The 144179-nt window shown below is 42.8% G+C and overlaps 1 protein-coding gene and 1 pseudogene across 2 annotated transcripts; both read right to left on the reverse strand.

Moving 5' to 3' along the window:
• Positions 1-6484: 6484 nt before the first annotated feature.
• Positions 6485-7221, reverse strand: LOC311150537 (E3 ubiquitin-protein ligase RNF170-like; annotated as a pseudogene). Its single transcript has one exon. The product of its transcript is annotated as an E3 ubiquitin-protein ligase RNF170-like (transcript).
• Positions 7222-25190: 17969 nt separating this feature from the next.
• On the reverse strand, positions 25191-116504 carry ankhb (ANKH inorganic pyrophosphate transport regulator b; the record flags this gene model as incomplete). The annotated part of the gene is made up of 12 exons (XM_084188277.1): positions 25191-26391; positions 27101-27200; positions 29611-29734; positions 29867-29996; positions 40666-40761; positions 42202-42294; positions 42980-43114; positions 44648-44818; positions 45383-45466; positions 47220-47338; positions 58964-59180; positions 116409-116504. The coding sequence occupies 12 exons, from the start codon at positions 116502-116504 to the stop codon at positions 26275-26277; spliced, it is 1482 nt and encodes a 493-aa protein (XP_084044403.1). The 3' UTR covers positions 25191-26274.
• Between the last annotated feature and the right edge of the window lie 27675 nt (positions 116505-144179).

Here is a 144179-nt window from a genome sequence, read left to right on the forward strand (position 1 = left end):
ATTTCTTGCCCCCATTTGTTTAACATGGAGCGCCTGCCCCCTCTGACCAGCAGAAACACAAACAATTATCACTAGACCACTTCTGGTTACCCTCACCGATTTCACAGCACCCAACTCTGTTTTCACCCACCCTGAAACCACAAATGTATCAGCCAAAAGGCAAGGGCCCACTTTTTCCAAAAACTTCACTCCTACTGTCACAGACTCATCTTTATCCTGACCCTTGGGCTCCGAGAACTTCACCACATCTACCACCTCCGATACTTTGCCTTCATTCACTTCAATTTCTCCTCCTGTCTTCAACTCACTCTGTTTACACTTTCTACCATTCTTCTTTAACAAACCAGCTCCCTTTTTCCTGCCATTTTTAACTGACTCAAGCTCACCCTCTTCCTCCCTCTCTCAGACCTCCTCTGCCTCTTTTTCCCCTCCATACCTCCTCCGTATTCCAAGTATAACTCCTTGCGATAGTACTGCACTTCCCCTGACATACATCTACTTCTTGCCTTGTCTAGGGACGACATTTCTCCTCCGACTCTCCCTACTCTTCCAATTTCCCCCACGCCTGCGGTCGGCCCCCTTGAATGTGGTCTGAATGCGGCAAGTGTCCAGGGGGCGTTCCCTGACAAGTGGGCGGTCCATAACAAGGGTTCATTCCCAGACAAAGCCCTTTCTTTCTTCTCATTGGCACCTCGCTAGCTGTCGTGTCTTTGCCCCTTTCTTCTTTAACTACACTATGCCTCCATTACGGACCCTTCTCACAAGTGTTTGACATTGCTTGTCGTGCTTAATAGAGCTCGCCAGCTTGTAGTCCTAAAAACCGGAAATGAGTTACGTCTGGTTTGTTCAGCCATTGCTATGGGGAAAATGAATGGGGAAATAATAGGGTTTTGGGATAAACGCCGAAAATAAGGTCTGAGGTTAACACAGGCTTAGGAGATCTTATACGTTTTGTTCTATGAGATAATATCAGTCAGTTAACATGACCTTTATGAATTATCAAGCCTTTTATGTGCTTTATGTGCTTTTTAAAAATTATATAAATGCTTCAGAATTCACAAAAAGTGACGTTAGCTGATGAAGATTATCCCATAGAACAAAACATATAAGATCTCCTAAGCCAGTGTTTCCCATAGGCTTTACCCAACGAACAATGGCGGAGTTAGCGCCTACAGAAAGACTCCGTTACTATTGCTCTCTACAAGAAAATAAACAAGAATCAGCTGGAGCTTGTGTAAATGAACATCACTAGTTACCACAGCCACAAAGTCATAATTATAGCTAAACCCCGCTTTGCTCGTTCCGGGGAAACTAAAGGTCATTCTAATATGCACTGTTATTGATTGGTCTATGGTAATGTTGTCCGTGTGTTACTGAAAAATAAAAAGTAATTACGTTTTCACAATACGGGAGGGTTGTCAAACTTTGTTTTCGAATTGTAGTGAAACCCCCCCCCACCCTCATCTGGAGGCATTTTTTCATCTCTATCTACGTAATTTAATATTTATTTATGTAAAGAAATAGGGACCACAATGGAAATAAGTCTCTGACTTTATTGTGCAATCCCGGTCACTTTTTAAAATCTTTGTGTATTTTTTTAACTGACAAATAAAATCAACCAATCCAAACTGTGCAGCGAACAATTAATGAATGGAAAGAGGTATACACACACACACACACACACACACACACACACACACACACACACACTACCAGTCAAAAGTTTGGACACATCTACTCATTCAAGGGTTTTTCTTTATTTGTACTATTGTTTACATTGTAGAATGATAGTGAACACATCAAAACTATGAAATAACACATATGGAATCATGTAGTCACCAAAAAAAGTGTTAAACAAATCAAAATATATTTTGTATTTGAGATTCTTCAAAAAGTCACCCTTTGCCTTGATGACAGCTTTGCACACTCTTGGCATTCCCTCAACCAGCTTCACCTGGAATGCTTTTCCAAAAGTCTTGAAGGAGTTCCCACATATGCTGAGCACATGCTGGCCGCTTTTCCTTCACTCTGCCATTCAACTCATCCCAAACCATCTCAATTGGGTTGAGGTCGGGGGATTGTGGAGGCCAGGTCATCTGATGCAGCACTCCATCACTCTCCTTATTGGTAAAGTAGCCCTTACACAGCCTGGAGGTCTGTTGGGTCATTGTCCTGTTGAAAAACAAATGATAGTCCCACTAAGCCCAAACCAGATGGGATGGCGTATCGCTGCAGAATGCTGGACAAATTTCCACCGGTCTATTGTCCATTGCTTGTGTTTCTTGGCCCAAGCAGGTCTCTTCTTCTTATTGGTGTCCTTTAGCAGTGGTTTCTTTGCAGCAATTTGACCATGAAGGCCTGATTCACACAGTCGCCTCTGAACAGTTGATGTTGAGATGTGTCTGTTACTTGAACTCTGTGAAGCATTTATTTGGGCTGCAATTTCTGAGGCTGGTAACTCTAATGAACTTATCCTCTGCAGCAGCGGTAACTCTGGGCCTTCAATTCCTGTGGCGGTCCTCATGAGAGCCAGTTTCATCATAGCGCTTGATGGTTTTTGCGACAGCACTTGAAGAAACTTTCAAAGTTCTTGAAAGTTTCCGTATTGACTGACCTTCATGTCTTAAAGCAATGAAGGACTGTCATTTCTCTTTGCTTATTTGAGCTGTTCTTGCCATAATATGGACTTGGTCTTTTACCAAATAGGGCTATCTTCTGTATAACCCCGCTACCTTGTCACAACACAACTGATTGGCTCAAACGCATTAAGAAGGAAAGAAATTCCACAAATTATATTTTAAGAAGGCACACCTGTTAATTGAAATGTATTCCAGGTGACTACCTCATGAAGCTGGTTGAGAGAATGCCAAGAGTGTGCAAAGCTGTCATCAAGAAAAAGCGTGGCTACTTGAAGAATCTCAAATAGAAAATATATTTTGATTTATTTTACACTTTTTTGTTACTACATGATTCCATATGTGTTATTTCATAGTTTTGATGTCTTCACTATTATTATCAAAAAATTGTAAAAACAGAAATACCTTATTTACATAAGTATTCAGACCCTTTGCTACGAGACTCGAAATTGAGATCAGGTGCATCCTGTTTCCATTGATCATCCTTCAGATGTTTCTACATGATTTGGAAAGGAACACACCCAACTATATAAAAGGTCCCACAGTTGTCAGAGCAAAAACCAAGCCATGAGGTCAAAGGAATTGTCCGTAGAGCTACGAGACAGGATTTTGTTGAGGCACAGATCTGGGGAAGGGTACCAAAACATTTCTACAGCATTAAAGGTCCCCAAGAACAGAGAGGCTTCAATCATTATTAAATGGAATAAGTTTGGAACCATCAAGACTCTTCCTAGAGCTGGCCACCCGGCCAAACTGAGCAATCTGGGGAGAAGGGCCTTAGTCAGGGAGGTGACCAAGAACCCGATGGTCACTCTGACAGAGCTCTAGAGTTCCTCTGATGAGATGGGAGAACCTGTCCCCAGCACAAGGTGCACCTGTGTAATGATCATGCTATTTAATCAGCTTCTTGATATGCCACACCTGTCAGTTGGATGGATTATCTTGACAAAGGATAAAATGCTCAGTACAGTGATATAAACAAATTTGTGCACAACATTTGAGAGAAATAAGATTTTTGTGCATATAGAAAATATCTGGGATCTTTTATTTTATTTATTTTTCATGTGAATGCTGTATATAAAAGTATCATGTATGTATTATGTCAAATATATATGTCAAATGTAATATGTAAATATGTCAAATGTATTTATATGTAACAAAAAAGCTGTAAAAATAACAAATCAATTTGTGTTCTCCGAAGAGGGTGGTAAAAAAATAAGAGAGAGACATCTGTTACAAAACACCAAAAATATTAATACATTCCGAGATTGCCAAGCCTTTGATACAGGGTAAGCCTACATGGTAGGGAGGGATGCATTTTATGTTTGTCGAGATTGACATAGTCTATTTATTGTGGTGTTGAAAATGCAAACCATGATATTGAAGTGCCCAAAGTCCATAGGCTTTGTTTATTGGTTGTGTGGTGCATTGGCACAGAAACCTGTTGGTGGAAAATTCGTTGCATACATTTTATATAATTATAAATATGGCATCAAAATGTTGAAAATCTGATTTACCCTTAGCTGATCATTGTCTGCAGCCAGCTCTGATCGTAGTGTAAGGAAACAGGCAGGGAGAGTGAGCTTGTCTGTGGTGGTTGGCAAACCCTTATCCTTCTGACCCGTAGTCCTGCTTGGCATCAACTGTGCCACAAAAGGGTGCTGAATTGGCAAAGTATATCCACGTTTATAAACACAGTTATTGTTATTTTTGGTCGTAAACGTTATTTGAGTTAATTCTATGAGAGGGGAGGGTGTGAAATGTATTTTACAGTACAAGGGGAGGGTCATGTGAAAATATTTTAATGTTAGGGAAGGGGGCGCATTTCTTTTTTTATGAGTTGGACCAGCCCCTCCTCCCCAGTAAATGTAGATCTGTTCCTAATCAAATATGGGAGTATGAGAATCGCTGCCAGCCACTAGATGCATTTATATATATAATAGATTTTTCGTGAAAATACGGTACATTATTTGTTACCATCAGCTCATGTAATCTATATACTCCAACCATACTAGCACTGGTTGAAGGGGGAAGAGAGATTGAATAAATTTTTTTGTTATACTTAATCAACACAATATACATTTGTTTTTATTACCAGTGTGTTATCCAATTACCACAGCTGTAATAATAATCAATGATGATATATACCATTTAGCTATTGCTTCCTTAACATAGCAATACATCTATACCAAATCAAACAATGCAATGCAAAGCGTCAACTACTGTGTGGTGACAAAGTTCAACAGAACTGACTGTTTTGTGATGTTTTTTATTATTATTATTAGAATTCGAGAGAGAGATAGCATTGTACTTCTCAAACACACCGCAATGCACAAAAAAACTATAGTTGCAAGCACGAACAACATGTTAACTTCAGATCAGCCAGTTCAACAGGATTACATCTGATCAGATCAGGTGATGATATTTGTGTATTGCTGTAATACCCTTACCAAAAGAAGTATACTTTTTTTGTTGATATTCCACCCACCCCTCACTGGACAACTATTGTTATATACTGGTACACTAAAGTATGTGGACATCCCTTCAACTTAATGGATTCGGCTATTTCAGCCACACCCGTTGCTGACAGGTGTATAAAATCGAGCACACAGCCATGAAATCTCCATAGACAAAAAATGGCAGTAGAATGGTCCGTACTGAAGAGCTCAGTGACTTTCAACGTGACACCGTCATAGGATGCCACCTTTCCAACAAGTCAGTTTGTCAAACAACGGCTCAGCCGCGAAGTGGTAGGCCACACAAGCTCACAGAACGGGACCGGCGAGTGCTGAAGCGTGAAAATCGTCTGTCCTCGGTTGCAACACTCACTACCGAGTTCCAAACTGCCTCTGGAAGCAACGTCAGCATGAGAACTGTTCGTCGGGAGCTTCATGAAATGGGTTTCCATGGCCGAGCAACCGCACACAAGCCTAAGATCACCATGCGCAATGCCAAGCATCGGCTGGGGTGGTGTAAAGCTCGCCGCCATTGGCCTCTGGAGCAGTGGAAACTCGTTCTCTGGAGTGATGAATCCCGCTTCACCATCTGGCAGTCCGATGGACGAATCTGGGTTTGGCGGATGCCAGGAGAACGCTACCTGCCCGAATGCATAGTGCCAACTGTAAAGTTTGGTGGAGGCGGAATAATGATCTGGGGCTGCTTTTCATGGTCCGGGCTAGGCCTCTTAGTTCCAGCGAAGGGAAATCTTAATGCTACAGCATACAATTACATTCTAGACAATTCTGTGCTTCCAACTTTGTGGCGACAGTTTGGAGAAGGCCCTTTCATGTTTCAACATGACAATGCCCCCGTGCACAAAGTGAGGTCCATACAGAAATGGTTTGTTGAGATCAGTGTGGAAGAGCTTGACTGGCCTGCACAGAGCCCTGATATTAACCCCATCGAACACCTTTGGGATGAATTGGAATGCCGACTGCGAGCCAGGCCTAATCGTACTCCATCAGTGCCCGACCTCACTAATGCTCTTATGGCTGAATGGAAGCAATGTTCCAACATCTAGTGGAAGGCCTTCCCAGAAGAGTGGAGGCTGTTATAGCAGCAAATGGGGGACCAATTCCATATTAATGCCCATGATTTTGGAATGAGATTTACGACGAGCAGGTGTCCACATACTTTTGGTCATGTAGTGTATGTTCCATTTCCAGGTCCAGCCATAGTCCCCACTACAGTGCACCAAGAGACTGTTATCAGGGCCTCATGGAAGTCCAAACCAATAGATTAAGAGCACTGACCTTCACAGTGTCTTTGACCTGACATGATGTAAAGAGGTATGGGATTGATTGCATTCTCCTGTCCTGTGGCTGTTCATCAACCTGCCAGTCTCTGAGTCACCACTTCATGATGGAGATGCAGATGAGCAAGACGACAAAGGAGTCATCCATGATGCCTAGCAGGCTGAACAGGGCCTTGGGGATGAAGTCCAGCAGGGAGGCGCCACCTGACACGGGATACGAATACAGAACATCCAGAAGGGGCTGCCAATGGAGAACATCTCCCTGAAGGAGTGGCACAGCAGAGTTGGGACCTCCCACAGATGATCCATGAGAGATCTGGGCTGGCCTGAGAATCACTGGTTGTAGTGGTTGAGATCCTGCAAGATGAGTATCGGCTCAGCCTGCCCATCCTGGACCTGCTGCAGTGAGGCGTAGTCTTGGAAGAGCAGGAAAAGCAATGTAACCATTTGTCTACAGATGGGACAGTTAATAGCACCAAGCCAAGTCCCAGACCTCCAATATGCAATTATACAAGAACCACGGAAGAGGTGGCCACAGTTGGTTTCTACCGGCAGTGCAGCCTGATGTAAACACACTGGACATAACATATCAGTGTAGTACTGCAACCTGGGCTCGGCAGGGGTTTGCTGAAGCTGCTCCCGAACAGCATACACATGCTCCTGGTTCTCTGGGTGGTGGTTTGGTTGATCTTCTCTGCAGAGCAGTGTTAGTCCAATTAAAAACGTGACACTCAGAACTACCACAATCAGGATTGGGTTGCTGACCCCTTCTATTAATGAATCTTCATCTTGTAGTAAATAGTCCACATCCCCACACTGGTTTTCATCCATTACACCCACTCATATCCTGCTCTACATATCCATTAGAATTATGGTAGTTTGAGAGCGAGAGCTTGTAAATCCCAGAACCCATCCACAGTCATGCCAAATGGACTGCAGAATCCCGAATGGGGGTTGTCCTAGTAGAATCCCATTATGTGCCCACTTCTCCTAGTCCCAGAGTAAGCTGCAGGAAACAAAATAAGCACCAGTTTAATGAATGTCAGTTTTTCCGCTTCAATATAATAACATTGAACCTAATAGACATTTATATTATATCAATTGAATTAAATAATTTTAAAAGTGTAATATTATTTAAATCTACACTGGCGAGGGCTCAGGCATGACTGGAGCCCTCGCCACTGCAGGCATGACTGGAGCCCTCGCCACTGCAGGCAGGACTGGAGCCCTCGCCACTGCAGGCAGGACTGGAGCCCTCGCCACTGCAGGCAGGACTGGAGCCCTCGCCACTGCAGGCAGGACTGGAGCCCTCGCCACTGCAGGCAGGACTGGAGCCCTCGCCACTGCAGGCAGGACTGGAGCCCTCGCCACTGTAGGCAGGACTGGAGCCCTCGCCACTGCAGGCAGGACTGGAGCCCTCGCCACTGCTGGCAGGACTGGAGCCCTCGCCACTGCTGGCAGGACTGGAGCCCTCGCCACTGCAGGCAGGACTGGAGCCCTCGCCACTGTAGGCAGGACTGGAGCCCTCGCCACTGCAGGCATGACTGGAGCCCTCGCCACTGCAGGCAGGACTGGAGCCCTCGCCACTGCAGGCAGGACTGGAGCACTCGCCACTGCAGGCAGGACTGGAGCCCTCGCTACTGCTTCGGCCTAATATGTAAGACAGACAGACACACACACACACACACACACAGAGAGAATGTCTTGTGTTTAATGCTGTGTGCTACATGATAATGCTGTAATACATGTACTATATGCGCATGTATGGCATTCATATTGCATTTAGCTACCTCTGCTCCTCACTTGCCAGCCTCCTGGATGTTGATTTTGTCAGCTGATATTGATTAGTCCCACTCAATGTCCTGCTGTGTGTGATTGGTTCCAGGCTGGAGGAAAAGTAATAACACGTGCATTCAACCACTGGGAAAAATAATGGTGCGCGTGTGTTTATGTAGAGTGTGTTCCCTCTCTCTCTCACCTCTGCAGGCTGCGGAGCAGGGATGTGTTGAGTCCTTTGGCTGTGGTGCAGATAGATGAGCTTTCTCTGCCCCACGAACTGCAGACTCCAATTTAGAGACATCCCACCAACCGCACACACAAACAAGACCACGACCAGAGTTGGAGATCGACAACACCGACGATGAAGACAATTAGTGTGACACTTCATATGACTTGCCACTGCAGAGATGTCTCTAATTCAGAAATATACACACACACGTCACGGGTGGGATCTGAACCCCGGCCTCCCACTTGGGAAACCAAAGTCAGACAGGGCTACTTCATCACAAGAGCGTGAGTTCGGCTCACCTCCGCTACACCTTCTTTCTCAGTTCCATAGTCCAGCCTATTCCAAGGCTCTGCTCTGTTGGTATGTACTATGTGAGTACACTGGTTCTGTCATTTGTACGGTCAGATGTTAATGAAATATTGTATTTTTTTTTTAAGTATTCGTACAAACGCCTGTATTGTTGCTGTATTTGATGCTTGTTGATAAAGGTCTGTTCATTTTGCAAGCAAAAGCAAACTGTCCAAAGCCTAATATTTATTTAAATGTTTTATTTAACCAGGAAATTACCTTTGAAAAGGTTAGAAACCTATTTTTGCGAGAGACTAAACTACATAAGTGGCTAAGGAAGACTGGCGAATTCCGTTACTTAGATGAGATGATAATGCAAGACTGAAAACATAGCTTGTACAAAAAAGTGGTCTCTTGGCACAACTTACCCCGGGAATGGACACTTACCGAGGCTGAATCAAAGGTACTGAAAACATACTACGATTGTTTTGAAGCATATGTTATGCCAAAGACCAATACAATTTTCGCTAGGTACAAATTCCATGAGAAAGTACAGGGAGCTAGCGAATCGTTTGAACAGTTTGTCACTGAGCTGCGTCTGCTTGTGAAAGACTGTGATTATGCAAACAAGGATGAGATGGTCAGGGACCGTATTGTATTTGGAATACACTCATCGCGAGTGAGAGAGAAACTTTTGAATGTTGGGTCTGAGCTAACGCTGGACAACGCTATCGACATAGCCAGATCTCACAAGCTAGCACAGGTTCAGATGAAAACCATTTCGGTGGCAGCACGAGCGCATCACGTGAACAAGCAGTGCACGCAGTCAGGCAGACATCAAAGCACACCTCCGGTGCCCAGAGGACATGTTTCAGAACGGAGAGAGACAGAACTCCAAAACAGAGCGACACAGACTCCAAACGCCCCAAAACAAGGGAATATTGTGGATACAAAGTGCATGGCAAACAAGGAAATTGTCCAGCTAAAGGCAAACAGTGTACTATATGTGGAAAATGGAATCCCTTTGCAAAGGTGTGCAGAGCTTACCGTGGAAAAACAGTACATACAGTGAGTGAAGATGAAATGTCAATCAAAGAGTCAAATGCTGATGAACTGTTTGTTGATTCAGTGACACAGAAAAGTCAGATATCAGAGACAGAGCAAGCCTTTGCTGACATTGAGATAGGAACACAAGGCACAGAGCTCAAATTCAAACTAGACACTGGTGCACAAGTAAACATTATTCATTTGAATAAGTACAGAAGCTTGACATCTGAGTGCGAGCTACAGCCCACCACGCGCAGACTGACTGGTTATGGTGGTGAACAGCTCCCAGTAAAAGGCACATGCACTTTCAAATGTTATAGCTAGTTAATAAAGAGCTATGTTTATAAAGATCCCGTCATCCTGCATTTTATTATTTTGTACAAAGCATACAAAACAAGACAGAGGGCATATCACGATTTCTATTAAGCGTCCGAGTTAGAGACCCACTCCTTGAAAGCGGCAGCTCTACCCTTTAGCTCGATGCGGATGTTGCCTGTAATCCATGGCTTCTGGTTGGGGTATGTACGTACGGTCACTGTGGGGACGACGTCATCGATGCACTTATTGATGAAGCCGGTGACTGAGGTGGTGTACTCCTCAATGCCATCGGATGAATCCCGGAACATATTCCAGTCTGTGCTAGCAAAACAGTCCTGTAGCTTAGTATCTGCGTCATCTGACCACTTCCCTATTGAGCGAGTCACTTGTAATTCCTACTTTAGTTTTTGCTTTTAAGCAGGAATCAGGAGGATAGAAATATGGTCAGATTCGCGAAATGGAGGGCAAGGGAGAGCTTTGTATGCGTCTCTGTGTGTGGAGTAAAGGTGGTCCAGAGTTTTTTTCCTCTGGTTGCACATGTGACATGCTGGTAGAAATGAGGTAAAATGGATATAAGTTAACCTGCATTAAAGTCCCCGGACACTAGGAGCGCCGCCTCTGGATGAACATTTTCTTGTTTGCTTATGGCCTTATACAGCTCGTTGAGTGTGGTCTTAGTGTCAGCATCGCTTTGTGGGAGTAAATAGACAGCTACAAAAAGTATAGATGAAAACTCTTGGTAAATAGTGTGGTGCACAGCTTATCATGAGAACCTTGAGACTTCCTTAATATTAGACATCACGCACCAGCTGTTATTGACAAATAGACACACACCACCACCCCTCGTCTTACCGGAGGTCGCTGTTCTGTCTTACCGATGCACGTAAAACCCTGCCAACTGTATATTATCCATGTCGTCGTTCCGTCACGACTCTGTGAAAAGTACAGTGCATTCGGAAAGTATTCAGACCCCTTATTCTAAAATGGATAACGTTGCTTGTTTTTTCCTCATCAATCTACACACAATACCCCATAATGACAAAGCAAAAACAGGTTTTAGAATTTTTTGCAAATGTATTAAAAATAAAAAACTGAAATATCACATTTACATAAGTACTCAGATCCTTTACTCAGTACATTCTTATCTGCAGATCATCTCAAGCTCTGTCAGGTTGGATGGGGAGCATCGCTGCACAGCTATTTTCAGGTCTCTCCAGAGATATTCTAATCGGGTTCAAGTCCGGGCTCTGGTTGGGCCACTCAAGGACATTCAGAGGCTTGTCCCGAAGCCACTCCTGCATTTTCTTGGCTGTGTGCTTAGGGTTCTTGTCATGTTGGAAGATGAACCTTCCCCCCAGTCTGAGGTCCTGAACGCTCTGGAGCACGTTTTCATCAAGGATCTCTCTGTACTTTGCTCTGTTCATCTTTCCCTTGATCCTGACTAGTCTACCAGTCCCTGCCGCTGAAAAACATCCCCACAGCATGATGCTGCCACCACGCTTCACCGTAGGGATGGTGCCAGGTTTCCTCCAGATGTGACGCTTGGCATTCAGGCCAAAGAGTTCAATCCTGGTTTCATCAGACCAGATAATTTTGTTTCTCATGGTCTGAGAGTCTTTAGGTGCCTTTTGCAAACTCCAAGTGGGCTTTCATGTGCCTTTTACTGAGGAGGGGCTTCAGTCTGGCCACTCTACCATAAAGGCCTGATTGGTGGAGGGCTGCAGGGATGGTTGTTCTTCTGGAAGGTTCTCCCATCTCCACAGAGGAATTCTGGAGTTCTGTCAGAGTGACCATCGGGTTCCTGTCCAAGGCCCTTCTCCCCCGATTGCTCAGTTTGGCTGGGCGGCCAGCTCTTGGAAAAGTATTGGTGGTTCTAAACTTCTTCCATTTAAGAATGATGGAGGCCACTGTGTTCTTGGGGACCTTCAATGCTGCAGAAATGTTTTGGTACCCTTCCCTAGATCTTTGCCTTGACAAAATCCTGTCTCGGAGCTCTTGGTTTTTGCTCTGACATGCACTGTCAACTGTGGGACCTTATATAAACATGTGTGTGCCTTTCCAAATCATGTCCAATCAATTGAATTGACCACAGGTGAACTCCAATCAAGTTGTAGAAACATCTCAAGGATGATCAATGGAAACAGGATGCACCTGAGTTCTATTTCGAGTCTCATAGCAAAGGGTCTGAATACTTATGTAAATAAGGTATTTCTGTTTTTAATTTTTAATAACTTTGCTAAAATTTCTAAAAACCTGTTTTCACTTCGTCATTTTGGGGTATTGATGAGAATAAAATAAAATAAATACATTTTAGAATAAGGCTGTAACGTAACAAAATGTTGAAAAAGTCAAGGGGTCTGAATACTTTCCGAATGCACAATCTGTTGCCATCATACGATCTGACTAGTAATAACAATAGACAGGGTTCGAGTGGAGGTGGTATTTGGTTTAGTGAAGCGCCAAAGACCTCCATTTCATTTTCGACTAAGGTCTGTTTTTTTATTTTATATTTTATTTGATGTATTTGTATTACTCGTACTGAGCGTACTGAGGCCCAGACGCTTTTATGGGTAGTCTGGCTGCTCCTCATCCTCTCAGGCAGAATGCGACACGTTTTCCGGGTAATGTGTCTAGGTTAAGCCGGAGTAATGTGTCTAGGTTTAGCAGAGAGACTCGACAGAGAAAGGTCAGTTGTGTGGAAGACAAAAAACATTTCTGATGTACATTGTCCTGTTGTACAGTTTGTTTCACTATCCAAATTAATCTTATGTGACACTGTTTTGCTTTATTACAGTTTTCAGTATTGTCCATCCCCCCTCCGTATTTGTATTCTTTTACTTTTTTGCCCACACAGAATTCCCTATGCTCCATTTCGTTTTCAAAATGACTTCACTTAAAGTTGTAAGTTATAATGTGAAGGGCCTTCATAGTCAAATCAAGAGGAAGAAAATACTAATGCAGTTGAAACATCTACGCTGCCAAGTAGCCTTTCTACAAGAAACACATTTATCTGATATAGAACACCGGAAACTTAGTAGGTCATGGGCTAACCACATTTTTTTCCTTCCCATTATTCAGGTAGAAGGTGTGGGGTGGCCTTTCTAATACACAGGATTATTACATTTTCTCTCTCCTCTCAACTCCAAGATACTGAATGAATATTTATTTTGATGAATGGCTCTATAGCGGAAACAGATGTCTCCTTACTTACAGTGGGGGAAAAAAGTATTTAGTCAGCCACCAATTGTGCAAGCTCTCCCACTTAAAAAGATGAGAGAGGCCTGTAATTTTCATCATAGGTACACGTCAACTATGACAGACAAAATGAGAAAGAAAAATCCAGAAAATCACATTGTAGGATTTTTTATGAATTTATTTGCAAATGATGGTGGAAAATAAGTATTTGGTCAACAACAAAAGTTTCTCAATACATTGTTATATACCCTTTGTTGGCAATGACACAGGTCAAACGTTTTCTGTAAGTCTTCACAAGGTTTTCACACACTGTTGCTGGTATTTTGGCCCATTCCTTCATGCAGATCTTCTCTAGAGCAGTGATGTTTTGGGGCTGTCGCTGGGCAACACGGACTTTCAACTCCCTCCAAAGATTTTCTATGGGGTTGAGATCTGGAGACTGGCTAGGCCACTCCAGGACCTTGAAATGCTTCACAGTAGGTATGGTGTTCTTTGGATGCAACTCAGCATTCTTTGTCCTCCAAACACGACGAGTTGAGTTTTTACCAAAAAGTTATATTTTGGTTTCATCTGACCATATGACATTCTCCCAATCCTCTTCTGGATCATCCAAATGCACTCTAGCAAACTTCAGACGGGCCTGGACATGTACTGGCTTAAGCAGGAGGACACGTCTGGCACTGCAGGATTTGAGTCCCTGGCGGCGTCGTGTGTTACTGATGGTAGGCTTTGTTACTTTGGTCCCAGCTCTCTGCAGGTCATTCACTAGGTCCCCCCGTGTGGTTCTGGGATTTTTGCTCACCGTTCTTGTGATCAATTTGACCCCACGGGGTGAGATCTTGCGTGGAGCCCCAGATCGAGGGAGATTATCAGTGGTCTTGTATGTCTTCCATTTCCTAATAATTGCTCCCACAGTTGATTTCTTCAAACCAAGCTGCTTACCTATTGCAGATTCAGTCTTCCCAGCCTGGTGCAGGTCTACAATTTTGTTTCTGGTGTCCTTTGACAGCTCTTTGGTCTTGGCCATAGTGGAGTTTGGAGTGTGACTGTTTGAGGTTGTGGACAGGTGTCTTTTACACTGATAACAATTTCAAACAGGTGCCATTAATACAGGTAACGAGTGGAGGACAGAGGAGCCTCTTAAAGAAGAAGTTACAGGTCTGTGAGAGCCAGAAGTCTTGCTTGTTTGTAGGTGACCAAATACTTATTTTCCACCATAATTTGCAAATAAATTCATTAAAAATCCTACAATGTGATTTTCTGGAGAAAAAAAATCTCAATTTGTCTGTCATAGTTGACGTGTACCTATGATGAAAATTACAGGCCTCTCTCATCTTTTTAAGTGGGAGAACTTGCACAATTGGTGGCTGACTAAATACTTTTTTCCCCACTGTAATGTTTATGCTCCCAATGATAACAACCCACAGTTTGTTAAAAATATATTTAATTTAATTCTAGATAAGGCAACTGGGGTGCTTATAATGGGAGGTGATTTTAATTGTGTAATGTCACAGAATCTAGACAAGCTTCCTGCAACCAACATTCTTCTCTCCAAAATGTGTAAAGCACTTAAGAATAGCTGTGTTGAGGCTGGATTGGTGGATATCTGGCACCATGTGCATCCTCGGGAGAAGAACTTTACTTTTTATTCTAACCCACACAACACTTATTCTAGAATTGACTACTTTTTCACATACAAATCGGAAGCTCATAGAGTAACTAAGTGCGACATACTACCCATCACTGTCTGACCATGGACCAGTGAGTCGCCAATGGGACATAGGTAATAAAAGAATGTCTAAAAGATCGCTCATGAATAACAGATTACTGAATGATATAGAATTTAAGGTCTTTGTTGAATCAAAGATAAAGCAATACCTTGAATTCAATGCTTCGCCTGAAATAATGCCTGTTACTCTCTGGGAGTATGCAAAAGCGTAGCTGAGAGGTTGTGTAATTGCCTTCTCATCTGCAAAAAATTACAAAAATTAGTCATGCTTGAAAATAAATATGTGAATTAGAGCGGCTGCACAAACAACAACAATCCCACAGCATCTTAAATGAGATGAAAGTGGCAAGAGAGGAGCCTGATGTCTGGAAAAATATCATGTAAGATTTAAATATTACGAAAGTGGAAATAGGACTGGTCGCCTACTGGCATACCAGCTGAAAAACAACAGGCTGCATCTCCTATACAGAAAATAAAACGTAAACGGCAGCGATACTTTTCTAACAAAACCTGGGCATATTTGTGATGCATTTGCAGACTTCTATAAAACACTTTATAAAAACACTGACACGTGCGACAATGTGGAGCAGATTAAGGGCTTCCTTCAGAACGTTAAATTGCCTACTATTCAGAGGAGGCGAAGGAAGAAATGGACGCACCTACTACAGAATTGTAAATTAAGGAAGTGATGACGAAGCTAAAAAACGATATGAGTCCTGGACCGGATGGATTTACAAATGAATTCTACAAGAAATTTGCTGAAATAGTCTCTCCTATACTATTAGATGCATATGATCATTCCCACGTAGGGTGATGCATTAATTACTGTTATCCACAAGGAAGGAAAAACCCCTACAGAATGCGGATGTTATAGACCTATTCCGTTGCTGAATTGTGACAACCACATCTTAACAACCATACTGTCCCATAAACTGAAGCAATTTATTTGCACTATCATACACCCGGACCTAATAGGGTTCATAACAGGGCGGTACTCAGGAAATAATATTTGCAGGCTTCTCAACATCATGGCGCACTCCCGGAGAGGAGGAGATGAAGCAGGGGTCCTCTCTCTGGATGCAGAAAAGGCCTTTGATCAGGTTTCCTGTGAGTTTCCAGCCCAGACGTTGATCAAGTTTGGTTTCGGGCCAAGGTTTCTAAGTTGGATAAGAATACTTTACTCAAATCCAAAAGCCTCAGTTTGTGCAAATGGTGCAATATCTCATTATTTTATTCTGGAGAGAGGGACAAGACAAGATTGTGGATTGAGCCACCTACTGTTTGATATCTTTATTGAACCTTTAGGCCAAATTATAAGGTATGAAGAGAACATTAAAGGCATTAAGATTGGTGGAGAGTAACATAAGATTTCACTATATGCAGATGATGTTCTCCTCTATTATCTGAGTCACAGGCAACAATCCCATGTCTCATGAAGAGTATTAAATTGTTTGGTCATTACTCAGGGTACAAAGCCAATGTTGACAAAACAGAGACCATAGAAATAGGAGGCAATATTTCAAAGCAAACAAAGGCCTTGCTGTCATTTAATTGGCCAAACTGTGGTATTAGATATCTAGGAATTTCACTACCTACTCATCTTTACTGTATGAAGCAAATTGTATGAAGCAAATTACACTAAACGTATCAATGGAATTAGAGCAAATATGGACAGATGGAACATTCTTCCCCCCTCTCTAGTAGGGTGTCACGATCGTCAAAAGGAGCGGACCAAGGCGCAGCGTGATACAAGTACATACTTTTATTTGAGTACTTTCAAATACACAAAACAACCAAAACGAAACGTGAAGTCCTCGGTTATACAATACAAACCAACACGGAACAAGATCCCACAAAACACAAGTGCACAACAGGCTGCCTAAGTATGGTTCCCAATCAGAGACAACAACCAACAGCTGATTCACGTTGCCTCTGATTGAGAACCACCCCGGCCAACATAGAAACATAAACTAGATCGTGAACATAGAAAACGAAACCTAGAACTACACAAAGAAACTAACACCCTGGCTCAACATACAAGAATCCCCAGAGCCAGGGCGTGACAGTACCCCCCCCCCCCAAAGGCGCGGACTGCGACCGCGCCAACATAAACCCAACAGGGGAGGGGCTGGGTGGGCATTCCTCCTCGGAGGCGGATCCGGCTCTGGGCGTGACCACCACCCTCTAACAACCCCCCTGTAGCGCCCCTGGTCTGGTCTGGCCCCGCTGGCTGGGGCTGGACTGGACATCGGTGGAGCGGATTGCTTAGGCTCCGGTGTGGAGCAGCTGACCGGTACCTGACCAGGCACCGGTGAAACGGGCACGGGCTGTGCCAGACTGACGACGCGCACCACAGGCTTGGTGCGGGGAGCAGGAATGGGCCGGACCGGGCTGACGACGCGCACCACTGACTTGGTGCGGGGAGCAGGAACGGGCCGGACCAGGCTGGCGACGCGCACCACAGGCTTGGTGCGGGGAGCAGGAACAGGCCGGACCGGGCTGGCGACGCGCACCATAGGCTTGATGCGGGGAGCAGGAACAGGCCGGGCCGGGCTAGCGACGCGCACCATTTGCTTGGTGCGAGGGGCAGGAACAGGCCGGGCCGGGCTGGCGACGCGCACCATTGGCTTGGTGCGAGGGGCAGGAACGGGCCGGGCCGGGCTGGCGACGCGCACCATAGGCTTGGTGTGGGGAGCAGGAACAGGCCGGGCTGGGCTGGCGACGCGCACCATTTGCTTGGTGCAAGGGGCAGGAACAGGCCGGGCCGGGCTGGCGACGCACACCATTGGCTTGGTGCGAGGGGCAGGAACAGGCCGGGCCGGGCTGGCGACGCGCACCATAGGCGTGATACGAGTACATACTTTTATTTTAGTACTTTCAAATACACAAAACAACCAAACGAAACGTGAAGTCCTCGGTTATACAATACAAACCAACACGGAACAAGATCTCACAAAACACAAGTGCACAACAGGCTGCCTAAGTATGGTTCCCAATCAGAGACAACAAGCAACAGCTGATTCACGTTGCCTCTGATTGAGAACCACCCCGGCCAACATAGAAACACATAAACTAGATCGTGAACATAGAAAACGAAACCTAGAACTACACAAAGAAACGAACACCCTGGCTCAACATACAAGAGTCCCCAGAGCCAGGGCGTGACATAGGGAGAGTAGATTCAGTCCAAATGAACATCCTGCCAAGATTACTATACCCATTTCGGATGCTACCTATCCCTATGCTGTAGCTACTTCTACTTTTGACCTATTGATCTCATGTTTTATATGGCAAGGAAAGGAAAACGCCCAAGAGTGCGATTAAAAACAATGCAACTCTATAAAGAGTCAGGTGGCCTAACTGTGCCCAACCTTAAGTATTACTATTGGGCAGCTCAACTTAAACAATTGACTACCTGGCTTGTTGATGACAGTGGGTGGCGATGGCGCAACATTGAGAAGTCCTTTCATACAAATGAAAATGACACTGGATGCTGGAGCCCAGATGTCTTTGCTGAACTCTGATGTTTACCATGCAAAACTAGCACATAGGTTTCCCCTTCGGCCACTGGATGCTAAAATCAGTAAGTATGATGGATCTAGTGTGCCTGTTGATGGATATATCTTTGTGCCAGTGTCTCACAAAGGTAAAACAGTTCAAGCTACGCTGTATGTTGCACGTAATGGTGACTGTCTGATGGGACGACCTCTCCTACAGGCACTGAACTTTCACTTGGTTCAGGGAGAACTTTCACTTGGTACCATTGCACCCCGACAGCCTGCTCTTCATATTGCTACGGAATCAGACCCAGAGCGTGTAAAAGAAAATACACAGCTCTTCACAGGTCTAGGCTGTATTAAAGGCTTTGGACATGCACCTAGAGTGAGAGAAGATGCTCGGCCAGTGGTGCAACCACTGAGAAGACTTCTGTTGTCTGTCAGGGAAGAGGTAGCAGCTGATCTGAAAAGACTGCAACACGAGAACATAATCGAATCAGTCGACGCTCCAGAATGGATTTCGAACATTACAGTTGCCAGGAAGAAATCAGGAGACATTCGCACATGCTGTGACTTACGAGAAGTCAACAAGGCGATCATAGTGGGAAAACACCCACTTCCTTCGATTGATGAGTTTGCCAGAGCCACAGTTTTTTCCAAGCGATACCTGAGGAGTGGATATCACCAAGTTCCGCTTGCCCCTGAGTCTCGTCACATCACCACGTTTATCACGCATGAGGGCGTGTTCCAGTATAAACGATTACCCTTAGGATTGGCTTCCGTGCCAAGTGCTTTCCAGAAGATGACTCCCGAGTGGCGTAGTGGTCTAAGGCACTACATCGCAGTGCTAGCTGTGCCACTAGAGATCCTGGTTAGAATCCAGGCTCTGTCGTAGCCGGGAGACCCATGGGGCGGCGCACAATTGGCCCAGCGTCGTCCAGGGTAGGGTAGGGAATGGCCGGCAGGGATGTGGGTTCGATTCCCACGGGGGGCCAGTATGAAAAAATAAAATAATGTATGCACTCACTAACTGTAAGTCGCTCTGGATAAGAGCGTCTGCTAAATGACGTAAATGTAAGATCATGGAAATCATGCTGTCCGGCCTGAAGAGGGCGCCACACTACCTTGACGATATCACGGTCAAACAGAAAGGATCGAAATAAACACAACGAGAGACTAAAAAAAGTGTTCGCACGCCTTGCAAAGTTCAACATGACGCTGAACAGAGAGAAATGTGTCTTCAGCACAGATACAATCGAGTTCCTTGGCTACAAAGTGAGCGCTGCTGGAGTAGTGTGTGTCAGTCCAACGTGATGGCAATTGAGAAGATTCCAGCACCAAAGTCAGTGAAAGAGCTTCAAACCTTCTTAGTTCATTCCGGACTACGCAATGACGACAGGAATCCCTAAGGCAGTTGCTACGCCAGGATGCAGAATGGAAATGGGTGTCAGTGCAAGACCAAGCCTTTGCTGAACTGAAGCATGCAATAGCAGAACCACCTGTTCTGGCTTACATCCACCCAGATCATACAATGTTTCTTACCTATGATGCTTCAGCAGTTGGATTAGGCGCAGTCGCAGATCATGGATGAAGAAGAACGACCAGTTGCTTACGCATCAAAGACTCTGTCAGCCACTGAACAGAGATACTTAGTAGGAGGAATTGAAGCGCTGGCTTGTGTATGGAGCATGGAGAAATGGCATGTGTACTTGATCGGACGACAGTTTACACTAAGAACAGATCATCAGGCCTTGACCACTCTTCTGTTTGCCTCAGGAACAGGAAGACGGCCCATTAGAATCTCCAGATGGTCAGATCGGCTTGCCCAGTACACGTAAAAAACTGAGTTTCGCCCAGGAAAGTCAAACAATGTTACTGACACCCTTTCAAGACTGGTGCCACAAGACAATGGCACAGAGGAGTCTTACTTTGACGAGGAAGAAGATAAGCTCTTCATTCAACAGACCTTAATTGATGAGCTACAAGCAGCCATCACACCGGAAGAGCTAGCAAGAGAAACACTACAAGAGACCCAGGAACAAGTTCCTTGTTGGACGTCACCAACTTTTTGAAAACTGTGTGCCCTGCGCACCAAGTAAAAAATCACTCATACCAGGAAAACCAGCTCTATAACCTACACCATGGCCTAAAGGACCTTGGGAGAAGATCCAAGTGGACTTCTTTGGAGAACTACAAGCAGAAGTACCTGATCATTGTGACAGACCTGTACAGCAAATGGCCTGAAGTCATAGCCACAAGCAACGTGACCACAGCAACAGTGATCAATGAACTTTCAGATCTGTTCACACGATGGGGTCAGCCTCAAGTTCTAGTGACTAATAATGGCCCGTAATTTCAAGCGGACTTTACGTCTTACTTGGAGAAGAAAGGAATCGTGCACCAGAAGACCCTGTTGTACCATCTACTAGCCAACGCAGGTGTGGAAAGGTTTAACAAAGTCCTGAAGTATGGTCTTCGTGCCCTGCTGCAAGAAGGGAACAGTTCTCTGATGCATTGAAAACACTATTGTTGAGCTACAGATCAACGCCTCACAAGGTGACAGGAATATCACCTGCGGAGCTCATGATTGGAAGAACCTTGAGAGTCCCGCTGGACACATTCCGTCCACCTTTTACAGCTGACAAGCCACCTGACGACGCAAAGCTACGGGTAGAAGTACAGAAATGTCAGGATGCTCAAAATAAATACTATGACAAAAGAAACAATGTCAAGGACGATTCCTCACTACAAGTTGGAGATTGTGTCTGGGTAAAGAGACCACAGAGGACACAAGCTGAAAACCAGTTTGTCTGGCACTTATCGAATCATTGCACGACCTGGCAGATACACTTTCCAGCTTCAAGATTGAATCTTCTGAAACTCAAGAACGCTGTTGTGTTCATTCCACAACCTGACCATATACAAGGTTAAGAGCATGGAAACAGTAAACAGTACTGCAAGGAGCACATTTTTCTGTACAGGCATTTGTCTTTGCCCTTGGAGATCAAGCAAAGAAAAAGTAGAAATAGGTTTTCATTTGGACAAGGTTATCTAAGTAAGAGAAACCACTCCACTGCCCTTTGTGCCCCCTACTGCTGGTCAGGTGTATTTATATGAATGATAGGTATGATGTGCAATGAATAGATCGTTTTTTAAGGTCGAAATGTGAAAATAATATGGTTGATATTTAAGGTTAGGGAAAAGTGCAGTGAATAATGCCACTTTCTAGCATGTCATTATAAATGAATGTATTTATGGTTGTTTGTAATTGTGTATTTTAATCATTATATGTGTTATTGTTTTTACCATCGAGGACCACTTTGGAAACAAGTGTTTTAATTAATACTTTGAAGTGATATCCTCTGGGTCCACATTGTACATTTTGTTGTATATGTCTGTTACCCAAAATAAATTCAATTCAATTCAAAAGAGCACAACATTCAATGTCAAAGACAAGAAGTTGTTCATGGATATGTGCCAGAAGCAAGAGCACAAGAAGAACATCAAGCAGAGGCACGACCAGCTCGTGAAAGAAGGCTACCTGCTGACTACATAGTTCATAGATTAGTTATAGGACTACAATTACCAATGTTCATTAACGGAAGTAACATTAAGATCCGGACTGAGACGGATAGGCTAGTTAATAGATAGCTTAGCTGACAGCTATGGGAATTAACCATGTAATACTTATTAAACCTTGTTAAATGATAATACAACATTTACATTTTAGTCATTTAGCAGACGCTCTTATCCAGAGTGCATACAATTATTTTTTAATACTGGCCCCCCGTGGGAATCAAACCCACAACCCTGGCGTTGCAAACGCCATGCTCTACCAACTGAGCTACATCCCTGCTGGCCATTCCCTCCCCTGTTTGGGGCAAATCCAACACAACACATCACTGCGTACCACTCTTCATATTTTCAAGCATGGTGGTGGCTGCATCATGTTATGGGTATGCTTGTCATCGGCATGGACTTGGGAGTTTTTTGGGATAAATAGAAATTAAATAGAGCTAAGCACAGGCAAAATCCTAAAGGAAAACCTGTTTCAGTCTGCTTTCCAACAGACACTGGGAGATGAATTCACCTTTCAGCAGGACAATAACCAAAAACACAAGGCCAAATATATACTGTAGTTGCTTACCAAGACAACAGTGAATGTTCCTGAGTGGCCTAGATACAGTTTTGACTTAAATCGGCTTGAAAATCTATGGCAAGACGTGAAAATGGCTGTCTAGCATTGATCAACAACCAACTTGACAGAGCTTGAAGAATTTTTAAAGAATAATGTGCAGATATTGTACAATCCAGTTGTGCAAAGCTCTTAGAGACTTACCCAGAAAGACTCACAGCTTTAATCGCTGCCAAAGGTGATTCTAACATGTATTGACTAAGGGGTGTGAATACTTATGTAAATTAGATATTTCTGTATTTCATTTTCAATACATTTGCAAAAATGTCAAAAAACATATTTTCACTTTGTCATTATGGGGTATTGTGTGTAGATGGGTGATTTTTTTTTTAAAAATCCATTTTGAATTCAGGCTGTAACACAACAAAATGTAAAATAAGTCAAGGGGTATGAATACTTTCTGAAGGCACCATACATACAGTATTTAGCTGGTAGCCTATTTATATTTCCCATTGGAACTCAGACTCCACGCTGTCGGGGCTATGTTTTCATCCCTCTCATTAACGCTGCTGGTTCTCTGGCAGTCATCAGTTTGGTTTTCTGGGAGAGGAGGAGGAGAAGGAGAGGAGGAGGAGAAGGAGGGCCGGCACTCTTCTGGAGGGGAGGAAGAAGAGGAGGAGCAAGGCCACTGTCATGAATGGGCCCAGGCTGTGAGGGCTCTGTCGGGACTGGGAGGCTGATAGTGCTAGCTGCTGCATAAATAGGCCTACTAGCTTCCACCTGCGCTGGCGTTTCCTCAGTCTAGGGCAAGGTGGTAGCTTTGCTGATCTGCTTATCTTGAGTAATTTGTCAAGAGCTTGATCAGTTAAAGCTTATTTGCTGCGTCTTTGTGCACCACTTGGTCTTACCATTTGTTTATCCATCTTGAACAACGCACTCACTCTCCATCCCAGTCCGACCATATTCACCTAACTTTTTTGAACTTGATAGCCAATTAGGCGAGGAGGCCGAGGCTAGATGCAGCCAGCACATAGGTGTGGGGTTCCGCTACGCCAGTGTTGGTGGAGACTGACTGACTCTTGGTGGATTGGTGGAGACCATAGAGTTAGATAGATGGATATAACCCGTTTTAGGTGGACTTTGCCATTGAGGGCTTCCAACATTTTAAAGTAGTCAACTGGGTGGAGATTCCTATGGGTTGGAAGCGATCAGCCAATACTTACGAGCATTGTCTTTAAGTGGCTATATCACCGCCATCTAGTGGCGACAATAAATTAATTACACACAAGATTTGCTTCAGGACTCCAGGACTGCAGGTGGCGGTACATCACATATATTAGGTTTACGCTTTTTTCAAACACAAAATAAGAAAATGGACTACTTTAAATGGAGATTGGCGCTGCCCATGCTGTCACAGATAATGGTACAAATGCAAAAATATGTCCTCTATCTAACTCTATGGTGGAGACTGTCTATGACTCTAGGATAGATTGGTGGAGACTGACTGACTCAGATTTGTGGAGACTGACTCTGACTCCGGGCTAGATTATTGGAGAATGACTCCAAAGGAGAAAACTCACCAGATTGATTGTTGGTCTGCACAGTAAGGGGCTGTTCGTTCGACGTTCACTTGCTGTCGGCGCTGTGTGTTATAACGACTGACGGACGTAATTTTCGCCTGTTTCTACATGTAGAATCGGTTTGCAAATGATGGCCGGCCGTCTGTACAAGAGGTACCCTCGGCCGGCAGACGCTAGACAACCCTACCGGTCTGTCTGTGACTTAATAAATTGGTGGAGAATGATTGACTGATAGATTGGTGGAGAATGATTGACTGATAGATTGGTGGAGACTGACTCTTACTATGATAGATTAGTGGAGAGCACAGGAGGCTGCTGAGTGGAGGACAGCTCATAATAATGGCTGGAATGGAGTGAATGGAATGGTATCAAACACATGGAAACCATGTGTTTGATGAGTTCGATACCATTCAATTTTTCTGTTCCAGCCATTACTACGAGCCCGTCCTCCCCAATTAAGGTGCCACCAACCTCCTGTGGTGGAGAGTGACTCTGACTCTGGGATAGATTGGTTGGAGACTGACTCTGAAGTGTCTCCTGACACTTCAGAGAATCTATCTCCAGTTACCGACCACACCAAAACCAGGTAAAATAAACCAAAATACCAAACAGTGGAATCTAAAGTAGCCTACCCCATGGTTCTGGTTTATGTGCCCTTTTGAGGCCAAAATGAAGAAAATCTGTTCAAAATGTATAGGACGCAAAACCGCGAGTTTGTGTTTTACGGTATTATAATATAGATTACTTATAAGCCTTGTTTGCAATAGCTTCCTATCTAAATTCTGGTGTAAAATGTAAAAATGTAAATGAGGTACAGATCTAAAACCAACTATGGTGAGTTCCCTGACCATTCTTACCCATGCTACGGCAATTCAGTCCCAAAAGTGTGGATGCCCTTGGTTAGAAAGGAACTTTTGAATGTCTTGCTAAAAACGTTTAGCAGCCGCTGAATGTAGGGGGACAAAATCTAGCCTACAGTAAAAAACACTCTCAGAGGGACATTAAACGACTGAATCACCCTTTAATCATTGTAGAATAGAGCTGTCCCTTTGTGTTGATAGACAATAACAAGAGAGGTCATATATTTGCTCTTTTTATACTGGACAGGGCTTTAGCAGTCATATTTGAAATACAAAAGGCCCAATGAGCCTGGCAAGACTTTCCACTACATTATATAGAAAACTTACAGAAGCTTCAGACACCTTTAAATACTTGTGCATAATCGGCAATGGAGAGAGTTCATAATGCAGAATGGGTGTGGGGGGGAGGAATCAACAACTGGACACCACCATACGGTATGTGTCATGGAGTTACATCCTGAGATAGAAATTAAATAAGAATACTACAACAGAGTTGATAGAAAAACAAGAAATAAGTGTTGGCCAGTCAACCCCCCCCCCCCCCCAACCTGCCATTTCAGTTAACATCACTTATACAGAAATTGACCATGTTTTCTTACATCGACAACATTATAATATAAATGTTTTATAACGGCACCAAACCATCACTCGCACGCACACCAGGAAACCACTTAAATCTCCCTTTTTCATTCTCAACTTTGATAGAAATCTGTGGTTAATATATCATAATTCTCATTTTATTGTTTATTATTGGGAACCATAAACTATTCCCCAACTGGTGTACAGCCAATTTAAATCAAGTTAAAAGGTCACAACACAAGGACCTACCTCAGCATCATTAATTCTTATACATTTTTTATCTTGTACATTCAAAGTAAAACAAAATATATGTTTTCCAAGCGGTTGAAGTTATACAGTACAGTAAAAAGTTTCCTCATAATAGCTCATAAAAGTAGAGGACGGCAGCACAGAAAAGTTTGGCGAAGATATGGAGTTAAATGCGCAACATTTGCTTTGGTACAAGTTAGCATCTTTACCATGCTTCACTGGCTTGGTAGCAATCAGATTGTTGTTTGGGTACTCTCCAATCCTCATAAACCGTGTACGGTTAAAAGGGGGGCATCAACAGGCTGCCAAAAGCGATTGAAAAACTGTCCCAGTAAAAGAAGGGAACTCCCTTGTGCTATCCCCCAGCATGTCCTTCAACGTTCCTTCAGCGTCCTTGGCTCACTCATCTTCCTCCACGATATCGTCCATTTGTCTCCGGGGCTGCACATCATTCATTGGGGCAGAGTCTTCTTCCCTTTCCCCAGCCTCTTCAACTTCCGTGTCTTCCTTTTTTTTCTACATGGAGGAAAAATGTGTTTTATCACCTATGAGTGCCAGAAATATATTTTAGATTTTTTATTTAACCTTTCTTTTATGTGATAGCTGATAATGATGACTTTCTTTCTTACTTGGTTCTCTTAGGAGGGTTTGCAACTGGATAATTGTAACAATAACTTGACTTATTGCAGTCAAGCCACATATAGTATAACAGATATTTCCCATGCTATTGCCTTTTCCAAGTTTGAGGACTAATACACAAATATCTTTATTATTGTTATGAAACATCTTCATTTAGTGTCTATGTGGAGTCCTGAATCAGGTTGGGTTCCTACGGTTTACTGCAACTGAATCACAAAAGTAGGCATTTGCTGGTAAGTTTATGGCATACCTATATTCCTTCATGGTGCAACATTAGCAGATCAGGGGCTCATTTCTAAAATGTTCTTACGTTTATATAGTAGATTTCTGCATACAATAATTTCTTAAAATATGTGAAAATGTGGTTTAAGTATCATCTACACCCATAAAGTGTTAGTCACAAATAAGCATGTTTCATTTATAAATCCCACATTTTCATGCACAATCTATATAAATGGCATATTTTTATCAATCAGATTGTTGCTGTGGATATCGTTGTACACACAATTTACTATCAAATATGTGCTTACGAATGTGTTAGAAATTAGGCCCCAGATTGCCATGCGGTTTATGCTGTTTACCTTACCTGTTTTCGATAGACATAGCAGGCAGCTATTGCCACCATTGTCGACTCTCCAAGGAATCCGGCAAGGAGAGACCCAACTCCCAGACTGGCTCCATGCACCCTGAAATACACAACTTACAATGTAAACCAAGGACATGTGCGCACGCAGGCACGTGCCCACACCAAGGTTAATATAGTATACTAAAACTGAAACTAAAACTAATCGTGAAAAAACTATTTAGTAAACAGAAATAAAATAATTAACAAACCTGTTTGAAAAACTAAAACTATACTGAAACGATTATCTTTGATTCCAAAACTAACTAAAATAAAAACGATCATGAATTATGTTCAGTTTCAGTAAAAAATAAATAAAAATGAATGGGGTTTTCAATGGGATTTTCAAGCTTTTTCCATGGGGTTTTCAAGCTTCTGAATCTGGCGAGTCACAATGAGATTGACTCTATCATTTAAATGGTAGACTCAGCGAGATGACGTTGCCATGAGCAGCACCACAGATATTGAGATGAGCGTGATGCAAGACTCACAGTCACACAGAGTATCTGCGCATGTGCACGTGTACTCTTCATGCTGCTACAACGTGGTAGCTACAGAACCAAAACAGAGGACAGGTTTAGCCTCGCGCTTCAACACTCCTGGTTATTGTGAAAATTGACCCACTACTACTGTTAACTTGGTGCATCTACGTCATCTCATTTACATTTACATTTTAGTCATTTAGCAGACGCTCTTATCCAGAGCGACTTACAGGAGCAATTAGGGTTAAGTGCCTTGCTCAAGGGCACATCGGCAGATTTTTCACCTAGTCGGCTTGGGGATTAGAACCAGGGACCTTTCGGTTACTGGCACAACGCTCTTAACCACTAAGCTACCTGCCGCCACACTCACTCTTTTCATACACCTTCAATTAGCCAGCATGAGGCTATTTCGCACTTCTTATGTATTACTATATTATTACTATATGTTTTACTGAAAATAAACCAAATGCTTGAATGATGCATCCCGGTAAAGACCGTCAGATAACCTCATGTAAGCAAAGTTAACTATTTTGTGGAAGAAATACAGTATATTTAACTCATGGTCACTTTCAATGCAGGAATTATTTCATACTGACCCACACTGTGTCCCAAATTGCACCATATTTCCTATATAGTGACCTAGTTTTGACCAGAGCTCTATGGGCCCTGGTCAAAACTAGTACTCTATGTAAGGATTACTGTGCCATTTGGGACGTAGTCCCACTGTTTCACAAAGTTATGAGAGGAATGTCCAAGGTCCACTGAAGAGCAACTGAAGCGTGACCAAAAGTAGATTTGTGACTTTTCAAACTAGTGCTCAGTTCACACACAGATGTACAATGCATTTTCCCACAACCTTTCCACGTGTCTGCACAAAAACACTTCACATCCAGGAGGTGGCGCCAATGATTGCAATGGTGCCTCCGATTGGTGTAGGTCAGGGCTCTCCAACCATGTACCTGGAGATCTACCCTCCTGTAGGTTTTCGCTTCAACCCCAGTTGTAACTAACCTGGTTCAGCTTATCAACAGCTAATTATTAGAATCAGGTGAGCTAGATTAGGGTTGGAACGAAAACCTACAGGACAATAGCTCTCCAGGAACGGGGTTGGAGAGCCCTGGTGTAGGGTGAAGTCGCCCCTAAACACTGATCTTGGGTCGGTTTAGCATTTTCCCTAATTGTTATTAAGGTGAGGATTGAAGGCGGGGAAGCTGGAAAATAAAATTGGTTCTGCAATGTTGAAAATCCAATAACAAGGTGTGGAGACTAAAAGTTATTTTCGATTTCAACTTAACTTAGAATAAATTGTGATTTTTTAAGAAAAGTGCAAGGGTGGCAATATATTAGGCCACAAATGTATGTCATTCAGCAGACACTTTAACCAAAGCGATTTACAGTCATGCGTGCGTACACATTTTATATGGGTGACCCCAGTGGGAAGCAAATCCACGATCGTGGCGTTGCAAGCGCCATGCTCTACCAACTGAGTCACAAATAACCACAAAAAAGGACCATAAAAACCAAGCTCAATGGCAGAATCTCCATCGAAAAATGTTTCACTCCTGGACTAGGCTTAATCTGTGTCCGATAAACTGGCCCAAAAAGTTTACATTTTTTAGATTAGTGAGTAGTGAACACTTCTCCCACTAAAAGAAAACAATAGGACTGAGGGGTACATTGCACACTAAATCCATGAGTGGTGGTAAAATTGACAGATTTGAAACTAGTGAGTAACGGAGTGAACACTTAGCCCATGCGTGGGAGTAAGATAAAAGTGATAAGAGGTGAAGTGGGCAATTTTGAGCCTAGTGAATGATAAATTGAACACTTGTTCGGAGCTTTTGAGTGCACACTCACAGCGTTGAGGTTTTCACATCTCAGTGCTATGTGCACAGTCATTCTAATGACACTAGCTCCATGCTCAAGAGATTGGCGAGAAGTGAAGTGAATACTTGTGAGACCCGTGAAAGCAGAAGTGTGCACTTGACTTACCCCATGTAAGGGAGTACAATGAGACTGGTGATCAGTACGATGATGCGCAGGACAGAGCTGGGAGCAAGGACGAAGGTCTTCTTCAAAGTCATGAGCCAGCCCGTCAGGTGAGCCCGGATGGTCACTGTCATAGTAAAATAAATTGTCACTTATAAATGAGTTTTTTTTTTTTTTTTTTACATCTGTAAGCAGGACGTTTCCCTGCTGTGCTAAATTCAAACATTCCATTTCCACTGATTCCCTACTTGGATCTTACCTGGAACAGGGAAGAAGGAGAAGATTAGCAGTGGAGGGACACAGAGCTCTGCGAAGGCGTTGTCCACACCAATGATGTCTACTAGGATCCTCTCCGAGATGTGAGGCGTCCAGAACACCAAAAAGCATAGCTGGACAACCAAAACCAAACACAGGGTTAACACTGTCTGAAGCCCCAGGGAGTTAGGATTAGGGTTAAATTACCCTGGCCTAAACGCAGATCAATGGTCAGTTCCATGGTTTCATTGTGAAGGTAAGGTTAGGATTTGGGGAGGGCAACGTGCTCCCCAGATTAAATAGCGCGCCAGAGAGTGAGCGCTAGCGACACATGAATGGACCTCTGTTACATTTGTACAGTGCATTCGGAAAGTATTCAGACCCCTTAACTTTTTCCACATTTTGTTACGTTACAGCCTTATTTTAAAATGGATTAAATTGTTTCCCCCCCTCATCAATCTACACACAATGCCCCATAATGACAAAGTAAAAACAGGTTTTTATAAATTTTTGCAAATGAAAAAGTAATTTTATCCATTTTAGGATAAGGCTTTAATGTAACAAAATGTGGAAAAAGGGAAGGGGTCTGAATACTTTCCGAATGCAGTGTATGTCCACATGAGACCCAATCAGGAAGCAATAGGTGAAAATATCAAAACTAACCCCAAACCATTCAATTGAAAAGGATTTACATTTGTCTAAAACATTCTCTCTTCCTGTATTTTCCAATTAAAATGTGCACTTCTGTCAGTTTTTCTTGTAGATTGTAGATTCAAACAAACTAATTCAGGAGCCCAACCTTAGGTAGGGCTAGAATCCTAGCACCTTAGAATCCTAGCATCGTGCACATACCTTATCTAGGGCAAAGGTTTGTCGAGGCACCATGTCATTACCTTGACCACAGTGAATGAGTGTGGTAAAAACTGATCTGGAAAGACAGCCCTCCATTACTTAGACCACAACACCTAAATGGGGCAAAGTCTAATACGGAGCCAGCAGTTCATCACTGACCACACTTTGTTTCCAAAAGTCCTCTTTATACTTGGTTCTAACTTGCGTCCTTTGTCCTGATCTTGTCCACATTCTGATTGTGGCCACATTTTTTGAAAGGTGTAGACAATCAAAATACACATTGTGATTAGATCATCCTGCCCAACTCCGGAGGTAGTTAGACACACATTTGTATTTGTATTTATTATGGATCCCCATTAACAGATATTTTTAGTGAGAGTTTATCTGCATAAACAAATGTACACAAAAAGTTTGTGGCGCCTCCAAAATGCTAGTGCCTCTCCATTGTATCACAACCTTTGTGCCAAATGTGTTGAGTGTAAAGAATGCCGCCGGAGGAGATGGCTGCCGTTTTACGGACACCTAACCAATTGTGCTATTGTCACGGTTTCGGCCGAGGCTGCTCCTCCTCCTGGTTCGGGCAGGCTTCGGCAGTCGTCGTCCCCGGAGTACTAGCTGCCACCGATCTATGTTTCATGTTCGTTTGGTTTTGTCTTGATGTTGTACACCTGTGTCTAGTTAGTCCTCGTTAGTGTTCTATTTAGTTCTCGTTGTGTGTGTCTGTGTTTGTGTGTGATTGCCCATTCTGTTTTCGTGTTGGAGCTTTGTTCCTCCCTCCAGTGTTTTGGAGAGGTTTGTTTGCACATGTTTGTGCGCCGTTTATTTGACGCCTGTGTGCGCCGTGATTTTCGCCTTCGGGCTATTATGTGCTTTTCTCTTGTTTGCACTAAAGTATTTTGGACTGTACCTCTGCCTCCTGCGCTTGATTCATTCACCACACCCACCTTCAGCACCCGTGACAGAATCACACACCACCTTATGGAATCAGCAGGAGCACCCGTACCCACTCAGATCATGGAGGAGCGCCTTCGTGGTCAGGAGGATCGTATCAACCAAACCTGGACCGAGTGATGAACACCCTCCATAGATGGGAGACCAGCGGGGTACCCACACCCCCACCTACCGCACCATCACCATCGGTCAGCCCGCACGTCCAACTACCGGAACCCAGTGGGATTTGGCTCTCGCTCCCGAGGGCATACGACGGCACCGCTGCCGGGTGTCAGGGGTTCCTGTTACAAGTGGAACTCTACCTTGCCACCGTACACCCGGCGCCCTCGGGACACGAGAGCATTTCCGCCCTCATCTCCTGTCTCACCGTTAAGGCGTTGGAGTGGGCTAACGCTGAGTGGAGGAAGATGGACGCCAACACCATCTCCTACGCCGAGTTCTCCCGCCGCTTCAAGGCCGTGTTTGACCATCCACCTGAGGGCAAAGCGGCGGGGGAGCGGCTAGTCCACTTAAGACAGGGGAGGAGGAGCGCACAGGCGTTTGCTTTGGAGTACCGGACTCTAGCGGCGGATGCAGGGTGGAATGAACGGGCTCTCATCGACCATTTTCGGTGTAGCCTCCGGGAGGACGTTCAACGGGAGTTGGCCTGCAGGGATACCCATCTGACTTTCGACCAGTTGGTCGATATGTCCATCCGTTTAGAAACCCTGCTGGCCACCCGTGGACGTCCCGAGGGGGGTCCGTCCATTCCGCCCTCCGGCATCTCCGAGCCGAGCCCTATGGAGCTCGGGGGTGCCGGCGCTAGAGAACGGAGGAGGAAGAGCCCGAGGGGGCCTGTCTCCTGCACCAAGTGCGGTCGTGGAGGGCACACTGCGGCCAGGTGCTGGGGAGGGTTCTCCGGGGGAGAAGACAACAGGCCACACACTGGGGGGGCCTCCCAGGTGAGTAGACGCCCCACTTACCCAGAGCTTTCTGTTGCGCACTTTTGTATACCTGTTGGTTTTCCACAGGTCGCACCTCATTCCCAGCATAAGGCGCTAGTAGATTCAGGCGCAGCTGGGAATTTTGTTGATCGAAAGTTTTGTTTAGAGTTAGGGATCCCTCTCCTACCTGTTGACAAACCTTTTCCCGTTCATGCCTTAGATAGCCGCCCGTTGGGGTCGGGGTTGATCAGGGAAGTCACAGCGCCACTTAGGATGTGTGCGCAGGGGGGTCATGAAGAGACTATACAGCTGTATCTGATCGACTCTCCTGCGTACCCAGTAGTGCTGGGAATTCCCTGGTTAAGCACCCATAACCCTGCTATTTCGTGGCAACAGAGGGCTCTCGATGGGTGGTCTGCTCAGTGTGAGGGGCGATGTCTGGGTGTTTCCGTGGGGGCGACTTCGGTGGAAAGTCCAAACCAAGTGCCCGCATTGCACATTCCGCCTGAATATGGGGATTTAGCTCTCGTGTTTAGCAAGACTAGGGCGACGCAGTTGCCTCCCCATAGACAGGGGGATTGTGCGATTGATCTCCAGGCAGGAGCAGCGCTCCCACGGAGCCATGTGTATCCTTTGTCTCAAGAGGAGAGAAAAGCTATGGAGACGTACATAACCAAATCTTTGAGACAGGGATACATTCGGCCTTCCACTTCCCCCGCCTCTTCAAGTTTCTTTTTTGTGAAAAAGAAAGATGGAGGGTTGCGCCCGTGCATTGATTACCGTGGTCTCAATCAGATTACTGTGAAATACAGTTATCCACTCCCTCTGATTGCGACCATGACGGAGTCATTGCATGGAGCGCGGTTTTTCACAAAATTGGATCTCAGGAGCGCGTTAACTTGGTGCGCATTAGGGAGGGCGATGAATGGAAAACAGCGTTTAGTACCACGTCGGGTCATTTCGAGTATCTTGTCATGCCATATGGGTTGATGAATGCTCCATCAGTCTTCCAATCCTTCGTAGACGACATTTTCCGGGATATGCAGGGACAAGGGGTGGTCGTGTACATTGATGATATTCTGGTGTACTCGTCTACCCGAGCCGAGCATGTAACCCTGGTGTGACGTGTATTGAGGAGGCTGTTGGAGCATGACCTATATGTCAAGGCAGAGAAATGTCTGTTTTTCCAGGAGTCGGTCTCCTTTTTGGGGTATCGGTTGTCCGCGTCAGGGGTGAGAATGGAGGTGGATTGTGTGTCCGCTGTGCGTAATTGGCAAACTCCAACCACTGTAAAAGAGGTGCAGCAGTTCTTGGGCTTTGCGAATTACTACCGGAGGTTTATCCGGGGTTTTGGACAGGTGGCAGCTCCCATCACGTCACTTCTGAAGGGGGGTCCGGTGCGCCTGCAGTGGTCAGCTGATGCGGACAGGGCCTTTGGGAGACTGAAGGACCTGTTTACGTCGGCTCCGGTGCTGGCGCATCCGGATCCCACAATTCCCTTTCAGGTTGAGGTGGACGCGTCTGAGGCTGGTATAGGGGTCGTTCTCTCTCAACGGTCCGGCTCGCCACCTAAACTCCGCCCCTGTGCTTTTTACTCAAAAAAGCTCAGCCTGGCGGAGCGAAATTATGACGTCGGGGACAGGGAGCTGTTAGCTGTAGTTCAGGCCCTTAAGGTGTGGAGGCATTGGCTTGAGGGGGCTCAACACCCTTTCCTCATTTTGACTGACCATCGGAACCTGGAGTACATCCGGGCAGCGAGGAGACTGAACCCTCGCCAGGCTCGATGGAGTATGTTTCTCGCCAGGTTCGTATTTAAAATCACGTACATCCCTGGGTCCCAGAATGGTAAGGCAGATGCGCTGTCCCGGCGGTATGACACGGAGGAGAGGTCCGTTGAGCCTACTCCCATACTACCGGAGTCTTGTCTTGTGGCACCGGTGGTGTGGGAGGTCGATGCCGAAATCGAGCGAGCGTTGCGTACCGACCCCAGCCCTCCACAGTGTCCTGAGGGTCGGAAGTACGTTCCGCTCGAGATTCGGGATCGACTCATTTACTGGGCTCACACGTCACCCTCCTCTGGACATCCGGGTATTGGCCGGACAGTGCATTGTCGTAGCACTAAATACTGGTGGCCCACGTTAGCCAGGGATGTGAGGGTTTATGTCTCCTTCTGCTCGGTGTGCGCCCAATGTAAGGCGCCCAGACACCTGCCCAGGGGTAAGTTACAACCCCTGCCCGTTCCACAACGACCATGGTCCCACCTCTCGGTGGATTTTGTGACAGACCTTTCCCTCTCTCAGGGGAATACCACCATCCTGGTCGTTGTGGACCGGTTCTCTAAGGCCTGTCGTCTTCTCCCTATGTCGGGTCTTCCTACTGCCCTACAGACCGCTGAGGCCCTATTTACCCACGTCTTCCGGCATTACGGGGTCCCCGAGGATATAGTGTCTGATCGAGGCCCCCAGTTTACCTCCCGGGTGTGGAGAGAGTTTATGGAGCGTTTGGGGGTCTCGGTTAGCCTTACCTCGGGGTACCACCCGGAGAGTAACGGGCAGGTAGAACGTGTCAACCAGGATGTGGGTAGGTTTCTGAGGTTGTATTGCCAGGACCGGCCTGAGGAGTGGGCGCGTTACATTCCCTGGGCCGAGATGGCCCAGAACTCTCTCCGCCACTCCTCTACCAACCTAACCCCTTTCCAATGTGTATTAGGTTACCAGCCGGTTCTGGCACCGTGGCAGCAGAGCCAGATCGAGGCCCCTGCGGTGGATGATTGGATGAGGCGCTCGGAAGAGACGTGGAACGCTGCCCACGTCCACCTGCAGCGGGCCGTCCTTCGTCACAAGGCGAGCGCCGATCTCCACCGCAGTGAGGGGCCGGTGTACGCACCCGGAGATCGAGTCTGGCTCTCTACCAGAAACCTACCCCTCCGCCTGCCCTGCCGGAAGCTGGGTCGGCGGTTTGTCGGGCCCTTTAATGTCCTGAGAAGATTGAACGAGGTGTGTTATAAGTTACATCTACCTGTTGAATATAAGAATATTAACCCCTCGTTCCATGTGTCTCTTCTCAGGCCGGTGGTAGCTGGTCCACTCCAGGACAATGAGATAGGAGAGACTCCTCCACCCCCATTGGACATCGAGGGGGCTCCGGCGTACACCGTTCGGTCCATCTTGGACTCCAGACGCCGGATGGGGGGTCTCCAGTATCTCGTGGAGTGGGAGGGGTACGGCCCGGAGGAGCGGTGCTGGGTGCCGCGGAGGGACATCCTAGACCCATCTCTCCTGTCGGAGTTCCACCGGGACCATCCCGCGCGCCCTGCTCCGCGTCCTCCTGGTCGTCCTCGAGGCCGGGGTCGGCGCACGGCTCAAGGGGGGGGGGTACTGTCACGGTTTCGGCCGAGGCTGCTCCTCCTCCTGGTTCGGGCAGGCTTCGGCGGTCGTCGTCCCCGGAGTACTAGCTGCCACCGATCTATGTTTCATGTTTGTTTGGTTTTGTCTTGATGTTGTACACCTGTGTCTAGTTAGTCCTCGTTAGTGTTCTATTTAGTTCTCGTTGTGTGTGTCTGTGTTTGTGTGTGATTGCCCATTCTGTTTTTGTGTTGGAGCTTTGTTCCTCCCTCCAGTGTTTTGGAGAGGTTTGTTTGCACATGTTTGTGCGCCGTTTATTTGACGCCTGTGTGCGCCGTGATTTTCGCCTTCGGGCTATTATGTGCTTTTCTCTTGTGGATATTGCACTAAAGTCTTTTGGACTGTACCTCTGCCTCCTGCGCTTGATTCATTCACCACACCCACCTTCAGCACCCCTGACAGATATTGTGTGTGTTTTTTCATGTTATTTGTAACTTTTTTGTACATAAGGTTTCTGCCACCGTCTCTTACGACCGAAAAGAGCTTCTGGATATCAGGACAGAGATTACTGACCTTGTACTGGACGAAGACTTCTTCTTTAACGAGTCGGACGCAAAGGATTTTCTTCAGACATCCGACAAGGCCCAAATCCCCGTCAATCGCATGAGAAAGAGACGGAGATATCGGGACGTATGTCGGGGTGCCTTGTAGGGATCAGACGGCGAGTGGGTAATCTGCCTCTACCATCAGTCCTATTAGCCAACGTACAATCATAGGATAACAAAATAGACTAACTACGATCACGGATATCCTGCATCGGCAAGATAGAACAGCTGCCTCCAGTAAGACAAGGGGTGGCGGTCTGTGTATATTTGTAAACAACAGCTCAAGGATTTGCTCGCCTGAGGTAGAGTATCTCATGATAAGCTGTATCCCACACTATTTACCAAGAGAGTTTTCATCTATATTTTTCGTAGCTCTCTATTTACCACTACAAACCAATGCTGGCAATAAGACTGCATCCAATTAGCTGTATAAGGCCATAAGCAAACAGGAAAACGCTCATCCAGAGGCAGCGCTCCTAGTGGCCAGGGACTTTTTTATGCAGGGAAACTTACATTCGTTCTACCTAATTTCTACCAGCATGTTAAATGTGCAACCAGAGGAAAAAAAACTCTAGACCACCTTTAGTCTGTGCACAAAGCTCTCCCTCGCCCTCCATTTGGCAAATCTAACCATAATTATATCCTCCTGATTGCTGCTTATAAGCAAAAACTAAAGCAGGAGGCCCCATTGACTCGGTTAATAAGGAAGTGGTCAGATGACACAGATGCTGAGCTACAGGACTGTTTTGCTAGCACAGACTGGAATATGTTACGGGATTCTTCCGATAGCATTGAGGACTACACAACATCAGTCACTGGCTTCATCAATAAGTGCATCGACGACGTCGTCCCCACAGTGACCGTACGTACATACCCCAACCAGAAGCCATGGATTACAGGAAACATCCGCACTGAGCTAAAGGGTAGAGCTGCTGCTTTCAAGGATTGGGACTCTAACCCGGACGCTTATAAGAAATCCCACTATGGCCTCTGACGAACCATCAAACAGGCAAAGCGTCAATACAGGACTAAGATTTAATTGTACTACACCAGGTCCAATGCTCGTCGGATGTGGCAGGGCTTGCAAACTATTACAGACTACAATGGGAAGCAAAGCCACATGCTGCCCAGTGACAAGAGCCTACCAGACGAGCGAAATTACTTCTATGCTCGCTTCGAGGCAAGCAACACTGAAGCATGTATGAGAGCATCGGCTGTTCCGGACGACTGTGTGATCACGCTCTCCGTATCCGATGTGAGTAAGACCTTTAAACAGGTCTACATTCACAAGGCCGCAGGGCCAGACGGATTACCAGGACGTGTACTCCGAGCATCCGCTGACCAACTGGCAAGTGTCTTCACTGACATTTTCAACCTGTCCCTGACTGAGTCTGTAATACCTACATGTTTCAAGCAGACCACCATAGTCCCTGTGCCCAAGAACACTAAGGTAACCTGCCTAAATGACTACCGACCCGTAGCACTCACGTATGTAGCCATGAAGTGCTTTGAAAGGCTGATCACATAAACAACATTATCCCAGAAACCCTAGACCCACTCCAATTTTCATACCACCCCAACAGATCCACAGATTATGCAATCTCTATTGCACTCCACACTGCCCTTTCCCACCTGGACAAAAGGAACACCTACGTGAGAATACTATTCATTGACTACAGCTCAGCGTTCAACACCATAGTGCCCTCAAAGCTCATCACTAAGCTAAGGACCCTGGGACTAAACACCTCCCTCTGCAACTGGATTCTGGACTTCCTGACGGGCCGCCCCCAGGTGGTAAGGGTAGGTAACAACACATCTGCCACGCTGATCCTCAACATGGAGACTCCTCAGGGGTGCGTGCTCAGTCCCCTCCTCTACTCCCTGTTCACCCATGACTGCATTGCCAGGCACGACTCCAACACCATCATTAAGTTTGCAGACGACACAACAGTAGTAGGCCTGATCACCGACAACAATGAGACAGCCTATAGGGAGGAGGTCAGAGACCTGGCCATGTGGTGCCAGGATAACAACCTCTCCCCCAACGTGATCAAGACAAAGGAGATGATTGTGGACTACAGGAAAAAGAAGACTGAGCACGCCCCCATTCTCATCGACAGGGCTGTAGTGGAGCAGGTTGAGCGCTTCAAGTTCCTTGGTGTCCACGTCACCAACAAACTATCATGGTCCAAACACACCAAGACGGTTGTGAAGAGGGCACGACAAAGCCTATTTCCCGTCAGGAGACTGAACAGATTTGGCATGCGTCCTCAGATCCTCAAAATGTTTTACAGCTGCACCATCGAGAGCATCCTGCCTGGTTGCATCACTGCCTGGTATGGCAACTGCTCGGCCTCCGACCGCAAGGCACTACAGAGTGTAGGGCGTACGGCCCAGTACATGACTGGGGCCAAGCTTCCTGCCATCCAGGACCTCTATACCAGGCTTTGTCAGAGCAAGGCCCTAAAAATTGTCAAAGACTTCATCCACCCTAGTCAAAGACTGTTCTCTCTGCTACCGCACAGCAAGCGGTACCGGAATGCTAAGTCTAGGTCCAAAAGGCTTCTTAACAGCTTCTACCCCCAAGCCATAAGACCCCCCCCCCCCTCTTTTAAGCTGCTACTCCTCTCTGTTTATTATCTATGCATAGTCACTTTAACTCTACCTACATGTACATATTACCTCAATTACCTCGACTAACCTGTGCCCCCGCACATTGACTCTGTACCGGTACCCCCTGTATTTAGCCTCGCTACTGTTATTTTACTACTGCTCTTTAATAATTTTTTTGTTATTGTTAATTTGTAAAGGGCTTATTAATCTCAACTCAGAATCAACGTCCACACACACTAACCCTAACCCTAATCACTTGCAGATGGAATGGGAACTATATTGCTTCCATTGCTCAAGCACTTTTGATAAACAATCATAGTAGGACAGCGAAGATACTATTACTATTTAGGATACTATTTCAAGTAAAAAGGCATGTTTGAATATATTCTGCTCATAAACGCTTCCCTGAATTCAGGACCGCATGAAGGTACATTGAATAATAACCAAGAAAAAAAGTATCTCCTAAGGTCTGTTGTGTCACCTTGTAAACAGTTGATAAAACTGTATTACCAACTCAGCTTCACAGAAAACTGTCGACATAAATAAGAAAAAAAGTGGCTAACTCAGTGGTTAACCTTGCTGATGGAAAACACTGTTTTTGGTGATGGAAAAATTGATTTGAAGAGGCAAAATGCCAGCACATTTCTCCAGCCCCTGATGGTTGAGTGAACGATGCAGATTTGACTGCTGATGTTTGGTGGCTAAACAAGGTTTTGGTCACACAATGAGCTTTCGTTCGGAAAACTAAGTATGTTTTATTGAGGCTTTATGTAGCCTTTATAAAGGATTGTGAGGCATCTACAGTATTCCTGACTTAGAAAGGCTTCATGAAGGCGTCAATCTCATGGTATGACCCGTTCAGTACTGACAGCATATCTGGCTGTGAACTCATTTTACATTTCAACTCATCTTGCTTATAACCTCATGAAAGATTGTGTTTTGCTTTTTGTGTGTGGTTGTGTATATTAACGTGTATATTCATGTGTATATGGATGTGTAGTTTGATGTCTATATTATATTTTGATGCGTATTATTGTTTAATACAGAAATCATCTGAAAAAGACACTGCTAATTTCTATCTTACAACAACGACAACTCCTCCATCCAGGATATGCTGCTATGCAATCAAACTCACTCTGGGGTGAAGTTTCCCCTTAGTACAGATCTAGGATCTGTTGTAGTTGGGGAAATGCAAAACTGACCCAAGATCAGTGTCTAAGGGCAACTCCATCAAATACATTTCTGAAAGCTGAAAGCACAATGCAAGAACCCTACTCCATCAAACACATTTCTGAAAGTTGAAAGCACAATGCAAGAACCCTACTCCATCAAACACATTTCTGAAAGCTGAAAGCACAATGCAAGAAACCTACTATCTTCAATCATTGAATTCTGGCCCGCATCAGGACACTCATGTTATAACAATGTTATTAAGCTTTTTAAAGACCTAAAAGCAATACAAACACAGACAAATTCTCTCCAATCCACAAAAGATGATTGCGAGGTTGAACGTACCGTAATAGAAAGTGCAAAGCAGACAAATGTGAACTTCTTGATGTGGGATTTGGAGATTGTGGTATTGATGTTGGTTAGTTTGTTACTGGGGTTGTTCTGGGGGCAAAGAAGAACAAACAAAAAGGACAGGTGTGAGTGCGCTCTGTTGGCTAAGGCTGGGATTCAATCAAAGGTGCATTGTTGACAATTTCTCAACATTCACGAAGATCGGAGTCATGGTACGTTGTGGATATCGGCTCATGTTTAAATTACCTTTACAAGTCAAGTCGAATGCGCTTGTCGACAATGAGCGTTTGATTGAATCCCAACTTAAATCTTCACATAAACCATATAATTGCTTTACAAATGACATCTAGAATCATTGTGTGATTTTGGTTTAGTTCAGTAAACAACAGGCTTTACAACTACAGTTAACACAGGTAATACCATATCAAAACCAACTATGACATTGTTATGAGAACAATGTCTCAACAAAATGTACTCTCCCCTAAAAATGTATTGTTAAAACATGGACTGATATTGTGCTCAATCATGGCTGGAGAGGCAACTACCTTACTATTTGAAACCACCTTGGCACAGTTAATCTTTCATCACTGTGACATTGTAGGACTCAGCACAAGTAAACCACACAGTGACTTTCCTAACCGCAGCCCTCAAACATCCTGGAGCAGGTTTGTCTTTCCTCAGCACGCCTTTGTTTACCTATAAATATTATGAAATGTCAGCGAGAGCCGCAGTAATTCTAGTTGTCCGCTAAGAATTCAGACTCCCCCAAAATACATGGTGCAGTGGAATTATGTGTATCATATTTCTGTGTGTACTTTTCTGCAGGTTCAGTAATGTCATATTGGTATAAACAGAGCAATGAAGAACAGTGACAGTTGAGTTAAGGGGACAGCTAGGCATCGAAGTCTGCTGAACTTTGCACAAACTAACAATAAATTCACTGAACTGAAGCAGGGATTCATTCAAAAGTGCGTTGCAAAGCTATTCAGTGCACTACCAACAATGCGGCTTTTAAAGCCAATTTTCCCAATGTTTGCGGAGATCACATTCATGGTAAACACTGCGGATGTCGGCTGAAGCGTAAATTACCTTTAAAAGTAAAATGCAATGTGCTTGTTGACAACGCACCTTTGATTGAATTCTGGTCTAAGTATCTGCACCACTGCAATAAGCCCATACTGTGCCCAAATCATTGTAAACTGCATCCTAGAGGAGGATCTGCTACATAAAAACATTAAGGCAGCACTTTATTTTACGATATTGTTTCCACTGCTATTTACCTGGTATTTACTTGAAAATATGTGGTATCAATGCACTTTTACTTTATTGAAAGAATTCAACAAAGCTGGCCTTGTAGTTTTACAATTTTACAATGCAAGTAAATCCCAAGGCATTTCTGTGCTACCCACATTGTTAATATAATCTTGAACAGTCATTACTGATTTAACAGTTAAATCAACAGCCAAGTTGAGGTACCTGGCCACTCTCAGCGGCCTTACTTACTAGGTACTGTAAACAACCACGTCTTACCTTGTCGAAGGCGGGGTAGACTGCACGTAGTTCTGTCAGCCAGCCGTACGGCATGTGACCCACAGGATAGGTTGCGGTCAGTACTGCCACCGCCTGGCCAAAGCACAGAAACCAAACACTTAGAGCAATAGACCACTCCACCACGTCAGAAGTAAGAGTTCCTGTTTGTCTTTCTTGAAGTCCAGTTGAAGTGCATCTTATAAGATTGCTATATCATACTAATGTGGTTTCTGGGATGTTAAACACACTCTCCAGGCACTGTGAGATCTGGTAATCTGGTACATCACTGGGGCCAAGCTTCCTGCCATCCAGGACCTATATATTAGGCGGTGTCAGAGGAAGGCCCAAAAAATTGTCAAACACTCCAGTCACCCAAGTCATAGACTGTTCTCTCTGCTACCGCATGGCAAGTGGTACCAGAGCGCCAAGTCTAGGTCCAAAAGGCTCCTTAACAGTTTCTATCTCCAAGCCATACAACTGCTAAACAATTAATCCAATAGCCACCCGGACTATTTACATTGACACCCCCCTGTCACGTCTACTCCCGCTCCCCCTCTTCGGCGCTCAAGGTCGCCAGTTGACTGTTCATTACGCACAGTTGCCACCATCATTACACGCACCTGTGTGGTATTATGAGATTCACCTGGACTATATCACTTTCCTGATTACCTCGGCTGTCCGTTGCAAGAGAACACTTCTGGAAAGGTTGGAGAATTGGGACTCGGCTTTTATGTGTTGTGTGCTTCAAATCCTCATATGAGGTCGGTAGGATACTTGCCTCGGTGGCAGCCGAGCTTCCCTTGAGGTCCCGGGAGACAAAGAGGTTGACGATAGGCCTGCTGATTCTCTGCATGGCCAGGATCAGGGCCAGGGGCCACCAGAAACTCAGCATCTTCTTGATGGTAGCGTCTCCCTGCGGGAGATGGGGAAAGACGGAGGGAGACATGGGAAGGAGTGATGAGTATTCCCAAATGCAACTGTGCAATGAAATAATTATATTATAACTAAATGTCCATCTCATGGAGGACAATAAAGTTATATTTTATTGTAACTACAGTTCCATCATATGGTGGACAATTAAGTAATATTCTATTGTAACTAAAGTTATATCTCTGGTACCCAGTGTATATAGCCAAGTTACTGGTACCCTGTGTATATAGCCAAGTTATCATTACTCATTGTGTATTTATTCCTTGTGTTATAATTTTGCTATTTTTCTATAATTTCTCTTTTTTTCTCTCAGCATTGTTGGGAAGGGCCCATAAGTAGGCATGTCACTGTTAGTCTACACCTGTTGTTTACAAAGCATGTGACAAATACAATTGGATTTGATCTCAGGGTGGACAACAAAATCTATTCTTGTAAAAACTATTGTTCGATAAATCCGGAGAAATGACGGACCATGTTAAAAACTGTTGGTCACTAAATCCGGCTAGAAGGACCACGTAAAAAAAGTTTGGCTGGTATGCCCTCACCCGTCTGAGTAGTTGGCTGTGAATGCCCTCACCCACTATATACGAATAACTGATTGGTTTGGTTCTGTCTTCTATAGTGCTGTCCGGTTAGAACATGATGTTGAGGCCCATCACTGTCCTCTTGATAGTCACCACCACACACACACAGCTGTTTCCTTTGAAGATGTTTATATGATTTTGGTAATCCGAATGACTTGGAATCTTATTGTTGTGGTTATTTCGATGCACGCACAACATTCAGTCATTCGTGTTACTGTCAACAATAAAGAGTCCTCAGAAACATGCGTCTTCTCCCTTTGGACGGCGATAACACACTGACCTGAGTGGGTGGGTGCAATGTCCAGATGCGCATTTCCAAGCGCTCTAATTGGTTGGGAATGGCAGGGCTATGATGGGTGAGGGATAACTAAGGTAGGCTGAGCAGCCAAACTAATGGGACTTAAGGAAAACTGAGGGGACTGTGAGGGGAAGTTAGGTAGAGAGGAGAGGAGCAGGACAGCCTTTTTTACAATTCTATTCAATTCAATCCTTCCATTTTAATTTACCTTGGGGATTATAAAAGTAATATTGAAATTAATTGGATATTCTACTAATTATATCACTGATGACCCAACAGTCAATTAACTGAATGACCCGCCTGTTTATAATGTGTCACTGTCTTCAATCACACCCATAGAGCGTTGACATGCAATATGACTTACTGTAAAGATTTTTAACAGATCATGCATCCTCAGGTAGTTAATTTATATAGAAGCTCCACACGGTTAACTTTGACACCTGGGGTGTGTTCAGTGAGGTGAAACGTTCAGAATGTTGCAGATAGAAATGTAATACATAGAGCTGACACAATTCACCATTCTACATAATGGACAATCATATATGTTCTACACAAAGCATCTCTACCATCCAAACAGACCACTGTAGAAATACAAAGTGAATATCCTGACCCCATTTGACCTGAGATAACCTACCCCCACTTCAGGTCCGCTGGACTCTGGGATGTTGTAGTGGATGTTGCGGTAGTAGCCCAGTCCTACAATAGTGAAGCGCACCAGGGCCCCCATGTAGAGGGACAAGATAGGGATCAACATAGGCTCCAGACACTCCAAATGACTGTGAAGCAAGATGGCCACAAAGACAATCTGGGGGGGGGGGAGAGGGAGAGGGTGAGAGAGAGAGAGGGAGAGAGGGCGAGAGAGAGGGCGAGAGAGAGGGAGAGAGAGAGAGAGAGAGAGAGAGAGAGAGAGAGAGAGAGAGACATGAAGGGATAGGAAGAGAGAGGGAGAATGGCAGGAAGTGCAGAAAGAAGAGGCAGAGAAAATGTTGGTGCAAGAGGAAGACAAGGAGAAAGATAGATCTGTTGACATGTCCTAACCAGAGAATCAGAATGACACATTCACTTTTGATCACTGTACAACTTCTCAAAGCCATCTCGGAAGGATGTGCTAATATAAGTCTTTTTTGGATGTGTTGCAAGTCTTAATTTTAAGTTGCAATGATAAAATAAGGATTTGTTTACTTGAGGCACATAGAGTCAAGCAAATGCAAATAGTAAAAACAAATGCTAATAGACTGCATAATGCGGTACAAAATTAACTAATGTCCATACCTCTCCCTATCCTCTGCTTTGCACCCTCCTGAATCACTATCGCCATATGTAAATGAAATGCAATTCATCAATAGACCCATTGATAACTGATTCTTACCTGAGCTATGACATCAGAGATGGAGGCACAGCCCACTAACAGGCTGTGTTTGTGCTTAAGTAGAATACCGGCATGTGTCCAGGCCTGAAACAGGGGACAAACAGTCCATGGATCAAATATTTTACTCATTGTTATCTATTTCAATAGGGACAGATACAATTAAAACAGTGAAACATTGAATTATCTCAAATTTGATGCATTATTATATCATGTAACAACAATGACAAGCATCGTATTATCAACAAGTAGTCAACGAATAGCTGTAGGAGCCGATATTCATTAAGTGGTCCACTAACAACGCAAGCTAACTAGATTATTTTCAAACTGGCTAATCATACGGCGCTTGCTTGCAACAACAATTACTCAATTTCTAGTCAGCTAAAAACACAGAAGACGTAGTGGGCGTTGTTTGAATTCAGGCTAAGTGAGGGTTTCCACAAGGGGATGTAACATGTAGCGCCTATGTTGTGTGTGCTTGGTTGACTTTTAATGGTCCAATGCAGCTGTTTTTATCTCAATATTTACATTTTACATTTTAGTCATTTAGCAGACGCTCTTATCCAGAGCGACTTACAGTTAGTGAGTGCATACATTTTCATACTGGTATCAAATAATTTCTGGGTAAGAATTAAGTACCTTACTGTGATTGTTTTCAATTAAAATTAGCAATTTCTCAAGGAATTAGGACTGTCTGGGAGTGGTGATGTCACCAGGCAGGGCAAAAATCCATCCCAAAAAAACAGGCAGAAATTTCAGGCGGTCTTTTCAAACAGCTCTTACACTAAAATGTGTTCCTAATGTTTTGTACACTCAGTGTATATAAAACAGGAAAATCACATTTTGACTGCACTGGGCCTTTAACCATGGAAAATGATTTATTTGTATGATGTGCCTTTCTGACTGTATATTTTTCATATAATATAAAACAGCACAGCCACAAACAAAGCAATACATGTAAATAACAAAACAGGAACAAATTAACCAATTTGCTAAAACATTTTCTCTCTTACTTCAGAGGATGTGCTTTGATTTTGTTGCCCGTGTTCTTTAAGTGTGGCATTCTATTTTGAATATTCACAAATACAGTAAGTAAACTGTTACTGTGTTTCAAGTAGCATTTTCTACGGTAATGTCCAAAATACATCAAATATTTTCCGCCCGTTACATTTTTTCCCACAATGCAATGTAATTGATGTAATCTACTGTATTCAGTTTATACAGTATGTTACTTTTGATTAAACAGTAATTTACCATGACATATACAATAAAAAATAATTACAGTGTAGCACAAAAACAGCTAAATACTCACAAACCAATGACCAAACACTCACTGCACAGTTGGTAAATAACTAATACTACTGGGATAAATAGAGAGAAAATAGCAAATAACAGTACACGTAGTCCTACACCAACAATGCTGTTAGATACACTACACCAGAAACGCTACACACACTATACAATGTAACACAGATATGCTCATTAAAAGCATGAGTGGTTAAGATAAAGCATGCATATTTTGTCTAGGTAGCACGTTCTGAGCGATAGATCAGAATGTCAAACAAAACACCATCCTCTTTGTCAAGCATTTCCCAAGCCAGAGACTAAAGGAGTATGGTGAAGTTGCCCCTGGGCGCTGATCTTGGGTCAGTTTTGCATTTCACCCACTAATGATTAAGATTAGGATTGGGAGAAGGAAAGGTGTTTCTAGATCTGTACTTCTGGGAAACCCCAGAGCATTCTGTGTAGTAGGTCAGAATGTCAGAACACCACCTCTCTGTCAAGCATTTCCCAAGCTAAAAGGGGACTAGAATCCAGCGGGCAGCAGGCCGTGACTCACCATGGCATCGAGTAGAGGGAACACTGCCAAGTAGAGGAAAGCCCGCCTGGTCTTGTTTCCGACAGAATCGTCCACATGATGGAGCTTATTGATGATGTAGTAGCCCAGTTCTGTGTAGGCTAATGGGACAAGGAAATGGAGATAAACATCGGAGCACTTTAGGGGCTTAAGTCATTAACAGACTGCTGATTTATTGTCACTAGGGGAATAAAAAGGTTCCCCAGGAATGGTTCGCAGACAGCTGGAAACAGGGTATTCAGGAATGTGCAACATAGTGAGCGTTGCAGATATACACTAAGAAAAGAGGGTTCCTCAAGGGTTCTTTGGGAAGGGTAATGGTTCTATGTGGAACCATAATGACTCAAGTAACAGTTTGCTTGGTGTACGGGAATTGGGCATGCTATGGTTATGTGCTTTACCGTATTTCCTCAGAACAGGCTGGTAATGATGATGAATAGCACTTCAAACCGAGATCTAGCACTTTAACTGATATACAACATAAATTACATACAAGGACAATGGTTAAAAAACTGCTCTGCCATTTTACTAGTTTTTAACTTGAATCGTTATCAATTCTGCAAAGCAGGGCACCACTGTTGAATGAGTAAGAGGAAATGTGATAACAGTCCATCCTTACTATAAGTGACCCTGCATATAACCCACTTTCTGTCCAGCCAGTTCTTGTGAGTATGACTAAGATAGAGGCAAAAGGCCAAATCATGCAACTCAAGGCACTATTCTGCCCACTTTATCAACCTACAACGACAGCTATTTTGAGAAAACAATTACTTATATCTATTTGTTCCCAAGAGTTAAGATAATTTGGATTATTTTAAGGGCTTTATTTGCTCGAGTCTGTAGTTATATCAGATATAGGTGTCTGGTGTGCCGGAGTCTGGTCTAGACTATGAACCACTTACAGTATAGGCTACACCCTTGGCGACGTTAGTTTGAGCCCTGCCTCTGTCACTTTCCTGTCTGTGGCCTTCTTCTTTCTGCTACCACCCTCTCCACTTTCCCACTGTTCTTGAAATGCAGAATATAAATATTTGATCTTCTTTAAAGGAATTTGAACCAAAAAAGCAACTTCTTCTTTTGAAACGGCCTATCTGGTGTCAATATGAGCCAGAAACATTTATTCTAGTGTCAAAACTGACTACAAAGTCAGTTTCGTCCCAAAACGAAATAATGAGAAATCTGAAGGATACGCCGCAGTTTTTGTGAGGGGTTGGGTTTGGATTACTTACGTGCCCACTTTTGCCAATGATGGCCAATTGCCCACAGAAAACACAGTGTGTTAAAGCCCCCTGCCCAGAAACATGTGGATCATGTTCTCAAGTCTACGGCAGCAGTATTGTGGTTCAATGCACATTCCGCTCTGCAAATACGATTGAAAATAGGCTTCCATAAAGTTGTTGAACAATCTTGGGCAGATGGCCAGGATACGGATTAGGGTACATCTGACGCTAGCTACTACTTCTGCGGACTGTCAACCATCAAACCTGAGACTGGTGTGTTGTTGTTAATGAGTACGTTTTGGTTATAGCTAGCTAGCTAGCTAGCTACATTATTTGATAATGTTAGTGAGGCAGGCAAGCTATGTTACTGTGATGTAACTAACTAAATATATGTAATGTGATATGTCAGAGAGAGGAAGATTTGCATAGCTAATGTTGTACCTGACGACAGGTTTGATAGGATGCAATATTAGCCAGCTTGCTATCGATATTGTTTAAACTTTAACTGGCTAGCTAATGTTAGCTAGCTCAAATAATCAAGCAAACCTCACAACATGTTTGATGCATGTAGCCAGCTTGTATTCAATAATGTTTCAACTCAAACTGGCTAGCTAAGATCCCTGCTAGCTAACTATCTCCAATAATCAAGCAAACCTGACGACATGTTCGATGTCCAAGTTGTTTTTAATCATGTTTCAAGCTAGCTACAGAAGCTAGGTGGTCACTAGCATTTGAGGGCTTTAGCTAACCCAAAACAAGATTCCAACAACATTATTGTGTATTTTCTAGGGCAAAAAGAATGATGGCCGATCACCATACAAGGAGGCAGTGGCTAGACACCAGTCCTGTTTCAGAGTAATGGAGGTCACTTGAATCAGGTTGGTCATATTTGATCTGGTCAAAGGTGAAAATACTATCACTTGTCTGTCCTGGAATTCACCTATCATAACCACCATTGATATTGTGTCTTGTATGTTGTAAGGAGGTGCCCTCTTCCACTGTGCCAATGGTCTACTCCTGGGCCTGAGAGAGTAATGCCAACCAGTCAGTGCCATGCTGGCACATGTCCCTTGTGAATTAGCTGTGAATCACAATCTCTGATTGGCTATGTTCAATCGTGTATTAACTGTTGGCTTCCATGACTGTATGGTGACAGTCTTTCTCTCTCTCCCTCCCTCTCTTTCTCTGTGATAGGAGCTGGGTCGGATTGTAAGCTGATCTATGCTGCCATGCCCATCAGGCATTGGCAAACACCTCAGAAGGGACAAAAGGTGATTACTATATAATAACACTACATCACAAGTGTTTAGAAACCCTGGCCTACACTACAGTGGTATGAGAAGAGTGCCATCCTCCTGCATCTCTCATATGGCTGTAGTTATTGAACTCTGCCTGCTGGACCCATGGGTGGAGGCAAACTCTGTCATATCCAGGATGGTTATTTGACCAAGAGGGAGAGTGATGGAGTGCTGCATCAGATGTCCTGGCCTCCTCAATCACCCGACCTCAACCCAATTGAGATGGTTTGGGATGAGTTGGACTGCAGAGTGAAGTAAAAGCAGCCAACAAGTGCTCAGCATATGTTGGAACTCCTTCAAGACTGTTGGAAAAGCATTCCTGGTGAAGCTGTTTGAGAGAATGCCAAGAGTGTGCAAAGCTGTCAGCAAGGCAAAGGGTGGCTACTTTGAAGAATCTCAAATATAAAATATATTTATTTTGATTTGTTTAACACTTTTTTGGTTACTACATGATTCCATATGTGTTATTTCATAGTCTTGATGTCTTCACTATTATTCTACAATGTAGAAAATAGTAACAATTAAGAAAAACTTTTGACTGGTACTGTACAAACTTTATATGTCCGAACTCAAATCAAATAGGCTTCCCAAAAATAACATGGTCGCTGTGGTACAAATTTATTTTGATTGGCGATTTTGGCTATTTTCTGTATTTATCAAAGTCCCATCAAGTAGCCTGATTTCAGATGTGTCCATGTAAACTGGTTCTTCTTGCAAAGAATGTTGAAATTGAACTATTATATTAATCTGACTAGTGCATGTAAACGTACTGATACATGGCTTGCTGGCTCACTAGCTAACGTTACGTGTATGATCTGTGTAGTAATATTATTAGTATCTCAGAAAGCCATTTGGATTGCTAGTTATAGCCTAATGTTAGCTAGCTAGCTAAAATTGAAACTTGTTGGTTAGCTTTAGCTACCTGCAGATTCATACTCCAGAATTTCATGCATGGTGGCTAGCTATGACAATCCGTTTGTACTGTAACTATGGGTTGGGATTATGGTTAATTGTTTAGCTAGCTAGCTAGCTAAATGCCTAAACAAAAGACTCCACATCGCAAGAGAATGCAGACCGTATTATCTCCCAAGATAATTCTCTTCGGTTATTGTTACAGTCGTGTATATCCCCCCTCAAGCCGATGACACAACGGCCCTCAAGGAACTTCAATGGACTTTATGCAAACTGGAAACCATATATCCTGAGGCTGCATTTATTGTAGCTGGGGATTTTAACAAAGCAAATTTGAGAAAAAGGCTACCTAAATTCTATCAGCATATTGACTGTAGCACTCGCACTGGAAAAACACTGGACCATTGTTACACAAATTTCCGCGAGGCATACAAGGCCCTCCCCCACCCTCTTTTCAGCAAATCTGACCACGACTCCATTTTGCTCCTCCCTTCCTATAGGCAGAAACTCAAACAGGAAGCACCCGTGCTTAGGACTATTCAACGCTGGTCTGACCAATCGGAATCCACACTTCAAGATTATTTTGATCACACAGATTAAGATGTGTTCCGGGTAGCCTCTGAGAATAATATAGACGTATACGCTGATTTGATAAGTGGGTTCATAAGGAAGTGTATAGGAGATGTCGTACCCACTGTGACTATTAAAACCTACCCTAACCAGAAACTGTGGAAAGATGGCAGCATTCGTGAAAAACTGAAAGCACGAACTACCGCATTTAACCATAGCAAGGTGACAGGGAATATGGCAGAATACAAACAGAGTGGTCGTTCCCTCCGCAAGGCAATCAAACAGGCAAAACGTCAATATCGAAAAAAAGTGGAGTCGCAATTCAACGGCTCAGACACGAGATGTGGCAGGGTCTACAGACAATCACAGACTACAATAGGAAAACCAGCCACTTAGCGGACACCGACGTCTTGCTGCCAGACAAGCTAAACAAGTTATTTGCCCGCTTTGAGGAAAACACAGTGCCACCGACACGGTCAGCTACCAAAGACTGTGGGCTCTCCTTCTCCGTGGCCGACTTGAGTAAGACATTTAACGCGTTAACCCTCGCAAGGCTGCCAGCCCAGACGGTATTCCTAGCCGCGTCCGCAGAGCATGTGTAGACCAGCTGGCTGGTGTGTTTACGGACATATTCAATCTCTCCCTATCCCAGTCTGCTGTCCCCACATGCTTCAAGATGGCCACCATTGTTCCTGTACCCAAGAATGCAAAGGTAACTGAACTAAATGACTATCGCCCCGTAGCACTCACTTCTGTCATCATGAAGTGCTTTGAGAGACTAGTCATGGATCATATCACCTCCACCTTAGCCAACACCCTAGACCCACTTCAATTTGCTTAACGCCCCAATAAGTCCACAGACGATGCAATCGCCATCACACTGCACACTGCCCTATCCCATCTGGACAAGAGGAATACCTATGTAAGAATGCTGTTCATTGACTATAGCTCAGCATTCAACACCATAGTACCCTCCAAGCTCATCATGAAGCTTGAGGCCCTGGGTCTCAACCTGTGCAATTGGGTCCTGGACTTCCTGTCGGGCCGCCCCCAGGTGGTGAAGGTAGGAAGCAACATCTCCACTTCGCTGATCCTCAACAATGGGGCCCCACAAGGGTGTGTGCTCAGCCCCCTCCTGTACTCCCTGTTCACCCATGACTGCATAGCCATGCACGCCTCCAACTCAATCATCAAGTTTGCAGACGACACAACAGTAGTAGGCTTAATTACCAACAACGATGAGACAGCCTACAGGGAGGAGGTGAGGGCTCTCGGAGTGTTGTGTCAGGAAAATAACCTCTCACTCAAAGTCAACAAAACAAAGGAGATGATCGTGGACTTCAGGAAACAGCGGTGGGAGTACCCCCCTATCCACCTCAGCGGGACAGCAGTGGAGAAAGTGGAACGTTTTAAGTTCCTCTGCATACATATCACTGACAAACTGAAATGGTCCACCCACACAAATAGTGTGGTGAAGAAGGCGCAACCTCAGGAGGCTGAAGACATTTGGCCTGTCACCTAAAACCATCACAAACTTTTACAGATGCACAATTGAGAGCATCCTGTCGGGCTGTATCACCGACCTGGTACGGCAACGGCACCGCCCACAACCGCAGGGCTCTCCAGAGAGTAGTGCGGTCTGCACAACACATCACCGGGGGCAAACTACCTGCCCTCCAGGACACCTACAGTAACCGATGTCACAGGAAGGCCAAAAAGATAATCAAGGACAACTACCACCCGAGCCACTGCCTGTTCACCCCGCTATCATCCAGAAGGCGAGGTCAGTACAGGTGCATCAAAACTTGTAAAAAAACAAAATTTCAAATTTCGGTCGGCCACAATGTGAAAATGGCGCGTTTCTATGTTTTGTAGTAAAAAAAGACAGAGGACGATAAGTGTTTCCAATGACATCATCAACCAATTAGTAGACAATTAGTAGGCAATACCTACTCATACTCGATTAATATCACACGTTGTACACTGATGATGTCATTGGAAACACATATCTTCTCCCGATCCTTTTTATTACAAAACATAGAAACTTGCAATTTTCACATATGTTGATGTTGGGATGGTGCTGAATATGAAGTTGAACAATTCTGAAATGTCCCTTTAAAATGAATGCCTGTGCAGAGCTCTAGGGGAGAAGTCCTCCACTGCAAAACTTCTCTCCATAGCAAAGCTACCTAAGCTTATCTCGCTGTCACTACTCAGTACCCTTGTTTGTTGTTATTGAATGGCAAAGGCACCCAAGAAACACCCACATCAAATCACCACCTCCATGACAACTATTAATTGGCTTCAGTTATGGCCGCTGCATTTCTTAATGAGCAAGCTAAAAAATGAGGCCAAATCTGGAAGTTCAGCTCCAAAATATATGTGTGTGCTCCATTGAAACCACCTACAGCAGGGGTATTCAACTCTTAACCTACGAGGTCCGGAGCCTGCCTGTTTTCTGTTCTACCTGATAATTAATTGCACACACGGTGTCCCAGGTCTAAATCAGTCCCGGATTAGAGGGGAACAATGAAAAAAGGGTTGAGGTCCAGAGTTGAGTTTGAAAGACTTACAGCATGGTATCAATGTTGATTAAAATAAATACTGCTGAGAGCTCAATGTTAAAATTACATTATAATTAGAGGCACCTTTTTCTGTTAACGTTTTGTGATTACAAATGGCATTTAGTTACATGGCCCCTTTCCATGAGAAGAAACACAAATAATATCGTCACATGGGAAGAATCTCAATGTAAACATGGTGTCTATTCACATCATGCTCTGTACACACTGTTCCTTTGTGGAGTGCTTATAACCAGAGTTTGTGTTTGTGGATGAAAAGTACAACCTATGTCACATCTGCTCTCATTCTTATTAAAATGTGTTCAGCTTAAAAAAAGAGAGCGTTTCAGTCTTATCATGGGGGAAACATTCTTTCACATAATGGAGACTCTAGAAGGAAGCCTGATGAGTACTGTGTGGAGCATTTGCAACAGTGGGTTTCTTTCAGTGTGAAGTTATGTCAACATTGGTCATGCAGAGAGATAAGTAGTTTAACACTAGAACCGCTAGAGCAGTCATTTGGAGTGCTCATGAATGTATTTATTTTATTACTCTGCCATTTTTTAGCACAACATCGTTGTTAGAATCTTAATATCACAAACAGAACTGGAGTTTTAGGAGGGCATGTCTTTTTTAAAAATGATTTCCCCCCGTTGCCCCTCCTTCTCCTAATATAATAATAATATGCCATTTAGCAGACACTTTTACCCAAAGCGACTTACAGTCATGCGTGCATCATTTTTTTTGTGTATGGGTGGTCCCGGGGATCGAACCCACTACCTTGGCGTTACAAGCGCCGTGCTCTACCAGCTGTGCTACAGAGGACCGCAGTAGGGCCTGTTCTGCTCCTTCTCTTATCAGTCTACTCTGGCCTACTTGGAGTACACAGTGAGAGCATGCGTCATTTACAAAATCGGAATAAAAACAAATCAGATTGTGGGGAAGAAATTAATCATGAGATCTCTGATGATTATTCTTCTGATTCTGAGCCCCAGCCTACTCCTCCGAGGGCTATTGAGCAAAAAGGCCCACTGGGCAACCACCAAATGAAACGGTGCACAGCAAATTGGCCAGTGTTGATTTTTCAGACTAACATTTCTAGTGTTGATTCAGGAGTTAAATACACTATGTAAGGGTGAAATTAACACTCAGCGGTGTAAAATACCCCACAGTGTTGGTGTTAATAGCCAGAGTTATTGTTTTACACTTTGGAGAGTAAAACAGTCCCATCAAAAACACGCCCATCATTATCATATTTCCCAGCTGTATGTAGATGTTTTTAATATCTGTGTTTTTGCATGTACTTTGATTGATTGATTAATCTTATGCTACACATTTTTGTAAACTAATCCAAATCAGTTAGATAGATTTATTGCACCTGTTACTGAAATGGTTGTTCAAGGTTAAATGGTTTAGGTAGCCTTCGTATAAACTTTTCTAACCCTGACAGTCATTCTGAATGCAGGTTGCGGGGTGAATAAAGAATCCAACAGTTGGATATCCTAACTCTGGTTGGATTCCAATAAGAATTACACATCACTTTCCAACCCAGCATAATGTGACTTGCAGGCCTGATGTGGCCTGTAAACCAGGAGTTTCCTAACACCACTGTGTTGCCCAGGTCAACTGTAAGTGCTGTTATTGTGAAGTGGAAACGTCTAGGAGCAACAATTGCTCAGCCGCAAAGAGTTAGGCCACACAAGCTCACAGAACGGGACCACTGAGAGCTGAAGCACGTAAAATGTGTCTGTTCTCGGTTGCAACACTCACTACCGAGTTACAAACTGCCTCTGGAAGGAACGTCAGCATAAGAAGTGTTTGTTGGGAGCTTCATGAAATAGGTTTCCATGGCCGAACAGCCGCACACAAGCCGAAGATCAGCATGAGCAATGCCAAGTGTCGGCTGGAGTGGTGTAAAGCTCACCTCCATTGGACTCTAGAGCAGTGGGAACATGTTCTCTGGAGTGATGAATATCGTTTCACATCTGGTAGTCCGACGGACGAATCTGGGTTTGGCGGATGCCAGGAGAACGCTACCTGCCCCAATGCATAGTGCCAACTGTAAAGTTTGGTGCAAGGTCCATACAGAAATGATTTGTCGAGATTGGTGTGGAAGAACTTGACTGGCCTGCACAGAGCCCTGACCCCAACCCCATCGAACACCTTTGGGATGAATTGGAATGCCGACTGCGAGCCCGGCCTAATCGCCCAACATCAGTGCCCGACCTCACTAATGCTCGTGGCTGAATGGAAGCAAATCCCCGCAGCAATGTTCCAACATCTAGTGGATAGCCTTCACAGAAGAGTGGATGCTGTTATAGCAGCAAAGGGTAGACAACCCCCATATTATTGCCCATGACTTTGGAATGAGATGTTCGACGAGCAGGTGTCCACATACTTTTGGTCATATAGTGTATGTATTATCATAAAGTTTAATTTTAATTTTAGCATTCACCTAGGCACTCACTTGGTGAAAGTCACAGGCCTTTAAAAGGAAAGAATTCAATAAAATTGTCTTTGTTACAAACAAATATAGTAATGGGTGGTAACTCTACATTTCACTTGAAAAGAAAAGGCACCATGGGAAATTAGCTAATTAGGCTTTACACCATACAGTGTTAAAACAACACCCAAACATTATTATTACTATTATTACTGTAACACTACAGAAAAATTTTGAAAGTGTAACACCGTCAGCACTAAGCAAAGTGAGTCCAGTTTACTCTAAATCAAGTATTATGTTTTACACTGTAGGTGTTGAGTATTACTCTACAGCAGAGATATGCAAACACCACAATCAAGTTAATTTGAACACTACAACCGAGTTAAATCTTTAAGACTTTCAAAAGTGTTATTTTAACACCAGTTCAGTGGTGTCCAATGAAAATATTGTACATTTAACACTTTCAGAGTTAAACGTACACCATTGATTTTGCTGTGTGAGACAGGAGCAAGGAAGGGACAGCATCGTTTGGATAGAACAAGCCGGTGACAATGCTACGGGCCGACTATCAGCACACAAATGTATGGGATACCTTTCTTTGGAGAAACCATGTTACGGGATCGCTTCAGAGAAATCATGCGTTACTTCCATTTTGATGATAAAGAAATGAGAACGCGACGCCTGGAAAAAGACAAATTCGCCATGGTATCCGACATTTGGAACAAGTTTGTACAGAACAGCAAGCACTGACAATAACGGACTATTTTAAACTTTTGTCATATCGACAAATTCATTGTAATGCCATTATTGCTTTTGTGTTGATTTTCACTATTTATCAAGCACACTTGGCGCTTATGGTGATGTTTAGGCTACTGAAGTTTTCATCATTTGACCGTGGTTCTTGCTGACTGTGCTTCTTGGTGGTTGAGGTATTTATTTTATTTTGTTGTTATAAAAAGAAGCTGTTACCATATTCCAACACATATGCTTTCTGTTTCATAGTTGTAAAAAAGGCACTCCAAGAATAACATTGATTGAACACTTGAATGTTGGTGTTTTTAGTGGTTTATAGTTTTTACATAAAGCCTACAGTAACATAAACTAAAGAAAATGCTATTGTGTTATTAAAAAATTATTATAATTGTAATCTAATCTTACCTAAGACATTAATAAACACAAACAAATTATTATTTTTGTGATAGCATAGAGTTGAAGTTTGGCTTTTACATACATTTAGGTTGGAGTCATTAAAACTCGTTTTTCAACCACTCCACAAATTTCTTGTTAACAAACTATAGTTTTGGCAAGTCATTTAGGATATCTACTTTGTGCATGACACAAGTAATTTTTCCAACAATTGTTTACAGACAGATTATTTCACTTATAATTCACTGTATCACAATTCCAGTGGGTCAGAAGTTTACATACACTAAGTTGACTGGTACCACGTTCATCTGTACAAACAATAGTACGCAAGTATAAACACCATGGGACCACGCAGCTGTCATACCGCTCAGGATGGAGACACGTTCTGTCTCCTAGAGATGAACGTACTTTGGTGCAAAAAGTGCAAATCAGAAATGTCCTCTGGTCTGATGAAACAAAAATAGAACTGTTTGGCCATAATGACCTTCGTTATGTTTGGAGGAAAAAGGAGGGAACACCATCCCAACCTTGAAGCACAGGGGTGGCAGCATCATGCTGTGAGGGTGCTTTGCTGCAGGAGGGACTGGTGCACTTCACAAAATAGATGGCATCATGAGGAAGGAAAATTAGGTGGATATATTGAAGCAACATCTCAATACATCAGTCAGGAAGTTAAAGCTTGGTCGCAAATGGATCTCCCAAATGGACAATGACCCCAAGCATACTTCCAAAGTTGTGGCAAAATGGCTTAAGGACAACAAAGTCAAGGTATTGGAGTGGCCATCACAAAGCCCTGACCTCAATCCTATACAAAATATGTGGGCAGAACTGAAAAAGCGTGTGCGAGCAAGGAGGCCTACAAACCTGACTCAGTTACACCAGCTCTGTCAGGAGGAATGGGCCAAAATTCACCCAACTTATTGTTGGAAGCTTGTGGAAGGCTACGCGAAACGTTAGACCCAAGTTAAACAATTTAAAGGCAATGCTACCAAATACTAATTGAATGTATGTAAACTTCTGACCCACTGGGAATGTGATGAAATAAATAAAAGCTGAAATAAATCATTCTCTCTACTATTATTCTGACATTTCACATTCTTAAAATAAAGTGGTGATCCTAACTGACCTAAAACAGGGAAGTTTTACTTGGATTAAATGTCAGGAATTGGGAAAAACTGAGTTTAAATGTATTTGGCTAAGGTGTATGTAAACTTCCAACTTCAACTGTATATGAAATGTATTAATGACAGTCAGAATGACTGCTCATTAGCTTGAAGGGGGATCTCTTGAGGCCCAGCGGTTCTAGTGTTAAGAACATTGGTATAGCTGGCTAAATATTAACATAGATGCAGAATGTCATATTTGGTTATATTTTATCCAGACTTGATACTTTGTGTAAATAAATACAGTAATACAGAGGAAAGCAGAGAGAAGCATGGAATAATGGAAGATTCCCTGCAGCTCATTGGTAATTGAACTAATAAAATATATAGATTTATTAAAAATATGAATTATACATCTCATGAACTTAGAACAACTGTCCTGCCTTATTATAACTTGTGATAAATCAGCTCACCGATGAGAACGTGAAAGATAAGAGCTATCGTCCCGGCGGTGACCATACACAGCACGGCTTTGGAGCGGTCGCGTTTGCTGTTGACAAACACCAGGCCCACATTCTTGAAGTCACTCATAGGCCCTGTGAAGAACTTCATAAGGGAGTAAGCCAAGCCGTAGCTGGCCAGCATCTCAACCGCATCCTCTTTGACAGCTGCAATACCCCTGTTCAGAGCCTGTGACAGAGAGAGGAAGATAGAGAGAATTGGGGAGAGCCAGAATGAGAAAACAGGGGTTGAGGGAGAAAGATAAAATATTTAAAATATATAGTTGAAGTCGGAAGATTACATACACTTTACCCAAATACATTTAAACTCAGTTTTTCATAATTCCTGACATTTAATCTTATTAAAAATTCCCTGTCTTAGGTCAGTTAGGATCACAACTTTATTTTAAGAATGTGAAATGTCAGAATAATAGTAGAGAGAATGATTTATTTCAGCTTTTAATTCTTTCTTCACATTCCCAGTGGGTCAGAAGTTTACATACACTCAATTAGTATTTGGTAGCATTGCCTTTAAATTGTTTAACTTGGGTCAAACGTTTCGCGTAGCCTTCCACAAGCTTCCCACAATAAGTTGGGTGTATTTAGGCCCATTCCTCCTGACAGAGCTGGTGTAACTGAGTCAGGTTGCTTTGCAGTGTTAACGTAATGTTAGCAGGTTGGTAGGACTAACGTTAGCAGGCTAGCTGGCAAGCAACCTTGCAAGCTGATTGTCACGCCCTGGCTCTGGGGACTCTTAAATGTTGAGCCAGGATGTGGAGTTTCTATGTCATATTTTCTATTTTGTGTTTTCTAGATTGTGTATATCTGTGTTGGCCAGGGTGGTTCCCAATCAGAGACAGCTGTAGCTCGTTGTCTCTGATTGGGGACCATACTTAGGCAGCCATTTGGCACCAGTCTGGGTGGGATCTTGTTCCGGATAGGTATGTTATTTAGTCTACCTAGGACTTCACGTATCGTTTGTTTGTTGTTTTGTCGTGAGTTAAGTATTCAATAAATATGTACGCTTATCACGCTGCGCCTTGGTCTGTCTCATCCATAAACGATCGTGACAGAAGATCCCACCAAAAGAAGACCAAGCAGCGTGTCCAGGAAAAGACAGCCTGGACCTGGGAGGAGATCCTGGACGGGAATGGATCCTGGACTTGGAGGAGACTGTGGAGGCGCGCTATAGAGAGGAGCAGCGGCAACGCAGAGGGTACCGGCCGAGGAGGAAGCCCGAGAGACAGCCCCAATAATTTTTTTGGGGGGGCTAAAAGTGTGGTTGGCGGAGCCTATGGTTAGAGCAGAGCCAACTCCCCGTACTCAGGCTAGGAAGCGTGTGACTGGGCAGGCTCCGTGTCCTGTACGACCTGTGCTAGCACCACGCACGTGTCGTGCAAAGATGGGCATTCAGCCAGGACGGGGTGTGCCGGCTCAACGCTCGTGGTCTCCAGTACGCCTCCTCGGTCCCGTATATCCTGCGCCAGTGCCACGTGCTGTAGCGCCAGTACGAGTGCACAGCCCCGTACGTCCTGTGCTGATGCCTCACACGTATTGTGTGGAAGTAGGCATTCAGCCAGGACGGGTTGTGTCAGCTCTTCGCTCCAGACCTCCAGACCGCCTCCACAGTCCGGCCCGGCCCGTTCCGGCTCCCTGCACCAAGCCAGTGGTGCGTGTTCCCAGTCCAGCCCGGCCTGTTCCTGCTCCCCGCACCAAGCCAGTGGTGCGTGTTCCCAGTCCAGCCCAGCCTGTTCCTGTCCCTCGCACCAAGCCAGTGGTGCGCGTCGCCAGCCCGGTCCGGCCTGTTCCTGCCCCTCGCACCAAGCCAGTGGTGCGCGTCGCCAGCCCGGTCCGGCCTGTTCCTGCTCCCCGCACCAAGCCAGTGGTGCGTGTTCCCAGTCCAGCCCGGCCTGTTCCTGTCCCTCGCACCAAGCCAGTGGTGCACGTTGCAAGCCCAGTCCGGCCTGTTCCTGTCCCTTGCGCCAAGCCAGTGGTGCGCGTCGCCAGCCCGGTCCGGCTCGTTCCTGCTCCCCGCGCCAAGCCAGTGGTGCGCGTCGTCAGCCCGGTCCGGCCCGTTCCTGCTCCCCGCGCCAAGCCAGTGGTGCGCGTCGTCAGCCCGGTCCGGCCCGTTCCTGCTCCCCGCGCCAAGCCAGTGGTGCGCGTCGTCAGCCTGGTCCGGCCCGTTCCTGCTCCCCGCACCAAGCCAGTGGTGCGCGTCGTCAGCCCGCTCCGGCCTGTTCCTGCTCCCTGCACCAAGCCAGTGGTGCGCGTCGTCAGCCCGCTCCGGCCCGTTCCTGCTCCCCGCACCAAGCCAGTGGTGCGTGTTCCCAGTCCAGCCCGGCCTGTTCCTGTCCCTCAGCTGCTCCACTCCGGAGCCAGAGCAATCCGCTCCACCGGGGTCCGGTCCAACTCCTGTCAGCGGATCCACTCCGGAGCCAGATCAATCCGCTCCACCGGTGCCCAGTCCAGCTCCGGCCAGCGGCTCCAGTCCAGAGCCTGTACAGATCGATCCACCGTCGTCGGGTCCAGCTCCAGTCAGCGGTGCCAGACCAGACCAGGGGCGCAACGGGGAGGTGGAAAGAAAGTGGTGGTCACGCCCGGAGCCGGATCCACCTCCGAGGCGGAATGCCCACGCGGCCCCTACCCTGTTGTGTTTGTGTGGCGCGGTCGCAGTCCGCACCTTTGGGGGGGGTACTGTCACGCCCTGGCTCTGGGGACTCTTAAATGTTGAGCCAGGGTGTGGAGTTTCTATGTCATATTTTCTATGTTGTGTTTTATAGATCGTGTATATCTATGTTGGCCAGGGTGGTTCCCAATCAGAGACAGCTGTAGCTCGTTGTCTCTGATTGGGGACCATACTTAGGCAGCCGTTTGGCACCAGTCTGGATGGGATCTTGTTCCGGATAGGTATGTTATTTAGTCTACCTAGGACTTCACGTATCGTTTGTTTGTTGTTTTGTCGTGAGTTAAGTATTCAATAAATATGTACGCTTATCACGCTGCGCCTTGGTCCGTCTCATCCATAAACGATCGTGAAACTGATTTGTGACAATAAATTCCTAAAGTATTTGCTTGTAAGTTGGCTGAAAATTAAATTGAAACTAGTAGTCATGAGTGCAAACAATTTGAAGTTATTTCTTTTGGAGTTGACATTATAGGGAATAGGCTGGCTTGCCGGTCCTCCATATTACGTCACACCCAGCAAAAACATTTTCTGATCGGTCTTACGTATTAACTCGACAAATTGAAAAGTGAGGTGTAACTTTGCATTGGGACTTTTGATGCGTATAATAATGCAAATCCATATGTTACATATGGTTATGTTTATGCTACTTACCCTTTAACATGCTTATAATTGCAGCAGAGCAACTACTACAAGCTTGTAGTATTAGACCCCATTATGACCCATTCTTTAACTGTATTGCGTAAGGTGCAGCGTAAGTTCATCACTTCCAGCATCATCTCCTAAATGGAACAACCCTGCCCTAATGTTGGTAGGTCAACCTTTAAGTAATCTAGGATGGTCTTCTGAAGGTGTGCATATACTGGGTGACCTCTTTGACAATTGTAGTCTGCATACTTTCCAGGACATTACGGAAACCTTCTACCTCGCCGCTCTTTGGGGACAGCCGAAGACCCCTTTTGGAACCGTTTTTTTCTAATAGTGTAGGGTATGGGAAAATACTTTATTCTCCTCCAGAAACCTAGCTCGTCCATTTCAAACTCATAGATAGGGCTTACACCACACCTCTTAAATGATTCCAAATGAAGTTATCTAATCATCCTTTTTGTCATATACTTTTTTATTTTTTTATTTCACCTTTATTTAACCAGGTAAGCCAGTTGAGAACAAGTTCTCATTTACAACTGCGACCTGGCCAAGATAAAGCAAAGTAGTGCAATAAAAACAACAGAGTTACATATGGGGTAAAAAAAACATAAAGTCAGAAAATACAACAGAAAATATATATACAGTGTGTGCAAATGTAGCAAGTTATGGAGGTAAGGCAATAAATAGGCTATAGTGCAGAATAATTACAATAGTATTAACACTGGAATGCTAGATGTGCAAGAGATTATGTGCAAATAGAGATACTGGGGTGCAAAAGAGCAAAATAAATAATATAGGGATGAGGTAGTTGGGTGGGCTAATTTCGGATGGGCTGTGTACAGGTGCAGTGATCGGTAAGGTGCTCTGACAACTGATGCTTAAAGTTATTAAGGGAGATAAGAGTCTCCAGCTTCAGAGATTTTTGCAATTCGTTCCAGTCATTGGCAGCAGAGAACTGGAAGGAATGGCGGCCAAAGGAGGTGTTGGCTTTGGGAATGACCAGTGAGATATACCTGCTGGAGCGTAGACTACGGGTGGGTGCTGCTATGGTGACCAATGAGCTAAGATAAGGCGGGGATTTGCCTAGCAGTGATTTATAGATGGCCTGGAGCCAGTGGGTTTGACGACGAACTGTATGTAATAACTCAACAGGTACTACACTGCATATGTTTTGGGAATGTCCCCCCATTCTTAGTTTTTGGACAGATATTGCAACTGTGATGTTTGATGTTACTGGAACTCAGATGATTGCTTTACCGACACTTTTTATTTTAAATGATGATACTCCTCTGCAGTTGTCTGTTGTTCACCGTAGGCTCTTGCTTGCTGCGATTACAGCTGCAAATAAAACCATTTTACATGCATGGTTTACACCCAATCTGCCACTTAAGAGTACATGGTTATCTAACTTCTAGTCTATTGCTGCACTTGAACCGTCATCAGCTAGGCTCGGCAGAGCTCAAAGCAGGACTCTCAGGTTGTGGACGGTTATTATTGATCTGGTTAGAGAGTTGCTGTGAATGCTTAGTTTCTTATTAAATTGATTTTGTATTTATTTGTATGCAATCTCTGTCATTTCCAATTTGATGTCTGTAAAGTGTATTGTATGTATCAATCCCAGTACTTATGTATTTCTAAGTTTAATAAAAAAAGTAAAAAACCTGTGAAGCAGTTTGTGACGCCCCAGTGAGGGGCGCCACTGTAACACAGTATGTTACAGTGGCCAAATATACGTTTTTAAAGCTCATATCGGCTAAGATTACAGGTTTATAGCATATTGCCGTCAGTCTGCTCACTGAAAGATAGCAACTACTATCAAGCGTCGTCATGCACCACACTACTGCTGCCATTTTCAGGGGAAGCAATCTAGTTCAGACAATGACAGTGTTGTTTTTGTTGCAGGATTAGAAGCTCTATCATTTAGCTGTCTCTGAGTGAACAATAAATGCCTTTCATGGGTCACAGCCCATAACAAGACCCTAATATCAAAACCAGAATATGCTACTAGGTTAGTAGGGATTCCACAGGCTTCAGTTACAAAGGTCTTAAAATCAGAGATATAACGAAGGCTGTGAGGCTAAAATGTTTTAAATTGATCAAAGTGATTCTTTGCAAATGCAGTGTACTGTAGCTTTTTTCTTTTAAATATAAATTGGACCATTTCCAACGCACCTGCTGAAGCAACCCTCAGATGTACAAGTGTATTTCATTTACAATGTATATGCAGCTACCATGTACATTGCATGTTAAATGGGACCAGTGATTTAATTTCTTCCTTGGCTGTTTACTTCCCATGCTTTTCTTAAACTCTTGCTGACAAATATTAGCATTCTTCTGATACTGGCCCTTTGCCACAAACATTTCTTTGTTTTCAGGTAAAGTCAAAACCACCCTGTCAATCTGAGCTCTTTATTTGCACTTCATCAGTATCAACAGGTTACAGATGTCAAGAACTGAGTTGTGACACTAAGATCAGAACCAATCAATGTTTTTGAGTTTAATAAGCAGCAGTGTAACCACACATGAACATTTCCCATAAAGTCTAACTCTGCAGGTTTGCAGGGTTGGGGTAGGTTATTTCAGCTCAATTCTGTCCGAAATGTAAAATGTTGAATTGAGACTGACTACACCCCACAGAACATCATACACCACAGAACCACACAGTCACACTAATACTGCTTTTTGCCTGTAAAAACAACTTGGCTGTGTTTATATTACCCCCTTACAAACAGGCTCATTTTTATCACATTCTTGCCTGCATATGCGTTTTAAACCTCCCGTGCGCATGCCGGTGAGGAGTGGTAGTAGTGGTGTGCAGATGTGGGTGGGCGTCTATTTTCATACATCCATTGAATATACACCATCAAAAAGAAATCCATGATTCATTTGTTCAAGCAGGACCTAAGAAACATAAGTCGAATAAAATGTATTTTCAAAACAACAGAACAACATATTTTGAGTTGAATTATGTTTAGTCCAAATGAATAAAATCAATAGTTCATTATTTTGTTCATTAAACAGACAAGACAGACCTACCTGATCACAGTCATCACACATACAGTACATGTTATAGTAAGAATATAATGGAATATAATAGAATCAAATACAAATAATATTTTTCCCACACAACTTAAGTCACGGGAACGTGTGGAACCGCTGTCATATAAAACAGTGATATTTTGAAACATAGCCCAAGCTTTATTGATCCACGTTCCATCTCTATCCTACCCTCACTCCACTTTGTTAGGGAACAGGAGTAGGGTCTTACACTGAGAGTATCTTCATAATGATGCCGATTGAAAATAATAGCAATCCTTTTTTCGAAAGCATGCGAGTGTCGTGTTCATATTTCACAACCTCTGCAGGCTTTTGGAGTTGCCTATACACGATCGAGCAAAATAATAAGCCTGCTTGATTTGGGCTACATTATTGCATGCTAAATGTTTCCGATCAGTGATAGATGAGCAAACGAATAGATGAGCTATGCCACCTCCACTTATTTGCCCAGCCAGAAACCCATTAACCAAATAGCCTATACAGACAGAGATTCAGTGAAACAAACTCCCATTGATTGAGACAAGTCAGTGAAGTCACAGGCTTTTGGTGTGGAGTAGGCCTAGGCTACTAAGCGACTGTGAGTGAAGAGCAAAATAATCCACTTGTTAAACTACATAACATGCAGGCAAAATGTTCTAATAAACGAGCCGACTACACAAGATGATCATGAACAGCTCTCACCTCAGCTAACATTTGCCTGACTGTAGCCTAACCAATATACAAATGGAGATTTAAAAAATAAATAATAAATAATAACTGACATCAAAGCAGAGCGATGGCGCTGTCCCAATCAAAATGGTGCTGAAATGATCATCTAAGCAGAACTTTTAACGAAATTATTACTAGGTCGTTAGGCGGAAATAAACGTTTTGGCTTTGATACCGGCAACACCTTTCAGCATGTTCCCTCTAATTTTTTTCCGGAACTGAGCTAATATCAGGTCTGCTGAGCGCAAACTTCAACTTTGTGAAAATTCTGTCCAACTTCCGGTGTGCGTTTACTGTGAACACTGACATGCTGACCGCAATGCTGACCACAATGTAAAAAATTGTACAAATAAAGAAAAACCCTTGAATGAGTAGGTGTAACTTTTGACTGGTACTGTATGTGTACATTTATTTTGCAACACTCGGGCATGTAACGGGACATCAAAACGATGAAATAACACATATGGAATCATGTAGTAACCAAAAAAGTGTTAAACAAATCAAAATATATGCTATATTTGAGATTCTTCAAATAGCCACCCTTTGCCTTGATGACAGCTTTGCACACTCTTGGCATTCTCTCAACCAGCTTCACCTGGAATGCTTTTCCAACAGCCTTGAGGGAGTTCCCATATATGCTGAGCACTTGTTGGCTGCTTTTCCTTCACTCTGCCGTCCGACTCATCCCAAACCATCTCAATTGGGTTGAGGTCAGGGGATTGTGGAGGCCAGGTCATCTGATGCAGCACTCCATCACTCTCCTTCTTGGTAAAATAGCCCTTACACAGCCTGGAGGTGTGTTGGGTCATTGTCCTGTTGAAAAACAAATGATAGTCCCACTAAGCCCAAACCAGATGGGATGGCATATCTCTGCAGAATGCTGTGGTAGTCATGCTGGTTAAGTGTGCCTTGAATTCTAACTAAATCACAGACAGTGTCACCAGCAATATGCGTTGATTCAATCACAACATTGATAGTGTTAACTAACAGGGAAAATTCTATAAAGTTGAGTGAAATTCAATCTTGTGCAGCTTAGAGAGAACATTTGATATAAGGCTTCTCTACTGTCACCATTCTGTTGCCGTAACACCACAAACATCCCAAAGACAGAAGAGCATGGTCATTAATAGTGTGTCACTATGCATGAATGATTGTGTAACCAGGGGCGTAACTGTGGTTTAAGATGTGGAGGGGGGGGGGGGGTCCGTTTTGCCACTTAAAGCTAATTTCCTGCATTTTAAACATAATGTAACATGACCCACGGCCCTTCTAACCAGTTTTTTTTTATTCTAACAGCAAAAATGGCTTCAGTCATCATGCTAGGTAAGAGATTGTTATTTAACATGTTTAAATGAATGGTAAAATACCAAACTAGAGCAAAGGTAATTCAATAATCAATATTGTGTTGCACCTAAAAAATGTAGAACTCTTAAAACAGCTATATTCAAAGACTTCCTGTATATCAAACATCATCAAATGTAATTAATCAAACAATATTTCAAGTTTCTATGAATATATGGTTAAAGGATATCTTCACTTTTTCATACTGTTTTGTCATTTACCCAGAAAGTAATCTATGGGGCCAGGAGAAACAGTCATCCATGGTTGAGATTTGTTTAAAAAGCCACTGCCAACTGAAGCTACCTATAGCTAACAATAACCAAAACACAATGGAAGTGATCAGAGCAAGCTCACCATGTTCAAAAGTTGTGGCCAAGTCACCTCTAAGTAACTTCAAATCAAGTCTTTGAGTTGATTTGTACATGCAATTTTGAACATGGTAAGCTTGACCCTATCCATCGTTATTTGTGTTAAGTTAGCTCACGTTGGCAGTGGCTTTTGAAACTAAACTAAACCGGAGATGACAGTCTCTCCTGGCCCCATATACTTTATTCAGGGTAGATCATGGAAAATGGAAGTCTTAAAAAGTTAAGATATCCTTTCGGCTATAAAGTCGCTTTGGATAAAAGCGTCTGCTAAATTGTACATATTATATTATATTACTCTAAAACATTTATAGGATAGCCCAACCTCTTTCCCTCTTGGATGCATAGCCAATATTGGACCTGCCCCAAACATTGCTGTGTTGCAGGATGAAACACAATTTAAAGTGCAATCATGTGTAACAGTGTTGCTTCCGTCCCTCTCCTCGCCCCTACCTGGGCTTGAACCATGGACCCTATGCACACATCGATAACAGTCACTCTCGAAGCATTGTTACCCGTCGAAACAACTACTTCAAGGTCTCAGAGCGAGTGACGTCACCGATTGAAACACTGGTTTCACACTGGTTACACATGAACAGCAAAAACATTTATGTAGGGTATTTTAAAATCTGTTATTTTTTGCCTAATTCAGTTTTTTTCCTCCAAATGATGTTTTCTCTTTTTTGTTTTTCCATGTTTCGGACTTCCCAAATTTCTTCTGGTTTTGACACTTTATTAATAGAAAAATAACAACATTTTATTCTCCGTGTTCACAACAATGCTTAAACCAAATCAGGGGACTACTTTTGAGTTCTGGGAAAAATCTAATAAACTTTTTTGTTTTTGTAGTTCCCCTTCAATTCACTGCATATGCCCTGCACTGTTGTTCAGTTAGCAGTGTTTCTTTAGTGCAATAAGCACACGTGATGAGTTTGCAAATCAAATGCCCACATGTTGTGCCACTGGACAGTGAAAAACAAGTAAGTTAACCTTTATTTATTGTAAATTAGATTAGTTTGTAGTACTTAAGTGTTGCGTTAGATTACATAGCTTCTTCAATTGTTATTTCAAATAATTTTGGTGACTTCACAGCAATTGCTAGCTAGCTAACTAAATTTAGCTAGCTAGCAGGCTCAGCTAAATAAAACCCCCCTTAGATACAGCCACGTCTCATAGTCGTGTCATGAGATTTATAAATGAAAGAGGAATATAATAATATGAATCGAATGGAGTTTCCCTATCTCCTCATTTAGAGTATTTCTGGTGCAGCACAGAAATGCCCTTATCCAGATGGTGAGACAAAGGCATTTCCTAACAGACCTGCTAACTTTCTTTGTTGTTACTTTAAGGTTGGAACCAACATGCAGTACCTCCAGCAGGAAGAGAGGCAAGAACCATTCATCTGCCAGCTCAGGGACAATCTACACTATTCACAGTCCTGTGTAATGTTCAATGTAATTGCATTGTTGGACTTTTTGAAACGTAATGTATATCGTTTTAGAAATGTAATAAAAGGAAATGATGGTTTAAACATGCCTTTAATGTTTCTTTGTTTTAGCTGTTAGTGATAATACATTTGTGTTTGCATTATTAAGCCTTTATGTATGTGTTATGAATGGCCAAAGGTGTCTGACTTTATAGTAGGTACAGTGTCATGCGATATAGAGTATTTATGGATGTGTTATGAATGACCTAAGGTGCCTCACTTCAAACTAAGTATTGGTATTCCTCTTCTGTTCCCATGCTGGAGACCAGGGCTGGATTATTATCTGTTACAATGGTGCCAACATTTTGTGGCTGGTCTTTCAGATGGGGAGTGGGTGAATGTGTCAAAGACCTGACTGGGCCCAGCACTGCACAGTATGGGTTGTTATATTATTGCGTGTGTGTTTGTGTACTGAGGAACGTGTAACTTGGTTCCAGAAAAAACCCACATTCAATTAACTTACGTTAAGGGCTTTCATCCAGGTAAGTGTTTCTTGGTGTAACGTTATCCCCAGGCTATTGCGCGCACACAGCACATACAGTGCCTTCTGAAAGTATTCAGACCCCTTGACCTTTTCCACATTTTGTTACGTTACAGCCTTATTCTAAAATGGAATAAATACAAATCCTCAGCATCTACACACAATACCCCATAATACCAAAGTGAAAACCGTTTTTTAGAAATTTTACCAAATGTATTAAAAATAAAACAGAAATATCTTATTTACAGTTGAAGTCTGAAGTTTACATACACTTTAGCCAAATACATTTAAACTCAGTTTTTCACAATTCCTGACATTTAATCCTAGTAAAAATGACCTGTCTTAGGTCAGTTAGGATCACCACTTTATTTTAAGACTGTGAAATGTTAGAATAATAGTAGAGAGAATTATTTATTTCAGCTTTTATTTATTTCATCACATTCCCAGGGGGTCAGAAGTTTACATACACTCAATTAGTATTTGGTAGTATTGCCTTTTAAATTGTTTAACTTGGGTCAAACATTTCAGGTAGCCTTCCACAAGCTTCCCACAATAAGTTGGGTGAATTTTGGCCCATTCCTCCTGACAGAGCTGGTGTAACTGAGTCAGGTATGTAGGCCTACTTACTCGCACACGCTTATTCAGTTCTGCCCTCAAATTTTCTATAGGATTGAGGTCAGGGCTTTGTGATGGCCACTCCAATACCTTGACTTTGTTGTCCTTAAGCCATTTTGCCACAACTTTGGAAGTATGCTTTGGGTCATTGTCCATTTGGAAGACCCATTTGCGACCAAGCTTTAACTTCCTGACTGATGTCTTGAGATGTTGCTTCAATATTTCCACATAATTTTCCTTCCTCATGATGCCATCTATTTTGTGAAGTGCACCAGTCCCTCCTGCAGCAAAGCACCCCCACAGCATGATGCTGCCACCCCCGTGCTTCACGGTTGGGATGGTGTTCTTCGGCTTGCAAGCATTCCCCTTTTTCCTCAAAACATAACGTTGGTCATTATGGCCAAACAGTTCTATTTTTGTTTAATCATTTCTCCAAAAAGTACGATCTTTGTCCCCATGTGCAGTTGCAAACCGTAGTCTGGCTTTTTTATGGCGGTTTTGGAGCAGTGGCTTCTTCCTTGCTGAGCGGCCTTTCAGGTTGTCGATATAGGATTTGTTTTACTGTGGATATAGATACTTTTGTACCTGTTTCCTCCAGCATCTTCACAAGGTCCTTTGCTGTTGTTCTGGGATGGAGTTGCACTTTTCGCACCAAAGTACGTTTATCTCTAGGAGACAGAACGCATCTCCTTCCTGAGCGGTATGACGGCTGCGTGGTCCCATGGTTCTTGCGTACTATTGTTTGTACAGATGAACGTGGTACCTTAAGGCATTTGGAAATTGCTCCCAAGGATGAACCAGACTTGTGGAGGTCTACCATTTATTTTCCTGAGGTCTTGGCTGATTTCTTTTGATTTACCCCATGATGTCAAGTAAAGAGGCACTGAGTTTGAAGGTAGGCCTTGCGATACATCCACAGGTGCACCTCCAATTGACTCAAATGATGTCAATTAGCCTATCAGAAGCTTCTAAAGCCATGACATCATTTTCTGGAATTTTCCAAGCTGTTTAAAGGCACAGTCAACTTAGTGTATGTAAACTTCTGACCCACTGGAATTGTGATATAGTGAATTATAAGTGAAATAATCTGTCTGTAAACAATTGTTGGAAAAATTACTTGTGTCATGCACAAAGTAAATGTCCTAACCGACTTGCCAAAACTATAGATTGTTAACAAGAAATTTGTGTAGTTGTTGAAAAAACAAGTTTTAATGACTCCAACCTAAGTGTATGTAAACTTCCGATTTCAACTGTACATACGTATTCAGACCCTTTGCTATGAGACTTGAAATTGAGCTCAGGTTCATCCTGTTTCCAATGATCATCCTTGAGATGTTTCTACAACTCGATTGGAGTCCACCTGTGGTAAATTCAATTGATTGGACATGATTTGGAAAGGCACACACCTGTCTATATAAGGTCCCACAGTTGACAGTGCATGTCAGCGCAAAAACCAAGCCTTGAGGTCGAAGGAATTGTCCGTAGAGCTCCGAGACAGGATTGTGTCGAGGCACAGATCTGGGGAAGGGTACCAACATATTTCTGGAGTATTGAAGGTCCCCAAGAACACAGTGGCCTCCATCATTCTTAAATGGAAGAAGTTTGTAATCACCAAGGCTCTTCCTAGAGCTGGCGCCCGGCAAAACTGAGCAATCTGGGGAGAAGGGCCGTGGTCATGGAGGTGACCAAGAACCCGATGGTCACTCTGACAGAGCTCTAGAGTTCCTCTGTGGAGATGGGAGAAACTTCCAGAAGGATAACCATCTCTGCAGCACTCCTCCAATCAGGCCTTTACGGTAGAGTGGCCAGACGGAAGCCACTCCTCAGTAAAAGGCACATTACATCCCGCTTGGAGTTTGCCAAAAGGCACCTAAAGACTCTCAGACCATGAGAAACAAGATTCTCTGGTCTGATGAAACCAAGATTGAACTCTATGGCCTGAATGCCAAGCGTCACATCTGTAGGAAACCTGGCATCAGCTCAATATTTGGTACCTAAACGCTTACTTGGTTCTACTTATTCTGGACAGTTCCACGTAATGGAAACATTATTGGATTAGATTACATTACATTCTTACTTAAATCACTGATGCTACCCAAACTAGAACTGAGTAATAATAATTGGAAATGGTCAAAAACGTCTCTTACCCTTATTATTGATACCTCTGTCCCAAATTTCCCCACTGTGTCCCTTACAGCCTGTTTTTTGTTCAGTGAGTACTGGCAGCTATCTATTGTTCCACCGGAAGCTTATCTCTAACCCAAACACCAGATGGCGGCCTCTAATTTAATATCAGTCCCTATGCTCAATCCCTCTGTTCATCATGTGACCTTGTATTGAAACATTTACTTCTTCAAATTACTAAGACATTGCATTATTAGAGTGCTATCTGAAAGCAAATTACCATTCACTTTGTTACTTCACACTTACGAAATGTCTATTATTTTAAGATTCATATGTAATGCTTTGGCGGGATCAATATGTATTAACTGGGCTGGCACTGTCTATCAGTCCCTTGTAGATGTCATGCTCTGTCCATAATAAGTCTCTACCTAGCACGTTAAACGGTTGAGTAGGTGAATACAGAAAATCATTGTTTCTATTTAACCTTGTATGGGGTTTATTTCAACATGTATTAGCAGGGTGGAAGAAATCTCATAAGCGTTTAGTTTTATTGGTGAGGGGTAAATCAAGTCCCGTACAATGTTTTAATCTTATCTTTCTCAAATGATCCATAAAGGGACCACTGACCATAATACTTTTTACACCACTTTTTACACACTACGTGTGGGTGTGCAAGTTGTATATATATATATATTTTTCTATTGTTACTTTATCAAATCTCTAGTAACCCATTATACTCAATATTGTGTTACTTTATCTCTAGTAACCCATTATACATTTGTGTTACATCACAAATTCCTCCTCTACACCAGTGTTCTATTCATACAGGCGTTTAAATATATTTGTCACGATCGCCAATAAAGTAGGACCAAAGCGCAGCGTTGGGAGTGAACATGATGACTTTAATGTGAAATAACGACAAAACAAAACACGATCCGTAACGTCCTCAGTACACCGACTGAACATAGAACAAAAACCCACCACTAACACAAGAAAACCTACATCTTAAATATGGCTCCCAATCAGAGATAACGAGCAGACAGCTGACACTCGTTACCTCCGATTGGGAGTCATTGAATACAAACAAGGAAACACAACCACAACCTAGAAATAGACACAACAGAACTCCCCACCTAGAAATAAACGTGACAGACATGCAACCATAAAACATCACCCAAAACCCAACAAAACAACATACACCCTGGCTCAAATACACAAGTCCTGGAGCCAGAGTGTGACAGTACCCCCCCCTAAAGGTGCGAACTCCGGGCGCACCAGCATACAGTCTAGGGGAGGGTCTGGGTGGGCGTCTGTCCACGGTGGCGGTTCTGCCCCTGGTCGTGGTCCCCATCCCACCTTAGTCACCACCCGCTTCCCTAGCCTCCTCCACATTACCACCCCCCAACTACACCCCACTGGGTTAAGGGGCGGCACCGGACTAAGGGGCAGCACCGGACTACGGGGAAGTACCGGACTACGGGGCAGTACCGGACTAAGGGGCAGTACCAGGCTGAATGGCGGATACTGGCTGGACGGCTCTGGTGGCTCCTGGCTGGTCGGCTCTGGCGGATCCTGGCTGGACGGCTCTGGCGGATCCCGGCTGGACGGCTCTGGCGGATCCCGGCTGGACGGCTCTGGCGGATCCCGGCTGGACAGCTCTGGCGGATCCCGGCTGGACGGCTCTGGCGGATCCTGGCTGGACGGCTCTGGCGGATCCTGGCTGGACGGCTCTGGCGGATCCTGGCTGGACGGCTCATGGCTGGCTGATGGATCTGGCTGCTCATGGCTGGCTGACGGATCTGGCTGCTCATGGCTGGCTGACGGATCTGGCTGCTCATGGCTGGCTGACGGATCTGGCTGCTCATGGCTGGCTGACGGATCTGGCTGCTCATGGCTGGCTGACGGATCTGGCTGCTCATGGCCGGCTGACGGATCTGGCTGCTCATGGCTGGACGGCTCTGGCGGATCCTGGCTGGCGGAAGGCTCTGGCTGATCCTGTCTGGCAGAAGGCTCTGGCTGATCCCGTCTGGCGGAAGGCTCTGGCTGATCCCGTCTGGCGGAAGGCTCTGGCTGATCCCGTCTGGCGGAAGGCTCTGGCTGATCCTGTCTGGCGGACGGCTCTGGCTGGACAGGGCTGACGACGCACCCCGTAGGCTCGGGGCGTTGAGCAGGGACAGGCAGAACCGCACTGGGGACACACACCCCTGGCCCTACACGGGGATCAGGAACGGGCCGGACCGGACTGGAAACACCCCCCAGTACCTCTCGCCGTGCCTCCACACTTTCCATCCCCTTCGTAACCAGTGGCCCCCTTAAACTGGCGGCCATATCTGCCAACCTCTTGCACTCCTCCGGGCCGTACACCTTCTGCCCCGACGTCGTGAGCCCCCCCCTAAAAATTTTCTGGGGGTCTCTCCTCTCGGTGGACCAGGCCTCCATAGTCCTCTCCCAACCTTCGCTCTTCTGGCTCCACCACTCGTATTCCAACTGCTGCTTGGTCTCGTTGTGGTGGGTTTTTCTGTCACGATCGCCAATAAAGTAGGACCAAAGCGCAGCGTTGGGAGTGAACATGATGACTTTAATGTGAAATAACGACAAAACAAAACACGATCCGTAACGTCCTCAGTACACCGACTGAACATAGAACAAAAACCCACCACTAACACAAGAAAACCTACATCTTAAATATGGCTCCCAATCAGAGATAACGAGCAGACAGCTGACACTCGTTACCTCCGATTGGGAGTCATTGAATACAAACAAGGAAACACAACCACAACCTAGAAATAGACACAACAGAACTCCCCACCTAGAAATAAACGTGACAGACATGCAACCATAAAACATCACCCAAAACCCAACAAAACAACATACACCCTGGCTCAAATACACAAGTCCTGGAGCCAGAGTGTGACAATATTCACTAGTGTTCTATTTAACACGCATATTCGGGAATAATACTCTTCTTTCATATCTCCACACATAATCCCTATATAACGTTAGAAATCTTTAGTTATTCATGTCCACACCGCAGCAGCCCGAGAGGTACGTTACATCCTATGCACCATATGCATCTTCAATGGTTCTCTTGCCGCTACTTCCTATACATATAAAACACCCCGTGCTCAATAACACTTGTGCTAGTAGTCCCAGACTATGATGGGCGGTGGTGGACGGAACCCCTGGATAACGTTATAGATTGAAAAACTCACACAGAACTGGAAAACTCAGCTCACATTCACACTGGAGCTAGTCCCCTGACAGCTCTCATTCACTCAGTATGTTATAGCACAATTTCAATCTCTTATTATCCAATTTTCAATCAGCTTATTATCCATATTTCAATCTCTTGTCATCCAAATTTCAAATCAGCTTAATATCCAAATTGCAATCAATCAGCTAATTATCGAAATGTCAATCTTAATAGTAATCATTTCAATCCATTTATTATCCAATTTTTAATCAGCTTAATATGGCATATCTCACAATCACATAACTTTCACATCCACTTAGTACTATTCCCAAACACACTCTGTAATCTCCTATATTACCCCATGTGCATCTTCAACGATTCTCTTGTCCTTACTTGCTATGCACCAGGCAGAATCATCCTATTTGTTGACACCAAATTGTCGTGGAAATTCTACACAGGGACACTCAAAGTCAATCTTAAATGAATCATTCTTTATTATCAGTGCACTGGAGAGATTCCAACCAACTCAATGCACCAAGTACCAGAACCGTTAGTTCTCTTATATACAGACAAGTTATATTTGCATGATTTAACTTATTCATCATTCATAATTAATTCATCATTAATATTTGCTTCTCATTCATGTGACCGACCAATACCTCACAAGGCTTCTTCTCTCTAAGCTGACCTTGAAACTGAGATATCCCTTTCTCTAAAGAAGGTTCTGGGCATACTGCCAAATTGCAGATAATGATAGTGAGGATTCGTTCAATCAGTCATTTGCATGAATACAGAAATTGGTTATTAGAAAAGAACATGAATAGAACACATAAATTGGTTATTTAGAAAAGCACAAACTTAAAAATGTCCATCACACTCCTTAACAGCTTCTACCCCCAAGCCATAAGAGTGCTGAACAATTAATCAAATGGTCCTCTGTAGCTCAATTGGTAGAGCATGGCGCTTGTAACGGGTGGTATGGGTGGTCCCGGGGTTCGATCCCCGGGACCACCCATACCTTAAAAAAATGTATGCACACATGACTGTAAGTCACTTTGGATAAAAGCGTCTGCTAAATGGCATATTATTATTATTATTATTATAAATGGCCACCCAGACTTTTTACATTGACAACCCTCCCCCCCTTTGTTTTTACACTGCTGCTACTCGCTGTTTATTATCTATGCATAGTCACTTTACCCCTACCTACATGTACAAATTACCTCGACTAACCTGTACCCCCGCACATTGACTCGGTACCGGTACCCCATGTATATAGCCTGTTATTTTAATGTGTTGATATGTATTTTATTTTTTACTTTAGTTTATTTAATAAATATTTTCTTAACTCTATTTCTTGAACTGCATTGTTGGTTAAGGGCTTGTAAGTATTCGGCGCATGTGACAAATAAAATGTGATTTGATTTTACTAGACAGCTAGTATTTGGCAGTCCTTGGCTAAAATGCAGCTGGTGGTGGTAACGCAATTCAGTGCGTGACAAACTGAGCATTTATTTCCCCGAATCAATGTTCTCTGATACTCCCGTTTTAGTAGTCTGTTCTGCGCGCAATTTGAGCAGTCGAGACATAAAAGGATATCGTTAGAAAGGTCAACTTCTCCTCTATTACAGTAAAATAATATCTCAATGTCTTTCGGTGTCCATATGACCAATTCTGTTGGACTAAACCTCAAATGAAAATAGCGAGTTGAAACCGCTTGTCAGAGAGGAAGAAGGGATCTCTCATCTTTGTTGTTGTGAATGGTTGAGTGACTCATTGCGAGCTTACAGAACAGGGCTTAAAGAAAACTAAACTTCCGGAGGACCTATCATCCTTTCACTCCCTCTCTACCTTCTCTTCCTCTGTATCCACTGCTAAGGCCACTTTCTATCACTCTAAATGTCAAGCTTCTGACTCTAACACTAGAAAACTATCATCCACCTTCTCCTCCCTCCTTAATACGCCACCCCCCTCCCTCTTTCCTCTCTGCAGACGACTTTGTCAACCACTTTGAAAAGAAGGTTGGCGACAGCCACTCCTCATTTACCCAGCCTATTGAGTCAACGGGTCTCAGTCAAACAGAACTACCCTACGCCTTGACCTCTTTCTCCCCTCTCGCTCCAGATGAAATCCTGGGACTAGTGAGGTCTGGCCGCCCGACAACCTGCCCATTCTACCCCATCCTCTCCTCCCTTCTCCAGACCGTCTCTGGAGACCTTCTCCTATTCCTCATTTCTCTCATCAACTCATCCCTGACCACTGGCTGCGTCCCCTCAAATTTCTAAACGGCCCGAGTCGCTCCCCTCCTCAAGATACCAACACCACTAGACTCATCTGACGTCAAACACTATAGACCTGTATCCCTTCTTTATTTTCTTTCCAAAACACTTGAGTGTGCTGTCTCTGACCAACTCTCTCGTTATCTTTCAGAACTATCGTCACTCAACTGAGACTGCTGTTCTCTGTCATGGAGGCTCTCCACACTGCCAACGTTGACTCTCTCTCTGATCTCATCCTCCTTGAATTATCCGCTGCCTTCGACACTGTGAACCATCAGATCCTCGTTTCCACCCTCTCAGGGCTGGGCGTCTCAGGCTCTGCACACTCTTGGATTGCATCCTACCTGGTAGGCCGCTCCTACAAGGTGACGTGGAGAGGAGCTGTGTCTACACCACGTACTCTCACTACTGGTGTCCCCTAGAGCACGGTTCTAGGCCCTCTTCTCTCTATACACAAAGTAACTTGGTTACGTCATATCCTCACATGGTCTCTCCTATCATTGTTATGCGGATGACACTCAACTACTTTTCTACTTCTCCCCTTCTGACACCCAGGTGGTGACGCGCATCTCTGCGTGCCTGGCAGATAGCTCAGCTTGGATGTCTGTCCACCACATCAAGCTCAACCTCTACAAGACGGAGCTGCTCTTCCTCCCAAGGAAGGCCTGCCTGCTCAAAGACCTCTCCATCACGGTTGACAACTCCACAGTGTCGCCCACCCAGAGTGCAAAGAACCTTGGCGTGACCCTGGACAACACCCTGTCATTCTCTGGAAACATCAAAGAAGTGACTCGCTCCTGCAGGTTCATGCGCTACAACATTCATAGAGTACGACCCTACCTCACACAGGAAGTGGCACAGATTCTAATCCAGGCACTTGTCATCTCCCATCTGGACTACTGCAACTCACTGTTGGCTGGGCTCCCCGCTTGTGACATCAAACCCCTGCAACATATCCAGAACGCTGCAGCCCGCCTGGTTTTCAACCTTCCCAAGTTCTCCCATGTTCTCCTCTGCACACTCCACTGGCCTCTAGTAGAAGCTCACATCCACTACAAGACCATTGTGCTTTCCTACAGAGCAGCAAGAGGAACTGCCCCTCTCTACCTTCAGAGCTATGCTCAAACCCCAGACCCCAACCCGAGCACTCCATTCTGTCACCTCGGGTCTCTCTGTCCTCCCACCCCTACGGGAGGGCAGCTCCCGCTCAGCCCAGTCCAAGCTCTTCTCTGGCCTGGCTCCCCAATGGTGGAGCCAGCTTCCCCCTGAAGCTAGGACAGCAGAGTCCCAGCCCATCTTCCAAAAGCACCTTTACTTGATTCTTGCGATACCGGTATTTGGAATATTGCTCTAAAACATACATTCGAAATAATCAAATTAATTCCATATATGCCCAGCCCTAGTATATACTATAGTAATTAGTCTTTGTGGACTTTAGTATACTGTAGTATTTTCTGTAGTGCTTTTGCAAACATTACTGTTATATTTACTATAGCTGTCTCCTTGTGGGAACCTACAAGACAAATAATTTAAAAAAACATTTTCCATAACCTGTAGGTAGGACTGGGTTATGAACGGATAGTTCAGCGCTTCTGCTCTTTTCTACAACTGTAGGGAAAACAATATGTGGTATATTCTTGGCATGTAGGGTTAGCACTTATGGGGTGCACAAATTGCATATAATACTGTAGTATTTACTATAGTATTCTACATTGTACTACCAAACTCTATAGTAAGTTCTACACATGATCGAGGGATACTACAGTGTGGTATAGTATTCTACAGTATAATACAGTTTACTACATAATTCTATGTTAAGTACTGTAGTATACTATAGTAAACTGTAGTATTTTTTCATGTGGGATGTTCCTGTCCCAGAGAGAGGCTATGATAGTAGAGGCACTTAAGGTCTTATCTGATGATATGGAGTCTGAGCTTGCCAAACATATCAAGAATCTCGCAGACCATTTTCATGGGTTTAGTAGCCTCAAATGCAGAAAACCTGCCTACGAATTGGCACATCGAAACAAAATCCCTGTCCCAAACAACTGGTCAAGAAATGGAAGGGTAAGTGATATTGAACAGAGAGATCTATATCTGAATATAGGCATACATTTAAGATAAACAATATACCACACCCCCATTCCATTAATTAAACTTTGGCCTACCAGCACCATCACCCACTATCAAAGGACACCATCACCCATTTACCTCAAGGCTGCTCAACTTACCCCATACCCGGGGTAAGTTGTGCCAAGAGAAAACACTTTTTTGGGACAAGCTTTATTTTGAAAACTGTTATGTTTACATGAATTCTGATTATTTCCAGGGATACAGTACACAACATCCGGAAATATACACTACCGGTCAAAAGTTTTAGAACACCTACTCATTCAAGGGTTTTTCCTTATTTTTCCTATTTTCTACTAACAAAAGATAGCCCTATTTGGTAAAAGACCAAGTCCATTATGGGAAGAACAGCTCAAATAAGCAAAGAGAAACGACAGTCCATCATTACTTTAAGATATGAAGGTCAGTCAATACAGAAGATGTCAAGAACATTGAAATTGCTCTCATGAGGACCGCCACAGGAATGGAAGACACAGAGTTACCTCTGCTGCAGAGGATAAGTTCATTAGAGTTACCAGCCTCAGAAATTGCAGCCCAAATAAATGCTTCACAGAGTTCAAGTAACAGACACAGCTCAACATCAACTGTTCAGAGGAGACTGTGTGACTCAGGCCTTCATGGTCGAATTGCTGTAAAGAAACCACTACTAAAGGACACCAATAATAAGAAGAGACCTGCTTGGGCCAAAAACACAAGCAATGGACATTAGACCGGTGGAAATGTGTCCTTTGCTCTGGAGTCCAAATTGGAGATTTTTGGTTCCAACCGCCGTGTCTTTGTGAGACGGGGTGTGGGTGAACGGATGATCTCGGCATGTGTATTTCCCACCGTAAAGCATGGAAGAGGAAGTGTTATGGTGTGGGGGTGCTTTGCTGGTGACACTGTCAGTGATTTTTTTAGAAATCAAGGCACACTTAACCAGCATGGCTACCACAGCATTCTGCAGCGATTCACCAACCCATCAGGTTTGGGCTTAGTGGGACTATCATTTGTTTTTCCAACAGGACAATGACCCAACACACCTCCAGGCTGTGGAAGGGCTATTTTACCAAGAAGGAGAGTGATGGAGTCTGCATCAGATGACCTGGCCTCCACAATTCCCCGACCTCAACCAAATTGAGATGGTTTGGGATGAGTCGGACCGCAGAGTGAAGGAAAAGCAGCCAACAAGTGCTCAGCATATGTGGGAACTCCTTCAAGACTGTTGGAAAAGCATTCCAGGTGAAGCTGGTTGAGAGAATGCCAAGAATATGCAAAGCTGTCATCAAGGCAAAGGGTGGCTATTTGAAGAATCTAAAATATATTTTGATTTGTTTAACACTTTTTTGGTTACTACATGATTTCATATGTGTTATTTCATAGTTTTGATGTCTTCACTATTATTCTATAATGTAGAAAATAGTAAAAATAAAGAAAAACCCTTGAATGAGTAGGTGTTCTAAACCTTTTGACCGGTAGTGTATGTAGATTTCTTTGTTAGAAAGAATACTATATTTCCCTTGACGTAGCAATGCAGAATGTAAAAAATGGCTCAACATACCCCGCTTTCCCCTATGTGTTGGAGCAATTTAGCGTGACAGCCCTACTTTTTCCACACCTTCTATGAGTCAACTATTTATAATGCATTATGAATGCACTTAAAGTGTCCTTAATCGCTTCATAGTACATTAGACTTGCCAAGCATTTATAACAGCTCATAACTCACAGGCTTTAGAAATGCCTAAAGTCTGCAGTTCCACACAAGGTTACAACATGGATGTTCCCAAAACAACTTTCAAGCAGCTCTAAGAGTCGCAAAACTGCTAGGTGTTTTTTATGGTTGATGAGAGGTAGAATTGCCAAAACTGCTGGTTGGTTTTTATACTGTTGTAGATATCCCCCGTCCCTTTCTACTTTCTTTTGTTCCTCTTTTTTATTCTTGTAAAGTGTGTTGTGCCCCTTATTAAATGCATATCATTGTTTCAGAAATATCTCAAGTCATTGAGTGACTTCCCTTTTCTAGACAACTGGCAAAGACAGTGGTTTGAATTCATAGTGACCTTATGGCACAATCGCAATAGTGATGATTGGTGTTCTCCCCTGGGTTAGGAGTCAAAGGTGGCATATTCTAATCAGCATTTCCTTATTCTGTTAATTGAAGACTGTTAAGCATGTTGGTTGTTGTGCTTACTGTATTTCATTGTCAGTTTAGTATTGTCAACTGATTGTTTAATGAAAGAGATGGTTCACAAAAATGTAATAATTGGCACATTTCTTAACTTGGAAGTCGTCTGTGGGCCTATAGTAACTGCAACTATGATTAAGGTTATTTGGCAGGCTAACATTGGTATTGCCTTCCAAATAGTGAAATTGGTTGGTGAAAATGTTAAAAAGGTTAACTAATGTTCTCAATGTTCACCTAACATTCAATTGGCTCTGAAATGTTAAGTGTGAACTAAAAACAAATCGAAAACTGCATAAATTGGAGATTCTCACCTAGATGTCCTAAATCTATAAACCACAAACAAACAATAATCTCAAATGCCTTAATGTGTTAACAGGTAATAGACTATAGTTATAACTGTAGCTCATAGGAAAAGTAATTTTGAACTGTATCAGACCTGGGTAAAATGCATGTCATCTCACCTATTTCCTAATTACCCTCTGGACACGCTCCTTCTCCTGCCAACTCTCCCTTAGCTGTATATGCAGTTTGTTCCCGTTCAGTGTTTGCGGTGGCATGGGGCGGCCCAAGTTCTGTTTCCGCTTTCTTTTGGTGTGCGTACCTGAGTTTAAGTAAGTGCCTTTTCATGTGTTAATGGAGATAGTATACTGCTAACTTTGCTGAGTTCCTTCCTAGCCAGTGGCGGCTCCTGAAAAAATTCTCAGGGGGGGCAATTTTTCTGATGATTTAGGTGACCTACACACATTTAAAAAAAGATATGTCCAGCAACAACATGAAGACAGGGGCAGCATATAAGTCAATACTGATATACACATTACTTGCTTCAAAAAGGCCTCATGGTTGAATTGGAAATATGTGCACCTGAGCATAATTCACAACAAGCAAGCAGGAGCTTTTGATAGAGGCTACTGAAAACATTGATGCAAGTTATTGGTAATAAGAAATTTTTATAGACTTCCATATTCTGCCCTCTTGTATAGATTTGTGAAAATGAACAGTGATAGACATTTTGCCTGAAAACAGAATTTGAAAATAATTTCTAGAAAAGGTAAACACAGCTATCTGTATGGCTTTGTAAAAATGAACAACCATATTCTGGCCAATTGTATAGATTTGTAAATATGAACAACCATATTCTGGCCAATTGTATAGATTTGTAAAAATGAACATGAACAGATTTTTTATTTTTTTTTACTTTAAAAAAAAAGAAAAATAACTATTTTAAACAACATCAACTGTGAACTGATTTGGGCGTGTGTGTGTTAAAGAGACAGACAGGGAGGGACACAGAGAGAGAGAGGCTACATTACTTGTACTGAAACTGTTCTAGCTTGCTGCATGATCAAATTCAGCTGATGCGCATAGCAATGCACGTAATGGGCATTCTTGAAATGCTCACGCACCTTTTGCTGCACACCAGCCTTCTCTCCCCTCATCACACTGGCTCCATCGTAAGCTTGCGCAATGAGTTTGACTTTCTCGTCGTCAGCAAAAAGACCGTTCAGTCTCTCCAAAAGCACACTGGCGATTGAGACTGAGGTTGATTCCGAGATGGGAAGGAACTCAAAAAAGCGCTCCTGCACTTTGTGGTTGCTATCTATGTACCTCAGCACAAGCACCAGCTGTGTCTGTGTAGAAACGTCCGTGGTCTCGTCAGCTTGGATAGCTACGAAGTTCGCCGACTTCACCTCCTCCACAATATGTTCCCTCATGACCGCTAGCATACACTCCAGTAGCTCGTTTTGAATGGTCTTTGATGTGCCCATGAAAACTTTAGCATTTTTAAGATGGTCATCAAACACCTAATCTAATTGTGCCACAAAGTTGACAAGTCCAAGAAAAATACCAGGGTTGGTGGAGCCCTCAGTTTCATCTTTGCCTCGCAAAGCTAGCCATCTTGACAGTAGTACATGAATTGATTGACGCTGCTACCCGTTCTTTTCTTAGTTATGTTCATGGTTACTTATGTTACATATGACGAAAGCGCGTAAGTGCAAGCCCTCCCGGAACCCATAGAGATTGTATTGAAAGCTCTGATATAAAAAAAAAAAAAAGATTTTACATGAGAGTCTATGAGAGACTCCTGGGCGATTTTCAACCTGACTGAAATCGCCCCAAAAGGGGCGGGGCCATTTGAAGCACGACTTTAGCCTGATTGGACATTTAGTGGCAGATCAGACGTCTAGATTAGAACACTGATAACTACTGTTGCCGTGATATAATTGATTAGAAAAAAAATCCCTTCCTTTTCCCGTTTGGCAGTGCGTCGCCCATATCGCCCTAATGAACACACCGCCCCTGTTCCTAGCCTAGTGCATTCGGAAAGTATTCAGGCCCCTTGACTTTTTCCACATTTTGTTACGTAACAGCCTTATTCTAAAATGTATTAAATTGTTTTTTTTTTCCTCATCAACTAAACATAACACACCAAAATGACAAAGCAAAAACAGGTTTTTAGAAATGTTTGCAAATGTATAGATGTTTTTTTTTATATATACAGTGAGGGGAAAAAAGTATTTGATCCCCTGTTGATTTTGTACGTTTGCCCACTGACAAAGACATGATCAGTCTATCATTTTAATGGTAGGTTTATTTGAACAGTGAGAGACAGAATAGCAAGAAAAAAATTCAGAAAAACGCATGTCAAAAATGTTATAAATTGATTAGCATTTTAATGAGGGAAATAAGTATTTGACCCCTCTACAAAACATGACTTAGTACTTGGTGGCAAAACCCTTGTTGGCAATCACAGAGGTCAGACGTTTCTTGTAGTTGGCCACCAGGTTTGCACACATCTCAGGAGGGATTTTGTTCCACTCCTCTTTGCAGATCTTCTCCAAGTCATTAAGGTTTCGAGGCTGATGTTTGATAACTCGAACCTTCAGCTCCCTCCACAGATTTTCTATGGGATTAAGGTCTGGAGACTGGCTAGGCCACTCCAGGACCTTAATGGGCTTCTTCTTGAGCCACTTCTTTGTTGCCTTGGCCGTGTGTTTTGGGTCATTGTCATGCTGGAATACCCATCCACGATCCATTTTCAATGCTCATGGCTGAGGGAAGGAGGTTCTCACCCAAGATTTGACGGTACATGGCCCAGTCCATCGTCCCTTTGATGCGGTGAAGTTGTCCTGTCCCCTTAGCAGAAAAACACCCCCAAAGCATAATGTTTCCACCTCCATGTTTGACGGTGGGGATGGTGTTCTTGGGGTCATAGGCAGCATTCCTCCTCCTCCAAACACGGCGAGTTGAGTTGATGCCAAAGAGCTCGATTTTGGTCTCATCTGACCACAACACTTTCACCCAGTTCTCCTCTGAATCATTCAGATGTTCATTGGCAAACTTCAGACGGCCCTGTTTATGTGCTTTCTTGAGCAGGGGGACCTTGCGGGCGCTGCAGGATTTCAGTCCTTCATGGCGTAGTGTGTTACCAATTGTTTTCTTGGTGACTATGGTCCCAGCTGCCTTGAGATCATTGACAAGATCCTCCCGTGTAGTTCTGGGCTGATTCCTCACCGTTCTCATGATCATTGCAACTCCATGAGGTGAGACTTGCATGGAGCCCCAGGCCGAGGGAGAGTGTGCTCCTAATCTCAGCTCGTTACCTGTATAAAAGACACCTGGGAGCCAGAAATCTTTCTGATTGAGAGGGGGTCAAATACTTATTTCCCTCATTAAAATGCAAATCAATTCATAATATTTTTGACATGCATTCTTCTGGATTTTTTTGTTGTTATTTTGTCTCTCACTGTTCAAATAAACCTACCATTAAAATTATAGACTGATCATTTCTTTGTCAGTGGGCAAACGTACAAAATCAGCAGGGGATCAAATACTTTTTTCCCTTACTGTATATACAGTGAGCTCCATAATTCATTGGACAGTGACCATTGTTTTGTTATTTTGGTTCTGTACTCTAGCACTTTGAGTTTGAAAGGATACAATGACAATGAGGGTGAAGTGCAGACTGTCAGCTTTAATTTGAGGGTATTTTCATACATATCGGATGAACCGTTTAGAAATGACAGCACCTTTTGTACATGGTCCCCCCATTTTAAGGTATTAAAGTATTTGTTAAATTGGCTTCACAGATGTGTGTCGTTAGGCAGGTGTATTCATTTGTGTCGTTAGTGAATGCAGGAGAGCTGTTGATGAATAGTAATGATTCTAGACGTTGCTATTGCCTTTGGAGGTTGTTATTGGGGTGTGACAACATGAGGAAGACAGCAGTGTCGATGCAAATGAAGTTGGCCGTCATAAGGCTCAGAAATGAAAATCAATCATTCAGGAACATTGCAAAAACCCTGGCCATGCCCAAGTCAACAGTTTTGTTCATCATTAACAAGAAAAAAACAACCGGTGAACTCAATTATGTCAAAAGACCCGGTAGACAGAGGAAGACCACTGTAGTGGATGACCGGAGAATACTCTCTATGGTGAAGAAAAAAACCCTGATAACAGCCCAACAGATCAAAAACACTCTCCTGGATGCAGGTGTAGATGTGTCAAAGTCTACCATACGCAGAAGACTACACCAGCAGGACTACAGAGGGTACACTACAAGATGCAAACCACTGTTAAGCCTGAAGAACAGAAAGGCAAGATTACAGTTTGCTAAAAAGCACCTAAAAGAACCCCAAGAGTTCTGGAAAAAAATATTGTGGACAGATGAGACAAAGATTAACATGTACCAGAGTGATGGAAAGACAAAAGTGTGGAGAAAAAAAAGAAATGCCCATGATCCAAAGCATACCACCTCATCCATGAAACATGGTGGAGGGGGTGTTATGGCTTGGGCCTGTATGGCTGCCAGTGGAACAGGCTCACTTGTCTTCATCGATGATGTGACTGCAGACAGAAGTAGAACAATGAATTCTGAAGTCTACAGAAATATTTTATCTGCTCAGATAAAACCAAATGCCTCCAAACTCATTGGACGGCACTTAATCACGCAACAAGACAATGACCCTAAACATACTGCTAGAGCAACAAAGGGGTTTTTGATGGCCAAAAAGTGGAAAAACCTTGACTGGCCGAGTCAATCATCAGATCTGAATCCAATTGAACATGCATTTTACATGCTGAAGAGGAGACTTAAGGCAATAAGTCCCCGAAACAAGCAGGAACTGAAGATGGCTGCAGTACAGGCCTGGCAGAGCATCACCAGGGAAGATACCCAGCATCTGGTGATGGCGATGCATCGCAGACTTCAAGCAGTCATTGCATGCAAAGGATATGCGACCAAATATTAACAATGATTACTTTATTCTACATTATGTTAAACTGTCCAATGATTTTTGATGCCCGAAAATGGGGGGGACCATGTACAAAAGCTTCTATAATTCGTAAACGGTTCATCCGATATGTATGAAAATACCCTCAAATTAAAGCTGACAGTCTGCACTTCACCCTCATTGTCATTGTATCCTTTCAAACTCAAAGTGCTAGAGTACAGAACCAAAATAACAAAACAATGGTCACTGTCCAATGAATTATGGAGCTCACTGTATATATAATTTACATAAGTATTCAGACCTATTCCTCAGTACTTTGTTGAAGCACCTTTGGCAGCGATTACAGCCTCGAGTCTTCTTGGGTATGACGCTACAAGCTTGGCACATCTGTATTTGGGGAGTTTCTCCCATTCCTCTCTGCAGATCCTCTCAAGCTCTGTCAGGTTGGATGGGGAGAATTGCTGCACAGCTATTTTCAGGTCTTTCCAGAGATGTTAGATTGGGTTCAAGTCCGGGTTCTGGCTGGGCCAATCAAGGACATTCCGAGACTTGTCCCGAAGCCGCTCCTGCGTTGTCTCGGCTGTGTGCTTAAGGTTGTTGTCCTGATGGAAGGTGAACCTTCGTCCCAGCTCTGGAGCAGGTTTTCATCAAGGACCTCTCTGTACTTTGCTCCGTTCATTTTTCCCCTCGATCCGGACTAATCTCCCAGTCCCTGCCGCTGAAAAACATCCCCACATCATGATGCTGCCACCATGCTACACGTAGGAATGGTGCCAGGTTTCCTCCAGACGTGACACTTGGTATTCAGGCCAAAGAGTTCAATATTGGTTTTGTCAGACCAGAGAATCTTGTTTCTCATGGTCTGAGAGTCTTTAGGTGCCTTTTGGCAAACTCCAAGTGGGCTGTCATGTGCCTTTTACTGAAAGGCACACAGCTGTCTATATAAGGTCCCACAGTTGACAGTGCATGTCAAAGCAAAAACCAAGCCATGAGGTCGAAGGAATTGTCCGTAGAGCTCCGAGACGGGATTGTGTTGAGGCACAGATCTGAGGAAGGGTACCAAAACATTTCTGCAGCATTGAACGTCCCCAAGAACACAGTGGCCTCCATCATTCTTAAATGGAAGAAGTTTGTAACCACCAAGACTCTTTCTAGAGATGGTCACTCTGACAGAGCTCCAGAGTTCCTCTGTGGAGATGGGAGAACCTTCCAGAAGGATTAACATCTCTGCAGCACTCCAACAATCAGGCCTTTGTGGTATAGTGGCCAGACGGAAGCCACTCCTCAGTAAAAGGCACATGACAGCCCGCTTGGAGTTTGCTAAAAGGCACCTAAAGGACTCTCAAACCTGGTCTGATTCTCTGGTCTGACAAAACCAAGATTGAACTCTTTGGCCTGAATGCCAAGTGTCACATCTGGAGGAAACCTGGCACCATCCCTACAGTGAAGCATGGTGGTGGCAACATGTGGGGATGTTTTTCAGCGGCAGGCACTGGGAGACAAAGGCAAAGATGAACAGAGAAAAGTACAGAGAGATCCTTGATTAAAAACCTGCTCCAGAGTGCTCAGGACTCAGACTGGGACGAAGGTTCACCTTCCAACAGGACAACGGCCCTAAGCATACAGCCAAGACAACGCAGGAGTGGCTTCAGGACAAGTCTCTGAATGTCCTTGAGTGGCCCAGCCAGAGCCCGGACTTGAACCCGATCTAACATCTCTGGATAGACCTGAAAATAGCTGTGCAGCGACACTCCCCATCCAACCTGACAGAGCTTGAGGATCTGCAGCAAAGAATGGGAGAAACTCCCCAAATACAGGTGTGCCAAGCTTGTAACGTTATATCCAAGAAGAGTCAAGGCTGTAATCGCTGCCAAAGGTGCTTCAACAAAGTACTGAGTAAAGGGTCTGAATACTTATGTAAATGTGATATTTCAGTTTAGCATTTTTAATAAATTTGCACAAATTTCTAAAAACCTGTTTTTGTTTTTTCATTATGGGGTATTGTGTGTAGATTGATGAGGGGGAAAAAACTATTTAATCCATTTTAGAATAAGGCTGTAACGTAACAAAATGTGGAAAAAGTGAAGGAGTCTGAATACTTTCCGAATGCACTGTATTAATGGATAAATTGGACAATTATGAACAACTTAATGTCATTTTTTGGCCTGCTCTATCTCAGGCTCTGTAGTAGTCACATTGGTTCTGACACAGTTCTTACCTTTAACAGTACTAAGCATGTGTTTGTAGCACGTATAGTTTTGAAACCGAAATTAACTTAGAAAATGCCACGAGGGTATCAGAGTTTGTGGCTACCTTGGAGGTTTTCTTGAATGATCTGATGAAAATCTGAGGAAGAAATGTAACTTGTTGTAAATTATCACTGAGCGAACGTCAGCAACAAAAAAAAGTTTATTTTTATTTATTTTGAGTGGCAGAAACTATTTAGCAGTGGTGGTGCTAAATGACTATAGGCGGGAAAAAAGTTACCCAAGGCCCAGGGTAATCTATGTAGTACTGACGTGCTGACAAACAGCCATGAACACTTTCCCTAGAGTGAGCTAATTGAATGCAGTGAGTGAACACCATTCACTAAAACGAATGAGAACCGACTGTGCACAGACGTCAATTAAACGTCTATTCCACGTTGGTTCAACGTAATTTAATTGAGTTTATTCAATATGAACTATAAAGTTTGTGGTTGCTAGGTGTCCAATTAGGATGTTGTATTTTGGGATACAGTGATGGGTGTAAGGCCTTTCCTTCCAATGAGAGAAGTTGTTAGTGTGACTTTAATTACTGCTACACCTCTTCACAGCACATGAATAAGACAAGTTCATCCCACAGAGTGAAGAAAATACGCCATAGACTGAAATAAAACTTTTTTTCTATAACAGGAGCATTGACAAAGTAACATTTTACACTATAATACTCCCAGGGATATATTGCAAAACTGAACCAATTAGATCAAAAAGAAAAACCACTCCATCAAGGCTATAATGGCTTCTTTGTGAGACCATTTTTAGCTAAACTTTCCATTATGGTTTTTACTATTCATCCGTAATAATAGTTGAAAAACATATTTACATTGTTATAGTGCTTATAACTACTAATTCCTATTGTGTATAATACAAAAAAAACGTGTGATTCCAAAGTGGTATCAACAACAGTATCTAATTCTGATCCACATAATAACATGATTAATACTACCTTTTGCATCACTTTGATATTTTAAGCAACAATTGTGCACTAATATTGCATTTTAAAATATATTATCTTAAATTAAGTGCCCTTTAATATAGACCACATGGAATTCAATAAATCAGATTTTTTAAATATGAATAAAGACTTGCTAAAGTGCTACAATTAAGCATTTTGACATGTCCCTCTGTGACTTCTAGGAAGAATTTAACCCACTTAACCCCTAACTTTCTCCAAGTTTTCACCATCATTGTAAAGCCCTAGTTATTTTGTTGCTTTGACAAAGTCATTTCTGAAGGTTATTATTTATTTAAATATAATTTGTGATTCATTTTAAGGTAAAACAAATCTGTCCCTCATTTTAAGGTCAACCCTGTTGCGTGAACTGACCTCTCGTTTTAATATGATGAAACAATTCCTTTTTAAATACTTTTTTCTATAGAAACATTGAATATCTAATTTTCAAATTATGGTGTAAAAGCAGGTGAGTTGGTTCTAATCTTTTTGGGTGTTTTGTAGTGGAAAACTGAGTGGGTCTGTCACGTCTACTCCCACTCCTCCCTTCCGGCATTCGACGTCGCAGGTTTACTAACCACCGGTCCTGGTAACCATCATTATGCGCACCTGGACTCCATTACCTCACTCATTACCTCCCCTTTATCTGGCACTCCCTTTGGTTCTTTCCCCAGGCAGTATTGTTACTGTGCTTCATGTCAAGACGCTACTCCTATGTTGTATCGTTCTTTGTTATATTAAACTTACCACCTGCTTCTCGACTCCCAGCGTCTACGTTACAGGGTTGAGCATAACACGTCAACCCTTTTACCCATAGATAGACAGGCTAGACATGTTTTAACAATTAAAAAAAATGTTTGTGAAGATTGCATTCAATTGCACCTCCCTGTTGCACACAACAAGCTTCCATTCCCCCTGTCACATTAGTATTTATGGCTTATTTAAGATTAAATGATCAACCCTGTTACTTTATTTGGCAGTTAAAAGGGACTTACTATATACACTACTGGTCAAAAGTTTTAGGACACCTACTCATTCAAGGGTTTTTCTTTATTTTTACTATTTTCTACATTGTAGAATAATAATGAAGACATTAAAACCATGAAATAACACAAATAGAAACATGTAGTAACCAAAAAAGTGTTAAACAAATCAAAATATATGTTATCTTTGAGATTCTTCAAATAGCCACCCTTTGCCTTAATGACAGCTTTTGCACACTCTTGGCATTCTCTCAACCACCTTCACTTGGAATGCTTTTTCAACAGTCTTGAAGGAGTTCCCACATATGCTGAGCACTTGTTGGCTGCTTTTCCTTCACTCTGCGGTCCGACTCATCCCAAACCCTCTCAATTTGGTTGAGGTCAGGGGATTGTGGAGGCCAGGTCATCTGATGCAGACTCCATCACTCTCCTTCTTGGTAAAATCGCCCTTACACAGCCTGGAGGTGTGTTGGGTCATTGTCCTGTTGAAAAACAAATGATAGTCCCACTAAACCCAAACCTGATGGGATGGCGTATCGCTGCAGAATGCTGTGGTAGCCATGCTGGTTAAGTGTGCCTTGAATTCTAAATAAATCACAGACAGTGTCACCAGCAAAGCACCCCCACACCATAACACTTCCTCTTCCATGCTTTACGGTGGGAAATACACATGCTGAGATCATCCGTTCACCCACACCGCGTCTCACAAAGACATGGTGGTTGGAGCCAAAAATCTCCAATTTGGACTCCAGAGCAAAGGACAAATTTCCACCAGTCTAATGTCCATTGCTCGTGTTTCTTGGCCCAAGCAAGTCTCTTCTTCTTATTGGTGTCCTTTAATAGTGGTTTCTTTGCAGCAAATTCGAACATGATGGCCTCATTCACACAGTCTCCTCTGAACAGTTTATGTTGAGATGTGTCTGTTACTTGAACTCTGTGAAGCATTTATTTGGGCTGCAATTTCTGAGGCTGGTAACTCTAATTAACTTATCCTCTGCAGCAGAGGTAACTCTGGGTCTTCCATTCCTGTGGCGGTCCTCATGAGAGCCAGTATCATCATAGCGCTTGATGTTTTTTGCGACTGCACTTGAAGAAACATTCTTCTTGAAATGTTCCGTATTGACTGACCTTCATGTCTTAAAGTAATGATGGACTGTCGTTTCTCTTTGCTTATTTGAGCTGTTCTTGCCATAATATGGACTTGGTCTTTTACCAAATAGGGCTATCATCTGTATACCACCCCTACCTTGTCACAACACAACTGATTGGCTCAAACGCATTAAGAAGGAAATTCCACAAATGAACTTTTAACAGGGCACACCTGTTAATTGAAATGCATTCCAGGTGACTACCTCATGAAGCTGGTTGAGAGAATGCCAAGAGTGTACAAAGCTGTCATCAAGGCAATGGGTGGCTCTTTGAAGAATCTCAAATATAAAATATATTTCACTACATGATTCCATATATGTTATTTTATCTTTTTGAGGTCTTCACTATTATTCTACAATGTAGAAAATAGTAAAATAAAGAGAAACTCTTGAATGAGTAGGTGTTCTAAAACTTTTGACCGGTAGTGTATGTACAGTGGGGAGAACAAGTATTTGATACACTGCCGATTTTGCAGGTTTTCCTACTTACAAAGCATGTAGAGGTCTGTAATTTTTATCATAGGTACACTTCAACTGTGAGAGACGGAATCTAAAACAAAAATCCAGAAAATCACATTGTATGATTTTTAAGTAATTAATTTGCATTTTATTGCATGACATAAGTATTTGATCAACTACCAACCAGTAAGAATTCCGGCTCTCACAGACCTGTTAGTTTTTCTTTAAAAAGCCCTCCTGTTCTCCACTCATTACCTGTATTAACTGCACCTGTTTGAACTCGTTACCTGTATAAAAGACACCTGTCCACACACTCAATCAAACAGACTCCAACCTCTCCACAATGGCCAAGACCAGAGAGCTGTGTAAGGACATCAGGGATAAAATTGTAGACCTGCACAAGGCTGGGATGGGCTACAGGACAATAGGCAAGCAGCTTGGTGAGAAGGCAACAACTGTTGGCGCAATTATTAGAAAATGGAAGAAGTTCAAGATGACGGTCAATCAACCTCGGTCTGGGGCTCCATGCAAGATCTCACCTCGTGGGGCATCAATGATCATGAGGAAGGTGAGGGATCAGCCCAGAACTACACGGCAGGACCTGGTCAATGACCTGAAGAAAGCTGGGACCACAGTCTCAAAGAAAACCATTAGTAACACACTACACCGTCATGGATTAAAATCCTGCAGCGCACGCAAGGTCCCCCTGCTCAAGCCAGCGCATGTCCAGGCCCGTCTGAAGTTTGCCAATTACCATCTGGATGATCCAGAGGAGGAATGGGAGAAGGTCATGTGGTCTGATGAGACAAAAATAGAGCTTTTTGGTCTAAACTCCACTTGCCGTGTTTGGAGGAAGAAGAAGGATGAGTACAACCCCAAGAACACCATCCCAACCGTGAAGCATGGAGGTGGAAACATCATTCTTTGGGGATGCTTTTCTGCAAAGGGGACAGGATGACTGCACCGTATTGAGGGGAGGATGGATGGGGTCATGTATCGCGAGATCATGGCCAACAACCTCCTTCCCTCAGTAAGAGCATTGAAGATGGGTCGTGGCTGGGTCTTCCAGCATGACAACGACCTGAAACGCACAGCCAGGGCAACTAAGGAGTGGCTCCGTAAGAAGCTTCTCAAGGTCCTGGAGTGGCCTAGCCAGTCTCCAGACCTGAACCCAATAGAACATCTTTGGAGGGAGCTGAAAGTCTGTATTGCCCAGCGACAGCCCCGAAACCTGAAGGATCTGGAGAAGGTCTGTATGGAGGAGTGGGCCAAAATCCCTGCTGCAGTGTGTGCAAACCTGGTCAAGACCTACAGGAAACGTATGATCTCTGTAATTGCAAACAAAGGTTTCTGTACCAAATATTAAATTCTGCTTTTCTGATGTATCAAAAACTTATGTCATGCAATAAAATGCAAATTAATTACTTAAAAATCATACAATGTGATTTTCTGGATTTTTGTTTTAGATTCCGTCTCTCACAATTGGAGTGTACCTATGATAAAAATTACAGACCTCTACATGCTTTATAAGTAGGAAAAAATTGTTCTCCCCACTGTATGTATGTATGTATGTATGTATGTATGTACAGTGAGGGAAAAAAGTATTTGATCCCCTGCTGATTTTGTACGTTTGCCCACTGACAAAGAATTGATCAGTCTATAATTTTAATGGTAGGTTTATTTGAACAGTGAGAGACAGAATAACAACAACAAAATCCAGAAAAACGCATGTCAAAAATGTTATAAATTGATTTGCATTTTAATGATGGGAAATAAGTATTTGACCCCTCTGCAAAACATGACTTAGTACTTGGTGGCAAAACCCTTGTTGGCAATCACAGAGGTCAGACGTTTCTTGTAGTTGGCCACCAGGTTTGCACACATCTCAGGAGGGATTTTGTCCCACTCCTCTTTGCAGATCTTCCCCAAGTCATTAAGGTTTCGAGGCTGACGTTTGGCAACTCGAACCTTCAGCTCCCTCCACAGATTTTCTATGGGATTAAGGTCTGGAGACTGGCTAGGCCACTCCAGGACCTTAATGTGCTTCTTCTTGAGCCACTCCTTTTTTGCCTTGGCTGTGTTTTTTGGGTCATTGTCATGCTGGAATACCCATCTACAACCCATTTTCAATGCCTTGGCTGAGGGAAGGAGGTTCTCACCCAAGATTTGACGGTACATGGCCCTGTCCATCGTCCCTTTGATGCGGTGAAGTTGTCCTGTCCCCTTGCAGAAAAACACCTCCAAAGCATAATGTTTCCACCTCCATGTTTGAAGGTGGGGATGGTGTTCTTGGGGTCATAGGCAGCATTCCTCCTCCTCCAAACACGGCGAGTTGAGTTGATGCCAAAGAGCTCCATTTTGGTCTCATCTGACCACAACACTTTCACCCAGTTCTCCTCTGAATCATTCAGACGGGCATGTATATGTGCTTTCTTGAGCAGGGAGACCTTGCGGGTGCTGCAGGATTTCAGTCCTTCACAGCGTAGTGTGTTACCAATTGTTTTCTTGGTGACTATGGTCCCAGCTGCCTTGAAATCATTGACAAGATCCTCCCGTGTAGTTCTGGGCTGATTCCTCACCGTTCTCATGATCATTGCAACTCCACGAGGTGAGATCTTGCATGGAGCCCCAGGCCGAGGGAGATTGACAGTACTTTTGTGTTTCTTCCATTTGCGATTTATCGCACCAACTGTTGTCACCTTCTCACCAAGCTGCTTGGCGATGGTCTTGTAGCCCATTCCAGCCTTGTGTAGGTCTACAATATTGTCCCTGACATCCTTGGAGAGCTCTTTGGTCTTGGCCATGGTGGAGAGTTTGGAATCTGATTGATTGATTGCTTCTGTGGAGCCAGAAATCTTTCTGATTGAGAGGGGGTCAAATACTTTTTTCCTTTATTAAAATGCAAATCAATTCATAACATTTTTGACATGCGTTTTTCCGGATTTTTTTGTTGTTATTCTGTCTCTCACTGTTCAAATAAACCTACCATTAAAATTATAGACTGATCATTTCTTTGTCAGTGGGCAAACGTACAAAATCAGCAGGGGATCAAATACTTGTTTCCCATACTGTATATATATATATATATATATATATATTTTTAATTTTTACCGAGATGGGAAAACATGTTTTTATTAATAGTTACTCTGGTACTTGACCATCCCACATGAAAGCATACTACAGTATACTATAGTATTGAACTCTCGTTTTAATATGTCTACAAAAAGACTTCAGTGAATACAGTAGTATTTACTGTAGTTTTGCAGACATGACTAGTCTACTGTAGTCCACAGTATAAATACTGTTGTAAGAAAAAAAAATCTAGTGTTTTGCCGACTGTAGTATTTACTATAGTGTTTTTGTTTTATCTTTGACATAGCAGTATCTTTGACATAGCAGTTGTCCTTGAGGAAACCTACTGGACAAAATACTGAAATAAAAAACTGTCCATAAGCGGTAGGTAGGAATGAATGAGGCCCTCTGTAGCTCAGTTGGTAGAGCATGGCATTTGCAACGCCAGTGTTGTGGGTCCGATTTCCACGGGGGCCAGTATGAAAATTTATGCACTCACTAACTGTAAGTCACTCTGGATAAGAGTGTCTGCTAAAATGACTAAATGTAAAAATGAGGTCTGATCAGACAGTTCAGAGCTCCTGCTACTTTTTATAATGGTCAGGGAACACAATATATGGCCTATACTTGGTATGTAGGTTTCTCACTTACGAGTGGCACAAATTGGGATATGGGGGAGGGGAATGGGCAGGGTATATGCAAATTAAATACTGTAGTATATACTATAGAAATTACTGTAGTGTTTTTGCAGACATCACTGTAGTATTTGCTGTAGTGTTTTTGTGGTATGCAGTAGGGCTGTTGCGGTGACCATACCGGTGGTCACGAGTCATGAAGGCAGTGAAATTCCACTTTACCATTTAGTCACAGTAATTAGGCTTCTCAAAGCTCTGATGCTGCTGATGGTCATTAGTATCCTACTAAACTTGCTAACTGCCTGGTACTCAGCACTCTATTGTCCCTCTAATCACTCAGACATCATTGCAAATGTAATTGAAAATCTAATCAAAACACTTCATGAGAGCCCATGAGTTTGTTGCGCAACATTTCTATAGGCTATGCAATTGCGTGAGAAAACAGAGTGATGGCCTCTATTAAAAAGAGGAGGATCCCATCAGCTTTCTATAGGCTAGGCCTACTATATTTATTTCTCAACTTTCCTAATATTAAGCACATTGCTTATCTCTACAACAGGAATATAGCCTACAGAGCCACGGGAAAAGCGTCCTCTATTCGCTATTTAAGTGCATAGATTACATGTATTTTTTCCCGCTGCCCCTGTTTCGAGACAGGTGATAATGGTCCATTCTACATCAAAATAAATTTCACACAAATATTATTTAGTATATGTAAACACAAGATTAAATCAAGAATAGTCTGATGGTTGACAATATTAGCCTGTCACTTGTGAATTACTATTATCACTTATGAATTACGCCCAGCATACGGCAAGAAACAATGCCTTTTTTTTGCGACTTTTTGGAATCATAGTCGTACACCTCATGTAGCCTAGCCCATAGGCCTATATGTTTTGATAAGGTTTGTATCACAACTAAAGTGGCCAAATAACCTCTGTAGCTCAGCTGGTAGAGCATGGCGCTTGTAACGCCAAGGTAGTGGGTTCGATCCCCGGGACCACCCATACACAAAAAAAAAATGTATGCACGCATGACTGTAAGTCGCTTTGGATAAAAGCGTCTGCTAAATGGCATATTATTATATTATTATTATATTAAAATGAAGCACATTAATCCCCTTTACAGGGGTGTAGAGCCTAACTGGCATACATAAGCAGTGCATATTAATTTGGGATCTATCGCATCCCACAACTGTCCCAGACTATGTTTAGAATATGTATTTCTTGCACAAAATAGACTAGGCCAACTGTTGTACTATGGGGGATAGTAGATTGACATAGGCTAGTGCTTTTGCTGTTCGTTAGGCCTACTCATCATGTTTGCTGCCGAAAAAAAAATGTGGACAGTTCTTCCAATATGCACCTCGGAATTGGATAAGGATGCGCACAGTTGTATCCCCGATGTGTCTGTCTTCACTTGTAGCCTGTGAGAAAGACCCGGTCACGTGATGTAGAGCCATGTGAGTGAGAGGTGGTTTGGAGCGCAGCACTCAGGGAGAAGGGCACAACGCAGCACTCCGGGCCAAGGGCACAACGGCCACTGGCCGCAAAATGCATGGATTTTTTTAGGGTGCATTACGGCCACAATTCGAGGCATTATCAAGTGCTTGTCAAATTGTGAATGAGAGACTGATGACGTGTGTACAGCCTGCACAAAAAACAATTGTTCAAATCATCATTAGAGTCGCATCATGCAACCTTACAATGTATTAAAATCAAAACATATAGCCCAACGTTTGTAGAACAACTAAAGCTACATTAATAACTCTAAATTAAGCATATATGAGTACCTATTTCTTTGTTAACTGCTCAAAACAGAATAGCCGCATGTGCGTATATTTTATTCAGCTTTGTTCAAATGTATTATTCATACTATAAAATAAGGACACGGAATTCTAACCAAATTGTGTCTTCTAAATGAACTAGTGTAGCCCACAGCCATCTGGCGTAGCCAGATCCGGACCTAACATAAGCACAACTCAGAGTATGCTATTCTCTTCTTCTGAAATAGACTACATTTTCTTCATATCATGCTTCTTTAGACCTGTCTAAAATAAATAATGGATTTATTGTGAAGGTGTAGGCTATATTACATGGATTTATTATACTTTTTTAAATGTAGATGTTCCAAAGGTCTGCATCAGCAGTTTGTAGGCTATGTGTGGAAGCCAGGAGATGCTAAATGTGTTGATGTTAATTAACGGTCAATTACCGTGAGACTGACAGTTATTTGTTTGACAAAAATGACGAAAATGTCGTAGCCGCAACAGAGCTAGTATGCAGTACACTGTAGTATTTACTATAGTATACTACAGCATTCTATAGTTAGTACTACACATGATTGAGGTATACTACAGTGTGTAGTATAGTATTCTACAGTATACTACATCATTCTATAGTAAGTACTGTAGTATTCTATAGTAAACTGTAGTATTATTTTCATGTGGGACTCTACAGTTAGAGTTTGATCGATAAGCCTGCTGACTACTGTTGGTCAAATGAAAAGCTTAAGTGTCAAAAGACAAAACTTCTTTGAGGTGGACAGACCTTGAGAAGTATATAGAAAATATGAGTATTTGGTTCTGGTCCATTCGCTTTCAGTGAATCTATGCATGACAAATACATTTTCAATTCATCCCTTGAATTCAAAAGAAACTGTCCCTGTTCAGTATGCACCCGTTAAAGTATACATGTGTTGTTAATGATCTCATTTTATCTGAAAATATAATTAACTTCTCATATGGAAATCATGCTCATGGGACCAAATAAGATGCACCAAGATTAGGATCAATTTCCTATTTTTCTTTAACAGAATGTCCTGATTCCTATCTGCTTTAAGAATACACCTGAACACATAAAGTAGGACTATTGGGTCTACTAATTGGGTTTTTACCCCATGTACTAGGCCTAGATTATAATTGGCCAAGGGCCTTTCAACATAAATTATTGTATTATTATTTATTTTTTGTGATAACATCAATCACAATTTAAAAATCACTTGTTTGAGCCTGGCCTGCTGAGGAGTGACGGACTCAATCCTAGCTGGAGGGGTGATGTCATCTTATCTATCAACATAGCCAGGGCTCTAACTACTCTAGCTCCACAATGAGATAGGGTGAAGGCCAGGTAGCAGGCTGTTAGCCAGCCTGACAGCTTAGTGGAGTCTGCAACTAGCACAGTCAGTGTAGTCAGCTCAACTATACCCATTGAGACCGTGTCTGTGCCTCGATCTAGGTCGGTCAAAACTAAGCATGGCGGTGTTCGTTTTAGCAATCTCACTGGAATAAATACCTCCATTCCTGACATTATTGAAAGAGATTGTGATCTCTCACATCTCAAAATAGGGCTACATAATGTTAGATCCCTCACTTCCAAGGCAGTCATGGCCAATGAACTAATCACTGATCATAATCTTGATGTGATTAACCTGACTGAAACATGGCTCAAGCCTGATGAATTTACTGTGTTAAATGAGGCCTCTCCTATTGGTTATACTAGTGACCATATCCCCCACGCATCCCGCAAAGGTGGAGGTTTTGCTAACATTTATGACAGCAAATTAAAATGTACAAAAACAAAATGGACTGTTTCTGTCTTTTGAGCTTCTAGTCATGAAATCTATGCAGCCTACTTAATCACTTTTTATAGCTACTGTCTACAGGCCTCCTGGGCCATATACAGCGTTCCTCACTGAGTTCCCTGAATTCCTATCGGACCTTGTAGTGGCAGATATGCTAATTTTGGGTGACTTCAATATTCACATGGAAAAGTCCACAGACCCACTCCAAAAGGCTTTCGGGGCCATCATCGACTCAGTGGGTTTTGTCCAACATGTCTCCGGACCTACTCATTGCCACAGTCATACCCTTGATCTAGTTTTGTCACGCGGAATAAATATTGTGGATCTAAATGTTTTTCCTCATTATCCTGGAGTATCGGACCACCATTTTATTACTTTTGAAATCGCAACAAATAATCTGCTCAGACCCCAACCAAGGATCATCAAAAGCCTTGCTATAAATTGTCAGATAACCCAAAGATTCCTAGATGCCCTTCCAGACTCCCTCCACCTACGCAAAGACGTCGGAGTAAAAAAAATGGTTGACCACCTAACTGAAGATCTAAATTTAACCTTGCGTAATACCCTAGATGCAGTCACACCCCTAAAAACAAAAAACATTTGTCACAAGAAATTAGCTCCCTGGTATATAGAAAATACCCTAGCCCTGAAGCAAGCTTCCAGAAAATTGAAATGGAGCTCCATCAAACTGGAAGTCTTCTGACTAGCTTGGAAAGACAGTACCGTGCAATATCAAAAAGCCCTCACTGCTGCTCAATCATCCTATTTTTCCAACCTAATTGAGGAGAATAAGAACAACCCCCCCCACAAAAAAATAATGTCTACTGTCGCAAAGCTAACTAAAAAGCAGCATTCCCCAAGAGAGGATGGCTTTCACTTCAGCAGTGATGAATTCATGAACTTCTTCGACAAAAAGATAATAAATCATTAGAAAGCAAATGACGGACTCCTCTTTGAATCTGCATATTTCTCCAAAGCTCGGTTGTCCTGAGTCTGCATAGAACTGACAGGACCTAGAATCAATGGAGACACTCAAGTTTTTTAATCCTGTATCTAATAATGGTGCCGGAGGAGATGGCTGCCGTTTTACTCCTAACCAATTGTGCTATTATGATGTGTTTTTTTGCGTTATTTGTAATTATTTCATTGTATTTGTAATTTATTCTGTACATAATGTTTCTGCCACCAAGACGGTATTACCAAAAAGAGCTTCTGGGTATCAGGACAGCGATTACTCACCTCGTATTGGATGAAGATTTTTTTCTTCAATGAGTCGGACGCGAAGGACATTCTACAGACACCCGACAAGGCCCAAATCCCCGTCATTCGCCAAGACTCTTCCTAGAGCTTGCCGCAGGGACAAACAAGGGAGAAGGGCCTTGGTCAGGGAGGTGACAAAGAACCCGATGGTCACTCTGATAGAGCTCTAGAGTTCCTCTGTGGAGATGGGAGAACCTTTCAGAAGGACAACCATCTGTGCAGCACTCCGCCAATCAGGCCTTTATGGTAGAATGGCCAGACGGAAGTCACTCCTCAGTAAAATATACATGACAGCCTGCTTGGAGTTTGCCAAAAGGCACCTAAAGGACTCAGACCATGAGAAACAAGATTATCTGGTCTGATGAAACCAAGATTGAACTCTGTGGCCTGAATGCCAAGCATCACGTCTGGAGGAAACCTGGCACCATCCATATGGTGAAGCATGGTGGTGGCAGCATCATGCTGTGGGGATGTTTTTGAGCGGCAGGGACTGGGAGATGAGTCAGGATCGAGGGAAAGATGAATGTAGCAAAGTACAGAGAGATCCTTGATGAAAACCTGCTCCAGAGTGCTTAGGACCTCAGACTGGGGCGAAGGTTCACCTTCCAACAGGACAACGACCCTAAGCACACAGCCAAGACAATGCAGGAGTGGCTTCGGGACAAGTCTCTGAATGTCCTTGAATGACCCAGACAGAGCCCGGACTTGAACCCGATCGAACATCTCTTGAGAGACCTGAAAATTGCTGTGCAGCAACGCTCCCCATCCAACCTGACAGAGCTTGAGAGGATCTACAGAGAAGAATGGGAGAAAGTCCCCAAATACAGCGTCATACCCAAGAAGACTCGAAGGATGTAATTGCTGCCAAAGGTGCTTCCTCAAAGTACTGAGTAAAGGGTCTGAATACTTATGTAAATGTGATTACTGTTTTTTTTATCTAAAAACCTGTTTTTGCTTTGTCATTACGGAGTATTGTGTGTAGATTGAGGGGGGGAAACAATTTCATCCATTTTAGAATAAGGCTGAAACGTAATGAAATGTGGAAAAAGTCAAGGGGTCTGAAAACTTTCCAAATGCACTGTTTATCTGACATAAAGAAATGTATGTCTGTGTCGTAGAATGCCGCCGGCATATCTCTACCTCTCTGGGGTTAGGCTTAAGCTTCTCTTCCTTTATATAGGCTATATATACATATATTTATTAAAATATGAATATCATACAGTGGACACCTAAGCCTATAGGGCTTTGCATGCAATGCACTGATACATTTAGTGCTCAAATCTCTGACAGCTGAACCGTGAAGTGGACAATTAGTTTTAGGAAAGTAGCCTATCCCCCCCCCCCCCAAATAAAGAGGCTATAAGGTTTTGAATACACTACACATCGAAACACAAGGCATAGTGTTTTTGTAAGTTGTTATAGGCTGTTTAAGAACACCTAAATGTGTCTCATTTGGCCACATCCCTCGTTTAATGATGGCACTGGCTGCGCCAGGTTGGATCCGAATGCATATGGATGTCCATAACATTTCTCAAATGTCCGGTAAATTCAAATCTTCCCTGTAATGTTGTCCGGCGCCACATTTTCCTAAAGGAAACTCTGGAATGGCATTTTAGAATAGAATTCTCTGATACAGAGCAGAATTCATGGTTCCTTCTATTAAGGCAAGTCGTCCAGGTCCTGAGGCAGCAAAGCATCCCCATCTGGTGAAAACCAAACTCTGCATTCCACAGTAAGAACATCATACCAAAGGTCAAGCATGGTGGTGGTGTTGTGATGGTTTGGGGATGCTTTGCTGCCTCAGGACCTGGACGACTTGCCTTAATAGAAGGAACCATGAATTCTGCTCTCTATTAGAGAATTCTACAGGAGAATGTCAGACCATCCATCTGTGAGCTGAAGCTGAAGTGCAGCTGGGTGATGCAGCAAGACAATGATCCAAAACACACAATCAAGTCTACATGACAATTGCTAAAAAGCAACAAATTGGAAGTTTTGGAATGGCCTAGTCAAAGTCCAGACCTAATCCCAATTGAGATGTTGTGGCAGGACTTGAAACGAGCAGTTCATGCTTGAAAACCCACACGTCACTGAGTTAAAGCAGTTCTGCATGGAAGAGTGGGCCAAAATTCCTTCACAGCGACGTGAGAGACTGATCAACAACTACAGGAAGCATTTGGTTGGAGTCATTGCAGCTAAAGGTGGCACAACCAGTTATTGAGTGTAAGGGGGCAATTACTTTTTCACACAGGGGAATTGGGTGTTGCATAACTATTTTTATGAAATACATATTTTTTTTAATATTTTTTTTACAGACAAATAAAATAAAATAAATCAATCCAAACAGTGATGATGAATGGAAGTTCTTACAAAACACCAAAAAGTTTAATGACATTCGGAGATTGTCAAGCCAAGCCTTCGATACAGGGATATATTTTCTGTTCATAGAGATTTACATAGTTTATTTATTGTGGTGTTGAAAACGTAAACCATGATATTAAAGTGGCCGAAGTTGGTATGACTTGTTTATTGATGTGTGGTGCATTGGCACAGAAACCTGTTGGTGTAAAATGTGTTGCATATATTTTATATAATTATAAATGGCACCAAATGTTGAAAATCTGATTTACCCTTAGCTGATCATTGTCTGCAGCCAGCTCTTATCGCAGTGTAATGAAACAGGCAGGGAGAGTGAGCTCGTCTGTGGTGGTCGGCGAACCCTCAACCTTCTGACCCGTAGCCCTGCGTGGCATCGACTATGCCACAAAAGCATGCTGAAGTGGAAAAGTCGGTATCCACGTTTATAAACACAGGGTCGTTACAGTTATTGTTAATTGTGGTCATAAACATTATTTTGAGTTAATTCTACGAGGGAGGGTGTTCAGTTTATTTTACAGTATAAGGGGAGGGTCATCTTTTTTATGACACCTTGAGTTGGTCCAGCCCCTCCCCACTCTAGTACATTTCGATCTGTCCCTAAACAGCTGAGGTGTTTGGGGCTGGAGAAATGTAACCACCCTCAAATTCATAGACAGAGCTATGGATGCCAGGACTGACCATTCATGAGTTCAAATTTATATTTTTAACCATGTTTGAAGCTATACAGCAGTGCTGCGAACTCTCACGCATTGGCCATGACACACATTTGACCCTCTTCAAATGCTCACACGCCACACCTAATTTCTCACGCATTGAAAAAAAATATTTTCTAATTAATCCAGTGTATATTTGGTGCATTAACTTTTCAACTGTGCCTCCAAATCGTTTTGAAATCAGAGCATATGCTCCTGCAATTCCAGCGGCGCAACTTTGGTTTTAGAAATGGACATAACCTGGCGGGTGGCCTGGGGGTCCTCCCTCAGAATGTTTTGTCCATCTAAAGCTCATTTCTTGCATTTCTACAAAATCTAATATGACGCTTTTGGGGTAATTTTGGGGTCACTTTTATTGTAAATAAGAATAGAATATGTTTCAAACACTTCTACATGAATGTGGATGCTACCAAGATTATGGATAATCCTGAATGAATTAGGGCTGACCCTAATTAGTCGACTGGTTGATTGTTTGGTCGATAGGCTATTGGTCGACCGAGATGTTGTTTTAGTCGAGCAGTAGCAAATAATTATAGGCTATATTTTTTTTATGGCACACAAGACCTGTCTGATTTGCGCCCACCTCAGTGAACTAATCCATTGAGGAGGCCGTGTGGATAGCACCGCCCAAAAGAAGGGGATGTGGCTAAGATGCACAATGCACGTCTCTCTCCAGAATGTGCTCTCTCCTGCGAATTTGTGCATATTCATTGTTTCATAACTTCATTGTGTGAATTGTTGGCCTTGATTGTTAGTGTCTATCAATTCCCCATTACATATACAGTGGGGAAAAAAAGTATTTAGTCAGCCACCAATTGTGCAAGTTCTCCCACTTAAAAAGATGAGAGAGGCCTGTAATTTTCATCATAGGTACAAAAACAAATCCAGAAAATCACATTGTAGGATTTTTAATGAATTTATTTGCAAATTATGGTGGAAAATAAGTATTTTGTCACCTACAAACAAGCAAGATTTCTGGCTCTCACAGACCTGTAACGACTTCTTTAAGAGGCTCCTCTGTCCTCCACTCGTTACCTCTATTAATGGCACCTGTTTGAACTTGTTATCAGTATAAAAGACACCTGTCCACAACCTCAAACAGTCACACTCCAAACTCCACTACGGCCAAGACCAAAGAGCTGTCAAAGGACACCAGAAACAAAATTGTAGACCTGCACCAGGCTGGGAAGACTGAATCTGCAATAGGTAAGCAGCTTGGTTTGAAGAAATCAACTGTGGGAGCAATTATTAGGAAATGGAAGACATACAAGACCACTGATAATCTCCCTCGATCTGGGGCTCCAAGCAAGATCTCAACCCGTAGGGTCAAAATGATCACAAGAACGGTGAGCAAAAATCCCAGAACCACACGGGGGGACCTAGTGAATGACCTGCAGAGAGCTGGGACCAAAGTAACAAAGCCTACCATCAGTAACACACTACTCCGCCAGGGACTCAAATCCTGCAGTGCCAGACGTGTCCCCCTGCTTAAGCCAGTACATGTCCAGGCCCGTCTGAAGTTTGCTAGAGTGCATTTGGATGATCCAGAAGAGGATTGGGAGAATGTCATATGGTCAGATGAAACCAAAATAGAACTTTTTGGTAAAAACTCAACTCGTCGTGTTTGGAGGACAAAGAATGCTGAGTTGCATCCAAAGAACACCATACCTACTGTGAAGCATGGGGGTGGAAACATCATGCTTTGGGGCTGTTTTTCTGCAAAGGGACCAGGACGACTGATCCGTGTAAAGGAAAGAATGAATGGGGCCATGTATCGTGAGATTTTGAGTGAAAACCTCCTTCCATCAGCAAGGGCATTGAAGATGAAACGTGGCTGGGTCTTTCAGCATGACAATGATCCCAAACACACCGCCCGGGCAACGAAGGAGTGGCTTCATAAGAAGCATTTCAAGGTCCTGGAGTGGCCTAGCCAGTCTCCAGATCTCAACCCCATAGAAAATCTTTGGAGGGAGTTGAAAGTCCGTGTTGCCCAGCGACAGCCCCAAAACATCACTGCTCTAGAGGAGATCTGCAAGGAGGAATGGGCCAAAATACCAGCAACAGTGTGTGAACCTTGTGAAGACTTACAGAAAACGTTTGACCTGTGTCATTGCCAACAAAGGGTATATAACAAAGTATTGAGACACTTTTGTTATTGACCAAATACTTATTTTCCACCATCATTTGCAAATAAATTCATAAAAAATCCTACAATGTGATTTTCTGGAGAGAAAAAAATCATAGTTGACGTGTACCTATGATGAAAATTACAGGCCTCTCTCATCTTTTTAAGTGGGAGAACTTGCACAATTGGTGGATGACTAAATACTTTTTTCCCCCACTGTATAACCAGTAGTACATTTACCGTTAATTCCTATAATTACTCATCTACAATGTTTGTTTGGTTATGTTAATTCCTGTTAATACATTAAATATATTATTATTCCAGTCTTTTAACATTCTCATTGTCAAAATGGACTCGTTGTTTGCTGAGCACACAACCTATGCTACACTTGTGAGAAACGAGTTTTGATTTATTTCATTCCATTTACGAGTTGTCAATTTAGTCATTGTCTTTTGTTTGAAGCGCTACTATCAATGTTGAGTAAGGAAGTGCACCTGATTATGCATAGTAGGCCTATAGGCTACCTGGCCTGCGTGCAACTGTAGGCATATACAGTTGAAGTCGGAAGTTTACATACACTTAGGTTGGAGTCATTAAAACTTGTTTTTCAACCACTCCACAAATTTCCTGTTAACAAACTATAGTTTGGGCAAGTCGGTTAGGACATCTACTTTGTGCATGACACAAGTAATTTTTCCAACAATTGTTTACAGACAGATTATTTCACTTATAATTCATTGTATCACAATTCCAGTGGGTCAGAAGTTTACATATACTAAATTGACTGTGCCTTTAAACAGCTTGGAAAATTCCAGAAAATGATGTCATGGCTTTAGAAGCTTCTGATAGGCTAATTGACATCATTTGAGTCAATTGGAGGTGTACCTGTGGATGTATTTCAAGGCCTACCTTCAAACTCAGTGCCTCTTTGCTTGACATCATGGGAAGAAAATCAGCCAAGACCTCAGAAAGACCTCAGGAAAAAAAATGGTAGACCTCCACAAGTCTGGTTCATCCTTGGGAGCAATTTCCAAATGCCTGAAGGTACCACGTTCATCTGTACAAACAATAGTACGCAAGTATAAACACCATGGGACCATGCAGCCGTCATACCGCTCAGGAAGGAGACGCGTTCTGTCTCCTAGATATGAATGTAATTTGGTGCGAAAAGTGCAAATCAATCCCAGAACAACAGCAAAGGACCTTGTGAAGATGCTGGAGGAAACAGGTACAAAAGTATCTATATCCACAGTAAAACGAGTCCTATATCGACATAACCTGAAAGGCCACTCAGCAAGGAAGAAGTCACTGCTCCAAAAACGCCATTAAAAAGCCAGACTATGGTTTGCAACTGCACATGGGGACAAAGATCGTACTTTTCGAAGAAATGTCCTCTGGTCTGATGAAACAAAAATAGAACTGTTTGGCCATAATGACCATCATTATGTTTGGATGAAAAAGGTGGATGCTTGCCGAATAACACCATCCCAACCATGAAGCACGGGGGTGGCAGCATCATGCTGTGGGGGTGCTTTGCTGCAGGAGGGACTGGTGCACTTCATAAAATAGATGGCATCATGAGGAAGGAAAATTAGGTGGATATATTGAAGCAACATCTCAAGACATCAGTCAGGAAGTTAAAGCTTGGTCGCAAATGGGTCTTCCAAATGGACAATGACCCCAAGCATACTTCCAAAATTGTGGCAAAATGTCTTAAGGACAACAAAGTCAAGGTATTGGAGTGGCTATCACAAAGCCCTGACCTCAATCCTATTGAAAATGTGTGGGCAGAACTGAAAAAGCGTGTGCGAGCAAGGAGGCCTACAAACCTGACTCAGTTACACCAGCTCTGTCAGGAGGAATGGGCCAAAATTCACCCAACTTATTGTGGGAAGCTTGTGGAAGGCTACCTGAAACATTTGACCCAAATTAAACAATTTAAAGGCAATGCTACCAAATACTAATTGAATGTATGTAAACTTCTGACCTACTGGGAATGTGATGAAAGAAATAAAAGCTGAAATAAATCATTCTCTCTACTATTATTCTGACATTTCACAATCTTAAAATAAAGTGGTGATCCTAACTGACCTAAGACAGGGAATTTTTACTAGAATTAAATGTCAGGAATTGGGAAAAACTGAGTTTAAATGTATTTGACTAAGGTGTATGTAAACTTCCGACTTCAACTGTAAATGTGCCCATTTGGGGATCTGATAGTATTTCTGATTGGCTTAATGAACCACCACTGTGGAGCTTCTCAACGCAATGTTTTCTTCACCTCAAACAGCAAGCAAACAAAGTTGGTTTTCACATCCATTGAGAATGACAATAGTTATTCAATGTACTTGAAAAATCTCTCTCCCTTTTGATAACCACTCAGCATGAAGGGGAAAAATGGCACGCGCTGGTTAAGGTTTAGGTTTTTTTCTTCGGGTTATCTTGATCTCTGGCTCCCTCTTGAGTCATTGATGTCTTATTTCATCAAACAGTTTGTGTAAAACATCAGCCAATCAGATTGTTGGTTTTATTAAAACACATAGGGTGTGTCTATATATGGAAAAATACACTTGTTAAAATATCGACCAATCGATTGGTCGAAATAACAGATTACTTTTGGTCGACAAATATATATTTTTTGTCGGGACAGCCATATCCGTAATCATGGTAGCATCCACATTAATGTATTAGTGTTTAGAAACATTATATTCTTATTTACAATAAAAGTGACTCCAAAATGACACAATACATTATTTACCATTCATTTCTATTGGGCACAAAATCATCTGAAACACAACCAAAACAAACAGCAAATGCATCTAACAAATTTGTAGTCACAAGCTTGATGTAGTCATTGCAATTGTGCTATGAACGTGACTCATTTACATTTACATTTACGTCATTTAGCAGACGCTCTTATCCAGAGCGACTTACAAATTGACTCCAAATACTTAACTTTTTACTACTTTAACACATACGTAAGTGAATTTGTTCCAATACTTTTGTTCCCCTAAAATGGGAGACTATGTACAAAAAGTGATGTAATTTCTAAACGGTTCACCCGATATGAAAATACCATCAAATGAAAGCTGACAGTCTGCACTTTAACTTCATAGTCATTGTTTGATTTTATTTTTTATTTTTAGTCATTTAGCAGACGCTCTTATCCAGAGCGACTTGCAGTTAGTGAGTGCATACATTATATATATATATTTTTTTATACTGGCCCCCCGTGGGAATCGAACCCACAACCCTGGCGTTGCAAACACCACGCTCTACCAACATCCCTGCCGGCCATTCCCTCCCCTACCCTGGACGACGCTGGGCCAATTGTGCACCGCCCCATGGGTCTCCCGTTCGCAGCCAGTTTACAGAGCCTGGATTCGAACCAGGATCTCTAGTGGCACAGCTAGCACTGCGATGCAGTGCCTTAGACCACTGCGCCACTCGGGAGGCTCAAATCCAAACTTTTATAGAGCCTAAAGAAGAAACGCTAACTGTCCCAATAATTACAGAGGGCACTGTAATTCATATAATTTGCCTAATAGTACTGTAGAGCTCTTTTTACTTGCACACAATATAGCTGGATCACGCTGTTCTGCCCCTAGGGGTCAACCGCCCTGCAGCTCCCCAACCCAACACACTCCACTCAGATTTAGGATCTTAGTGAAACATTCATTATTGGTTTCTGGTGTGTTAGGCGAAGTATCCAACAGTACGGGAGACCCCCAGTGCCAGGACTGAGCAGCCCAGCAGCTAGGGATTGACTAAATAGGTATCTACCAAGATGCAGGCATGTTTTCAATATAGACTCCTTTTGTTGTACAGTATTCCATATAAGGCATCCAGACCTTATGAAAGTTGCACAGTATGCCCTTAATCTTGTAATAAATCTACTCTAGTGATACATGACTTGACATTTCTGCCATCTATTGTGACATTGTGGGAGGATAACCAACCATCAAATTAATGGTAATGCATTTCTTTGCCACTATGAATGCTAGGTTACACAGTTTTTGCTGATAACAGTCTCCAGTATAACAATTTCCAAGCAAACAAAAACAGGGAGAAGGAAGAATCTGTAGACATGCTGAGATAAAATAACATAATCTTTGCCAGAATTCAGCCAGCCTTCACAAGAGCATAACATATGCAAATATGTCCTCTTTTGTGTTTTACACCTCCAGCAGAGGAATTACATTTCTCAGTGCATGATATTCAGTTTCACTGGCATATAGTATGTTCTACGGATGGTTTTAACCTGCAGAGATTGTTTGAGATTATTTGAACATGACTGGGCATTCAAACACATCTGTATCCATTCATCATCAATAGTGTCTCCCAGGTCTTCCTCACATTTTTGTTTTACATGTTTTGTGTCATTGGGAAAAGCTTCTATCAACCCTTGATACAGTTTGGAAATCAACTTTAGAGGTTTGTCAGATTGCCTGAAAATAGTTTCAATCTTTTAAGCTTCTGGCTTGTCCAGTGTTTGCTGCACAGAGAGAATAAAGCGTTGCATCTGCAAAGGTTCACCTCAGCGCCGTCACAGACTGGTCTTCCCAGGTTGCCTGACCCTGCTGAGACCCCTGTTACCATCTGATCCTGCTCAGATGAGGCATGACAAAGAATTACCTTGGTGTACATTTATACATTATATTATCCTAGAAACGAATCAATGGTTCAATAATCGAAATTACCATTATTCCCATCTCCCAGACTGTATCCTACCTATCAACTCAAGATGGAACTTTGTATCCATTCACTGATTGTTATAATATACTGCAAAATTCACCTGAGCTCCGTAGACTGGTCTTCCCTGGCTGTCTGACCCTGCTGGGACACCTGTCACCATCTGATCATGCTAAGACATGATGAGCATAGTGTTGTGTTCTGACTGTGCACCATGACAGTGAAGACTGTAGAGCTGTTTATACCATGTCAGTGTGAAAAGTAGGGAATTTCCATACACACAACAGCTGTTAGATACTGCTACCTGACAGATAGCTAAAGGCTAGAGCTGAACTGGCTGTCGTAGCTAGCTAAAAGTTAATTCAATTCAGACAGAACTTCAGTCGAGAGGGGATGAAACATTAGCTAACGTTACATGTCATTTACACTACTTGCTTAGCACTGGGAAAAAATAAATGTTTCTGTTAAATCAAACAGCAGTTACCTCGCCAGCTACATCAGTCAAAGAAAGAGTAGCCAGTTTCTGCCCTGCTTGCTTTTACAATTCAGAGAAAAAGCAAAACACACAGAAAAAATCTGCCTCTGTTCGCATCTGCGCGGTCCTAAATCCAGCCGGCTGAAACCACCAAACAGCCTACCCGACTGCTCTGAGGGGTCTGTGTGGTCCTAAAGCACACCAATACTGCTTTTTGTATCACAGTGCAATGATCAAATTGGAGGGGACAAAAATGCAATTTCAGAATGTGTGTGTGGGGGGGGGGGGGGGTCATGTCCACAGCCCCCCCCCCATCCCCAGTGAAAGTTGTGCCCCTGTGCAATTATACATCATGTTACCACGGCAGTTTCACCCAGGAGATCCATTGTTTTCCTGCCACCGCACTGTGAACCGTGGCAGATTGAAGCTTGTGATGGGTCCGGGACCAAGGCGATTGGGTGCGCGTTTGTAAAGAAACGCCCCTCACGATTAGAGTGGAGCAGGCAACCACGGCAGACTGGACAGGCACGTTCGTTCTACACTGAACAAAGTTTATGAACTCAATTGTGAAAAGAGCAGCATGGCAACTTGTAGCTCGGTTATGTACACAAAATTCAACATACATTTGCGGTCATTCCTGTCCCTGTCGCAGAATGCTTGTGACAGCATGTGACAATATGTTACCGACCGGCTCGATTCGGTCTTATGTAGCAACATTTGAAATTGTGTTTTTAACATTGGATAAAAGTAGAGACTCAGAGCTAGAAAATGGTATATCATACACTACAGTTGAGGAACAATGGGAAAGTAATTCTGCTTTGAAAGTTGATAAACTTGTAACCTCAGTTTTGAGAAAATGGCCCTTGAATGTTTTGGTACACCTACTGGAGAGTTCTTCTTTGTCTACACCCATTCAGCATCGTTCACACGCTCTAAAGCCTTAGCCCCACCCAGCGTTTCGCTCTCGGCGCATTCAGAGCGCACACTGGACACTCTGGCCAAGGGTTGATCCGAGCGTTCTGACCTAACAACAGCAGTCAAGCACCCAAGCTAACTGGCTAACGTTGGCTAGCTTGCTAGCTACATCCAGACACAAATGAGAGAACAGCTCACTGACCATTTTACTCACCCTAGCAGAGCTGGTTAGGCTGTTTTTATGTTATCCAGCGCGTTGGTGACTGCAACGGTGCTGCTGGCAACAATTTAATTACGCTTTTATGCCAACGTTTAATGACACTGGCCATATTCAACAGGTGTTGAGCTTTCGGAAAGTGGTCAGTTATTCTGCGCTCTGGCACACTCAGACGAGAGTGCTCTGAAATCGGAGTATATAGCCAGAGCAAATTTACCAGCTACGTCTATCAACAGTTGTCGCAGTGATATCATGAACATTCTATTGAAATGGTTACTTGCATAGTGGAGTCTTGTTTAGACATGTAGCTAGCTAGCTAGCTAAACAATGAACCATAATCCCAACACATAACGTTACTACCCTGCATGAATCTGCAGGTAGCTAACCAACCAGTTTCAATGTTAGCTAGCTAACATTAGGCTATAACTAGCAATGCAAATGGCTCTGAGATACGAATAATACAACTGCACAGATCATACACATAACGTTAGCTAGCGAGCCAGCCAGCTAACATTAGCTAGCTAGCTAACAGTACACTTTAATTTTGTCAGAAAGTTGTTTTCATTTCAAGTTAGAAACGTGTAATATCTGAAAATGTAGCTAGCTAGACTATCTTGCCATATACATGGATGGACGCTTCTTCCTCTCTGTCACGGATGCCATGGTTGCCCTTAGTTTGAAGATGTAATCCAGCGACAGGTGTTTTATACAACAGCCTTCTGTGTGTGCGCTTTTCGACTTTGTCTGCATTTTCGCCATCTCCTTATCTATCATATTCTAATTCCACTGATTTCAAAACTCTGTCCTCCAGAAAGTGGAGAGCAACACTTATGCAGTTCTACTACGTGATATCTATCAAAAAATCTGTGTTAGAAAGGATTACCTACACATACTGACCAGCTCATGTTATAGACAGAAGCGTGCTACATGGCAGACCAATCTGAACTCATCTCTCGGCATGTCCAGCCCACTCATTATCTCAGCCAATCATGGCTAGCGGGAAGGTTGCTGTCTTTTTCTGTGGCTAAACTAACTAGGCTCGTAATGTAACAATTTTATTCGTATTTACAGATGGCATACACGATTGTTATTAAGGCACATGAAAGTTCACATGTTCCAGAAGGTATTTCTGCCAAAAAACGCATTTAGATTTTAAAAAATAGTTTATGTTCAAATGGCTCTCCTGTGAAGTAGTGATGCGCGACATACACCTAGTTTCCTGAAACAAGTCATATGTAGCCTACTACTAGTGATTGAATCCACCACTTACATAAGCCCAGATCCATAGGCTACATTATTCACCTTGTTTGGTCATTGGCAATTTAGCACTAGGTTCATTAGGCTGTAACAACAAAAAGGCAGCATTCAGCAGGAATTTTGGTAGGGTGACCTGATTTGTCTAACTGTATTATGAACATTATTTTGCCCAAACAGATTGTGAACCCAAATGTGTAACTGAATCTAGTGGGGGGACACTTCATTGAAAGATAAGTTGTGTTGGGTGTAGGGGCAGATTTAGGCTATGTCATCTTGTCTTCAGGAGATTTTATTATCGGTTTAATTTATTTGGTATTTCACAATAGATGATTTAAGTCATTAGAACAATTCCCATCCATTGCAATGGGATAAAATATACTAATTAGTGTGCTTTTCGCAGCAAGAACACTACTGTTATTCCCCATAATTGTATTTTTTCACTTCTTACCCATTTTTCTGGTGTAATTAGGCTATTTGACATCTGATATGTGTCTATGCATTTATGGATAGTGTTGAATATAGGCTAAGTCATAACATTTGAATAGGCTATATTGAAATGGCTCAAATATCCTGTTTTGTCATTTTAGTATTGTGCACCAGCTGCTAGACATAAATGGTAGTCATACATGCAAAATATCTATAATAATATAATAATAATATGCCATTTAGCAGACGCTTTTATCCAAAGCGACTTACAGTCACGCGTGCATACATTTTTTGTGTATGGGTGGTCCCGGGGATCGAACCCACTACCTTGGCGTTACAAGCGCCGTGCTCTACCAGCTGAGCTACAGAGGACCACAACTTGCCTAGTTTCTAGCCTATGTAGAGCAGTGTTTCCCAACTCCAGTACTCAACTCCCGAGTGGCGCAGCGGTCTAAGGCACTGCATCTCCGTGCTTGAGGCGTCACTACAGACCCCCTGGTTCGATTCCAGGCTGTATCACAACCGGCCGTGATTGGGAGTCCCATAGGGCTGCGCTCAATTGGCCCAGCGTCGTCTGGGTTTGGCCGGTGTAGGCCGTCATTGTAAAAAAGAATGTGTTCGTAACTGACTTGCCTAGTTTAAAAAAATTAAAACCAAGAATAAGTTGTATTCTTCAATAATCAATGGGTATATATATATATATTCATTGCGAACAAATTGATGTAGAAATCACAGATTGCCCCTTTAAAAGAAAGTATTGCATTGTCTAGTTTGATCTCCCAAATTAGTTTGGGGGTTTGAACAAGGTACGCTTTGGGGGTGACTACTACTCTAGGCTACATGTAGCCAAATCAGGCCATCCAAAACTGCACAATCATCTAGCTCATATTGGTTTTGCTTTGTCCCGCTCTTGAATGCGACCTAACACGTTTGCTGATACTATGGCCAGCTGTTGATGCACACAGGTGATCTGCTAACTAACGTTGTTCGTGTAACACAGCATTTTCAACGGCTACACTGAGGCTGTTACCATCCTAGTTGGCAAGCAACCTAAAAGGTGCCGCAAGAGATGCTAGGCATAGGCTACACCTTAAGACAGGCAACGCACTGTGGGGTTGATGGTATGGAATTGATGGCTTTGTTACTAGGCTACAGGGAGATGTCAATCCCCATTGCTAATGACTAAAATTCAAAACGAAGCGTACTGGAAATGCGACTGGTGTAAATTGCCTACCAAGGTGGGATTCACACCGCCTATGTAAACACGAATCATTGAGACATGTTGTATTACTATTATACCTATTGTTATTCACAGACATGACAATAAGAAAACCATAGAATAGGCTATGATAATAACACTTGCCTGTTCACCGAGGTCGATGGCTATGTTAGTGATAGCGAGAGGAACCAGGAATCGGATGAGCGGGAGGTAGGGGGTTAGAGATGGGCATTTCACCATAATATCAGCGGGTGGATGACAGCAACGCCAGCATCAGCTGCTTACAGAACTAGGAGGGGATGAAAAACGCGAGTCGCCGTGACCACTCGATGTTCTCGATCTTTTCTAGCAGAAATCCAAAAATATCAGGTCCGTCCCTGCCTCCTACACAACAGCATAAAAAACAATGATCTAACGCAGGGGCAAAGAGGAGGGTCACCAGAAATTTCTGCTGACGGACTCTCCATTGTTCATCCATCAGGAGAGGGGAAAAAATAAAAACATATACTTAACCCGCTGCTGTTCCGCCCACAACTTCTCTCTCTGGCAAATTATATTGAGCCCAACATGGAAACGGGTTGGAGGCCGCGGAGCAAAGCAGCTATTCTGTTGATGGGCCCATGGTTAACTGTACTTTAATCATCACCATCCTTCAGCACGTGGGGGTCGCCACATAAAAACCACTCCTCTCCTGTAAGTCACCAGCTGTGCACCGAAAACCATACGCTAGCCTGGACAATGAAATTACAAGACCAAGGTAAAATTAGTTTTATATTGGATATTCGGTTCTCTCGTCAATCGCTATTGAACCAAGCATGCCATGACTATGAAGATGGTGTACTTTGAATCAGGGGTGGATGGAGAAAAATTCACAGGTTTTCTATTTTGACAGATGCTGGGAGACGGGAAGCAAGTACAGGGTGATGATTTAATAAATAAAAGACATGGAACAAAACACTGACAGCATCTGGACAGGGGAAACTAAACAACATCAATGCAGACACCGGGATCAAACTGGGGAACAGACAGATATAGAAGGGGCAATCAACAAAGTGAAGGAGTCCAGGTGAGTCCAATGAGCGCTGATGCACGTAATGACGGTAACAGGTGTGCGTAATGATGGGCAGCCTGGCGCCCTCAAGCGCCTGGGAGGGGGAGCGGGAGCAGGCGTGACAATAATAAGATGAAGGTTTTTAATCTTCAATAGCTCTTAGACAAAGTGTCCCATGACTATGAAAACGATATATTCTGAATCGGGGGAGGATGGACAAAAACCCACGCCTTTTTTGTTGTTGTTGTTGAAAGATTGAAAGCAAAAAAATATATATAATAACAAATAAAAGCTGTGTTTTTTTGTCCATCCTCCCCTGATTCTGAATATATTATTTTAATAGTCATGGCACGCTATGTCTAAGAGCTTTTGGAAATTGAAAGCAAAAAAAATAAATAAAAAAAGACATTTCAACAACAACAAAAAAGCTGTGGATTTTTGTCCATGATCCCCTGATTCAGAACATACCATCTTCATAGTCACGGCATGCTAGGTCCAATAACTGTTGATGAGAGAGAACCAAATATCCAATATAAAACTAATTTTACCTCATTAACAACATGGTGACTGTCACCAAGTGGTCGTTTCAGACAGTGTAGGCTACTAACAATTTGTACAATGAAATCTCTTGGCACAAGCACTGCTCATTCCAAAGTTTACATTTATAGAACGTGCCCATCACACTCTCTCGTTATGGTTGTTGTTTACATATATCAAGTCGAGTGAGTCATTTACTGTATGTAGATGATTGCACCAAATCATGGGCACACAAGAAACGCATTATTCAATTCAATGCATTATCCAATGCAATTCAATAGTGACATACAAGTCCACAGGCTTTAGTCAAAGCCTAGGCTACTAGTCAATGCTGAATCATAGCCTCAAGGTTTGTCTTTCTTCAATTACAGTGCCTTCAGAAAAGTATTCACACACCTTGACCTTTCCCCATTTTGTTGTGTTACAGTCTGAATGTCACTGGCCTACACAAAATACCCCATAATGTCAAAGGGGAATTATGTTTAATACAAAATGAAAAGCTGAAATGTCTTGAGTCATTAAGTATTCAATACCTTTGTTATGGCAAGCCTAAATAAGTTCAGGAGTAGAAATGTGCTTAACAAGTCACAAAATAAGTTGCATGGACTCACTCTGTGTGCAATAATAGTGTTTACCATGATTTTTTGAATGATTACCTCATCTCTGTACGTCACACATACAATTATCTGGAAGGTCCCTCAGTCGAGCAGTGAATTTCAAACACAGATTCAATCACAAAGACCTAGAGGTTTTCCAATGCCTCGCAAAGAAGGGCACCTATTGGTAGATGGGGGGGGAAAAAAAGCTGGCATTGAATATCCCTTTGAGCATGGTGAAGTTATTAATTACACTTTGATACAGGTGTCCTTCCTAACTCATTTGCCGGAGAAGAGGGAAACCACTCAGGGATTTCACCATGAGGCCAATGGTGAATTTAAAACAGTTACAGAGTTTAATTAATGGCTGTGAAAACTGAGGATGGATCAACAACATTGTAGTTACTCCGCAATACTAACCTAAATGACAGAGTGAAAAGAAGGAAGCCTGTACAGAATACAAATATTCCAAAACTTGCATTCTGTTTGCAATAAGTCACTAAAGTAAAACTGCAAAAAATTGACAAAGAAATTAACTTTATGTCCTGAATACAAAGCGTTATGTTTGGGGCAAATCCAACTCAACACATCACTGAGTACCACTTTAATTGGCAAGCATGGTGGTCATCGGCAAGGGAGATTTTTAGGAAAAAAAGAAACAGAATAGAGCTAAGCACAGACAAAATCCTGGAGGAAAACCTGGTTCAGTCTGCTTTCCAACAGACACTGGGAGACAATTCACCTTTCAGCAGGACAATAACCTAAAACACAAGGCCAAATATACATTGGAATTGCTTACCAAGACGACAGTGAATGTTCCTGAGTGGCCTAGTTACAGTTTTGACTTAAATTGGCTTGAAAATATATGGCAAGACTTGAAAATGGCTGTCTAGCATTGATCAACAACCAACTTGACAGAGCTGGGAGAATTTTAAAAAGAATGTGTAAATATTGTACAATCCAGGTGTGCAAAGCTCTTAGAGACTTACCCAGAAAGACTCTCAGCTGTAATCGCTGCCAAAGGTGATTCTACCATGTATTGACATGTGTGAATACTTATGTAAATGTGATATTTCTGTATTTCATTTTCAAGTAATTAGCAAACATGTCTAAAATCATGTTTTCACTTTGTCATTATGGGGTATTGTGTGTAGATGGGTGATGGGAAAAAACAACAACAATTGAATCCATTTTGAATTCAGGCTGTAACACAACAACATGTGGAATAAGTCAAGGGGTAAACCAAGTAAACCAACTCCATCTCGGTTTACTTAGTTATTGATTGTAAGCAAACAAGGATGTTGTATGCGTTAACAATACGATTTTCAGATGCAGGTTTCAATGCCAGCCAAATCACCTCAATAATTTTCTGTGCAACAGACATAAAATAGTGGTAGGTCTACTGTACATTATGCAAATGACTGTCTGTATATTATTGTATTTTCTCTGGTGCGCATGAGTTATTAAATAAGGGATTGTGGGATAGTGGGCTATTTTTGGCTCAAATGTTGCATGACTTTTCTCTACAATATCCTGGTAAGATCTCAGTGCCACTCATTTGAAAGCAAATTAAGGTGTTAGGCAGAAGCAGAGGATATAGGCTTTGCCTATACAAAGTTGAGAATGATAGTAAATAATACAGTAATCAAATCAAATCACATGTATTGGTCACTTTTGGTTAGCATATGTTATTGTAAGTGTAGCGAAATGCTTGTGCTTCTAGTTCCGACAGTGCAGCAATATCTAGCAAGTAATATCTAACAGTTCCACAACAAAAACCTAATACACACAAATCTAAGTAAAGGAATGGAATAAGAATATATAAATATATGGATGAGCAATGTCATTATCAGAGTGGCATAGGCTAAGATGCAATAGATAGTATAGAATGCAGTATATACATATGAGATGGGTAATGCAAGATATGTAAACATTATTAAAGGGGCATTATTAAAGTGACTAGTGTTCAATTTATTGAAGTGGCCAGTGATTTTGAAGTCTGTATGTAGGCAGCAGCCTCTCTGTGCTAGTGATGGCTGTTTAACAGTCTGATGGCCTTGAGATAGAAGCAGATTTTCAGTCTCTCGGCCCCAGCTTTGATGCACCTGTACTGACCTCGCCTTCTGGATGATAGCGGGGTGAACAGGCAGTGGCTCAGGTGGTAGTTGTCCTTGATTATCAGTAGCAACATTACATTTTACATTTTAGTAGACTCTCTTATCCAGAGCGACTTACAGTTAGTGAGTGCATACATTTTTTAAAATAATTTGTTTTCATACTGGCCCCCCGTGGGAAACGAACCCACAACCCTGGCGTTGCAAGCGCCATGCTCTACCAACTGAGCTACACGGGGCCATGATCAGAGCTGTTTTTCTAGATGAAGAACAAAAATCATATTTGAGAGAGGCCTTGGACTCTGCTTTTTACAGTCTCCAAATAGGTTGTGGAAACAAAATATTTACAATTCCTCTTCATGTCAAAATCCATTCTGGTAGTTTAGTTCCCCATCTAGTGGACAACAGGTAAAGCTGCAGGCGCTATAATAAAGATAACGCTCAATTATTTATTCAATCATTTATTAGAAAATCTACTGATACAATAAAAAAATGGACTCACTGAATTAACAGATGTCAGATGCATTGCACCATAAGGGGCCTGAGACAGCTAGCCTACCTTGTGGTACTCCATAAGTAAGGGGAGTTCAACTGCAGCTAAATAAACTGTTTTTCCACATTGTATTTGGAATAATAGCCTACTACAATATAGCATCGCGTGACTCCAAGTTTTACTTTTGGCATTTAATGCATAATATAAATAGGCTAAAAAGTTGCCTCATTCTGTGGAGAGGGAGAAGATAACGAAGAGTGAAGGACATTAATTCATGCATGAATGAATGTCTTTAGTGTTAGCTAGCCTACTGATATTGCTACACTGTGTATTTACATGATAAGTCAAAAGTATGTGGACCGTGTTGTATGCATGTGCCCCAGTTGCCGGGTTCCTGACCTAATAGCAAGCAAGCTTGCTGTGTCTCCCGAGTGGCGCAGTGGTCTAAGGCACTGCATCGCAGTGCTAGCTGTGCCACTAGAGATCCTGGTTCGAATCCAGGCTCTGTCATAGCCGGCCGCGACCGGGAGACCCATGGGGCGGCGCACAATTGGCCCAGCGTTGTCCAGGGTAGGGGAGGGAATGGCCGGCAGGGGATGTAGCTCAATTGGTAGAGCATGGCGTTTGCAACGCCAGGGTTGTGGGTTCGATAAAATAATGTATGTGCTAACTGTAAGTCGCTCTGGATAAGAGCGTCTGCTAAATGACTTAAATGTAATCTGAGATTACACAAAAAAAACATCAAACTCTTCCTGGTGCAAATTTGTGTAGGCTACTCGACCTACTACAAACTCAGGTGATAATTGTTTGTTGGAACACTGTAGTTAAATGTGAATGTGAGGTGTACTCAATCTAAGATCAGTACTTGCATCTGGAGTGCCGTCTATGCATTTAAGAGGGGTTACATTTCCCTAGCCCCATCCCTAAGCTTTATACCAAACGAAGTGGTGAGGTGGCCGTAAAAAAATTATAACAGAATGTAGCTTTAATGCTAATTGGTGAATTAATACCTGATGAATTGACCTTACTGATTGATAATCTATATTCATGTTTATCGATCTATCAACAGTGCATAGCCTCATTCTGTGGAGAGGGAGGGAAACATGAACAAAGAGGGAAGGGCCTAAATTAATGCAAAATGTATGAGCTGAAATACTGAGCTGAAATACAGTTGGGCTGATTAAATGTTTTCTATGTGCTGGAGCACAGGTTAAAAAGTATGCACTGCAAAGTAGATATAACTGTGTAATGGGGGTCAATGTGCTGCGCTTCAGCTTAGCTTCCTCCCCTGTCCGACTGCCCCATACTGGGCTCAAACCAGTGATCCTCTGCTTCGCAACACACTTGACCGCCCTCCTTGACAATGTGCTAACCGATTGAGCCATACAACAGTTATACCTCGTGGATGGCTCCATCGGCAACATTTCAAGATAGCTGTGGCGTGAGCTTACGTTCTTAACTGTTATACCTACACCACCAGGGGCATATACATTTTTTGGTTATTGTTAGATGAATGCAAACAAACTTGCCGCTTGGCATCACCCTGGCTGAGAAAGAGTTTGGCTGCGTTTACACAGGCAGACGATTCCAATCTTTTGACTTTCCTAATGTGTAAGCAGCAAAAAAACACATGGAATCTGATCTTGAATTCGGATTTATAGCACATCCATACTGTACCGGTACACATTTTATTATTTTATAAATTTTATGGAAAGCCTTCTATATTTCAACTTATTTTTTTATAGAATGATATGAAGGTCCCCTGTTAACTTCAATGTGTGCCGTGTTACCTGTGTGTCACGACTTCGGCCGAGGCTGCCTCCCCTCCTTGTTCGGGCAGGCTTCAGCGTTCGTCGTCACCGGCTTACTAACCACTGCCGCCCCAATCATCATCACATTTGTCTTGTCTTGTCAATCACACACACCTCGTTCTAATCCCCTCATTAGTCTGTGTATAAGTGTTCCCTCTGCCTGCTTGTCCTTGTGGGTGATTGTTAGTTGTGAGAGTAGTGTAGCTCGGCGGAGCTACTCGTACATTTTGTTGCCAGGGATGAGAGTTTCCCCTGAGCCTGTTTCATTGATCACTATTTGAGCACATTTGTGTGTCAACGAAGGAATAAACTCTGTATTCGGTGATTACCGTTCTGCGCCTGACTCCTTTCATCACACTCATCACACTGTGATACATGTTCAGAATTTGTCCTGTGTTACAACATTCCAGGAACATGGAACATGCTGTCTCATTATCTGCATACTGTATCTCTGCTACCATAACTCTACAACAACAAAAAACACATCAAACTCTTCCTGATGCAAACTCAGGTACTCCACCTCCTCTTATTTGTTGGAACACTGTAGTTAAACTTAAACGTGAGATGTACTCAGTCTAACATTGACCCTGATGCAGGAACGAATATAATATACAGTCATCTTGAACTAAATGAAAAACAGTAAGTACTGATGGCAATGGTTATATAATACTGGCGGGGGGTGGTAACAGAAATAGTTGCAGTTTAGATGTTCAATAATTTATATTCTACAGCAACTACTTTTATCTTTTACACTGTCTGGCCTGAAATGTTTTGTTGTGTTTTGGTTTGTTACAGTCTACAGCAACTTCAGTCCATTCAGATGCTAAAAATAGTATTGAATCCAGTGAATATTGTCTTTGTTTCATGTCAGCGAAGTGTATAGGTCAGTGTTTAGCAAAGATTATTGTGTATCTGCTTGTGTTTATACAGTGCATTCGGAAAGTATTCATACCCCTTGACTTCTTCTACATTTTGTTACGTTACAGCCTTATTCTAAAATGGATTAAAGAAAACATTTTCCTCATCAATCTACACACAATACCTCATAATGACAGAGTGAAAACAGGTTTTTCGAAATGTTTGCAAATGTATTACAAATTTAAAACAGAAATACCTTATTTACATAAGTATTCAGACACTTTGCTATGAGACTCAAAATTGAGCTCAGGTGCATCCTGTTTCCTTTGATCATCCTTGAGATGTTTCTACAACTTGATTGGAGTCCACCTGTTGTAAATTCAATTGATTGGACATTATTTGGAAAGGCACACACCTGTCTATATAAGGTCCCAAAGTTGACAGTGCATGTCAGAGCAGAAACCAAGCCTTGAGGTTGAAGGAATTTTCCATAGAGGTCCGAGACAGGACTGTGTCGAGCCACAGATCTGGGGAAGGGTACCAAAAAAATTCTGCAGCATTGAAGTTCTCCAAGAACACAGTGGCCTCCCTCATTCTTAAATGGAAGAAGTTTGGAACCACCAAGACTCTTCCTAGAGCTGGCCGCCCGGCCAAACTGAGCAATCGGGGGAGAAGGGCCTTGGTCAGGGCGGTGACCAAGAACCCGATGATCACTCTGACAGAGCTCCAGAGTTCCTAAGTGGAGATGGGAGAAACTTCCAGAAGGACAACCATCTCTGCAGCACTCCACCAATCAGACCTTTATGGTAGAGTGGCCAGACAGAAGCCACTCCTTAGTAAAAGGCACATGACAGCCCGCTTGGAGTTTGCCAAAAGGCACCTAAAGGACGATTCTCTGGTCTGATGAAACCAAGATTGAACTCTTTGGCCTGAATGCCAAGCGTCACGTCTGGAGGAAACCTGGCACCATCCCTACGGTGAAGCATGGTGGTGGCAGCATCATGCTGTGGGGATGTTATTCAGCGGCAGGGACTGGGAGACTAGTCAGGATCGAGGGAAATATGAACGGAGCAAAGTACAGAGAGATCCTTGATGAAAACCTGCTCCAGAGCGGTCAAGACCTCAGACTGGGGCGAAGGTTCACCTTCCAACAGGACAACGACCCTAAGCACATAGCCAAGACAACGTAGGAGTGGCTTCGGGACAAGCCTCTGAATGTCCTTGAGTGGCCCAGCCAGAGCCCAGACTTGAACCCGATCAAACATCTCTGGAGAGACCTGAAAATAGCTGTGCAGCGACGCTCCCCATCCAACCTGACAGAGGTTGAGAGGATCTGTAGATAAGAATGGGATAAACTCCCCAAATACAGGTGTGCCAAGCTTGTGGCGTCATACCCAAGAAGACCCGAGGCTAAAAACCTGTTTTTGCTTTGTCATTGTGGGGTATTGTGTAGATTGATGAGGATAAATAAAAAAATAAAAAAATTTGAACAAGGTTGTAACGTACCAAAATGTGGAAAAAGTAAAGGGGTCTGAATACTTTCCGAATGCACTGTAGGTTTTTTACATGTAGAGAACAGAAGTGAACAGCCCTTACAATGAGTTTCTCTCGGGAGAGAGAGGAGAGCAGCACTGCATCTACGACCGTTTTCACATTGACATTTTCGAGAGGTTCTCAAGAGAGACAATACAGTTGTGTAAACTTGCGAAATGCTCACGTCTCGAGGGCTAGGGCAGTGTAAACTAAATTGTCTCGTTGAGCTCAACACTCCTACAGTACACAGTAAATGGTAATAGCAGATTTAAAAAAAATTAACCGCTGAAATGTATGGACTTTATCTTTATATTTGAGACTTGTTTTTAGTTTTTACCTGTTAGGCTACATTCTGAAATGTTCGTAGTAGCCGCCACCTGCCGGCTGCACTGAGCCACCAATTTATATTTAAAAAAGTTGATACTATCGAAAATGTGGAGATACAGTACCAGTCAAAAGTTTGGACACACCTACTCATTCAAGGGTTTTTCTTTATTTTTACTATTTTCTACATTGTAGAATAATAGTGAAGACATCAAAACTATGAAATAACACAAAAAAGTGTCAAACAAATCAAAATATATTTTATATTTGAGATTCTTTAAATAGCCACCCTTAGCCTTGATGACAGCTTTGCACACTCCTGGAGGTGTGTTGGGTCATTGTCCTGTTGAAAAACAAATGATAGTCCCACTAAACCCAAACCAGATGGGATGGCGTATCGCTACAGAATGTTGTGGTAGCCATGCTGGTTAAGTGTGCCTTGAATTCTAAACCAATCACAGACAGTGTCACCAGCAAAGCACCCCCACACCATAACACCTCCTCCTCCATGCTTTACGGTGGGAACTACACATGCAGAGATCATCTGTTCACCCACACCCCGTCTCACAAAGACACGGCGGTTGGAACCAAAACTCTCCAATTTGGACTCCAGACCAAAGGACACATTTTCATCGGTCTAATGTCCATTTCTCGTGTTTCTTGGCCCAAGCAGGTCTCTTCTGCTTACAGTGAGGGAAAAAAGTATTTGATCCCCTGCTGATTTTGTACGTTTGCCCACTGACAAAGAAATGATCAGTCTGTAATTTTAATGGTAGGTTTATTTGAAAAGTGAGAGACAGAATAACAACAACAAAATTCAGAAAAACGCATGTCAAAAATGTTATAAATTGATTTGCATTTTAATGAAGGAAATAAGTATTTGACCCCTCTGCAAAACATGACGTAGTACTTGGTGGCAAAACCCTTGTTGGCAATCACAGAGGTCAGACGTTTCTTGTAGTTGGCCACCAGGTTTGCACACATCTCAGGAGGTTTTGACTCCTTTTTGCAGATCTTCTCCAACTCATTAAGGTTTTTTAGGCTGACGTTTGGCAACTCAATCTTCAGCTCCCTCCACAGATATTCTATGGGATTAAGGTCTGGAGACTGGCTAGGCCACTCCAGGACCTTAATGTGCTTCTTCTTGAGCCACTCCTTTGTGTTTTGGGTCATTGTCATGCTGGAATACCCATCCACGACCCATTTTCAATGCCCTGGCTGAGGGAAGGAGGTTCTCACCCAAGATTTGACGGTACATGGCCCCGTCCATCGTCCCTTTGATGCAGTGAAGTTGTCCAGAAAAACACCCCCAAAGCATAATGTTTCCACCTCCATGTTTGACGGTGGGGATGGTGTTCTTGGGGTCATAGGCAGCATTCCTCCTCTTCCAAACACGGCGAGTTGAGTTAATGCCAAAGAGCTCGATTTTGGTCTCATCTGACCACAACACTTTCACCCAGTTCTCCTCTGAATCATTCAGATGTTCATTGGCAAACTTCAGACGGGCCTGTATATATGCTTTCTTGAGCAGGGAGACCTTGCGGGCGCTGCAGGATTTCAGTCCTTCAGGGCGTAGTGTGTTACCAATTGTTTTCTTGGTGACTATGGTCCCAGCTGCCTTGAAATCATTGACAAGATCCTCCCGTGTAGTTCTGGGCTGATTCCTCACCGTTCTCATGACCATTGCAACTCCACGAGGTGAGATCTTGCATGGAGCCCCAGGCCGAGGGAGATTGACAGTTCTTTTGTGTTTCTTCCATTTGCAAATAATCGCACCAACTGTTGTCACCTTCTCACCAAGCTGCTTAACGATGGTCTTGTAGCTCATTCCAGCCTTGTGTAGGTCTACAATCTTGTCCCTGACATCCTTGGAGAGCTCTTTGGTCTTGGCCATGGTGGAGAGTTTGGAATCTGATTGATTGATTGCTTCTGTGGACAGGTGTCTTTTTTTCAGGTAACAAGCTGAGATTAGGAGCACTCCCTTTAAGAGTGTGCTCCTAATCTCAGCTCATTACCTGTATAAAAGACACCTGGGAGCTAGAAATCTTTCTGATTGAGAGGGGGTCAAACAGGGACGGCCTGTTCAATAGGGCGATATGGGCGACGCACTGCCAAACGGGAAAAGGAAGGGATTTTTTTTCTAATCAATTATATCACGGCAACAGTAGTTATCAGTGTTGTAATCTATACGTCTGATCTGCCACAGTGCCACACTGCCACTAAATGTCGAATCAGGCTAAAGTCGTGCTTCAAATGGCTCCACCCCCTTTTGGGGCGATTTCAGTCAGATTGAAAATCGCCCAGAACTTCTGTCATAGACTCCCATGTAAAATCTATTTTTTTCAAATTTCAGAGCCTTCAATACAATCTCAATGGGTGTCTGTGGGCTTGCACTTACGCGCTTTCGTCACATGAACGTAACTAAGAAAAGAGAGGGTAGCAGCGTCAATCAATTCACTACTACTATCAACATGGCTAGGCTTCAGTCCAACTCGATTGTGTCTTTGAAAGAAGTTCCTTTTTGTCGGCGAACAAATGAAGATAAATTGGCAACGAAACAATTAGGACCTCCCAGACCAAATTTAATAATTCAACAGGTTTCTACTAAAGGCGGAAAGTCCTACACCCGAGGATTTTCCAAAAATTGGTACGAACGAAAAAAGACATTGCCACTCACTCAACTGGATGACGAGGGATACAGGCTAGCTGTCCGCCGCCACAACGATGAGGTTAGTGTTGATAATCACAAGTTTACTGGATGTGGATATGGTGTAATAAAGGCAGTTTATTCAGAGGTAAATATATCTGGAATCGCGTTCACGGACCCGTTCGTCAAACTCTTAAAAATGAACTTGGGCTGGGAATTGCCAGGAACCTCACGATAAGATATATGCATCAGCATTGCGAGTCTCATGATTCTATACGTATTGCGATTCGATACTGTGATTTTATTGCGCACCATATGTCTGTTGCAGAGGGATCAGAAAGCCATGAGAACGAGTTTTGATCAGTCATGGAAATAAAAGTGCTGAAAACAAATTGGCTCCCAATGTGAAAAGATTGAGAACAAGCTATGAAGGAACAATAATGGTGTTTTGGTGCAGGTACAGCCAACTAGCGCTAAAATATTGCGATATTGTCAATACAGTATATCGTAAAGTATCACTATGTAACTCGATTTCTTTCACCCCAATCCCTCAAATTAACGGTAAATAACTGAATTGTTTGCCCCACATTTAGCTAAGATGATTAGCTAGCCAGCTAAAATGTTTTAGTTAGTTAGCAGTCGCATCTACAATAGTTTACTGTCAATAACATGTCTCCAAAAATGACGTGGTGTCTCCAATTGTGTTGACATTTTACAATTGCAATGCGCATCCATGAGTATCCACTTTCTGTAGCTCAGCTGGTAGAGCATGGTGCTTGTAACGCCAAGGTAGTGGGTTCGATCCCCGGGACCACCCATACACAAAAATGTATGCACGCATGACTGTAAGTCGCTTTGGATAAAAGCGTCTGCTAAATGGCATATTATTATTATTATTATTATTATTATTATTATTATTATTATTATTATTATCTGAAGAGAGCCCCGAAACATTGTGTGCAGACATTTTATGCAATAAATGAAGTAGGTTCAATCTAGTAGTTCTGATCTTCTGATTGGTCCTGATGAGTTGGGCGAGGTCCCCTGCAGGCTACTGTCACTGTTGCATTGGCTCTGAGTCGGGTTCTCTGTCTTCAAATGTTCAGCCTAAGAGAGGGGATTTTTGTGTGTGTGTGTGTGTGTGTGTGTTTAACAGTGATGATGTGTGTGTGTGTGTTTAACAGTGATGATGTGTGTGTGTGTGTGTGTTTGTGTGTGTGTGTGTCCTCAGAGCAAGAACTCGTGAGTTGGAAGAACTGAGAGGCCTATGGCGTGGGTGTTGTCCTTGGCCACCTGCTGACAAGGCTGACAAGATAGGACCCTTTTGTCCATTGTTATTGGATAGGAACAGAACTTATAACCAGCTCCTGACCTAAATAGATCTTAGCACAACATTTTACTCAACATATCATATTCCATATTCACTATAACAAATATATTTACTACGACATTAGCAAGAACCGCCACATCCTCAGCCGGCTAATCCAGTGTGTGAAGTTTTGCGGAGTGTTTGAGTTAGCTTTGCGAGGCAAAGATGAAACTGAGGGCTCCACCAACCCTGGTAAGCCAACACTTTTGAGATCAGTCAATAAATGCTTCTGGTATTGACTTATATGCTGCCCCTGTCTTCATGTTGTTGCTGGACATATCTTTTTTTAAATGTGTGTAGGTCACCTAAATCATCAGAAAAATTGCCCCTCCTGAGAATTTTTTCAGGAGCCGCCACTGGGGTCAAATACTTATTTCCCTAATTAAAATGCAAATCAATTTATAACATTTTTGATTTTTGTTGTTGTTATTCTGTCTCTCACTGTTCAAATAAACCTACCATTAAAATTATAGACTGATCATGTCTTTGTCAGTGGGCAAACGTACAAAATCAGCAAGGGATCAAATACTTTTTTCCCTCACTGTATTGGTGTCCTTTAATAGTGGTTTCTTTGCAGCAATTCGACCATGAAGGTCTGATTCACACAGTCCCCTCTGAACAGTTGATGTTGAGATGTGTCTTTGACTTGAACTCTGTGATGCATTTATTTGGGCTGTAACTTCTGAGGCAGGTAGCTCTAATGAACTTATCCTCTGCAGCAGAGGTAACTCTGGGTCTTCCATTCCTGTGGTGGTCCTTATGGTTTTTGCGACTGAACTTGAAGAAACGTTCAAAGTTCTTGACATTTCCGTATTGACTGACCCCCCCCCCCCCCCCCCCCCCATCATTGTCACATCACAACTGATTGGCTCAAACGCATTAAGAAGGAAAGAAATTCCACAAATTAACTTTTAAGAAGACACACCTGTTAATTGAAATGCATTCCAGGTGACTACCTCATGAAGCTGGTTGAGAGAATGCCAAGAGTGTGCAAAGCTGTCATCAACGCAAAGGGTGGCTATTTGAAGAATCTCAAATAGAAAATATATTTTGATTTGTTTAACACTTTTTTGATTGCTACATGATTCCATATGTGTTATTTCATAGTTTTGATGTCTTCACTATTATTCTACAATGTAGAAAATAGTAAAAATAAAGAAAAACCCTTGAATGAGTAGGTGTGTCCAAACTTCAATTGTAATAAACGGTTTTATATGGGCTATGATGGGAACAGATTTTTTCTAATCAGGTAAAATTGTTAAAAAATATATTCCTGGAAAAACTCCTGGCCCTTGGGAGGATAAAAACATAAAAATCCTGTCAAACAAATCATGACGCGAATCAGTCTAAACAAATGCCAGCTTGCCACACGTTGGCCAGCGGCCCTGCTGTGCTGATCTCTACAATGTGGATAAATGAAATTGCCACAAAATGCTACAAATGAAGAAACATAATCTATATGTATGATCTATATGTGTTTTATTTTTGGGTGGCGGGAATGGACTTCCAACTAAAACAGCTCCGCAGCTCAACTCCCCGGGGAATTATACTCACGTTTTCAGTTGCAATTTGCGTTTATGTAGCCTAATGATTTGCATGATATTGATCAAAATAAAGCATGGTTTGTTGTAATCTTGTAAGGTAGGCATACTGTACTTTTATATTTGTAATCATTTATTTTTGATAGGCTAACGTTACTTGATGAAGACATGTTGTTAGCGTTAGCTAGCAGTAACTCTGTGCTTTTGTCTTGAAGCTAAAATGTAATGAGTGTACAGACAAGAAAATAAACCCTTTAATTGTCTGCACATGCTTGTGAATTGTTGCGTTATTCAAGAGTGTAATATGGTTTTGTTGCAATAATTAAAAGTGTAGTATGTTAGATGCATAAAGAGTTGCTTCCTTAACATTAGCTAGTAGCCAGCTAGTTGAATAGTTTGCAATTATTAGCCTCCTGGCTAGTGGCTACTGTGACATTTACGGTACTTTTGAGCTGCAAAGCAAGAACGTCAACCGAACCCTCTCTCAGCTCGTGACATTCCCGTCGCTAATGTGAATTGAAAAGTGTATGAATATAATGTAATTGGAACATTTGTCTCTAACTTTATTCAGTGAGAATGAGCCTCGAAAGAGTCTCTCTGTGGAGAGAGAAAAGAGGACTATTGCCTCTAAATTGAGTCTCTCTAGGGAGAGAGGAGGGGGTCAAAAGGTGAGAGTATTCATTTAGCACAATTTTGATAATTGGTCCAGGATATTTGATGTAATTGTGGTCTATGGAGATCAATGGGTTGCTGGTTAGCCAATCAAACAAATTCTACAAGTTTATGTTCATCGGTTTATTGAATAGTATTAGTTCCTCCATATTTACAATACTCCTACCCATTCCTACACGCATGCTTGATTCCCGGATTGCCCCTTTAAGTCTGTCTTGTTATGAAATATTTGTTTGTTTAATTTTCTTGAAGTAGCATAAATAAGACACATTTAATGCCCAATCAGAAGAGATCAGTGTCACCTGTAACCAGCAGTGTTTCCATGAAGAGTGACCAGTCTATGGGAGAACCATGGGCCTTCAGAGATGGAGCCATTTCTACTGATCAAAGGTAAAACGTGGCAACGACAGACATGTTGTCCCCCACGAATGATGCAGCGGTCAATTAGTGACAATTATAAAAAATAAAAATAAACAATAAACATTGCCAACATTATTAATTATTAGCTGTATCTTTATGGAATTGCAGTGCCTATGGATAGTCTACACACCCTTTCAAAATGTTCACCTTTTGTGAATGGGCGGAGCTTATAGATCCTTATTAGTTTTTCATGAGGAGATGCATATATGTACAAAATGTTATGACTGTAGCTCAAAAGGGACAGAAGATATGCTTGTTCAAAGTTAAGTGGGGGACAAAAAGTATAATTTACAGAAAATGTAATGGGCCGAGCTTAGAGGTCCTAATAGGACACGTGTTGCTCATGAGGAGATCCATATATGTACAAAATGTCATGACTGTAGCTCAAACGGGACAGGAGATATGCTTGTTCAAAGTTTGTAATTTCAGTTGATTAGTTGGGCCAATCAGTGTAATTTTGTAAATGCCGGATCTCTATGGCATCATTCATTCAAGTTTAGTCAAAATCAGGCCAGTGGTGTCTGAGATATCACGTGTGACTAACGTACGTACGAACGGACAGAGACAGATCCATAATCTTCCCCTCCCGATTTCATCGTGGGGGGACAAATAACATGCTTTTCAAAAAAAGAATACTAATAATGTCAGCCTTGTTTTCTCCACTAGAGGCCATCCCTTCTCAGATCCATGGTAAATGTAGGAGATTGACTAACATTGGATTTTGGTCAGAAAATGCTGGCTGGAGGAAGGTAGAGAATCATTCCTCTAATCATCAAATCAGTAAGATCACATTGATACATGGTTCCTATTAGTGTCTCTCTCTGACCCCAAAAAATTTACATAGATTACTTCTATTAATTTGTCTATGCAGAACTTTCTCAAACAGCATGATCTAGGGGTAAAATATAATTACAATACCTTTTGTAACATTTTCAGTCATTTATTTTATCCACAGAGACCAACAGAGGATATCAGAGTCGGAGATTGTCAGTGGTCAGTGAGCACAGTCAACAAAGCACCCTAGACTCCGTATTAAAGGTGTTTTGCCAAAGGCGACAGTATATTTTATTCTCTTCAGTTTAGTGATTTGATGAAGATATACAACATGTGATTTAAGCAAGCTTAATTTGAATGGTTTACCATCACCCCACAGCCCAGTGTTCCGATACTGGCCCCAGATCGGCAGAAAATAGCCCAGGCCTTCATTTTGGAGGGTGTTTTGCCTTTGTCTGACACTTCAGCAACTGGTTACAGTGTGTTAGTACAAGGCGTGGAGATGGGTTGCATGGAAGTTCCTTTGTATAATGTGTGACTCGAGTCTGATCTTATTTCTGGTTCCATTGTCGTTGGAGTGAGGCCTAGCCTACCAGTGAAGGGGTTCTCATTCATTTTGGGAAACGATTTGGCTGGAGGGAAGGTCATGCCAAATCCTGTCGTTTGTAAGGAACCCAGGCTACAGGAACCTGATGGATTATCAGAAAAGTACCATAGAGTGTTCCCAGCAAGTGCTGTTACACATGCTATGTCTAAGGAAGTCGCCGGGAGCAAGCCTAGTGTTGAGGAGGATGTCAGCGATCCCACCATGGTCGATCTGTCTGAGACGTTTATGGGTGATGCTGATTTCGGTAAACCTTCTGAGTTGACCTCTCCTTTGAAAACCTCAAAGGTGAGTGATTTTGTAGGACGGCTGAAGGAAGAGAGGGTTCCTACAGTTGACACTGCAGAATAGAGTAAAGAGGTTTCCCCCTCCCCTCTTTTTGCTGAGATACGTCCAGAGGAGGAGTTTGATGAAGTTTGTGTGGGATACTTTGACAGAGATGGTGTTCTAATGAAATGGCGTTCTTGCGCCACTTCTGGGCAAGATGATTGGCCCAGTGTATCTCAAATTGTCATTACAGTTACACCTCGACAAGAGATACTGAGGTTGGTTCACGATGGTAGTATGGTAAGCCATCTTTGGGTCAACAAGACGTATGATCGTGTCTTGCGTAACTTCTTCTGGCCTGGTCTGAAACAGGATGTTGTGGCTTACTGTAAATCCTGTCGCGTTTGCCAGCGGACGGGTAAACCGTACCAAGCTGTGCTGGTTGCACCTTTGCAGCCTATTCCTGCTTTTGACTAACCTTTCAGCAGGGTTTTGGTGGATTGTGTTGGTCCTTTGCCCAAAGCAAAAAGTGGTAACCAGTTTATTTTAACCATCATGTGCGCAGTCACTCGTTTTCCTGAGGCCCTTCCACTGAGGAAAATCATGGCTCCCAATATTGTTAAGGCCCTGGTGAAATTATTATTTTCAACATTTGGACTTCTGCAGGTAGTGCAATCAGACCAAGGTTTGAACTTCATGTCAAAAGTCTTCCAGCAAGTGTTACAACAGCTGGGTGTTACCCATTGTCCCTCTAGTGCCTACCACCCAGAGTCTCAAGGTGCTCTTCAGAGATTTCATCAGATTTTGAAGTCTATGTTGAGAGCATACTGCTTTGAGTTTGAGAAAGACTGGAATGAAGGTGTCCCTCTTGTGCTGTTTGCAGCGTGGGAAGTTGTTCGGGAAACTCCCAGTTTTAGTCCGAATGAGCTCGTTTTTGGACATCATGTCAGAGATCCTTTGAGCTTGCTGAGAAAGAGGTTGCTGCAGGGCGAAACCTTAAACACAAAAACAAATCTGTTGGAGCATGTTAGTGCTTTTCGATGACGATTGCAGCGCACCAGTGAGTTTGCCAGTGAGAATCTGGAGAAGGCGCAAATTAAAATGAAAGTTTAGTATTGAAAGGCCCGAAACCGCATTTTCGATGTGGGTAACCAAGTCCTGGTTTTGTTGCCCGTTCTGGGGTCACCGTTGCAAGCTCACTTTTCATGCCCTTACCCTATAGTGAAAAAAATTGGTCATCTGGGTTACATCATCGCCACACTGGAATGCAGGAAAAAAACCCGGCTGTGTCTTGTCAACATGTTGAAACCATACTTCACCCGCTACGATTGGGCGGAGAAGTGGGTGGAAACCGGTAGTGATTTCTGCCTGTAGCCACTGCTGTCACCATTGACTATAGTCTTCCTCAAGAGCATGAGGAAAGCCCAATACACTATTTGCCTGTTGGACAGTTGAGTAACTCAGAGATTCTAGAAGACCTTGATGTATTTTTGGCATACTTGTCTCCAGAGGAAAAAGGCGACATTGTTGCTCTGCTTTTAGAATATCAGGGTTTATTTTCAGACAAATGTACTAGAGCATGACATTGACGTTGGGGACTCTGCCCCAATCAAACAACATGCCTATCAAGTAAATCCTGAAAAGAGAGAGAAGCTCCGCAGTGAGGTGGAGTTCATGCTTGAGCACAGCATTGCACAGCATGGCAACAGTCTGTGGAGTTCACCCTGTATATTAGTACCTAAGGCGGATGGCTCTCTACGGTTTTGTTCAGATTTTCGGGAAACTCAATGTTGTTTCTAAGTCGGACTTGTACCCTTTGCCCAGGGTCGACAATTGTGTGGACCATGTTGGCACTGCTAAGTACGATGCTAACAATTTTGAGCACCCTGTGAGGTACTTTTCAAAGAAATTGGCCTCGTCAAAAACAATACTCGACTATCGAGAAGGAGACGCTCGCTTTGGTACTGGCTCTTCAGCACTTCGAGGTTTATGCATTGGTTTCTACACCTCTGGTGGTCTAAACCGATGATAACCCTATTGTTTTCCTGCAAAATACAAGTTCCACGAACCACCGACTCCTTCGCTGGAGTCTCATATTGCAGAAGTTTCCCCTTGAAATCAAACATGTCTGTGGTGAGGACAACTTGGTTGCTGATTGTCTTTCAAGGGTGGGCAGTCAATAAGCTTTGTGTTTTGTGTTTATCCGGTGTGTAGCCCTGGCTCGCAATTTATTTTGACTGCACGTTTTGCCATTTTTTAATTGCGCTCATTCCATTGGGATGATTTGACCCGTTTCTCAAAACTTGTGAGTTTTAGGCAACTATAGAAAGAAAAAGGAAAAAAAGGAGACAAAAAGAAAAAATATATAAGTTATAAAAATGAGGTGCCTTCGGAAAGTATTCAGAATCTCGGGGTGATGAGAGGTGTTGGGTTTGCGCCAGACATAGGGTTTTCCTTGATGGCCAAAAAGCTGAATTTTAGCTCATCTGACCAGAGTACCTTATTCTATATGTTTGGGGAGTCTCCCACATGCCTTTTGGCGACCACCAAACGTGTTTGCTTATTTTTTTCTTTAAGCAATGGCTTTTTTCTGGCCACTCTTCCGTAAAGCCCAGCTCTGTGGAGTGTACGACTTAAAGTGGTCCTATGGACAGATACTCCAATCTCCGCTGTGGAGCTTTGCAGCTCCTTCAGGGTTATCTTTGGTCTCTTTGTTGCCCTCCTTGCCTGGTCAGTGAGTTTTGGTGGGTGGCCCTCTCTTGGCAGGTTTGTTGTGGTGCCATATTCTTTCCATTTTTTAATAATGGAATTAATGGTGCTCCGTGGGATGTTCAAAGTTTCGGATATTTTTTTATTACCCAACCCTGATCTGTATTTCTCCACAACTTTGTCCCTGACCTGTTTGGAGAGCTCCTTGGTCTTCATGGTGCCGCTTGCTTGGTGGTGCCACTTGCTTAGTGGTGTTGCAGACTCTGGGGCCTTTCAGAACAGGTGAATAAATACTGAGATCATGTGATAGATCATGTGACACTTAGATTGCACACGGGTGGACTTTAGTTAACTAATTATGTGACTTCTGAAGGTAATTGCACCAGATTTTATTTAGGGGCTTCATAGCAAAGGGGGTGAATAGATATGCACGCACCACTTTTCCGTTATTTTATATTTTTAATTTTTTTCATTTCACAAAAACAATACAGTAAATGCTACAGTATGCTGCAATGCTCAAAAACACTACATTAATTACTATAGTATATACTACAGTTTTCTTTTACTATAGTATTTATACTATAGTTCACTGTAAATACTACAGTATACTACAGTAAATACTACAGTAAAGTCAGAAAAAAACACTACAGTGAATACTATATTATTTATTCCATAGTATACTATATTATTTTTTCATGTGGGTACAAAGTGAGAATGGACACTTGGACCTTTTCCTCCGCTTCGTTCTTGGCCTCTCACTGGAGAGCAATCAGGCTCTCTTACTAGGTTTATGAACACAGACAGTAAGCAACACACAGACCAATGAGAAAACAGTCAAGTAAATCAAAGAGAAAATCAGGGAGAATTCCTCTCCAAATAGGTGTATCAATCTGTTCCATTGTCTGAATGAGCTCAATGACCATTCCCTTGTGGAGGAGATCCAAAGTCCTGAGCTCAGGAAGTCTTCCAGAACCCAAACTCTCACCTCCGTTAAGAAAAAATATTGTAGTCAGAGTGCAGTATAACTGCAGTTCAGCTGAAGTACACTACAGTTATTCTGCAATTACTGCGTCCAAAATACCACAGTCGACTGATGTTACTGCACTTTTACTGCAGTTTCGAAACTGCTATATTTTCTTGTAAGGGCTGCACAGTGGTCAGCTCTGGTCTTTGTGTTGCTGACTTCAGGAGAGGAGCTGTATGTGTTTGACCTGAAGAAATTCTCCAGATCGGACGAGGGTCTCCTGAGGCTGCTGCCAGTGCTCAAAGTCTCCAAAACAGCTACTGTATGTGAGTATTGTGTACCTTTATCTCCCCTGATACAATAATCTGAGTTGGTGTCAAATGTTTTGGGTTGTTTAATTCCAGTTGATCTGTAAAACGCGCTCCTCAGCCTGAAGTGTGTCTACTTGCTCTGCTGAATAGCTAGCTTTTCATTTGTTAGTCTGGGTAAGACGCTTCAGGAGCCGGTTACGTGTGTTTGCAAGGCAGAGATCCTGGGTTCGAGGCTCCTGAGCTGAATCAGGAGGAAGCAGTACTCGCTAAGCAAGCAGCTTGACGCCCTTTACAATGGTACCAAGTGACTCGCGGTGAATCCCAAACCAGCCCCTCGCCCCAACCAACTCGATCGGAGGGCCCACCGTTGTCACGTGTTGCTGAGAAAATTCAGAGGGCCACTCACATTGAAGAATGGCGTGCTCAGGGGTCAATATAAATCGGCCAATGGGACACCCTACGTCTTGACCAGGTGTGCCAAAGAATGTGATGTTGTGCCATCCTGTTTTGTCAACTGTTGTGCCATCCACCACGCTCCAGATAGAAAAAGAGAAGGATCTACTTGCTGGCACTGCTTGCAATAAATTTGGTATTTAACCACATCAAATAACACAATTTAAAACTGAAATAAATATAGGCTATAAAAATGTGATTCGCCAACGATGGATCAATGGCTGCCATTATCATCCCATTCTGGAAGAGAAAGCCCCTCTGTTATTTAATAGCATCTCTGCCCTACACAAAAAAAAATGGCAACTTAAAACATTCAAAACACAGCAGATTATCCCATACCGGGAAAAAAAAAAAGGTGAAAATGTTTGAACACGTGAAATATTTGCCAAATAATATATTTCCATGCAAATGTATACATTTCAGAATGTATAAAAAATATATTATTTGGGAATTTTATTATATTTCACATGTATCCTAAGATGCATCCCCAAAATATGTATTATGTATTTTCTTTCCGTATGCACAATGTGCTTCTTTTGAGCCAAAAATGAAGAAAATAGGTGCAAAATTGTAGGAGCAGATTTTGTGGATTACGGTATTATAATATAGATGGTACTATGTAAATAATATTGTAGTATATTGTTGGATGTTAGTCTAACATCTATCATTGTAGTCCATCTTTCAGTGAGCAGAGTTAGGCTATGTTTTGTCAGTACCCGACGCCCCAGTGGAGCTACACTGGGGCGTCGGGTAAACAGTAGGTTTTTAGTTGCTACACTGGACATGTAACTTTTTGCTGCCGTGAGTTTTCTTGGGTGTGAGCCACACTTCGAACTGGAACAAGAATGTACTTTTATGCTGAGCACAACTCAAGCCTCTTGCTGAACCGTACTGCTTACGCCCAGGTTTCATTGAAATGAATAGGCGCATTTCACTTTTGACAAAAGTGACATGTCCAGTGGTCTGTTATGGTAATTACAGACTATTAATGAATATTCGGTCCCGTTTAAATGACATTCAGCTTATAAAAGCTTCATAAAGGCTTCATAATGCCTTCATAAGCACTACATCATGTGTTAAAGTATCTATAACTGTATGTCATGCTTTATAAAGGGTTCATAAATGTGGCATAACTGTGTGACATAATCAATAATGTCAAATGTGACATAACCCACTATGTCGAATATGATATAAAAATGTGCTTTATAAAGGGTGATATGTTGTGCTAAAGGATGGCATACGCTCTACAGTGAAGTCATATTAGTCACATTACACTTAATCTCGTTCCCAGACACTTCCACCCAAATGCGTGGAAGGTCTGGTGGACCAACACATCAAACTTGGCCTTCATTCATTAGTGTTAGGTTTGAAAATCTAATTTTAAGAAGATACATTGTGGAAATGGGCAGGGTTTAGTCGTAATTGTGACCTTGTGGCTGTGTTAACTGGTGACAACCAGGGGGAATGTTTTTGCTAGCAAAGGACAAATACTTTACTCAGTAAGGTCACTCCCATACAATTCGATGGTCACTCCCACTAAGGCCAACTCTGAATGGTTGATATCCCAGGCTTATATGTGGTGTGTGAGCAATAGCCTGGGGACGACGTTACACCAAGAAACACTTACCTTGATGAAAGCCCCCAACATAAGGAAATTGAAAGTGTCTTCTTCTGTAGCCAAGTTAGTGTCTTCAGAAAGTATTAATACCCCTTGACTTATTCCACATTTTGTTGTGTTACAGCCTGAATTCAAAATGGATTACCTATACTTTTTTTCTCACCCATTTACACTCAATACCCCATAATGACAAAGGGAAAATATGTTTTAAGAAATGTTTGCAAATGTATTGAAAATGAAATACAAAAATATTGCATTTACATAAGTATTCACACCCTTGACTCAATACATGTTAGAACCTTTGGCAGCAGTTACAGCTGTGAGTCTTTGTAGGTAAGTCTCTAAGAGCTTTGCACACCTGGATTGTACAATATTTGCACATTATTATTTTTAAAACTCGTCAATCTCTGTCAAGTTGGTTGTTGATCATTGCTAGACAGCCATTTTCAAGTCTTGCCATAGATTGTCATGCCAATTTAAGTCAAAACTGTAACTAGGCCACTCAGGAACATTCAATGTCGTCTTGGTAAGCAACTCCAGTGTAGATTTGGCCTTGTGTATTTGGTTATTGTCCTGCTGAAAGGTGAATTTGTCTCCCAGTGTCTGTTGGAAAGCAGACTAAACCAGGTTTTCCTCTAGGATTTTCCCTGCTTAGCTCTATTCCATTTATTTTTATCTTAAAAAACTCCCTAGTCCTTGTCGATGACAAGCATACCCATAACATGATGCAGCCACCACAATTCTTTAAAATATTAAGAATGGTATTCAGTGATGTGTTGTGTTGGATTTGCCCCAAACATAACGCTTTGTATTCAGGACATAAAGTTACTTTCTTTGCCAATATTTTAGTGCCTTATTGCAAATAGTTGTTTTGAATATTTTCTTTCTGTACAGGCTACCTTATTTTCACTCTGTCATTTGGGTTAGTATTGTGGAGTAACTACAATGTTGTCAGTTTTCTCCTATCACAGCCATTAAAATCCCTGAGCAGTTTCTTTCTTTCTTTCCTCTTCGGCAACTGAGTTAGGAAGGACGCCTGCATCTTTGTAGTGACTGGTTGTATTGATACACCATCCAAAGTGTAATTATTAACTTCACCATGATCAAAGGGATATTCAATGTTTGCATTTAAAAAAAATGTTTTACCCATCTACCAATAGGTGCCCTTGTTTGTGAGGCATTGGAAAACCTCCCTGGTCTTTGTGGTTGAATCTGTGTTTGAAATTCATTGCTCGACTGAGGGACCTTTGAATGTGTGGGGTACAGAGATGAGGTAGTAATTCAAAAATCATGATAAACACTATTATTGAACACAGAATGGATGAGGAAGCGAGACATCCCACTCCCTAATTTGTTCTGTTTCAATTGAAGTCAATTGTCATGACTTGCTCTCATGGGTTGAGGATCAAACATGCCGGCTAGGCAAAGGTTTGAACGCCCCCTTTCCTGGGGGCTAGTTTTATGACCGGTCGTAAGTACCGTGCAGACTTTCTCTTCCTTGCCATGAAGTATTGGGAGAAAGGACCCCTTTGTTAAGGAAGTCTTCCCGCCAAGACTCCAACATCCAAAAGTAGATAATGAAACAATATTCCTACATAAAATAACGTGGGAAACGGTTGGTGGGGACTTAAAGAACAATCATGTCAAATTCGTTATTATGTTGTGATGTCATTAAAGACAGTGGAACAACATAACTGTATCTCTGGGGGGGGGGGGGGTACACTTCCCAGTTATGAGGTTTGCATCTAATTGTTGTATAAAACAATATAATAATAATTTTGTGAAGATAACAATGTGATTTTAGCATTCTAGATGAGATGATTGTTTTCCATATTGATTTGTTCTCAGTCAGTGGCCACGCCCAGATGAGCACAAACATGATGGAACGCCCCTTTTACCCCGAGTGCATAAAAAGCCTTGAAAAACATTTTAACACTAGACCAGCAGACGTGAAGCGTGAGCTAAATGTTGTAAAATGGTTGACACACACGTTGAGATCTGTGGTGGGCAAACCAGAGTCCTACATCATCAACTCAACTATCGAGGACAGCAACATGTAAATACAGTGGGGAGAACAAGTATTTGATACACTGCCGATTTTGCAGGTTTTCCTACTTACAAAGCATGTAGCGGTCTGTAATTTTTATCATAGGTACACTTCAACTGTGAGAGACGGAATCTAAAACAAAAATCCAGAAAATCACATTGTATGATTTTTAAGTAATTAATTTGCATTTTATTGCATGACATAAGTATTTGATCACCTACCAACCAGTAAGAATTCCGGCTCTCACAGACCTGTTTGTTATTCTTTAAGAAGCCCTCCTGTTCTCCACTCATTACCTATATTAACTGCACTTGTTTGAACTCATTACCTGTATAAAAGACACCTGTCCACACACTCAATCAAACAGACTCCAACCTCTCCACAATGGCCAAGACCAGAGAGCTGTGTAAGAACATCAGGGATAAAATTGTAGACCTGCACAAGGCTGGGATGGGCTACAGGACAATAGGCAAGCAGCTTGGTGAGAAGGCAACAACTGTTGGCACAATTATTAGAAAATGGAAGAAGTTCAAGATGACGGTCAATCAACCTCGGTCTGGGGCTCCATGCAAGATCTCACCTCGTGGGGCATCAATGATCATGAGGAAGGTGAGGGATCAGCCCAGAACTACACGGCAGGACCTGGTCAATGACCTGAAGAGAGCTGGGACCACAGTCTCAAAGAAAACCATTAGTAACACACTACGCCGTCATGGAATAAAATCCTGCAGCGCACGCAAGGTCCCCTTGCTCAAGCCAGCGCATGTCCAGGCCCGTCTGAAGTTTGCCAATGACCATCTGGATGATCCAGAGGAGGAATGGGAGAAGGTCATGTGGTCTGATGAGACAGAAATATAGCTTTTTGGTCTAAACTCCACTCGCCGTGTTTGGAGGAAGAAGAAGGATGAGTACAACCCCAAGAACACCATCCCAACCGTGAAGCATGGAGGTGGAAACATAATTCTTTGGGGATGCTTTTCTGCAAAGGGGACAGGATGACTGCACCGTATTGAGGGGAGGATGGATGGGGCCATGTATCGCGAGATCTGGGCCAACAACCTCCTTCCCTCAGTAAGAGCATTGAAGATGGGTCGTTGCTGGGTCCTCCAGCATGACAACGACCCGAAACACACAGCCAGGGCAACTAAGAAGTGGCTCCGTAAGAAGCATCTCAAGATCCTGGAGTGGCCTAGCCAGTCTCCAGACCTGAACCCAATAGAAAATCTTTGGAGGGAGCTGAAAGTCCGTATTGTCCAGCGACAGCCCCGAAACCTGAAGGATCTGGAGAAGGTCTGTATGGAGGAGTGGGCCAAAATCCCTGCTGCAGTGTGTGCAAATCTGGTCAAGACCTACAGGAAACGTATGATCTCTGTAATTGCAAACAAAGGTTTCTGTACCAAATATTAAGTTCTGCTTTTCTGATGTATCAAATATTTATGTCATGCAATAAAATGCAAATTAATTACTTAAAAATCATACAATGTGATTTTCTGGATTTTTGTTTTAGATTCCGTCTCACACAGTTGAAGTGTACCTATGATAAAAATTACAGACCTCTACATGCTTTGTAAGTAGGAAAACCTGCAAAATCGGCAGTGTATCAAATACTTGTTCTCCCCACTGTACATGTTGCATTTCTAATCCAAATGAGCGATTATTAGGGTGCTAAAGTATTATGATTACAGTGAGCGTAGTTTCCAAAGTAACTATGATAGTTTGAATCTGTCTTTCCCTTCCATTCTGACCCCTCCACTACCCAAGCATTCATGCTAATGTTAGTCCAGTCCACTAGGGACCAGTTTTCATTGTATTACGTTAGTAACCAATAACCTATGTGTGTTTGTATTGTGTTATTATTTAGTTAGTAAATAATTAAGCCAATTTGTCTATTGCTGATTCATCAATAAGGTTAGGGTTTTTGCAGGTTCAAGGATTATGCGACGTTCAGAATGAGACTGATAAGTGGTAATTATTTAATAAGTGACTGTTATCGATATATAACATATATATCTTCTAAGAATTTAATTCGGGAGATGGTAACTCGTTAAACAACTTATTCCGTGGTGCCCCAAATTCCTAATGAGTTAATTGTTACATGATTAATTTAATTGAGTGACAATTAAACATAGTTAGGTGATTCGATAAATAACAGTCATACATTAAAGTAAGTCATGTCACGACATATTGGTGCCCTGTGTGAGG

This window comes from Coregonus lavaretus, assembly GCF_964263955.1.
Source record: "Coregonus lavaretus genome assembly, chromosome: 23".
Lineage (NCBI taxonomy): Eukaryota > Metazoa > Chordata > Actinopteri > Salmoniformes > Salmonidae > Coregonus > Coregonus lavaretus.